The following is a 144,179-nucleotide window of genomic DNA, read 5'->3' on the forward strand; positions in this document are numbered from 1 at the left end:
ACCTTGGTGCCCAGGGAGCCACTCCGACTTGGGGGAGCAGGACGAGGAGAGGGGTTAGCAGCCGCTAGGTAATCCCATGTCTGCGAAAAGGGAGCTCATTCCGTTAGCATGGAAGCGGAACACCCACACCTCCTCTCGGCGTGCGCTTTCTCTCTCTCTCCACCCCCTGCCTCCTCTTCCTCCACCACCACCTCCTCCTCCACTCCTCCCACCCCAGCAAGCTTGAGGAAACGCTTCAGCAGAACATCCACGTGGTTACAGCACTTTGAAGTGGCTCCCGGCGCTTTATATAGGCCGGGAAGCTCCCTGGGCAATGCAGTCCGAGTGCCTGGTCGTGCCGGCGCCCGGGCTCCTGGGAGGAACTGCAAGTCCCAGAATCCCCTGGGCTCCCGGGCTGGGCTCTAAATAGATGCGCGGCGGGGGGGGGGGGGGGGGGAGCGCGGCGGGGGGGGGGAGCGCGGCGGGGGGGGGGGAGCGCGGCGGGGGGGGGGGAGCGCGGGGGGGGGGAGCGCGGCGGGGGGGGGGAGCGCGGCGGGGGGGGGGGGAGCGCGGCGGGGGGGGGGGAGCGCGGCGGGGGGGGGGGGAGCGCGGCGGGGGGAAACGTCCTGCTGGGCTGCCGCGCTGCAAAGTCGACTCTGCTCCGGGACCCGTCGGACTTGCAGCTCGCGATCCCCCTGGACACCCATCCCGGGACGCCCCCAACCCCTGGGGACTTTTCTCCTGTGGCTGTGTCCCTTACTCTGAATCCAGGTGACACAGGGGACCAGGAAGCGGGGAGGGGCTTGAATTTCTGCTTTGGGAAGTTTTTTTTTTTTTTTTTTTAAACAAGCTGTTGTCCACCCTTACCCCCACCACCCCCTCTTTGGGTCCCTAAGCCAAGAATTTCAGAAATCCGGGGCACAGAAACGCCAGTGTTTGCGGTCAAGGATTAAAGGCGCGAGGTTGTCTTTATTTAATCTGCTCTGCCCTGCTAGTGTTTCTTGAAAAAACAAAACACAAAAAATTCTAAGTCTGGAAGCGATGGTCCACGCAACCGGGAACAGAGGCGGGTCGCCTGAGAGCACTTTTCTGAACTGCATGCGCCTTTCGTCGCCCGGCAGGAGGTAAAGGAACGCAGACCTCTCCTGTGCGCAAATAAAGGAACCGTGTTGTGACTTTCCAGCGCAGGGATTGAAACGCAGAAAACAAATAGAAACAGCAATCTCCTTTCTGAGCCTGCTTCTAGCAGACCCCCTGCTCCTGGAAGCTGTAAATGCTTAAGTAAATAAGCCGCAAACCAGAAAAATAAGGGCTTTGAACAGAGCCGCTCGCACAGAGATGCGCGTCCAGGTGAGGCGCCCTCCCAGCATCTCCATAAGGGGCGAAATGGATTTCAGCCCACTGCCAAATAGTGTTTGAGGTCTCAGGCTATGAGATGGCGTGGGCTCTGGGTTTTGGAAAGAGAGGAAGGGCTTTGCTCCCTACCTCAGATGACGTGTATTCATTCCACAAACGTTTCCTGAGTGTCTACTGGGTGCCAGGAGCTGGGGCACAGTGGGGAGCCAAAATGCAATATGGCATCCCAGACAGGCGCTGCCTGCTGCTGCGTAAGACCTGCAAATAACAACAGTAATAATAATAATGATTAAAAAGCGGCTATTTTATCGAGCCCCAGACCACGTGCACTTTCCATGCATCTTGCATGGAAAGTTTTACCATCTCTAAGTGTATTTTATTATCTTTGTCTGGCAGGTGCACAACTGAGGGCTCAGAAAAATCAGGTAACATCCCAAGATGTCACTCACAGAAAGTTAAATCCTTGCATGCTTGCAGCCTAGAGTCTTTCTCCATCACCAGTTCCTTAAACGGTCTCCCTCCACATTTTAGCAGCAGTCTTTGAGCCCTTAAGCAAGTCATTTTCATCTGTTTGCTCCTGTTCTGCCACCAGAGAGGCAATTACTCATTAGAATTTGCCTACTTTCTATCTGGATCACTTGACAGAAGAGCCTTGTGAAGTTTTAGGTACAGATTAGAAATGCACCACCGGTAACAAATTATTACTGTGATAATAATGCCAAAACTAATAATTAGTGGCATTTATTGGGTGCATGCCACGTGCCACTCATTGTTTTAAACTGTTTATGTATAGCACCTCACCAAATCCTATTAGTGACTTTTTTCCCCCTTTTTCTTTCTTTTTTTTTTTTTTTAATCCGTGAGAAAACAGGCACAGAGAAATTACATCACGTTCCCAAAGTCACACAGGTGGCTGAGCTGAACTCCCAAAACCTTGACCTTTCTTACTGCCCTCAACTGGCTCAGAGAGTTTAAACATATGCAATGTATTATTTAAGGCAAAGCTCTTAAAACCAATTTAGGTTCATTATGTTTCCTCCCGCCCCTCCTCTCAGCACAATCCCTCAGTTATTGGGCACAAGAGTCTAATGCCAATGTCTCCCCTATCCTTCCCCATCATCAAGAACACCTCCCAACTGCCACAACAAAGGAGTACAGAGCTTTATCTGTTCTAGTGAAAAGCACCTGTTCCATTTTCAAAGGATTGTCAATTCTATTTGCTAGCAAAGAAAACAAGTCTATGAAAATGTAACAAGTAAATCAAGAAGGGTATTCATTTCACATGCTTCTAACTCAGAAATGCAATGAAATTCATGTGTGAGTTTTCCAAAGAATATTCCCATATATTTACGAGCTGGAGTTAGACAGCTTTCATCTTGGCTGTACAGTGGACATTTGTCCCCTGTTTGCTTTACCACTGTTTTTCCTCCAAGTTCACAAGTTTCATTAAAGTCCGGGACCTTGTCTCACTTATGCTCACATATCCCACTTTCCCCGACCCAGCAATACTTAGTCTTCTACTTTCACATTTTGGCAGATGTAAAAAAAAAATTGTTGAAGCCTTTAAAGGAAAGGTGTGTCAGGCATATGGCAGGCAGCACGACTGTATTTTTGAGCAATGGAAATCTCCCAGCCCACTCATATCATGGCCTGCTTTCTCTGGCTGTTTGTGCATGCAGTTCTTTTCATCATTTTGCAAGTTCTGGAAGCTGCTAAGTCACTAGGAAGTAATTTTATTAAATTTTGCTGTGATGCAAGAGATTCTCTGTGACATCGTATGATTGATGAATATCAGAATAAAAGGGTCATTTGCACACTATTCAACGTGTAAAGTACACATTAAATTTCAAAGATAGTGTCAAAAAGAACAACATATCTCAATAATTTATATATTGATTACATGTTGAAATTATAATATTTTGAATATATTGGGTTAAATAAAATAGATTATTCAAGTTAATTTTGCCCATTTCTTTTTAATTTTTTTTTTACCATGGCTACTAGAAAATTTAAAATTACATATGAAGTTCATATTATATGCTTTGGGAACATAAAGATCTAGAAAACTAAAAACCTGATTCTCAAGATTAAAATTTAAGATGATGAGCAGCCACGAAAATTGCTGTTCATGACTGCCCTTGAAATGCCCATTCAGGGAAGTAGACAGCTTCGCAGAGTCAGTATAGTGTTATAGAGTGAGCCAAAGTCTGAAGAAGGCTCAAAACTAGTACATCAGCCTACCCCCAGGGAAGCCCTACAAATAGAAACAGGTTTCATTAGCAGTCTATGGCTGAAAACTGCGGCTGAATTCATCTGCCAAGATGCCCACCCTCAAGTGTTGCCCTGATTAAAAGGGCAAGATGTGCTGGAAAAAGGGGGACTCAGGGGGAAAAACATGGACTTAACACATAGTAGCACTCTTAATATCCAGGTTTATGTTGCCGAGTTGATTGACTGGGTGATACCTCTAATCCTTCCCCTGCAAATCCAATGAATCAATGTGTTATAGGACAGGAAAGGACTCTCAAAGTTCACCTGAGCTGCACAAGAATAAGAGAATTATCAACTAGTACAGAGAAACTGATGTGTTCTGATTCATTACTCCCTTCCAAACTAAACCTCTGCTTCTCGGGACAGCACTATTCCCAATTTTTTCCCCAGGCAGGAGACTTCCATTGCCTGTGAATATCACAATAAGCCTCACGTGCTTTAGTTAATAGCTTCTTTAAGTCACTCTTAAATGGCAAGACAGAACTTATAATACTCAAGTCATAACACTCTATCTATTTTTTGGTGCTAACTTATTACCTGGTTTGATAGATTGCCATTGACCGTGAGAAGTGTCAGCAAAGAGAAATAGCTACTATACAGCCAATACCTATATGGTCTTTCTTGGTAACTTTACCCATTTCCTGTGGTGGTGGGGTGGAGTCAGTCTAGCTTGAGAATTTTATAAAATTCATGAATGTTTGTCCCAGCACAACACAGACACTCAAAATTTTAGCCACTCTGAGTTTTTTTCCTAAACACCCACAAGAGTAGATTATCTTCTAGTTCCATATATATATTTTTAGTCATAGGTGGACACAATATTTTATTTTTATGTGGTGCTGAGGATCGAACCCAGTGCTTCACGCATGGTAGGTGAGTGCTCTACCTCTGAGCTACAACCCCAGCCCTGGCTCCATCTTTCTGTGATTTTATCTTGCCAACCTGATAAGATCTTTGAAGACAGGGACTTGGTTCTATATTTATGTGTCTTTTATAGCACCTTTGTCAGATCTGGATAGAGTGTGTATGTTCAGCTTTAGCAGCTAATTAACTATTAGGGCTACAAGAGTTCACTGGAGAAATGAGCTACAAACACATTGCAGTCCTACTTGAGATGGGAAGAATGTAGTTGGTATTCAAACAAGAGCAGGAGAGAGAATCATGTGGTATGGAGCTAGGAAGAGGAAGACATTTTCTCAGTCCAGTGTCCTGGCATCCTATGATGCTGGGACAGGTCATATTTGTGTTGTGCTATCTCTGGAGTGCAGAAAAGGTTGCTCTTCAATCACCTTGTGAGTGGTGGGAACTTGGATAAATTATCAACAACTTAACATCTGGAAAGCAGCCTCGTAGCTACAAATGAATGCAAATCTGGGGCTGGGGATATAGTTCAGTGGGTAGAGCATTGCCTAGCATTGTGTGAATGGCCCAGGTGTTGATCCTTAGAACTGAAAAAGAAAGAGCTACACTTTATACCATCTCTGATGGGAACATTGTCAATCTTGTCTACAGTCACCTAAGCAAAAAAAGAGAGCTGCTAATATTTTTGCACATTATTTTCTTGTGAAATAGGCAGAATCCAGGGTTTATTATCAACTCTGTCACTTTTCCCAGTCTCCTGCTTCCCCTCTGTAAGACTGTCATTGTTATTTGCTCTAGTGGACAAGCTGGATCCAGAGCTTTGGAGTCTTATTGTCTTATCCTACTGTTCCAACTGAAGTGAAATCTGTGTGTCAAAAGAAAAACATGAAGCTCTTCATTACAGAAGAATTCAGCTAGTAGATGTAGGAGAAATAATAAATCTAAAAATCACCATTCTGTAGCTTCCCGTGGAATACTTTATTTAGACTAAGATTTCACAAAGTATAATCTCATGTTATCTAAAACTCACTCTCGGCAAAAATGCCTATTTAATTTATAGAATACAAAACATTTAATAATTTTCTATGTTTTTTTCCTAAATTCTCTACAGAATTTACAGAATATAGAATATTACTTCTTTTTATATTTACACTTGTCTATCTTCCTCAAAAAAGCTATGTAGCTTTTGATGATGGTGCACACCAATAGCTCCAGCTACTGAGAAGGCTTAGACAAGATGATCAAAAGTTTGAGGGCAGCCTCAGCAACTTAGAGAGAAACAGTTTTGAAATAAAATGGAAAGGGCAGGGGTGTGTAGCTCAGTGTTAGAGAGCTTGTCTAGCATATGCAAGGCCCTAGTACTAAAGAAGAGGAAAGAATAAATGAACTTTGTGAAATTAGTAGATATTTCTACCCCCTTCTGTGAGAGTTTCACAGGTAGGCTGTAAGAGTAATTATTTAGCTTTTGGGGTTTTGTATGTAAGAAATAAATTAAAAAAGAAAGAAAAAAAAGCAAGATAGTTACTCTAACTAAGCAACTTTTTATATCAATAGCCTCCAAGTTATGAATAATTCTATTACTATAATACATCCTTCTTAGGGTCTTTTCAAATCAACCAGAAGAGCAAAGGGAATTATGTATGTGAAAGGGTTAATGGAAACCCTGAGAAGGGTTAATGGAAACCCTGAGAACTTTTGCTGGCTTCTTAATGATCAACAGACTTAGTCACTAACCCAGGAACTGAATTCTACCTAATTCAGTTACCAATCAAGGGTACCACTTCTTTCACTTCCCGAACCAATTACAGAGACTCAAAAAATAATTAACTGCTTCCTTTTGTTCCCTATTAATTTTGTTCCCAGATTTTAGGTAGTATTTCCCTCTAGTTGTATTTTTAGGATATGAGCAACTCATGAGGCTAGCCCAGGTGGAGAGCTGGAGGCCTGTGAAACAAATCTTAAAGGTAGGTCCAACCCAGGGAAGTGAGATTGGATGGGTGGAGGGTCAGGAGGAAGCATCCAGGGACATTTTATTGCTTGAGTGCTGGGCTGTCACTATTAGATTGATATTTAATGGGTAGCTACCTACTCTAGCAGGTACTACTCTGGGTACTGGGGAAGATGGAAAGAAGGAGTAAAATGCAAATTATTTTTGCTGTCATTACTTTCCTTGCAAAAAAATTTCAGACAGGATGCTTAGAGGATGACAAACAGGATGCAGAGGCAGAAGATGGCAGGTTCAAGGCCAGCCTCAGCAAGGTAGCAAGGCCCTAAGCAACTTAGCAAGACCCTGTCTCAAAATAAAAACTAAAAACTGTGGCTCAGAGTTAGCATATTCCTGGGTTCAATCCCCAGTACCACAAAAACAAAGCAAAACAAAACAAAAAACTGTACCTGTGACAAAGATGATTCTTTGTCATTGAAACATTTATATTGAACATAGAAAGTGAAGAAAGTTGCTTCTGAGTAGCTTCTCTAATCAACAGTTCCCTTGACCTATCTTTTTTTTTTTTTAAGAGAGAGAGAGAGAATTTTTTATAATATTTATTTTTTCAGTTCTTGGCGGACACAACATCTTTGTTTGTATGTGGTGCTGAGTATTGAACCCGGGCTACATGCATGCCAGGCGAGCGCGCTACCACTTGAGCCATATCCCCAGCCCCCTATCTTTTTTTTTTACATTGATAATTGTGATACCTTTTAGGAGGAGGAGAAGGATGAGGAAGTAGAAAGTGAATGTATTTTAAAGGTAGTCTAGGTCTGAGTCAACATCTGAAATACCTAAGAAACAGAAAAAACTGACTATCTTTGAACCCATTCTGTAAAGATCAGTTTTCATTAGGAAAAAATTGTTTTTAATTCTATAAATTTTATCATCAAAAATCAATAAAGGGGGCTGGGGTGGTGGCTCAGTGGTAGAGTGCTCACCTAGCATGTGTGAGGCCCTGGGTTCGATCTTCAGCACCACATATAAATAAATAAATTAAATAAAGTTAAAAAAAATCAATAAAGGTATTCAATCCAAGTGCAGTGGCGCACACCTATAATCCCAGCGGCTCAGGAGGATGAGACAGGAGGATTGTAAGTTCAAAGCAGCCTCAGCAACTTAGTGAGGTCCTGTCTCAAAATAAAAAGGTCATAGCTCAGTGGTAGAGCACTTGCTTAGCACATGCGAGGCACAGGGTTCAATCCTCAGAACCACTTAAAAACATATAACTAAAAAACAAAAGGTATTGTGTCCACTTACAACTAAAAAAATAATAATAATAATTAAAAATAAATAAATAGAGCTGAGGATGTGGTTCAGTAGCTAAGTGGCCATGGGTACAAAACAAGAAGAAGAAGAAGAAGAAGAAGAAGGTATTCAAAAGAAAATAGTTAATGCTTCTTAAAGAGTCCTTCTCATAGGAAAAGCTAGTCCCTTCTTTCTAAGATTCTGAATACAATGTCTTGTACCCGAGGAAAGAAACATTGAAACAAGGCTCAATGAAAGAATTTTTATATAGTAGCAACTAAATATATTTGTTTTTTTTTTCCCAAAAAATGATTCAGGTAAGAATTCACTAATTATTTTTAACTTATGCATCACTGAACAATTATTTGGCTTTCAGAAAAAGCAAAGTTGTAAAGGCCATCTGGTTTTGGTTAGAGAATTGAGATGAGAAGAGACTATTAGAATAATCGTTGTATTACAACACTTGTCCTGGCTTTTCTTTTCTTTCTTTTTTTAAGAAGTTGTACATTCTGACCCCAAATCACTATTAGAAACTAGATTCTCAGATTAAATGGGCTTTTATTTCCCTCCATTTATTTTCAGAGCATAACACAAGGGAAGAGACACCGATGCTAAAAGAAAATGGGATTTCTTACAATGCTAACCTATTTGGGAACAATGATTTGAAGCAATAATGGTACTGGTGATGTGTTAATCGACAATGCAAGGTAAAGTAAATAGAAAAAAAAAAAAAACCTTTTCATGTGGTCTATGAAATAACTTTTCATCAGCAAGTAAAGTTGATGAATTGCAGCCATTAAACTATGAATCTTGTTTTGTGTCCTTCCAGGTAAAATGTGGTAGAGTTGGGTGTGGTGGTACACACAAGTAATGCCAAGTCCTTGGACGGCGGAGGCAGGAGGATTGCAACTTTGAGACCAGCCTGGGAAACTTAGTAAAATTCTGTCTCAAAATTCAAAAGAAATAAAAAATAAAAAAGGGCCAGGTATATGGTCCAAAAAAAAAATTACAGTGTAAGAGACTCTTGAGGAAATGAGAAAATGAATCGTAAAGTTTCCCTTAAAAGTCGACTTCCATCATGCCCCCAGAAAGAAGCCCACTCAGGAAGAGAAGAAAACTTTTTTGCATATAGAATGGGATACCCTTTAGACACATGTATTTGGCAAATATCAATATCCATCAAACACTCGATAATAAAGAGATCTGGGTAGAACTGATGATGAATTTTAAATTAACTTCTGATCTTGGGTCCTTTTTCCAAATTAATTTCTGATCTTGGGTCCCTGTTTCTACCACATGCTTGGCACATAGCAGATAGTAGGTCTTTGTGGGGCAGAATGTGTTGATTTGATACATGCACATACTATATAATCATCAAATCAGGGCAAATAGAATATCTGTCGTCTAATGTATTTATCATTTCTTTGTGGTAAGGGCATGAAAAAAATCTCTCTTCTAGCTATTTTGGAACATACTGTCATTATTAATGGTCTCCTCCTGTTCCACAGAACACCTGAATTTACCCTCCTATCTAACTTTGTACCTGTTATCAAGCCATTTCCATCCTCCCCTCCCCAATCTCTGGTAACTACTCTTGTACTCTCCTTTTATGTGGTCAGCTTTTGTAAAATTGACATATGAGCAAGATAACTCAGAATCTTTTTTTTTCTTTTCTTTTCGAGACAGAATCTCACCACATTGCCTAGGCTGGTCTTAAACTCGTTAGTTCAATGATGCTCCTGCCTCAGTCTCCCCAGTGCCAGTCTCAGAATTTTTCCTTGTGTCTAGCTTATTTTGTTTAACATAATGTCCTCCAGGTCCATTCATTTTGTTGCAAATGACAGGATTTCATCATTTTTATGACTGAATAGTATTCCATTTTACATGTGTATACCACATTTTCTTTATCCAATCACGTTTTTTTCTTTTATCCAATCATATGTTATGGGACATTTAGGCCTATTCCAAATCTCCAATATTATGAATAGTGTTGAAATAAACATAGGAGTTCAGATATCTTTTCAATATACCGATTTCATTTCTTTTGGATATATGGCCAGTAGAGGATTTGCTTGATCATTAATATTTATACTTTTAAGTTTTTTGAGGAACCTCCACACTGTTTTCCAAAATGGCCAAGCTATTATTACATTTCCACCTTTCTTCATCCAAGAAATAGAGTTCAATAAAACACATCTCTTAAGCTTATAATGAGGATTTAAAAGGTTGGTCTAGCGGCTGGGGTTGTGGCTCAGCGGTGGAGCACTCACCTAGTATATGTGAGGTACTGGGTTCTATCCTCAGCACCACATATAAATAAAATAAAGGTATTGTGTCCACCTACCACTAGAAAAAATATTTTTTAAAAAGGGTTGGTCTAGGCAAAGCACTGAGCACATAGTAAGATTTTAATAAGTAGTTTCTATTATAATGCATTTACCATTATTATGATGATTAAAAGACAAGCTACTGAGTGTAATAAACCTACAAGGCACCAGAAGAACACCCACGGACAAGCCATTTGTAGACAATAAGTGTGCCCTCACAAGCTGCTCCCCCACAACACTCAAATTTTCCACCTTACGTCTTTTACTCCAGAGCACTCTGGGAGGAAAGAGTCTGAAAAAAAAATGTTTAGCCCCCAAAGCAGAATGAAGAGGAAGCAGAAAGTTTTCACATATTTTGTGGAAAAAAAATGTGTCCAACAATAGAAAGGAAATTCATTTAGGTGTGATGCAATAGCTGTAGAAATGAATAGAAGTAAACTGGACCAGGAGCAAATTAATTTGCAAATAATTGAAGAGAATAAAAAGAAACTATGCCAGGCTCTCTCCTCTGGGAAATTTAACAAGAAAGAAAGGGTTTGGATATATATATTATTTTTCTCTCTCTCTTCCCATTCTAGGATAATTGATATTACCATTGTGTGAACAAAAGAGGTCACCCCTGGAAGGACACCCTTTTCTTTCCATTATGAGGAATTCATTCTCTGGGTCACAGGAACAGAACAGGTTAGGTCATTGGGAAAGTGGGATGTTTCTATGAGTTCCCTGTGGAAAAATGTGCCTGGGGGAAATTAGTCACCAAGCTGTCTGTACTCATGTGATCACATGCAATCAGATAGATCATAAGTAACCTCATGGAAACTCAGAGCAGGTTTGAAGGAAAGTCAAGAACTGCTGTCGCCATTTGTCCCGAGAGCAAATCAGAAGCAGAGATGGGACTCGCACGGGTTGCTTGAAACCTGAGCTTTCTTTTCTTTTTCTTTTGAATCCTGAGCTTTATTTTTTCTTTCTTTGTCGTCATCTTTCTTTCTTTTTTTTTTTATGATACTGGGGATTGAACCCCAGAGCACTTTATCATTGAACTACATCCCCAGCCCTTTTAATTTATCTTGAGACAGGGTCATGCTAAATTGTTGAAGCTGGCCTCAAACTTGTGATCCTCCTGCTTCAGCCTCTTGAGTCATTGCACCAAGTCCTGAGCTTTCACTCACTCTGTCTGTGATTCTCAAACTATGGTTTTTAACATCTGCAGCAGCAGCAACATTACCTGGGAAGTTGTTAGAAATACAAATTCTCAAGCTACACCTCAGATCCACTGAGTCTGAAATTCCAGGGGTTGGGGGCAGGGACAGGTAGGCAGCAATCTGTGTTTTACTTAGCCCTCCAGGTCATTCTGATGGATCCTGAAAAATCAGCAGCACCTGGATATGCGATCTATGTACCATGCTTGTAATTAGGGAAATGGAGTCTGTCTGGAAAATGACTCCAGAGCTCTGAGTTGCCTGGCCAGGAACAGGCAGGGGCTCATGCTTCCTGTTTCTCAGTTGGAGGCTGCAGAATTTCCATGGTTTCAGGGACCACCTCAAGAACCCCAGGGGCTGGGCAGTTTGGCAATCTTCTGAATTCCCTTAAACAGAGAGCTCAGACTATTCTAAGCACCATGGGTTATGAACATCATTAGCCCATGCAGATCAATTACTCTCCTCTCCCAGGAAAAAAAAAGTAGCAAGGGGAAGAGGCTAAGGGGATAGACAGAGTCCCTCCAGTGGCACACAGCTCCTCTGTGATCCAGCTGTGTCCCCGCCGAAGCACATCACCTCCCTCTTCCAAGTTTGCCAAGAAAATGGAGACTCATGCATCTGCTGGCCCTTCTGCCCACAAGTTCCAACCTTCACCACGTGAAATTGCTGGAACTGAAATATATATTTTGACTAGTTTCCTCTTGCTGCTGTACAATACGCACAAACTCGCTTTCAATGATACAAATGTATGGCCTTACAGTGCTGTAGGATCAGAATCCCACTTGGGTTCCACTAGGCTAAGATTCACGTTAGCAAGGCTGTGTTTCTCTCTGCATGTGGGGGGCTCTCAAGGAATCTCTTGTTTTGTCTTTCCCAACTTCTAGAGCCCTCACACATTCCTGGCCTTGGCTCCCTTCCTCCACCTTCAAAATCCACACTGTGGCATGCCTGACCATTCTTCCACAGCTGCATGTCACTCTAGGCACCGCCAGGGCTGGTTTTCCTGCTTAGGAGGACCCTTGTGGTGGGACATTGGGTAATGTTAATGCCCCTCATCTCAGGGAATCTAATCTGATCACATCTCCAAAGTCTCTTTTTGCCATGTAAAGTAATACATTTGTAAGTCCTAGAAAAGAGGATATGGACATCTTTGGAGGCAATTTGTCTACTTGCCAGGATTTTCTCTTATAGTATAGGGCAGTCTTCTCTCTTAGAGATTACATTTGCAAAATTCGATAGGAACAAGAAGAGAAGATGAACTCATATTTTATTTGTCAATTAGCAAAGTGTGGAAAGGAATTTTCCCTTATTAATTTACTGAAAATACAAACCTCTAATTTTATTTTTTTTTATTTTTGGGGGGTACTAGGGATTGAACTCAGGGGTATTTAACCACTGAGCCAATTCTCCAGCCCCATTTTATATTTTATTTAGAGGCAGGGTTTCACTGAGTTGCTTAGCACCTCACTTTTGCTGAGGCTGACTTTGATCCTCCTGCCTCAGCCTCTGGAGCCATAGGGATTATAGCTGTATGCCACTGTGCCCTTTTAAAAGGAGGGAAATGGAACTGTACCAAATTATAGGTATTGACAGCTCATAAAATATATCCAGATTTCAGAAACCATAAAATGGGAAAGAAGCATCTCTTAGAAGCACCGTGATGCCACAGAATTATCTTCTAGTGTTCATGTGTCTCTTCTTATACTTGCACACTTGATCTCAGTAAGGCACTGTTAGGAAACAAAGAAACTCAGGCTCATGGAAGTTTAATGTATACAATGAGTCAAAGTCCAGTTTTCAACTCAACTCCGTGGCAAGTTCCACCACATTAGGTGAGGCTGCTCCACATAGGAATGATGCTTTTCATCTGCCTTGAAAGAAGGTATTCTGCACGCCTGTAATCCCAGCGGCTCAGGAGGATCCCAAGTTCAAAGCCAACCTCAGCAATGGCAAGGCACTAAGCAACTCGGTGAGACCTTGTCTCTAAATAAAAAAACAAAACAGGTCTGGGGATGTGGCTTCGTGGTCGAATGCCTGCATTCAATTCCCAGTACTAAAAAAAAAAAAAAAAAAGATCATGAGTTCAAAGCTAGCCTCAGCAACTTAGCGACTCCTTAAGCAACTCAGGGAGACCCAATCCAGACAAAATATTAAAAAGGGCTTGGGGTGTGGGGCTCAGTGATTAAGTGCCCCTAGTACCAAAAAAAGTTGTTTTGTCATTGATCTTCCAAGTTTTGGTCACAGACTCACAGGAAACCAAATGACAAGAATTTGTGCATATGCTCAGCATTGGTGGAGGCTTGGAAGAGTATGACGCATATTTGTGACTTTTAAAGATATACAGGTGGCGATGTGATTTACTCTGCAGTTTCCTTTGCTCATACACTGGCTCCATGGCAGCATCTTGACATTTCGTTTTCTTAATAAATGGATACGAATAAAAATGCTGTTATAGAAGCATCTGGAATATCTATCCATCTTGCCTTTACAATTGAGCTCTGTTTCTTGAAAAATCTGGGACTCCCTTCTCCCTTGTGTTACTTGACTTCGAACAGTGTGAAAGCTAGGATGTTACAGGGACCCAGGATGGGGATTTCTGATAATATTCCTTCCTGTTTCTTTCCAAAGATACATAAAGCATGTTTTGCTTGATCTAAATTTCTTTTGGTCCCATTCTCACTTCTTCTCATCTTCCTTTCCAAGTACTACTGTCCAGGAACATCCAGAAGATAAACATGGTAAGTTTGGAGAAGGGTAAGTTAAAGCTGTATTAGAGTTGTTAATTACAGAGCCTACCACACCCCCAGCATTGCTAAGAGGTGGTTGGGGGGAGCCTTACCCAGCACAGGTACTGAGGGCTAGTGCGGGAGGCTTACTTTAAGAAAGTGGCAGTTATAAAATATCCAGATCAGTAGAATCAGCATCACGCGAGGACATGATAGACATGCAAATTCTTGTGACCCATTTCAAGCATTTGTGGACAAGCCCAGCAATCATTGCTTTCAAAAGACTTTCTAGTGCCAGGTGAGGTGTGGGTGGCTCAAGCCTACAATCTTAGCTACCAGGTAGCCCTAGGCAGGAGGATTTATAAGTTCAAAGCTAGCCTGGGCAGCTTAGTGAGACACTGCCTCAAAAGAAAAACTAGGGACTGGGGTTGTTGCTCAGTGGTAGAGTGCTTGCCTAGCATATGCAAGTCCCTGGGTTTGATCCTCAGCACCACATAAAAACAAATAAAATAAAGGTATTGTGTCCAACTACTCCTAAAATATAAATAAATACACAAATAGGAAAAACTAAAAATGGTAGGGCACCCCTGGGCTCATTCCCCAGTACTGTGAAAAAATAAAGATGCCTCTCTGTGATTCTGGTGCAAGCACCATGTCTGCATGACCTACTGATTGGATAGAAGATGGCCAACCTGACTCCTCTGAGGGAGGTGGCGTGAGGAGGAGGAGCAAGGCAACCCAGGGTTCCCCACAGTGGCAGCTGCATGGGGAAACAGACAAGTTAGCAGCAGCTGAAGGAGGCTTCTGCTTAGTCACAGTTCCTGTTCTAGCATGCTCTTGACCTTGGTGGCCACCAAGGTGGCCTAGCTAACTGGAAGGGGATGCAGGAACCATGTGGGCTGAGTTCCACAGGAGGCAAATTCTCTACCATTAACACACAACCTGGCCCTCTGACCCTCTTTCCCATAGTCTAACCCTTGCTGATGCCACTGTCACCACACCAGTCTCTTAGCTGTTCAGTGAATATACAAGGCACTTCCAGACCCAGGGTCTTTCAACTAACTTCATTAGAGAGAAGTGGCAGCCAGGGCTATAGACAGGAGAAGGGGATGTAGCTTAGAGGTAAGACATTTGCCTCACATGAGTGAAGCCCTGCGTGATCGTGTGATCCCCAGTACTGAAGCCAGAATTAGACAGTCAGTCTAGACAGGTAAATCGAGTCAGGTAGATTAAGGAGGCCAATTTTGACTGAGTCCAGGAAGTTGGAGACTGTCCCCTGAGGGATTGAAATGTTAATTCCTTCAGAGCCCTTCCTCCACCCCAGATCAAGAACCTGCCCCTGCTCCAACCTGTTGCTAAGGTAACCCGTCCCAGGAATAGCCCCTCCCAACAGGGAGCTATAAGGTTGTTAATTAAAGTGTCCAGGGCTGCTCCATCCCACCCTTTCCCCTTCCACCCACCTGTTTCCCACCTTTTGGCCATCCCACTGAGTATTGGGGGGGGGGCTAGTCACATAGGGAAGGAGAAAGATAAGGGGGAAAAGGCCGAGAACAAAGGAATCCTAGGACATATAAAAAGGGCAGAACAGCTCGCCTCTTGGAATACCAGGATACCAGCTATGGTCCCCTTCTCCCTCCTGGGAGAAATCTATGTTACCCGTTTTTAAATAAACCCTGCTTTATCTGCTTGCCTCCCTGTGCTTCTCTAACATTCAAACTTCAATGTGTGAGGGAGCAGGACTCAGTCACCAATAACCGGCAGTATCAGTAGCACCCAAACCAAACACCTATGCACATACAAACCAAAGGAAACAAAAGACTTCTATCTAAAGGTTATAGAAACAGATAAGAATTTTTGGGTTGGGGATGTGGCTCTGTGGTAGAGGACTTGCCTTTATGCCTGAGGCCCTGGGTTCCATTCCCAGCCCTGAGAAAGGGAAAACAAAGCTTGCATAAGGACCTCAGTGGGAGACAAGGCAGGAAAACATCTAGAATATCACCCTAATTTATACAGAGCTGACTGCGCAGAGGCCTCTTCACCTAAGCATTTCTCAGTTAATATTTTTCACTTAGTGACCACAAAGAAGTTCTATGATGGACAAAGAATGTTCTTCCTGGGGAACCCACAAAGCTCCATCTTTGACAGTGATTCCTAAAAACAGCAAGTGTTTTTGGAGATATGTTAAATGAAGGTTAAGCCTTACATACTTGATCTCTTTTAAGCCTCATAAAACCTCTAAGGACGGGGGTCTGTTTGTTTGTTTGCAGAGCTAGGGATTAAACTAGGACCCTGGGCTCTGATTGTGGCTCAGCAGTAAAGCACTTGCCTAGTGCAAGTGCAAGACACTGAGTTTGATCCTTAACACCACATAAAGATAAAGAAATAAAGGTATTGTGTCCAACTTCCAAGTAACAAAACAAAACATAAACCAGGACTTCTGGCATGTGAGGGAAGAGCTCTACCATGGAGCTGCACTCCTAGCCCAAGAAGGAGGTATTATCATTCTTAAGCACACATATTTCTAGTAAGTGGCCATTTGTGTGTGTGTGTGTTTGTGTTGAGGGTTGAGCCAAGGAGTACCTTACTGGTTTATCCCTGAGCTACATCCCGGGTCCTTTTTAATTTTTATTTTCATACAGGGCCTCACTAAATTGCTGAGGCTGGCCTGGAACTTGCCATCCTCCTGCTTCAGCCTCCTAAATGGCTGGAATTACAGATATGCAACACAGTAAGCCGCCTAATTTTGCTGAGACATAACCTGTTAAAAAATGAGATTATTTGGACACTGCTTATCGTTTACCTAATAGTAAAGTTAGTTTATCTTCTATAATGGCTTACCTGAAATTACGTGAGAGCCACTGCGCCCAGCTAAGTGACCAGCTTTGAACACAGTTCTGTGCTAGTCTGCAACCTGTATCATTTTCTTAAGAATTTTCTTCCTCTTCGGAGAAAGATAATGATTTCTGTCATTTACTCATATATCCATTAATTCAAGAAATGTGCACCCTGAGGGCCTATCATGGGGCCGACCTTTGCCACATTGTGCCTGAAAGGCGCGTGACTCACCTGAGGTGGAGTTTCAAACAAGAGATTTATTGGGGGGCTGCCTGAAGGGAAAGAAAAGGAGAGGCAGAGAGAGAAGAGGAAGGCAGAGAGAAAGAGAAAGAGCAGAGAGAAGGAGAGAGAGGAGAGAAAGAAGAGGAAAAAGGGCAGACAGCATGAGATTGCAAGCTTCCGCTTAAGAAGGCTTGCGTAAGCCATGTGGCGGATGCTGATTGGCAGGGTGAGGCTCTTCCGGTTGGCGCCTTTTGGAGAGGGATAAGGGATTCCATGATGTTCTCGCGAGATGTAATCTCGTCTTGCAAGACGGAAGTTATACTTCAGCACGCAGTCTCCCACACACCCAACATTGCCAGTATACCCGTGAACAAAATATCGGGGTCCTCACCTTTATGGAGCCTCTAGCTTAATGCTGTCACAGGACTAGAACAGAGACCTTCAGGTTTCTGCTAAGCAGTTGACCCAGCGTGTGCTGAGACTGACCATTTGAAAGAGATGAATAAAGATGACCTTTGACCTCGACTGTGGAATATAGATTTTGCACAGTAAATACATAAAACTTTGGTTTATACATGCATCTTGAAGCCTCATCAATGATGAAATGGGCAGAGCACAGCTCGCTCTTGTCAACTGGTTGCAATTGAATGAGAAAATGTGTAAAAACTGCTGTAAAATAGCCCACAAGGAGGAAAGGACTTTCTTTTTTTAAATTTTTTAGTTGTAGAAGGGCACAATACGTGTATTTTATTTATTTAGTTTTATGTGGTGCTGAGGTTTGAACCCCTGTGCCTCACACATGCTAGGCAAGCACTCTACAACTGAGCTATAACCCCAGCCCAGTAAAGGACTTTTCTTAAAAAAAAATCATGTTAAAGCCAAGAGAGAATAATAAAATAAACACCTGGATACTCATCAAGCAGCTACAACAGTCATCAACTGATGGCCAATTATACTTTTCCTTAGCTACTCATCTCATTGCCCGTTTTGGGGGAGACAAATTTTCAATGACATATCTTTTGCTCCACATATATACCTCTAAGAAAGGGACTTTTTTTTTTCTTTCTTAAATATTTATTTATTTATTTATTTTTATGTGGTGCTGAGAATGGAACTCAGGGTCTCACACATGTGAGGCATATGCTCTACCACTGAGCCACAACCCCAGCCCCCTCTTATTTTCTGAGAAAATAATTTTTAAGGAAACACAGTCACAAATACTATTGTTACTCCTAAAAACCTAAAATAAATTTAAGTAATTATTTTTTTCAAATATCATAATTCAATTCAGGAATCACATTTCCATTCTTATAGGCTAAATGTCATTTTAAAAATCCATTGAAAAATCCAAAATTTAGGGCTAAGGATGTAGGATGCTTGAGGCTCTTGCTTTGATCTTCAACAGTGCAGGAAAAAAAATAAATTCTAAGATTGTGAAATTGGAAGATTTTTGAGTGCTAATGTTATGGTCAAAAAGTTTGGGAGTTTGGACCATTTTGGATTTTGCATTTTTATATTAAAAATTAAAAATGCTTTACCTGTGAAGTCTATGCCAGGACTCCAAAACTGGAAAAAATCTAACATTTGAAATACTTTTAGTTCAACTAGGCATGGTGGTGCAAACCTGTAATCCCAGTGACTCAGGACACTGAGACAGGAGGATCAGGAGTTTAAAGTCAGACTCAGCAATTTAGTGAGTTGCTAAGCAGCTCAGGGAGGCCATATCTCTAAATAAAATACAAAATAGGGCTGGGGATGTGGCTCAGTGATCAAGTGCCTCTGAGTTCAATCCCTGGTGCCAAAAACAAAAAGTGAAAAACAAAAACTTTTAGTTCCAAGCATTCCAGATAAGAATAGACAATATTCCAGATAAAAATAGACAATATTTCTATTGATTCACCAGGTGGTACAGATACTGTTGGTGTGGGATAAAACTTTGGGAGGTACGATTTGGCACGTCCTGCAGCCTGGATTTCTCTAACTCTATCCCTTATTCAAACTATCTCAAAAAACTTTATATCAGTAGGGCTGGGGTTTTAGCTCAGAGATAGAGCGCTTGTCTAGCATGTGTAAGGCACTAGTTTTGATTCTCAGAGCCACATATAAGTAAAATAAGGGTCCATAATTAAATAAAACAAAGGTCCATCAGCGACTAAAAATATATACAGATAAATAAATTTTATGTCTTCAGTTTGAATCATTATTTAGATAAGGCTTGCGTGTTGCATCCAGGTGCTGTTTTTGTTTTTTGCCTGTTTTTTGATATAGGGTCTGGCTATATTGCCCAAGCTGGTCTCCAACTCCTGGGACTGAAGGGATCCTCCCACCTCAGCAGGCTAAGTAGCTGAAACATTGCCACCAGGGCAGACGATTGCTAGGTCAATTTTAATCAGTAGATTCTCTTTTCATCTTTTAATTTTGCATTTTGTTGCTCCTAAAACTGAACAGTGCTTTTTAAAACTGATGTACATTAGAATCATCTGGAGATTTTGTTAAACCACCCATTACTGTTTCCAGAGATTCAGTCAAGGCTACATTTCTTTGCTTATTTATTTATTTACTTTTTGGTGGGGGGTAAAGGAGATTGAACCCAGGGGCACTCAACCACTGAGCCACATCCCCAGCCCGCTTTTGTATTTCATTTAGAGACAGGGTCTCACTGAGTGGCTTAGTGCCTTGCTTTGAATTCGTGATCCTCCTGCCTCAGCCTCCAGAGCTTTTGGGATTACAGGCCTGCGCCACTGCCAGTGGGAAAAGTACATTTCTAGGGCTGGGGTTGCGGCTCAGTGGTAGAGCGCTTGCCTGGCATATGTGAGGCACTGGGTTCCATTCTCAGCAGTGTATATAACTAAATAAAATAAAGGTCCATTGAGAACTAAAAAATATTTTAAAAAAAAGACAATATTGATTCACCAGGTGGTACAGATACTGTTGGGGTTTAAAACTCAGAGTTTGAAGTTAGATTCCCTAAGTTTAAATTTCGCTTTTGACACTTTGCTGCCATGTGACTTTGGGCAAAAAAACACTCCATGGCTCTGTGAAACCCATATCACTGGAGAAATGTGAGGATGAAAGGAGAAAATTTTGAGAAATAAAGGGCTGTCCCTTTAAGGAGAGCGTGGCCACGTGACCCAAGGCTCGTGGAGCAACGTAGCTGCGCCTGGGCCAGGGCAGGCTGGTGAACGCCGCCCCGCGCCTGTTAGGGAGCTCCTGCTGCCGCTGCTTTTGCTGATGTGCGGGGCGGCGCGGGGCGAAGAGGCCAGACCGGTGCCTGCGCAGCGTCCCTCGCAGGCTCCTGCGGCTGCGGCATGCCTCAGCGACCCGGGGGCCCCGGCAGCTCCTCAGCCGCGCACCGGTACTCGCCGGAGGCGAACGCCCCCAGCGCGCTCCCAGGAGAGCGGCCGCTGGCTCCCTCCAAGGTGCGCCCTCGACTCCCCTCTGGCGGGTGTGGGGGGGGGGCTGCCGGGCTCTAGGACCCGGTCGCAATGGGCGCGGTCAGGGGAAGGTTACCTGACGGCAAGTCGAGGCTATAGCCACACCCGCTCCACGCACCTTCCCCTCCCATTCGACCGGGCGCACCTCCTGCCCGCACCTCCATAGGGCGGGCTGCGTCCTGGGGCTCCCGGGTTGTGAGCCCTGGACTCAGTTCCCCGCCTTCCTCCCTCCCCCGTCCCGAGGTCCACAAGTGAATTTTAAGTTGGATAAGTTCGGGTTAAAATCCACAATTCCTGTCTTACTAACTCTAGGGAAATTAGGATCAGCGTCTCCAACTTTGCACTGCACTGATTTGCAATCGCCTGCCTTGTATGGTGTGCTACCTGAGGACAAGGACTTGTCATTTTATTCTGTCACGTTGAACACTAGGAAGGTCTCAGCCAACTGGTTGCTTTATTTTGTCTTATTTATCTGTTATGTCTTGCACAGTGGCTGGTTGTGAAGGGGCTAGGGTTTGTACAGAATAAACAGCAATAACAACTGGTGGTACCCATCCTACCTGCCAGCGATTTTGCATTCTGGTACATCTGAGGCAAACCTAATGCCCCTTCTTGTATACCTCGTGTACCCTATTCTTTTTCCATCTCAGTTTTCTTTCCTTTGGTTTTTTTTCTTTTTTTTTCTGGACAATATTCAGGATTTGGGTGAGAGGTAGCATCCACTACTGGTTTACCTGACCTCCTCTGCTTTCCTCCCATCATTATTTCCATATCCTGTCCCAGTATTATGTGTTAATTTTGACATAACAATAACTAAGAATATTTGTCTCTTCCTTTAACTAGACACTGAGGGTGGTGGAAGTTAGGACAATAATTTAGTCTTTGAGGTATGGAGTATAGGAGGTTGACAACTGGGCTTCTCATTATTTCTGTACACTTTTGCCTTTAAAGTTTTTTGTTTTTTTTTTTAAGATAATGTGGGCAAGGGCCTCATTATTGGTGTTTACCTTTTATGGAGGTCCTGATTACTTTTTTTTTTAGTTGATATTGATCATACTTAATTTTAACCCTCTCTAAGTTATATGCTAACTGGTAATCTCTCTCTTTCTAAGGAGAAAGCCTATTTATTAATCTATTTTGTAACTAACAGGACAGCTGTCTTATTTGCATATGCATACTGATCTTTCTCAAAATTTTGTCTTGAAACTGGTGGCCAGTGTTGAACATTTCTCATTTTTATATGCTCTGCCTTTCTGTGGGTTCCAGAATGGAATGTGAGTCCCCATCATCTTTTGAATTAAATTTACAAGATATGTATCTTTTGTCCCTATAGAGTGGTTCTGTGCCCTCACTGAATAATGCCTGGGTCATCTTTGACCAGTCCTGTATTCACTTTCTATAATATTTGGAGGCATTCCAAGCCATTCATAAAATTAGTAGTTGATGAGAACACAGCTTACAAACTTTCCACCCAATCATTGATCCTAAAGTAACCTTATTATCAAGGCCAATGTCTTTATGGGAGGTAGTTCTTCACCTGTTTTCCTTGGTTTTAAATGTCATAGTTTATATGCAAATGACTAGTTTAATTCTGGCAGCATTTCTTCTAAATTTTAGGAAGTAAAATTTACTTTAGGAGAGTCTAATATTATAGTGGTAGTCCTTCTTTTCCTCTTGGTTTTCTGTTTATTTGGTTTGGTTCAACCAATTTTTGTTTGGTACATATATATATATATATGACTCTGTTGTGTGTGCTGGGCATACAGAACAAAAAGAGAACTGTTCTCCACCCTCATTGCATTTCCACTCTGGTAGGTTCTGTCTCTCATTCTTTCAGACACACAAACACATTTGCACATACACACACACACACACACAACTACACATAAGTATAATTTTGTGAATAGTAACAGTATAATTTTGTATATGGTGATAGGCAGAGTAATGTACTTTTTACATAGAGAGGAAAAATGGTTTCCTGCTTTTTGAATATGTCAAGAGGTGCTTTTTGAAAAGGTCATTTGAGCTAGGTCTTGGAGGAGATATTTTCAGGAGCTGAGGATTGAGGGTCAGATTGAAGGACATTCCAAGGAGAATAGCTTTGGCCCAAAGCATTATGTAGGAAGCATTGTGTGTTCTGGGACATGTAAATGTTTTAGGTTTCCTGGGAGTGACATTTTTCACACTTTTTTTTTCTGGGTACCAGGAATTGAACTCAGGGGCATTCAGCCACTGAGCCCCATCACAACCCTATTTGTATTTTATTTAGAGACAGGATCTCACTGAGCTGCTAGGCACCTTGCCATTGCTAGCTTTGAACTCAAGGCTGACTTTGAACTTGCAATCCTCCTGCCTCAATCTCCCAAACCGCTGGGAGTGCAAATCCTTTTTTTTCCTCTCTTTTGCATTAAAACAATTTTTTTTTAGTTGTAGATGAACACATACCTTTATTTTATTTCTTTGTTTTTATTTGGTGCTGAGGATTGAACACAGTGTCTCATGCATGCTAGGCAAGGGCTCTACCACTGGGTTACACTCCCAGCCCTCTCTTTTGCATTTTAATTGATTTAATGAGCACTTGGTAAAGTGGGGACACAAAGAAGCAAGTAATACTAGGCTTTCAAGAAATTTGCACTTTCACTGAAAAGTATGGTAGTAAGAATCTCCCAGAAACAACATGCATTATAAAATTTGACTTAGATTCCCTCTGATTAAGAAATACAGTTTTTACTGGGAAAATTATCCTAACAATGTTTCATATCACTTACTCTTTTGTAACAAAGTGACAGGATGTTTTAGTCTCCATGGATCATTTAGAAGAGGAGCTTATAAGGCATTTAGGGTCATGAGGTGTTGAAAGTGTGTATGGTGCTTCTGTGCATAAAGTCAGTTAATGGCTTGTCTGAGGCTGTTTCTGATGGTGTGACACTGCCTTGGCATAAAAGCACAATTGATGACCATCTCTTCTGTGAAACCTTTCTTCCAAAAAGTAGGGTTTCTTTCCTCTGAATTTCCGTAGCATATTTTTTTTGTTTTCTGATGGCAACTTATCTATTTAGTTTAGTTTATTGGCGGAGTTGTCTATCTCATTCTACATTGAAGGCATTTTTAGACCCGTTGTATCTCCACATGCCCAAGGTACCTCACATATTTTAAGCATTCTGTAACAATTCCTCCAATGATCTGTTGCCTTTTATGTGGATACAATATTGAAAGATTACCTGAGGAATAAAGGATATCAGATACTTTTGAAAGACATCTTTATAAAATATGCTTTTGCTGTACTTATCTTCCCCAGAACCCTGTGAGACTTATCGTATCTCCCACTTCACAGATGAGGCAACTAAGGCTTCATTGGGATGGAAGAAACTTTGAATGTCATTCCGTGTATGATTAATGCCTGTGGAGGCAGGAGGGTGAGAGGGTGGTAAAAATAAATAAGCTCTGTATGGGTGGATAAGGCTGCAGTTTGTAGACAGATCTGGAGAGCTAATTTCTTTTCTTTTTTTACCAGACTTTCTGCTTAGCCTTTAGCATTTGATTTAAGTTTGAGCAGTGGAAAGAAGGAAAAGGAAATAAGACCTACACCAAAAGAGTTGGCTTATGATCTTATTTTTGTATACAAGATAAAAATCTTATAGGAATAACTAAAAAAAAAGATAATTAAAACTGGTGTAAGTCAGGTGTGGTGGCCCATGCCTGTAATGTCAGCCACTTGGGAGGTTAAGGTAGAAGGATCACAAGTTTGAGGCCAGCCTCAGCAACTTAGTGAGGCCCTAAGCAACTTACTGAGACCCTGTCTCAAAATGAAAAATAAAAAGGGCTGGGGATATGGCTGTGTTAAAGTGCCACTGGATTTCATCCCCAATAACAAACCAAACCAGGCAACCAAACAAAAAATGAAAGCAAAAAGCCAAACTGATATAAGCAGAAAAAAAAATTGGGCGGACCTCTTATGGACTCTTCTTAAGCTTGTGAAGTTCAAGAGTTTCTGTGGCCCCAGACATAGTGAGATTTAAGGATTAGGAACTTCTGAAAGTCTCTCTGTCTCTTTTTTTTGTGTTATCTTTGCCTTCAGGTAATCTCTTTTTCTACTGATAAACTAGTTGGAGGAGAAAGAATTCCTCTTTCCTGGTAGCTCCAGCAAACATTCTAAGGTGAACTTTCCCTGGGTCATGGGCTTATTCCTAGTGGTCAAAGAATACCACAAGTCATGTGCAGTGGTACATGCCAGCAACTCAGGAGGCTGAGGCAGGAGGATTGTGAGTTTGAGGCCAGTCTGAGCACCTTAGTGAGACCCTAAGCAACTTAGTAAAACCCTGTCTCAAAATAAAAAATAAAAAGGAGTGGGGACGTAGTTCAGTGGTAAACTGACTAAAATACTTCTGGGTTCAATCTCCAGTACCTATTCCCCCCCCAAAAAAATAAAAAGAAAAAGAATGCTATGATTGGCCAGGCCTGAGTCACAGGAGGTGGAGTCAGGCCATCCAGTCCCACTTGGGCCACATGTACTTAGTTTAAAAGGTGATTTTCTTTTTTTTCCTCTCTCTGTGCTTTCTTGGTGGTGGTGGTTTTGCAGCACTAGGGATTGAGCTCAGAGTTGATCCTATTGCTAATTTATATCCTCAAACCCTTGATATATATCCCCAACTCCCTTTTATCTTGAGGCAAGGTATCACTAAGTTGCCTAGGTTGGCCTTGAACTGAGGTCCTCCCACCTCAGCCTCCTGAGTAGCTGGTATTAGAATCATGTGCCTGGCAAAAAGTGGTTTTCAAAAAGGACTTTGGGTACTTTCACAAGAAGTAGAGGAACTGGCAAAAATAGTAGGGACGAGGGGCGTGACTTAGTGATGAGGTCAGGTCGTGGGCTCAATCCCTAGCACTGAAAAAAAAAATATAAAGATAGATGCCCATTGCTCTTAGCCTGAGTGTGTGGCCCATTCACGGTGATAACAGAGTCACTCTTGACCTCAGGTAGGCTTCTGGCTTGAGTGGCAGTGGAGAAGCTGTGTGGGTGGCTGAAGAGGTAATTCACCTTTAGACTCCAGGAAGAATGAGTTCCTTGACCCTGGACTTTCCATAAAGACTCAGTTCAAAGGGCCTTTTTATTTGGACTGGGGTCCTCTGCTACGGGTTTTACTAGAGGGACATTTTATATTTGTAGGCCAGAAAACTTGACTTTATCAGTATAAGTTAGAATTTTCAGCAGTGCAGAACTATTTTGTATATCGCCTCTGGAATGGAAACTTAGTCTGTTCAGTGCTGTGGCGGTTAATGAAATAAGAAAAAGAAACTAGGCCAGTCGTCCACAGTGGATGTCGCGATGGTATTTGCTTTATGGGTATTCACCTTGAGGCAGAAGGGGATGAAAAAAATTAGGTAATTGTAAAAATCCATTAGGCACAACAGGCAGAGCTTCCTGTGGGCCTTGTCTGAGCCCAGGGGTGCACTAGTGTTCTCATTCCGGGCCCCACTTGCCTGCTCCTGGAAAGTGTGATTTTTTTTTCTCTTAAGTCCTTTATGGAAACTTTTATTAGATCCTCTTAAAAATCATTTTAAGACTATTCTGGAAACTTTTGCCTCAGGTCTTTAGTTTTCCTCCTTCTTTGTAGAGCTGCTTAAAATTCTGATTTCTAAGGACTGTGGAATCTTGTGTTCCAGACACTTAGACAACAGTGAGAATAATGGGGCCGCCCAGTTCAGTCCCTGAGCTGAGGCTGTTACCCAGGTTTCACTGCGACACAGACATGTCACCCATGTCTAGGACTGTGTTATAAATGAAATCGAATTTCTATAATTATAGTTATGAATAATTCAAATAATAAATCCTCATTATATTCATGATCTCACTCATTCAGTCAGTCAAGATTTTTGGCATGTCTACCAAGAACTGCACGCCATGCTACATGTTGGGGAAGATAGAAATGAGAATATTAACTTCCAGTTCCCAGTGAGCCTAGGATCTAGGAGGGATGAAAACGGGTAACTAAGATACCGAGAGAGAGAGAGAGAGAGAGAGAGAGAGAGAGAGAGAGAGAGGAGGAGAGAGAGAGAGAGAGAGAGAGAGAGAGAGAGAGAGAGAGAAAGAGAGAATGAGAATTGTTAGGATAGATAGAGGCTTGGATCAGAGGAACCTAAATGGGGCACCCATAACCCAGGCAGCCAGGGATGGGTAGGCAGGCAAGTCTTCCTGGGGGTAATCCTTGAACAATGACACCATCTACAGAGGCAGAGTGGTTCAAGAAGTGCAGCTGAAGTACAGAGTAAGAAAGGTGGAGAGAACTTAGACTCTGATGTTTAGATATTTTACCCTGAAAGGTCATGGGAATTCCTGAATAACTTAAATAGGAAAATGATATGATCAGGTTGACACTTATATTTCAAATAGATGGTACTTTGAAAATTTTTAAAAATATATGTGCGAATACTGATAAATTTTCACCTTATCTATTAACCTTCCCCTCCAACAACCACCCCATGCATTTCTTGTGTATTTTTTTTCAGAGCTGTGTTCTACAAATGGGAGCAAATACAAAAATATATGAGTCTTGTATTCTCTCTCAGCTTCTTTCCACAACCTCTCTTTACAAATGGCAGCACTTCCTGTATACGATTGTGCAATGTGCTTTGTTCACATAGCTCTTTATCTTGGTCAGATCGCTTCCTATCAGAATGTTAGATATTTACTTTTTTTCTTCTTCTGTGGTACTAGGGATTCAACCCAGGATTGCTCTACCACTGAGCCACATCCCCAGCTGTTTTCATTTTTTTTTTAAATTTTGAGATAGGGTCTCTGGTGAAGGCGATCCCTCACTCACTGTCTTGACAGGGTCACAGTGAGAAAAAGTGTTGGCAAAGCCGCTCTCCCACTGTCTTGACAGGGTCACAGTGAGGATGAATGCTGGCAAAGCCACGCTGGTTGGTGGGTAACCGAAACCATGAGACCCTTTTTTATGTAATTGGGACTTTGCATTTTCATGCTTATGTTTCTCACAGGAGGCATGAGTATGTTAAATGCCAAACAAATTAAATTTCAGATGGTCACATCTGAAGGTCACATCCTGGAAAAATGTAAATTAATGTACCATCAATCATGGTTAAGGAAATGTCATGTCTTGGCAAAGTTTTAAATTATATAATTAATGACGTATTGTGAATCAATAAAAATGAGAAAAATTGTAATAAAAGGGGACCCAGAGAAAGCTGCTTTAGCGCTCTCTCTCTGGAGATTGCTCGAACAGAACGATACCACTCATCCTTCAGGACTCCCTAGACCCTGCTAGGGCTGGACCCCGGCAGGTCTCCGTAAGTTGCAGAGGCTGACCTCAAACTTGTAATCCACCTGCCTCAGCCTCCAAGTCCTTGGGTTACAAGTGTGCACCACTGTGGCTGGTTTTCTTCTTTCTTAAGGCTGCTTAATTTCCCATTTTCTAGTCCACAATTAATGAACATTTAGGTTGTGGAAAGAGGCTGAGAGAGACTATTCCAGCCTGTTTCTGTTATGGAGCTATTATAAATTGTGCTGGACATAGAAGGCTTGAGTTTTGCAGAAAGCACTGCAGAATTTTTTTTTAATGATCTTTTTACCTTTATTTTATTTATTTGTTTTTATGTGGTATTGAGGATTGAACCCAGTTTTTCACATCTGCTAGGCAGGTGCTCTACCACTGAGCCCCAACACCCCAGCCATCCATGGGAATTTGATACTTGTTGAATGAATGATTGAATGGAAGGTGGATGATTTAGAAGTAAGGAGGGATATGAACCTGCACAGTTACCTGGGAATAGAAAAGAGGGAGAGATGTGAGGGAGATACGTGTAGCAGCATCAGAAAGGCTGGGTGACATATATATGGTGGGATTAGGGAACAGAAGTAGCCAAGGATGATTTCTTGGAATAGTAAAACACATTGGGCAAATGCTATGTTTATTACTCACATAGATGAGAATAGTACCATTTTTATCAGGAAATGCATGCATAGAATTGTAGCAACGACAGCAAAGAGAATCAATTGGAATGGAAAGCAGAATCAAGATAATCATTCATTTCCTGATTTCTGTTTCTTCCAATCTTGTTTTTGTGATTCTCCCACTCCTATTGCTAAGCTGTATTCTTTCTTTTTATCTCAACTAATTATCTCTTTGACTTCTTCGTTTTTTCCCCTTTGATTTGAAATCCTGTTTGTAGAGACTGACAATTCCTAAGCTGCCAAGCAGTCTCTGAGGTGACTTGGACCCTTGATTTTATTTTTATTTATTTTTTTCCAATGTCTTTATTTATTTATTTATTTTTGAGAGAGAATTTTTTTTTAATATTTATTTTTTAGTTTTCAGCGGACACAACATCTTTATTTTATTTTTATGTGGTGCTGAGGATCAAACCCAGTGCCCAGTGCATGCCAGGCAAGGGTGCTACTGCTTGAGCCACATCCCAAGCCCACAATGCCTTTATTTTTATGGGGTGCTCAGGATCGAACCCGGGTCCCGCCCATGCTTGGTGAGTGTTCCACCGCTGAGCCACAGTCCCAGCCCCAAGATGCAGCTATCTTGAGGTTAGCCTTATCCTTTTTTTTAATTGTTGGTTGTTCAAAACATTACATAGTTCTTGATATATCATATTTCACACTTTGATTCAAGTGGGTTATGAACTCCCATTTTTACCCCATATACAGTTTGCAGAATCACATCAGTTACACTTCCATTGATTTATATATTGCCATACTAGTGTCTGTTGTATTCTGCTGCCTTTCCTATCCTTTCCTATCCCTCCTCCCCTCCCCTCCCCTTCCCTCTTCTCTCTCTACCCCCTCTACTGTAGTTCATATCTCCCCCTTGTATTATTTTCCCCTTTCCCCTCGCTTCCTCTTGTATATAATTTTGTATAACCCTGAGGGTCTCCTTCCATTTACATGCAATTTCCCTTCTCTCTCCCTTTCCCTCCCACCTCTCATGCCTGTTTAATGTTAATCATCTTCTCATGCTCTTCGGCCCTACTCTGTACTTAGTTACTCTCCTTATATCAAAGAAGACATTTGGCATTTGTTTTTTATGGATTGGCTGGCTTCACTTAGCATAATCGGCTCTAATGCCATCCATTTCCCTCCAAATTCTATGATTTTGTCATTTTTTAATGCAGAGTAATACTCCATTGTCTATAAATGCCACATTTTTTTTATCCATTCGTCTATTGAAGGGTATCTAGGTTGGTTCCACAGTCTTGCTATTGTGAATTGTGCTGCTACGAACATCGATGTAGCAGTGTCCCAGTAGCATGCTTTTTTTAGGTCTTTAGGGAATAGGCTGAGAAGGGGAATAGCTGGGTCAAATGGTGGTTCCATTTCCAGCTTTCCAAGAAATCTCCATACTGCTTTCCAGGTTGGCTGCACCAATTTGCAGTCCCACCAACAATGAACAAGTGTACCCTTTTCCCCACATCCTCGCCAGCACTTGTTGTTGTTTGACTTCATAATGGCTGCCAATCTTACTGGAGTGAGATGGTATCTTAGGGTGGTTTTGATTTGCATTTCTCTGACTGCTAGAGATGGTGAGCATTTTTTCATGTATTTGTTGATTGATTGTATGTCCTCCTCTGAGAAGTGTCTGTTCATGTCCTTGGCCCATTTGTTGATTGGGTTATTTGTTATCTTATTGTCTAATTTTTTGAGTTCTTTGTATACTCTGGATATTAGGGCTCTATATGAAGTGTGAGGAGTAAAGATTTGTTCCCAGGATGTAGGCTCCCTATTTACCTCTCTTATTGTTTCTTTTGCTGAGAAAAAACTTTTTAGTTTGAGTAAGTCCCATTTGTTGATTCTAGTTATTAACTCTTGTGCTATGGGTGTCCAATTGAGGAATTTGGAGCCCGACCCCACAGTATGTAGATCGTAGCCAACTTTTTCTTCTATCAGAAGCTGTGTCTCTGATTTGATATCAAGCTCCTTGATCCATTTTGAATTAACTTTTGTGCATGGTGAGAGAAATGGATTCAGTTTCATTTTGTTGCATATGGATTTCCAGTTTTCCCAGCACCATTTGTTGAAGATGCTATCCTTCCTCCATTGCATGCTTTTAGCCCCTTTATCAAATATAAGATAGTTGTAGTTTTGTGGATTGGTTTCTGTGTCCTCTATTCTGTACCATTGGTCCACCCGCCTGTTTTGGTACCAGTACCATGCTGTTTTTGTTACTATTGCTCTGTAGTATAGTTTGAAGTCTGGTATCGCTATACCGCCTGATTCACACTTCCTGCTTAGCATTGTTTTTGCTATTCTGGGTCTTTTATTTTTCCATATGAATTTCATGATTGCTTTCTCTATTTCTACAAGAAATGCCATTGGGATTTTGATTGGCATTGCATTAAACCTATAGAGAACTTTTGGTAATATCGCCATTTTGATGATGTTAGTTCTGCCTATCCATGAACAGGGTATATTTTTCCATCTTCTAAGATCTTCTTCTATTTCTCTCTTTGGGGTTCTGTAGTTTTCATTGTATAAGTCTTTCACCTCTTTTGTTAGGTTGATTCCCAAGTATTTTATTTTTTTGAGGATATTGTGAATGGAGTGGTTGTCCTCATTTCCATTTCAGAGGATTTGTCCCTGATATACAGGAATGTCTTTGATTTATACGTGTTGATTTTATATCCTGCCACTTTGCTGAATTCATTTATTAGCTCTAATAGTTTCTTTGTAGACCCTTTTGGGTCTGCTAGGTATAGAATCATTGGGCCCGTGATTTTAAAGTTAGACATTGCGTCTGCAGAGTGTGTTTCTGACAGATGGTATGGTTGAGAGTCTGCTTTTAATTGAGATATAATTGACCCATCATACAATTCACTCTTAAACTGTACCAGTCACTGCTTTTTTAGTGTAGTCACACCATTATTACTATCTAATTCTAGAACATGTCATCACCCCTCAAAGAGACCCCATACTCAGTAGCAATCATTTCCCATTCCTGTCTCCCCCAGCCCCTGATTGTCACCAACTCCTTTCTGTTTGTGTTTTTATTTTGGATATTTCACATGAATCAGTTCACACAATATGTGACCTTTGAGAAATGGATTCTTGCATCTCGAGTCTCATTGTCGAGGTCCATCCATGTTGGAACATGAATCAGCCCTTCATTCTTTTTATGACTGAGCATTATTTCCAATTAAGGTACACTACATTTGCTACATATGCATCAGAGGATGGATATTTGAGTTGTTCCCACTTTTGCCCATTGTGAATAACGCTACTGTGAATCCTTTTGTGTGGACATAGTTTCATTTCTCTTGGATAAATATCTGGGGGTGCAAGGGGGCATCATATGTTAACTCTTTGTTCATTTCTTGAGGACCTGCTGAATTTTTTATGTATTGCCTGCACCATTTTTACATTCTTTTTTTGTGGGGGGTGGGTACCAGGGATTGAACCCAGGGGTACTTAACCACTGAATCACATCTGCAGCCCTTTTCATATTTTATGTTGACACAGGGTCTCACTACGTTGCTTAGGACCTTGCTAAGTTGGCAACACTAGCCTCAAACTTGAGATCCTCCTACCTCAGCCTCCAGTGCCACTGGTATTATAGGTATGAACCACCATACCCAGCTCCTGGACTTGCATTTTTTAACTGAAAACTTACTGTACCATCCTCAGACCCTCTGCTCAGGGCTGGGAACTGGTAAACATAACCCTGGTAAACTGGTAAACATAACCCCGCTCAGCTAGGAACTGGTAAACATAACAGTCCCAGTCTCTTTCCCCTGGAAGTTTAAGTTCATGTGTGACGGTAGATAGGAAGAATGTACTTGCAATATGGTAAGGAATTATACAAAACATAATCCCTTAGTAAACTTTTCAGATTTTTCTGTTTCAGTGATTTAAACCCTTCCCATTATCTTTAATGGGGAAAATTCATGCAGTGATGCCTCTGAGTTCAATCCCCAGTGCCCACCCTCAAACAAAAAAAGTCTTTGGCTAATCTGACTTCTTCATAAGAGGAGGAAATTAGGACACACAAAAGAGATACCAGTGATATGCACACACAGAAAAAAGGCCATGTGAGCTCATGGTAAGAAGGTGGGCATCTAAAATCTCAGGAGAGAGGCCTCGGAAGAAACCAGAGCTGCTAACACCTTGATCTTGGACTGCTAGTCTCTAGATCCCTAAGAAATAAATTTCCATTGTTTAAACCAAAAAAGAAAAAAAATCATGCAGTGAGTATTTGGTGATATTATATATGGCATTTTTATGTATGTTTTTAAAATTAATTTGAAAGAAATGAAAATATTGAAGAAAATATGTACACATGTATCTAGTGAAGAAATATGGCATGCTCTCCCGGCACCTGTGGCTCCCCATTAGACGATTTGGTTTCTATTAATCCTGTTTGCATGCTGTGCGCAAATTTAGGACATGTAGAATTTGGGCTAAAGAAACTTACTTTCCTAAAAAATTTTCACCTTTTTTTTTCCCCAGTTCATGGTTCACCTTCATTGGGGCGTGGAGTGATTTTGCTAATTTTATGGTGATTTCCTGGTGGGGGTTACTAAGCATATGTGCTTACTGTGGACTGAGAACTATACGCCTTGCCCAGGTACAGTTTGTGATGCATGACTTCTGTGTCTCCGTCTTCACTGCAGATGGTCCCCATCCCTGCTGGAGTGTTTACAATGGGCACAGATGATCCTCAGATAAAGCAGGACGGGGAAGCCCCTGCAAGGAGAGTTACTGTTGATGCCTTTTATATGGATGCCTATGAAGTCAGTAATGCTGAATTCGAGAAGTTTGTGAACTCCACTGGCTATTTGACAGAGGTAATGTGGTTGGGGACAAAAGGGGAAACTTAATTATTTTCCATTGCTCTGAGAAATGTTTTAAATCACAGTTAACATAAGCCCTTTATTTATGTATTTCACTTAATTTCTCCAGAAACCCTGTGCAGTGGGTTTTTCTTCAGGTAGCAACTGAGGGTTAGAAAAGTGATTTGCTCTAAGTTGTGTGGCTAGTTACTGATGGAACTGGGATTCCAACCTGCACAGTGGGACCCCAGAGCCTGTGTTCTTAAACATAAAGGTATGTTGTGTTAATGCTCAAGCATGCCAGAGATGGTGACTGTTCACTCAACTTTTTGAGATAACAGATGTCACATAAAGTAAGGCCATTCTTCCCTGTCAATAACGTGCAACTTGGATGTTCCAGAAGCATTACATGTTTTAGGAATGATAGATGCCAGAGTGCAGGTTTTCATTTTTGTGGCTTTATTCCAGTGCCTCAATGGTTCACAGGCTCCTCTGTGGCAGTTCCTGGCATTATCCCGTGGTCACTGAACCACCAAGCAGGGCTCTGGAACTGGATGTTTGCCCTAAATGAGAACAGGAAGGGGAAGCTTTGGAATTAATGAGCGTTTCTATGAGTCTCTGAAATAGACTTGTTTTCTAAAACGCATCCCATTTTCTCTTGCCAAAAACTTTCCCCTTGTCTTGAGTATGTGGAGTTCCTGTTTTCTTTTCTTTTTTTCCTTTTTAAAGCACCAACTATCTTTTTTTCTTAATTTAAAAGCATTAATTTGAGAGTGCATGTGAAAAGCAAAATAATGGTCAGATAGGATTTTGCATTCTCACATTTCTTTGAAATTTCCCCAAATATACAAAGTGGTTATAAATCTTTTTAATAACATTTGTCAGAAGCAAACATCTGTGTTCTTTTTGTTTGAAAAGAATATTCCAAGGTCAAGTTGCCAGTACTCTGCTAAAGTTAGAAGATTTCGTGGGAAGAAGGCTTTCCTTAGACCAGGGTTCTCTATGAAGATTAGATAGAGTAAGCAGAATTTAGGCATCCATGAGCACAGAGGAGAAAAATTTTCATCTGGATATTTCTACCTGAAATTTAGCATGCCCTTCAATTATCACACAGACAACAAACCATGGTAAACTTAGTACCTGTGACTTTGTTACCAATAGAAATCAGACTTCATCAGGTACATTGGGGCACACCTGTAATCCCAGTGGCTCAGGAGAATGAGGTAGGAGGATTGCGAGTTCAAAGCCAGCCTCAGCAACTTAGCCCTAAGCAACTCAGCAACACCCTTTCTCTAAATAAAATATTTAAAAAGGCTGGGGATGTGGCTCAGTGATTAAGTGCCCTTGGGTTTTTAATGCCTGGTACAAAAAAAAAAAAGACAAAGAAATCACAGATTTACTTTCTTATTGTTATTATTCCAGATATTTTGAAATACTGTTTGCATTCATCCCACTTTGAAATAGGATAATTATGAGAACTAGTACCAGATCTTACTTAATATGTTAATAAAAAGCATACAGGTGGGACTCAGGTTGTGGCTCCTTGGTGGAGCACTTGCCTGGCAGGTGTGAGGCACTGGGTTTGATTCTCAGCACCACATAAAAATAAAAGAATAGAGTAAAGGCCCATCAACAACTAAAGAAAATATTTTTTTTAAAAAGCATACAGGTGACTCTAACAGCCATTTGTTTTATTAATATTTATGTAATGATTGTTTTAGTAGTCTTATTGATTTTATTTTATACATTTAAATGTTTCATTCTGAGAAGGAGGTTTCTAAGCTTCAGTATGATGCCAGAGGGTGTAGGGCACGGGGGCTCAGAAGCCCTAACTTGGAAAAAATGCTTCATTTTTTTCTAGCACTTTACAGATTCCTCCCCCCCACTTCAACATTATTTTACATCCCACGCCCCTTGCCAGTCCTACTGGTCTTGTTTTTATTCCTTGAGAACCAGACCTTCTTTCCCAGCCTGGGAGCTTGGTTCGTATTTTTCCTCCGCTTGGAATCCACAGCTGCTTTACTTATCTTCTTTTTACAAGGCTGTCTCCTTCTCCATCTTTTTCTTTTTTAATTTTTTGGGAGTCAGGGTTTTGCTAAGTTGCTGAGGCTGACCTTGAACTTGCGATCCTCCTGCTGCCATCTCCCGAGTAGCTGGAATTGCAGATGTGTCCACTGTGCCTGGCTGCTGCTTGTTCTTGTCATCTCAGCTTGATTATCACTTTTTCAAGGAGACTACCTCTGTTCACTCTGTCAGAAGGAGGCTTGTGTTTAACTTTTTTTTTTAACCTTACAAGGTGAAATGAAGTTATAATCATTTTTTTCTTTCTTCATTGGGCATGATTTTTTTTCCTGTATCGGCACACTTAAGCACAATGAAGACAGGGATCATGCCTTTCTGATATTGACCTTGTGTCCCCTCATTTAGTTCTAAATCCAGTGCATAGTGGGTGTTGGGTAGATAGTGTTTGTGAAATGAATAAACTGGCTTAGGTTGTTAGGCACGGTGATGTCACCAGCAAATATAGTAAGAACATCTGGGGTGAGGAAAGGATGGTAAGCGCCACCCGAAGGGGAGCTTGAGGTGCCAGGGTAAGGCCTGAAGTGCAAGGCCGCAGTCAGGTGAGGACAGCTTGGGACTGGGGCAGAGCTCTGGAGCCATGGGAAGTTCTGGCTGTAATTAAAGTAACAACATGGGAAGTTGCCAGCGGTTGACCAGTGTGTTTATCTGGAACCACCAGTGTCAGGACTACAGGTGTGACCTAGGCAGAGTTTTTGAGCCTTGCCACAGCCCCCAGGATCAGACTCCCCAGGGATGGGGAGCAGCAGCCTCTGGTTTTCACAGGCCAAGGTATGATCACAGAGCTGGAGGCTGCTGACCTAGTGTGAGAAGTGCAGAAAGCAGGGACAGCGCTCTGAGAAACCGCAGCATCTTAGGAACCGTAGAAAGAGCCCATGTATTTCAGGGGATGAGGATGAATAGTCAGATATATGGAAGAAAACTAGAGGAGGAGTAGAGTCACGGATGCCAAGGGACAGAGGACCCGGTTTTCAGAACCAGATCTCACGCAAGGAAGAGAACCAGGTCTGTGAAGAATTGAGATGTTCATATTAAATAGAATTATTAAAGTTCAGGTTTCCATCTAGTGCTTAAATTAACCACTTGATATTTATAAACACATTTAATACCTCGGTGGAGCCAGAATGTGTCAGAATATCAGCAGTGGCATTTAGTTATTTTTGCTGAATTCCAGGAGGAGGACAAAGGACAGGCTGGGTTACACAATCTCATATGTATAGATTTCTGTTATTTCCCTGGGCTATTTGTAAACTTGGGTAAATGTGAACAGTTTGTTCTGAAAAGCTAATCTCAGCACCCTGTGCAGGGGTGCATGCCTGTAATTCCAGAGACTGGGGAGGCTGAGGCAGGAGGATTGCAAGTTTGAGTCTAGCCTGGGTAACTTAGCAAGACCCTGTCTCAGAATTGGAAAAAGGGCTGGGGATATAGCTCAGTGGTAAAGCACTCTTAACAACTAAATGAAAACAGGTTCAAAGAGCAACATTAACCTGTTTTAAGAGGGACACAGATGACTATAAGTCATTTCTGGGTCTTGTGGGAAGATGTAGGAAAAACTCAGGTTCATTGGGAGAAGAATCCCGTTAGCAGTGTCCAAAGAAGATGGCATGCATACACCACATCACTGCAACCTTCTCTGGGTTTCTATTTCTTACCTTCCCTGTAGGCTGAGGAGTTTGGTGACTCCTTTGTCTTTGAAGGCATGTTGAGCGAGCAGGTGAAGACTGGCATCCAGCAAGCAGTAAGTAACCTTTAACAGGCTCTCGTACTGCTCATGGCTCCTTGGAAAAGGTCTGGGTGAGAAATCCAAACTCAAGGACCCCCTTCCTCTTCCTCCTAACACCTGGCAATTCTGTGGCTACAGATTTGCCCAGAGAACCAGGCCCACAGGTGGATGGTATCTGAGGAAGTTTCTGTCTGCCTTCTGTCCTGGGCGTCCCAGTTATGCATTGTGTTCCTAAGTACAGCTCCAAACACTGGTGGGTGTCCTTTATCATAGGTATGTGGAGAATGGAGAGTTAACTGAATGTTCGTTTCCATGCTCTTGATATCATCAGGGGCCAGGTGGAGACGGAGCTTCCTGTTCTGACATTCATGAACTCACATGGTCAGAGCAGTTTCCGTGGAGGGCCCCTTTGCTGCAAATGTTCATAATGAAGGCTGGGAACTGGTCCTTACAGGCAGGGGTATACTGTGTCATAGGGAGGACCCATGGAATTTGAACTAGGTGTGTTTCTCTTAACTGGAAATGGTGCAGTGTGCTTCCATAATAATAGAAGTATTTCATACATTGGGTGGACAGGTGAATTCACAGCACTATTTAAATAATTACCTCCTTGTTCTTTTGAATGTTGATCAAAATTAGAGAAGATTCAATTTTATGTTAGCTGTTCAACTGAAGTGTATATATAGACATTATGTATGTAATTATATCATAGTTAATTTAGATTCCTGTTCCAGCCATTTCAGCAGGGTCGTGGCGTTTATGGGCTTGCTTGTGTACATCTCTCACAAAAATTTAAGAACAAGGGAAGGTATGAGGCCAGGCTGGAAAGTCACACAGAAAAATGTGCAGAGAACGCAGAGGCAACAGCAGACAGTGAGGGAGGGGTTAGTCTACTCAAGGGAGACTGACTAAGATGCAGATGTATTGCGTATGGTGGCATGGGCCTGTAATCTCAGCGGCTCCAGAGGCTGAGGCAGGAGGATCGCAAGTTTGAGGCCAGCCTTAGCAACTTAGGGAGGCCCTAAGCAACTTAGAGCCTGTCTCAGAATAAAAAGGAAACAAGACTGGGGGTTTGCTCAGTGGTTAAGCACCCCTGGGTTCAATCCACAGTACCAAACAAACAAACAGATCTGAAGATGAATCTAGTTTCAACCTGCCTATAGTTTCCTTTGAATTATTGCCTGCATTTCATCTTTTTATTATTCTCAGTGCTGGGTTTGGAGCCCAGCATCTTGTGCATGCTAGACAAGCGCTCTACCACTGAGCTCCACAGTCCCACTCCTGAACTTTATGTGTTGCCGGCATTTTGTCCTCTCTGGAGAGCAGCACTACCCGAAAAATTGAGCTATCCTGGCTCACATTTCCTTTCTTTCTTTCTTTTTGAGCTAGTGCATTCCACATTTTCTTTCATTTCAAACTAATGTAGCAGTTGATGTGGGAGGGGAATAAAGTAAAACAAGACTTAGTCTCAAACCATGTTTTAGTGAGTCAGGTCACTTTTTCTGTACTTGAGATAAGTGTTTGAAAAATGTGATTTGGCTCCATTTGAATTTCACATTTTCTTTGCTCTTTGCAAGTTTATATTACAGGTCTGTTATGTAATCTGATCTCCCCATCTTTTTTTTTCCAAGGGCTTGGTGGTCAATTCTGGCTGGTGTTGATGACCCAGCAGCTTGGGATATGGTATCTTGTTTTAAGATACAGAGTTGGGGCGAGGGAGGGCAAATGTGCTTATTTCTGTTCTTTGTGCATTCAGATACAGGACATCTTGTCCCTGGAGAACCTACAAACACATTGGGCATGAAGGGAGAGGTGAATTATTGCTGGGCTCCAAAGGTGCCCTTTTAAGTGGGCACTTCCCTTTTAGGGAAGTGTGGGCACCTGTAACCAGGATGAGGACAAGTACCTCTTACTGGGACTCAGTGTTGTCACTTGCTTAAATGCTCATAATGGAAAAGCAAACCTTTTAAGCTTGTTTGGAGAAGGCTGAATGAATACAATCTGTGAGTTATAGAAGAGCTCGGGTTTGTTTTCTTCATCTCCTGAGGCCTGACTTAGTTTGATGCATCAGATCTCTCCTCATCTCAGTAGTGGGGTTGAACCCAAGGGCTGTACCACTGAGCTACACTCCAGCCCTTTTCTAAAATTTTGAGACAGAGTCTCCCTAAGTTTCTTAAGATCTCATTAAGTTGCTGAGGCTAGCTTTGAACTTGTAGTTCTCCTGCCTCAGCCTCCCAGTCGCTGGAATTGTAGGTATGCCCCATCATGCCTGGCACTAGATCATTTATAAATTCAGTGTTTCTAGAAGCATACGACATGAAAAATATATTTATTTATTTATTCTAATTAGGTATATATGACAGTAGAATGCATTTTGATTCATTGTCCACAGTTGCAGCACAGCTTTTCATTTCTCTAGTTGTACAGGATGTAGCGTCGCACCATATGTGCAGTCATGCATGCACCTAGGGTAATGATATGCATCTCATTCTGCCATCTTTCCTGCCTCCATACCCCCTCCCCTTCCCCCCTCCCCTTTGCCCTATCACAGTTCCTCTATTCTTTCCCTGTCTCTGTCCCTGCTGTTATGGATCAGTGTCCACTTATGAGAGAATATTCAGTTTTTGGATTCTGGGGATTAGCTTACTTTGCTTAGCATGATATTCTCCAACTCCATCCATTTACCTGCAAATGTCATAATTTTATTCTCTTTTAATGCTGAGTAATATTCCATTGTGTATATATACTATAGTTTCTTTATCCATTCATCAACTGAAGGGCATCTAGATTGGTTCCACAGTTCAGCTATTCTGAATTGAGCTGGTATGAACATTGATGTAGTTGTCTCACTATATTATGCTGATTTTAAGTCCTTTGAGTATAGACCCAGGAGTGGGATAGCTGGGTCCAGTGGTGGTTTCATTCCAAGTTTTCTAAGGAATCTCCATACTGCATTCTAGATTGCTTGCACTAATTTGCAGTCCCATCAGCAATGTATGAGTGTGCCTTTTCCCCCACATCCTCACCAACACTTATTTTTGTTTTATTCTTGATAACTGCCATTCTGACTGGTGTGAGATAAAATCTTAGAGTAGTTTTGATTTTCATTTCTCTAATTACTAGAGATGTTGTGTTGAGAGCCGGTCAGCATGACACCTGGCATTTGTTGATTGATTGAATATCTTCTTCTGAGAAGTGTCTGTTCAGTTCCTTGACCCATTTATTGATTGGGTTGGTTGTTTTTTTTTTTGTTTGTTTTTGTTTTTGATGGTAAGTTTTTTGAGTTCCTTATATATCCCAGAGATGAAAACAGGGCTTGGAATCTTTCTCAGGCTATAGTTGTAGCTAAAAATTAAATAGTATTACTTATTTACATTATTTATTTTAAATGTTGCCTTGCATTTATGCAGGTTATGCTAGTGATACAATGCCCCCCACACACTTTTGAAGATCTTTTTATTGCAAAATAAAATACAAATGGAGAAAGGTGACATAACAGAGGGGTAGCTTTCTGAGTTATCCTAGGGCAGACATGTCTGTGACCATCACACAGGTCAGGGATTAGAATTTGGCTGCCTAGTCCAGCAGCCCCTACTGTCCCTGAGGTAGCCCCTATCTTGCTTTTTAAAGCAGATGCACCCTTAAGTTTCTTTCTAGTATTATCGCCCAGGTTATGTCCCAAGTTTAACCTTACCCATTTTAAGGAAACCTGTGTCTTTTGAGACTCTTATAATCTGTAGGTTTCCTTTCCGTTGCCCCATCCCCCTGTCTTTCCTCCTGGTTTATCCCTGGAAGAATACAGGACCTGCAGACTGGCCCACATCTGAATGTTGCTGATTGTGCTCTGACAGTGCAGTTCAGCTCTTCTCTCTGTCATTGGTGACCTGCTAATTGGTAACCACATCCTCAAGTCTGATCAGACCCATGTTCACTCCATGGCAAGACATTAAAGTTGTGTCTTCCCCCATAGGAGGCATCAGATACGTGTTCCTTCTGCTTCTCTTCATGCTAGCTGTTGATAATGCCTGGTGGCTAACTCCAGGAGTTTATTTGGGGTTGTAAGAGTGATTATCTAAATAGTTCTTTTTCATTTATTTATCTACTCTTTTCATTTATTTATTTATTTTTTAAAAGGTGTGGTGGTACATGCCTTTATTTTTTATTTTTATTTTTTAAGATAGAGAGAGGAGAGAGAGAGAGATTTTTTTAATATTTATTTTTTAGTTTCCGGTGGACACAACATCTTTGTTTGTATGTGGTGCTGAGGATCGAACCCGGGCCGCACGCATGCCAGGCAAGCGCGCTACCGCTTGAGCCACATACCCAGCCCCTCTTCTCATTTATTAATGAGGATATTTTCATAAAGAGCTCAGTTCTCAGGCTGGGACTGTACCTCACTGAGGCACTGGGTTCGATCCTTAGCACCACATAAAAATAAATATATAAAAAGATATTGTGTCCTTTTACAACTAATAATAATAATAATAATAATAATAATAATAATAAAGAGGTAAGCTCACTCCTCTTACTATTTTCTTAACCATTCATATGGGTCATAGAAGAAAAATAGGTAAATGAATCTTTACTAGCTTTTAAAAAAATGAGTTGATTTCCCATTACTCTGTATAGGTGATGGGTTTTATTTCTTTCTTTTTTTTTAATTGAACTTTTCATTTTTCAGGTAATTATAGATGCACATGCAGTTGCAAAGAAATAATACAGGGAGATCCTGTATACCCCTTTCTGTGTTTCCTCTATTGTTCTCATAGTAAATAATTATACTATATTTTCACAACCAGAAAATTGGAAATTAGTCCAACCCACTTGTCTTCATCTGATTTCACCAGTTTTATATGTATTCATTCTCTGTGTGTATACAGTTCTGTGCAGTTTTATCATAAATGTAGATTTATGTACTTGGAACCAGATTTTTAAAATCATCTTTATGAACTCAGAATTTAAATACATGTTGTGGGTTTGATTCACTTGGAATCATGATCCCTTGACTTTTGAACACTGGATGCCATTTCAAGTTCTTGGGAATCCTTTCTCTCTCTCTCTCTCTCTCTCTCTCTCTCTCTCTCTCTCTCTCTCTCTTTTAACAGCTATACTGAGATATAATCTACATGCTTTGAAATACACCTTTTAAAGCAAACAGTTCCTGGGTTGTTTTACCATGTATGTATGGAGTTGTTTTGCCATGTATGTGCCATCATCACAGAATGGAATAGGACATTTTCATCAGCCAAGAAAGAAACCCTTTGTCCATTTGCACATTACTCCCCATTCTGACGTTCTGCTTTGGACAGCTGATCCTGATCCCTTTTGAACTGACCCTAGGAACCCTTTGTAGCTTCTTTGCTTTTTCTAAGGCAGGATATATCACCCTCCCCTGCCTGGAATTGCCCATTACTCTAAGCAGACACTACTTTTTGTAGAGAATAGTGTTTCTAGAACCTTTTCCAGGTTCCAGGTGAACTTGCTGCTGTTAGGTTTGTGGTTGTTTCTAGATCTCCCAGTGGACAGAGCTAAGATACAGTGCCCTGTGAGTCCACATTGTACTTCAGGTTTTTAAACCTGTTCTGCATGACATCTTTTCCTCCTTTTTTTTTTCTTTTCTTTTCCCGACACCGGTAATCCTGATTCCCAAGGACATAGGGGATAGAATTAGAGTAGTCCATAATTACTCATTTGTTTTATCCCAGATTACATACATAACAGTCTCAAAATAACAACACCAATGCTATCATCACCAGTGTAATTACCGAGAACAGGTTTAAAAAAAAAAACCCAGACTTTTATATATGCTTTTCCTGTTTCTCCCCAGTTTTAAAATAGTCGCACTTGATCTGTATTATCGGAACATATGTCCATGCATAGAGTACTCTCTGCTTTTTAGCTCCTGTTGAAGCTTATCTATCCAAGGAAGCACATGGTTGGTGCTTTGTGACATTGTTGCCCTAGTCATTTGACTTGGAAAAACTCTTCTGCACCAGGTTCTTCAAGTAATGGCCAGGGGACATTCTTCTCCAGACTTTCACATATTGACAGTGCTTTGTTAGTACTCTTTCTACTTCACAGTCACTTTTGTTGGACATGAAATCTTTAATTCACATATGTTTTCCTTCAGGTTGTACATACTTATTTTTCTTTTGGATTGAAGTACTGTTCTTCAAAGGTTCAATGATTATCTCATTTTCTTTATCTTTGAAGTTACTCATTACTTTTGCCTGAGAACCCAACGATTTATTTTTCTTTATTATCTAGTATCTTGCTGTTGGTCCTTGTGGTTAGTGTTTTTCACTTACAGTTTGCTTTTTCTATGTGTTGTACTTTCACAATTTTTAAACATTAAGAGAATTTTAAATAAATTGCTGTTTTTGTGTCCTGTCTTCAGGAATTTGTAGGATTTTTTTTTTAGATTTTTTTTTTAGTTGTAGATGGACACAATGCCTTTATTTATATTTATTTGTTTTTACGTGATGCTGAGGATTGAACCAGTGCCTCACCCTCACTAGGCGAGTGCTCCACCATTGAGCCCCAGCCCCAGCCCACATAGGATTCTTTTTACCTGTTTTCAGTGTTCATTTTCTTTTAAACAATTTATATCTTTTTCTTTTACATATTCTTCTTTTTGTCTTTTGCCTCTTAAGCAATATTTCTGAAAAGACTTTTTGTTTTATTTTCAGTTTTTTTTTTTTTTTAATTTCCGTACCTCATCTGAGTTCACAGATTAGGATTTATTTTATTATTCACTTATCATTTTCTTAATGCCATTCCCATCATTTTGAAACTGTGTGTTGGATTTTTTTTTTTTAAATTGAACTCATCTTCTGCTCTGGTTTGGATATGGTTTGTCCCCAAAGTTTTATGTGCTAGAAACTTGGTCCCCAGAGTGGCAGTATAGAGAGGTGGTAGACCTTTTGGCAGCAGATCCTAGCTAGCTCCTTTGTGCAGGCCTGAGATGCCAGCCTCGTGACTAAACAGGGTCCTAAGCAATTTAGCAAGATCCTGTCTCAAAAATATAAAGGGCTGGGGATGTGGCTCAGTAGGTCAGTAGCCCTGAGTTCAATCCCTAGTATGAAAACAAATGAATAAATAAATATAAAATTGTTAAATATAATAAGAGGTGGAGCCTATTGGGAGGTCATTAGATCATTGCAGGAGCTGCCACTGGAAGGATTGCTGCTGGTCTCACTGAGGTGAACTGTGAGGAAGATGTAGGCCTCACCTCTGAACCCCCCCTCTCGCTTCCCGTCTTGCCACATAATTCCTTCCTCTTGAGTGTGCTCCCACCATGATCCCATCTGCCATGACATGGTATATCCAAGGGAGCCCTCCCCAGTGTCAGCAGATAGTGGTGCTGAGTTCTGGGGCCTCCAGCACTGTGAGGGGGTTCCTGGGGCAGGACTATTGAAGCGTGTTCACTCCTTCTTCCTGTGGGCTCCCCCTCACTTGTTATTGGTGGGCACAGTTCCTCCGGTTGTGCTGTTCTTCTCAAACTGTCCTGTGCTTTTCTGTGACACTTGTTGGCTACTGGGGATTTTCCATGCTTTTTGCTCTGAGAAGGTCTGAGTGAGGAAGAGGTATTTGAAGGGACCCTTGCAGATGAGGAGGAACGCATTTTGGAAACCACAGGGCAGAGCCTGCAGCAGAGGGCCTCCTGCGCCCATCACTAACTCCCCCCTTCAGCCCTGTGTGGTCAGGTCTCAGCTGACCGCCCTGGGCTGTCAGTCAGAACACCCTCCTGACATCCACATTCCCCAGGTGTGTTCCTGTGGCTCCTCATGCCTTCCTTTCACAGTGTTCATCCACTTATTTGTGATGACACTTATTTGTGTAGATATTTCTTGAATACTTTACCCTCTCTTAGATTCATTCTGTGAGGGTAGGTGGGAATTCACATGTTGTATTCACCATTATGTCCTCAGCACAAAAACTGTCACTTAATAAGCACTTAATATGTATTTCTCAAAAAATAATGAAAGCATGCCAATTGGGTATCATCTGCCAGGCATTTAGTTTTTGAAAGCCGCAGGACTCAGACCTGATGTGACCTGTGTCGGTTACACAGTCAGTTTTTCCTTGGCGAGAGACACTGGTCTGTCATCAGGGTTAAGGTGGGTTCACGGTAACTGAGTTCTGGGGGAGGCAGTCCAGGCCTGGCCGATTGGATAAGATAAGAAGGTAACACTGTCTCTTGTGCCTTTCTAAAGAGAGCATTTGTTCGCTTGACTGAGCAGTCAGTGTGGCATGAGCTCAGGAAGTGAACCATGATAAGGTTAGAGGAAGAGAGCCCCATACGAGACGATAACAGACACAGGTTCTTCTTTTCCCCAACCCATTCCAAGGCCCTTGATCACAATTAATATATTTGAGACATGCTGAGCCCCAGAGGTTCAGATTAGAAATGCCTGTGTAAGGTATCCATAAATTTCTTTTAAAGTCATGGTTCTTTTGATGCTTAACTGGAATTAAGAAATAAAAATGGTGGGCTGGGGTTGTGTGCCTAGTGTGGTGAGGCACTGGGTTTGATCTTCAGCACCACATAAAAACAAATTAAATAAACAATGAAAGCTTAAATTTTTAAAAGTTAAGGAAAAAAAAGAAAGAAAGAAAGAAAGAAAAATGGTGCTGATATCTCCTGGCCCCAATTGTTGGGGTTTGTACCATCCACCTCCCTAGAGAAACAGATAGACTGTTGATCAGAAAGCCTGGCCTGCTTCAAGATCAACTTAAGAAGAAATAAGTATTTAGAATGAATAGAACTTCCAAAATGACCCAGCAGAAAAGCCTTCCTCTTACAGGTGAGCTGTGGCCCAGGAAGGGGAAATGGTTTTAGTCAGTTCCAGATCCATCTGAGGGGCCACCTGGAGGTGCCTTAGAGCCAGCCTCACTCTTCCCACCACAGACTACTGCTTCAACCCTTAAGCCAGGAGTTGATTCTCTCTCACTACAAAAAGATATTTTACTGAAAAGACTGTATTTAAAATTGGTGTTTATCCAGAAGAGGGCCACCCAAGATGAGGTGGGGCTTGAGCCAGGTAGTGGGTTAAGAGGAGTCTGAATGTCATCTTAACATCAGTTAGAAGCCATTGGATCTAACTGACGTTTTAGAGAGACTACCTGGCTTTGTGTGGTTTTTGTGATAGTCTAGGGGAGAGGTGATGGTGCTGGGAGGCAGGGTGGTTGGAGTAGAGATGCTAAAAAGTGGTCTGATATTTGAAAATAACTTCTGAGAACCTAGAAAAGGAAAGAGGAATCTAATGACTTTTGGATTTTGACTTGAGAAACTGGGGAGAGATGGGGATGCCCTTAACTTTGAGATGGGAGAGCTTAGAGAAGGTTGAATGGGCTCCCAAACCTAAAGAAGACCTAAGAGGTGAATGAGTGTAGTTTATTCTACAGATGTTTGAAAGGCGAATGAAAGAGGAATTTGATTCATGCTGTGTGGGCCTTGGAAACCTAATCAGGGCCAGCAGGTGGGAGGTCTCTGGGAGGAATATCAGTTTAGCTGTAAATTAGAACTCTGTTTCTTAGAAGGATCTGCATGTGATGGGCTGCCCATCAGGAAGTGATGTCTGATAGATTGTTCATACTGAGACTGGGGGGACCAACTGTTGGTTGAGTGACTGTAAAGGCCAGACTTGGTACTTTTGGGAGTGAAATGAAATGTTTTTAATTCTTCTTGGGTAACAGGTGTAAATCTGAATTACCAGGTCACATAGGAACCAGTATCCATCCTACCTCATCCCTATTCTTCCCAGAAACATGGTAGAGGGGATGCCTTTGAGTGCTGGTTGAATCTAGTTGATCTCCCCACACCCTCCAGAGCTGAGGTTCTAAAGATCTTTGGTACATTTTACTTGACAAGAAAAATCAATGTCCACCTTTGCTGGACCACGTATATAGTGGTGGATGGACTCCCATGTGGAAAGCCCTGGGTGCACCCCCCACCACCACCTCTACTTTCTCCACCTCCTCACCTACAATGGGAAGAATCCACGGGATCATCCCCTGACATTGATTGGGTGCCTTTCCTTGGACTTCTATGGCTCACTGAGCTCTTCTTGGCCTCACTTATCACAGACTTGCAATTATTTGCTTATTTGTCTGCTCCATTTCTAGATCATATACTGTACCCCCAGGGCTGAGCACAGAGTAACATCATGAATCCATTCTGTAGATGTCCAGTAATGTACCAACACCTGGCTCAGTCCTCACAGCAAGCCAATTAAGTAAGTTTTCTTGGAATACTGACATTACTGATTGAGAAAACAGAGGCTCTGAGACTTCTAAGTAAACTGCCAAGCCAACCTCACGTGGTTAATCCTGTAATAGGAGAGTCAGGATGGGGACCAGGAATGCTTCACTTCTCCACTCAAGTGCAAACCACATCCTGCATTTGACCAAGACTTAGCCCACACTACATTAGCATTTTAAAGACTCACAGAAGTCCTGTAGTTAAAAATAGTTTAACTTTGATTAACCTAGGACCTTTCTACCCACTGTGACTACTTTCATGGTAAACCATTTCTCCCCACCAACATCTTTTTTTTTAATTATTTTTGTAGTTGTAGATGGACAACATACCTTTATTTTATTTGTTTATTTTTATGTGGTGCTGAGGATCAAACCCAGTGCCTCACAGGTGCGAGGCAAGCACTCTGCCACTGAGCTATAGCCTCCCCACCCTCCCTTAACATCTTATGGAAGATACTTACAAATAGCCCCTGGGAGATGTTTGAATAGTGGAAAGAGTTATGAACTGAAAGCCTGTGTCCATAGTTCTGCCACTACAAAGTTTCCAGCACTTATGTTTCCATCTGTAAAATGAGGGACTTTCAGTAGAATGTGTCCTACATCCTTTCTACCTTTAAAATCCTGTGGCATTGTAAGCAGTTATGTGTTAAGCATGTAGCAGTGTTGGAACTTCACTCAATACCTGGCCTTCTGGGTCCAGGTTTCCACTCTCACCAAGCCTATTTGTTCCCCTATTCTTGCAGAAGTTTGCAAAATGCACAGTATCATGAAAAGTATACAGGTATTTCCTGCACAGTGTGCTCCCCAGGGAGTCACCCTTCTGCCACTGGTGCATAGCATCCAGCTGTAGGGAGAAATAGTATTTGCCAGCCTGGCAACCTAGGAGGTCAGCTGTGAAGTGCTCACAGCCTGTTCTCTATCCTTGCAGGCTTGGCTGAGACTAGCTGATACAGTAGCAGACTCTTGTTTAAAGGGGCAGCAGTTGATCCATGGCATTATATGGCTTTCTGCAGATGCCTGTCTCTAACCATGTGACAGAAGTAAGTCATCTCCAAATGTGAGCCTGTGTTGCCTTTGCAACAAGAGTGCCTGTCTTCTTTTATTATAGTGCTGTGTGGGGTGAGGATGCTTTTTTTTCATTGTTTTTCAAATAATAGGTGCTGCTATGGTTTGGATATGGTTTAATAGGAAAGTTCACCTAGTGGAAGCTTGGGCCCCGGGGAATAAGGTGTTGGAAACTTTAAGAGATGGGTCCTAGTAGGTGATCAGATCATGATGGCACTGCCCTTGGGAGGGTTTAGTGCCCATCTTTTAGGGAGTGGGTGAGATCTCATGTGCCTGGATTAATTCCCAAGAGAGCTGGTTGTTACTGTGTGAGGCTACCACACATGCTTGGCCCCTTCTGCATGCATCCAGTTTCCTTTCCTCTTCCCTACATGTTGTGATGCAGCCCAGTGACCCTCATTACACCCAGAGCCATGCCATTTGGACTTTCTAGCCACAGAATCAAGAGCCCAGTAAGCTTCTTTATTTATTATCCAGCGTTGGGTAGTCTGTTGTTATAGCAACACAAAAAACGGACTAAGACACCTGGGATTACTTATTTGGTTGTTTACTCTAAAGGCAACCTGTGTAGGAGAATCTTCTCTTCTTGGATCACCTTGTCTATGTTTTGCTTTCTGTTTGGCCCTTCTTCTCAGAAGCTTCGGTGTTTGTAAAGCATCAAGAAATAACTCAGATGCAATCAAATGGCATTCAGACTGTATTTAATTTCCCTGTCTCATACATTGGAAAAAAATGTACAAGTAAGCCATTAGCAATTTAAATATCCTAAATAGATCCTCCTTCTAAAGAGTTCTAATAAATACCTTCATCTGGGATGCCATGATTAATACATATATACTCAGTTCTCTTTCCAGAGGGAAATTACCTATGCCATAAATTAATGTGATGAGTTTTTAAAGATGAAGATTTTTTTAGCAAGAGTTATAAAGACACACTCTTAGGTATAGTCATGACTTAGGTATAGTCATGCAGCAGCATGACTATACCTAAGAGTGTGTCTTTATAACTTTGACCCTCAGCACCACATAAAAATAAATAAACAAAATGTAGTTGTAGTTGTAGTTGGACACAATACCTTTATTTTATTTATTTATTTTTATATGGTGCTGAGGATTGAACCCAGGGCCTCGCACATGCTAGAGAAGCACTCTGCCACTGAGCCACAACCCCAGTCCTCATGCTGCTTCTTTAAATTTTTTTTTAATTTTCTTTTTTTAGTTGTAGATGTACACAATACCTTCATTTTGTTTATTTATTTTTATGTGGTGCTGAGGATCAAAGCCAGTGCCTCACATGTGTGAGGCAAGTGCTCTACCACTGAGCCACAACCCCAGTCCCTGCGTCTTTAAATTCAGCAGAAGGAAATGAAGACTTTTGAAGATGTTCACTGTCATGTAATTGATAAAGCAAAAAGGCGAGGACAAACCTGAATATAACTGAGTGGTTCAATGTTTAGAGATTGGTAATTTGTGATAGATTGTCTTCAGAAATACTATGAAATCACTAAAAAATGATTGTTGTGAGTCCACTTAAAACCTAGAGAAATATTTAGTAAGACCAATGAAAATGATCCATATATAATTTGAGAAAACTGTGTAAAACGTATATGCTTATTGGTGAAACTGGAAGGTGAATATAAAAGTGAAATTTTATATTAGTAAATTAGTAATTAGTAAATTAGTAATTTTTAATGAACATTTAATATTGCCTGCTTTTGTTTTTCAATGTTAATTACTTGTATAAATCTTCACCATTTACTAAAAGTAAAATAGCCAATTATAAAAATGTCTGTATGGTAAAAATTCAGTAAAAGATATATCAACATGTAGAGAGACACATCACAAAATTATTAGTAGCCTATATATGGAAATTTTTGTAATCATTATTTCTGGGTGATGAGATTGGAGATGATGTCTAACGGAATTTTTTAGGCCATTTTAAGTATCTGAATTATTTTGAGTTAGCATATTTTTTTACTTGGGTGTTTTAATTTTTTCCTTTTTAAATATTTTTTAAATATTCTTTTTTTAGTTATATATGAACATGACACCTTTATTTTATTTATTTATTTTTATGTGATGCTGAGGTTCAAACCCAGGGCCTCACATGTGTGAGGCAGGCACTCTGCCATTGAGCCACAACCCCAGCCCTAGAAGTGGTTTTCTGCATATAATTTTAATGACTGTGTTGGCCTATCTGAAAAAGCATGCATTTTTCTTTCCATAGAGTGTATCAAGTTGTCAAGGTACCCAATTTAAGATTTAATTTGAAATAAGCTGTCAGACTCAACTACCTATCTGTTTTGATGATGAATTCACTCTTTCGTTTATTTAAGGCTCCTCTCCAACCTTCTGCATTGTATTGGGTGTTCACTGTTCCATTTGATTCTTTCAGTTGTTAGATTCCCCTCCAGTTTTATTTATACTTCATGAATTTGAATGGATCTGTAATTTCTCATTGTTCACTGGTGCCAGTTGAAAAATTCTCGCAGGCTGTTTTTATAGGGGTAACTGTCATGTTTATACTACATTTCAAGAAACGTGATCTTTTTAATTTGCTTGTCTAAAAGCATTAAATTTTTAAGAGAGCAGTTGTAAAGTTGTGAACTTGACATCTTTACACCCGACATTGCATAATCACACTACACTCTGTCTTTTTCCAGTGCCATTTTTATTCTGGGCTGTGTATGTTTAAGAAGCATAATTCATCACCTCTGGCAAGAATGAAGGCACCTTTGCTGTCTCCCCTTTCCTTTCCTTTGAGCTGTTACCACAGATCTGGGTATGTCTTTTGGGAGAGGTGGGGAAGGATGTCTTTGCTCTCTCAAGTCCATGTCTCAAGGGGACATCAGTGCCCACGCAGATCCCATTTACACTGTGATTGGTCACTGGCTGCTACAGCTGTTTCAACTTAAAACCCAAGACAGTTGCTATGGAGATTTGACTAGAAATAAGTCATGTTAAAGTCCTTTTCCTCCTGGATATAAGGGAGTCTGTAACTCTGGAAGTTGTCTCAGTTGAGCAGAAAATGTGTAGGTGGACAATCACATCACACACACACACACAAAAAAAAAAAAACCCACAAAAAAATACTTCTCTTTTTTAGGATGTGTTGGAGCATATATGTCAGTCTACTCATGTTGCTTCTGCTCTGTAAAGAAAACACCTGAAGATTATTTCTGAAAAGGAAAAAGAATGGAAAATGTCATTGTTTGCATGTAATCTTGATAAATTAGCTAATATACAACTCAAAAGTTGTTCACAAGTTCCTAAACGTATTAGAATAACATTCATTTTTCAAGACAGAACCAGGTGTTCAAGAACATTTTTTTTAAATGCTGAGTTAAGAAACAGTGACATTAAGAAAAGAAAGATGTCTGGTGTCATCAGATGGGAGTTGCATGAATTTGACCAGAAAATTCCTTGGCTCTTCCAGGGCCTGCTGTTGAGGATGAGGGAGGCCCTGCCTCCATTCCCACCAGTCCTTCCGGTCAGATTCTGATTACTTGACTTCCTTTCTGCATGTGTCAGAGGGGACTGGGATTCTGCATCTGACTGTTCCAGTGGTGACTTGTGGTCTGTCTCACAGATGGTTTGGTGCCCAAGCATCACCGACACCCTCATTGTCCATTTTGTTTCAGGGAGTGGGTCAGTTTCCCTGAACATGGCTCTCACATCATGAGTTCAGTGGAAGACACCACTCCATACTCTTCCCAAGAGTTCTTTGCAAGTGACCAATGTTCTTCAGCACATCCTTGACCACCTCCTCTTCTCCGGCACTTTTCTCAGCCTGTCAATATTCTGAAAGGGTGAAGTGGTGGGTGGGCGAGCCTCGCTGAAGAACTGCTGGGGTAGGCTTTTGACTAGTAGGATCTTGTTCATTGAAAGCTCCAAAAGAATGTTGCACCCTGTAGTAATGTAAACAAAAAATATCAATAATGATGCTGATACTGCTGCGATTCTTCCTCTTTACCTGGTCAAGTGCTTTACATAGGTTTCCTTATTTAGTCTTCATAGTGAGCCTAGGAAGTAGATGGTAGTATTTTTACATCTGTTTCACAGATGAGTGAGCTGGGGCCTGGAGAGGGCAAAGAGCCAGAGGAGCCTGTGTCTTGTAAATGAACTACTGTGCTTAAACTCCAGGCAGCTGACTCTGGGTAAGATGCTTTGACCCTCTGTTACTATGAACTGTATGTTAACACTTAAGAAGAGTAATCTCTTCCCCTGATTATTGGTCCAGCTGGTGATTTGCTCCTTTCAGGGAACATCTGGCAACAATGGAGATATTTTTTTGTGTTCTGCAGTTTTGTGCTACAACTGGTATCTAGTGGGTGGAGGTCAGAGATGCTGCTGACCTTCCTAGAGTGCACAGGCACCCCTCTGCACCAAGGGAGTATGTGGCCTAAAATGTGTGCCATCATGCCCTGTAGCACTATGGATGCCTGTAACCCTAGTGACTTGGGAGGTTGATGCAGGAGTATCACAAGGTCAAGGTCAACAGGGTGATTCAGACAGGGGGCTACCCTGTCTCAAAATGAAATAAAAACGGGGCTGGGGATGTCACTCAGTGGTGGAACACCACTGGGTTCAGACCCAGTACCAGAAAAACAAACAAATAAACCAAAGTCGGTAATGCCAAGGTTGAGAAAACCTTTTGGTGTTGCATGTGCATTCCTGCATTCCTAAAAAGTATTCCTCTCCCAGTCCTTCACCCCTGCAAAATGCATGTATATTCTTCTAGAATCTTTTTCTTCTGGTCTTGCCACTATCATTTTACATATGTATTTGTAGAAACAGAATCAATGTGTATGGTACATGTCACCTTTAATACACAATATGTGTGTTCCCATGTCAGAGCATTCTTGGGTGACTAGCTGAGCAGTATGTTTGGTATGGATGAACACCAGGGACAGTTGGGTTATTTTGTAATTTTTGTTTATAACACTTTCATATGCTGTGCACATGTCTCTGCATACTTGCTTCAGATCTCAGTGTTTTGAACCAAAGAACTAGGTTTTGATACTTGGTCAGGCACAGTGGTGTCCTGGCTTCCCTATGCCCAAGCCAGGCTGTGCCCTGTTTCTCTGTGCACATCACTGAGATTGCCAAGGATCTCATGGCTCTGTGACTGTGTGACTTTTGAGCTAACAGTCTGTTTCAGATGGGTTGCTAGAGCAATGTGATAAATTTCTGAAAAATACCGGGGGCAATGGAAAGCAGACGTCTAGAGTGAGAGAGAGGCAAGAGAGACCCACCAATTTGAATTTTGGACATGTATTTGAAGGAAAAAAGAGTTTATTAGGTTCACACTTATATTCCACTTTTTGCAATCACAGAATTAATTATTTTATGTAAAACAAATAATTGTAAAAATTGTGACTGTGCCAACTGTCCTGAGTGGTACTCTGAGGTTTTCTGGGATTTTGAGATCTCCTTCAGGGATTAGACTCTGGGACTGGCATACACTAGCACTCAATAACTATTTTATTTTTTTTATTTTTTTATCGGTTGTTCAAAATATTACAAAGCTCTTGACATCATATTTCATACATTTGATTCAAGTGGGTTATGAACTCCCATTTTTACCCCGTATACAGATTGCAGAATCACATCGGTTACACATCCACATTTTTACATAATGCCATACTAGTGACTGTTGTATTCTGCTACCTTTCCTATCCTCTACTATCCCCCCCTCCCCTCCCCTCCCCTCCCATCTTCTCTCTCTACCCCATCTGCTGTAATTCAGTTCTCTCCCTTGTTTTTTTTCCTTTCCCCTCACAACCTCTTGTATGTAATTTTGTATAACAATGAGGGTCTCCTTCCATTTCCATGCAGTTTCCCTTCTCTCTCCCTTTTCCTCCCACCTCTCCTCCCTGTTTAATGTTAATCTTTTCCTCCTGCTCTTCCTCCCTGCTCTGTTCTTAGTTGCTGTCCTTATATCAAAGAAGACATTTGGCATTTGTTTTTTAGGGATTGGCTAGTTTCACTTAGCATAATCTGCTCTAATGCCATCCATTTCCCTGCAAATGCCATGATTTTGTCATTTTTAGTGCTGCGTAATACTCCATTGTGTATAAATGCCACATTTTTTTTTATCCATTCATCTATTAAAGGCCATCTAGGTTGGTTCCACAGTCTAGCTATTGTGAACTGTGCTGCTATGAACATCCATGTGGCAGTATCCCTATAGTACGCTCTTTTAAGGTCTTCAGGGAATAGTCCAAGAAGGGCAATAGCTGGGTCAAATGGTGGTTCAATACAAATACTCAATAAGTATTTGTAACCAGTTTGAATTAGGGGAAAAAGATAAGAATGGCCTGACTGGCCCCTGGAGCAAAGGCCCAGGCCTTCTGTTGGTAAGCCATGGAAGCTCCCCTTTTAAAAAGGTCCTGAAACCCTGCGGGGGCTTCTGCCTGGTAGGCTTGTGTTTGTCTCTGCTGAAGCTGGGTGTGGGTGTCACGATCCAGCAGTTGCTCTCCACAGTGTACAGACCATGGAAAGGCATGCGCATGTTTATTAAAGGTCACAGACTCCTTGAAGAATATTCAGGGAGGCAGCACAATTCAAAATAGCTCCAAACTGGAAATGCCCAAATGCCCATTAGTAGTAGGAAAGATAAACCCTTTGAGATTTTTTTTTTCTCTTCTGTGTACTGGGGATTGAACCAGATGGGTGTTCTGTCACTGCAACTACAATCCCAATCCTTTTAGAAAACCTTTTTAGTTAAAGACAGGGTTTCACTAAGTTGCGAGGGCTGGCCTAGAACTTGCGATCCTCCTGCCTCAGCCTCTGGAGTAGCTCTGCTTACAGACTTGGGCCACCACATCCAGCTGTGAGTCTTTTTTTTTTTAATTGCTAATGAGGAAACATTTCAAAACATAAAAGGGTCTGAGGAGAAAAGCTACCCCAAATTTAACAAAGGTTTATATGTTTCTGTATTTTGCCATTTTTATTTATGCTAGCCTTTTTTCTTTTTCTTTTTTAAACTTAAGACTAGAACTTCCTGTGGGGTGCTTAGTGCTGGGCATGGAGCTGGGTTGGGTGAGTGATCTGAAGGTCGCATTGAAACACAAGAGTGGAGTGACTGCGGCTCTCTGTGCACATCTTCCCTTGACATGTGGCAAACTGTCTGTCACTGGCACCTGAACATGGAGTGGTCCAGTCAAGGAAAATGTCTCAGATGAGTCTCTGCAGTGCCACAAATGAAACAGAAAGAAACCCTGCCTTTGCACCCTGTGCTCTCTGGGGTGAGACCCGTGCAGTAGTGCTGTTTAAGGACAAAATGCCTTCTGTGTTGAAATAGACTTTGCCATCACATTGTGATCGAGACCTTGCATGTCCTGAGCTTGTTGATGTTGTTAGGGATCAGACCGATGAGGATAGTGGGAACATGAGATGAAGAGAATAATTCTATAGAATGGGCCCATGTGCTTGGTTTTCCAAGAAGCCATTTACCTGCAGTCCTGCCTGGCCTAAGTGGACAAGCTATGTTACATTCCTCAGCAAACTACCTGTTCACTGCAAGAGAAATGCAGGCCCAAGATAATGCTGATGGGAGGAACCCAGGAGACTCTTGTGACCAGATCCTGAAACTCTAGGACATAAGGATAGTTCCTCTTAACCATAAAATCTACAAGAATGTATAGTCAAAAATCCAATTAGAGGGCTGGGATTGTGGCTCAGCGGTAGAGTGCCCGCTTAGCGCACGCGAGGCCCTGGGTTCAATCCTCAGCACCACATATAAATGAATAAATAAAAACAAAGGTATTGTATACAACTAAAATAAATATATTTTTTAAAAATCCAATTAGAACTGGTCAGCATGTGCCAAGGTGACCTACAGTTGCCATGACAGTGGGGACTTGAAAGTCACCCTGTTGTGTCAAGAGGTGAACCTGGGTGGAACTGTCTGGAAACTTCTCTGGGATCACCAATAAACCTGGTGTGCAGGTTCTCTGAGAGAACCCACTCTCTCCCTTGAGAGTGTCCCCTTTCCCTTTTGCTTTCCCTGAATAAACTCATTCCTCTTACTCTGAGTGTCATGTCTAAATCTTTCTGACTTGCTCTCAAGAATCGGGGTTTGAAGGGGGTCTTCATGTTGCCTCTGTTTCTTTGAAGATCCCAGCTCTGAGAAAGGATGAGTGAGACTGGAGTCTGGGCTTCCAGTTATAGCTATTGCTGGTAGCAGGGACACAGCTCCTGTCAATTCCACTCAGCCATGCTCAGCAGGATGCTGTGGATGGAGAGTACCATTGTCATGGAGATGACCTTGACCGCTGGAGTTTATATTAGAAGAATCCTTTGCAAACTTCTGTTCTTCACTTACTATCTTTTGAGCCTGTCCTTGTCACTGATTGTCATGGGGAAGATCATGTGAGAATGGTTCCCTTTATTGACTGCTCCTTGAGTCATTAGCCTAAGCTGCTAAGAGCCAAGTTCCTAAGCCCTTTTTGCTGTATTTCTTCTTTGCTAAAACTCAAGACGTAGGTGCCTGCTATCTCAAGTTTAAAGATGTTGCCAAGGGCCACACTGTAAACTGCAAAGCCAAGATTCAAATCTAGTTTTGATGGCTTCAAAGACTTGTTCTTCACCACTCACTAACTGAGGACCCTTGCTGTTATTATTTTTGTTAAGAAGATGAACAGAACCTTAAAGATCCAAGTAACAGTTTACTGAGCCTTTCCAAGATCTGACCTCCTCTGGTATTCTGAGTTAGGGGAAGCAATTCACAGATGAGGCTCTCAGGCTGGCTAGCTAAGTAGAGAATTTACCCCAGCTCACACAGCCCATGTGGGGCTAGAAATCAAATCAAGGTCTTTTAAAAACATACTCCATTTTTCCTCAGTGATTCAACTTGATTTCTGACCACCTTGGTTCACTTTGGCCCCACACTTAATGGTAAGTTTAGCTGTCTCTCCATGTTTTAAAAAGGAGAAGTACAGGCTATCTTACATTTGTCAGAGATCACAGAGGATTAGTCAGCAGTGCATTTTTTTTCCTAAGAGAGAGAGAGAGAATTTTTTAATATTTATCTTTTAGTTTTCGGTGGACATAACATCTTTATTTTTATTTTCATGTGGTGCTGAGCATGGAACCCAGCACCCCGCACATGCCGGGCGAGCACTCTACTGCTTGAGCCATATCCCCAGCCCCAGTTGTGCATCTTTTAAAAATTCTTAGAAGCTGGGCACTGTGGCGCACACCTGTAATCCCAACAACTTGGGAGGCTGAGGCAGGAGAATCACAAGTTTGAGGATAGTCTTGCAACTTAGCAAGATCCTATTCCAAACAAATAAACAAACAAACAAATAAAAAGCTGGGCATGTAGCTCAGTGGTACAGTGCCCCTGGGTTCATGCCAGATATATATATATAAAATCTTAGAACCACACATCAGTTAAATACATACTTATTTCACCACTGTGACATTTTATAATATAAATTGATACTTTCATTGAAGACTTATTTACAAACAATCTTTTGATATTTTGGTAGAGGTATATGTTTGGTAACCCAGATGGGGCTTTGGTGCCGAGTGCAGTGTTCGACCGTCACAGTGGCTAACATCAGCCTCTTCTGGGTTGCTTTGAGGTTGCAGCCGCTCCCTGGTGGTTACCTGTTAAAGGCGCTAACTGGAGACACCCAGAGGGGCCCGACTCTACTGTTCTGCACAGGTGAGTCAGGTGAGGCCCAGGTGACACGCTTCATTCCATACAGATTCTTGTGCTCTTGAGAAAGAACCCAGTGGCCATCTTCAGCTATAAGATAATGGCAAGAGTGACAAACCATCAGTGATTGGTAGGAAAATGAGATGACAGGAAATAATGTCTGTGATGACCTAAACACTGTGGCCTCCCAGAAGGCTCTTAATAGATGGCCTCTTTCCTTCCTCATTTGGCCTGTCAAAGAGTTATCTTCTTGCAGATTTCCCCCTTTGACAGGCCTCTTATAGATCTCATGTCATGTTTAATCTTTCCAGTCTGTCCATTTGTTCTGCCTTGTGAGTGCATCTTTATGAGGAAGGACTGTCTGTCTCATGGATGGGCACTTGTGTCCTGCCAGGTGGCCCTTGAGTGTAGGATCCATGAGCTCTGTAGTTCCGGGCTGACATACTTTGGAGCTACCATCTGACTCCAAAACCACAGAGCAGCAAGTCGATCAGCCAGTCTCCAGGGTGGCAAGGAAGTAATTATCTCAAGCAAAAATAGAGTCGACTTTAAGCCCGGAGGTGGAGAGGGTTTGGGTGAGGATTCGTCCCTCTACAGCCCAAGCAGACTGCTCTCCTAACCTCATTTTTCAGGTGGCATTTTCAAGTGTCTATCTTCACAGCATTCCTGGTTGCTCCCCTGATTGTCAGAAGCTGGGAAGACATGAGTTCAGTTTTAGGGATAGGCCCCTTGACAAAAGTCAGATATCTTTCAGGAGGGCCGGCCCCTGAGCTCCCTATTCATAACTTCTTTCCTGAGTTTATGGGGAGAGGAAAAAGCAGGCAGAAGGGAGGCAGAAAAATCCGAAGAGGATTATTTTTTGCAGTGTTGGGGATCAAAGCCAGGGCCTCATGCATACTAAGTACGTGCTCTACCGTGGTGCTGCCTCCCCATGGGATGTATTTTTAAATTCATGTAGTAAACTGAATGGCTGGCTGAGTCAGTCTTCTGAGAAAAGTGCATCTTTTATCAGTGCTGGGAATAGTATCTGGCACATAATAGCTACTCAGCAAACATTCGTTGAAAGAATACATGAAAGTCCTGGTGTAATTACTGTGGAAAACTCAAAGATGTATGTGGAAGGAACTCAGAATGTGTAGACCACTTAAAGACAAAGTGAGCAGGGGATTCAATCCAAGATGCCATCCCCATCCCTCTGTCCCTTGGGGAAAAGGGAGAACGAGTTGGGATCTGCTCCAGCCACACAGATATGACGAGTCAGTCCTTTGTGGAAACGTAGAAAAGATGCAGAGTTTGAAGCTGGATGTCCTAGGTTGGGTTCTCTGGAAACTGAGGCTGATAGAGTTGACCTGTAGAATGTCCACTGTGGGTCCCCCGTGGAGGGAACAGAAACTCCAATGCAGGCCCAATAAGTGCATGGAGCCCTGGGGTGTGCATGGCCATGGTTTTCATCACAGGGTCACCAACCAAACTGAGATGAGTAGACATGCCAGTTTCTGTTTCCTGTTCTGGTTGGAGTGTCTGTTCACTCTGCTCTCCCTCCTCCCCAGGCCGAATCACCCGGTGCTCCACGTCTCCTGGAATGACGCAGTGGCCTAGTGCACGTGGGCAGGGAAGCGGTTGCCTACTGCACGTGGGCAAGAAAGCGGTTGCCTACGGAAGCTGAGTAGGAGTACAGCTGTCGAGGAGGGCTGCAGATAAGTATTGATGGCCTCATGTTGCCCAAACCTTTTTTGTTTAACTCCATGGAACTTTCTTTGCTCAGAAAGTTGAACACAAGCAGCTCTTGTTCTTACAGGGTTTTCCTCTTCCCTGTGAGGTTACTTAGGTGACACTGGTGAGCGACCCCCTGACTTTTTGCAGTCCCCAAAGCCAGGTTTCTGGCCAACAGGGCTCCCTGCAGCCCTGAAGCAACTTCCAGCGGTTCACGTGTTGCTTGTTAGTCCCTGGAGCGGCTTGGTAGGCCGCCTCGCTGTTAGCATTTTCTTATTTTAGGCATCTTCTGAAGCAGTGGTATTTCTTCGCTTCTAGAGCTATGAGACAGAAAACTCATGTTTGGGACACATCTTCTAGGAAAAGCTCCTTAAAATAGCCACGGCTTTATAAAAAAGTGTGGTGTGGCGCTGCCTGATCACGCTACCAAATAAGTCCAGGATGAGGCCTCCTTCCCCGGCTCTCACAAGTCCTGCTGTTAGTGATGGGATTGGCCTCCAGCCTTCCGAGTGCTCAGGAAGGACTGAGGTTGTTGGTAACTTGACATGAGCTGTTACAAGAAAACTAGGAAAAACTGATTAAAAGCTCTTCTATCTTTATATATGTATATTTTAAAAGCTCACTCAGAGCAAGAGTGTCGTTCCCTCAGTCCCTTGACTTTAACCCAGAAGCCCGTTCCTCTTGGCAGGCTGATGCCCGTGTCTTTTCCAACAGACTTTTCCCCTGGGGCAACAAGCTGCAGCCGAGAGGCCAACATTATGCCAACATTTGGCAGGGCGAGTTCCCAGTGACCAACACTGCCGAGGACGGCTTCCAAGGAACTGCACCCGTGAGTAGTGACCCCGTGAAGGAGGGTGGCCGCGGACTGCATTCATCGCTGTCACAGGGGGCCCACAATGGATATTTTACAGGCCAACATCAGTATTTAATCTGATGTTCTCTCTCTCTCTCTCTCTCTCTCTCTCTCTCTCTCTCTCTCTCTTTTGTACTGGGGATTGAACCCAGGCATGCTTTACCACTGAGATACATCCTCAGACCTTTTAATTTTATTTTGAGACAGGGACTTGCTAAGTTGCTGAGTTTTCTTTCAGTTGCTGAGCCTGGGCTTGAACTTACAATCCTCCTGCCTCAGCCTCCCTAGTAGTGGGGGCCATTCGCCAATAGCCCCTACTTTTATAGTGTATTTTCCCCCTGATCCCTTAATAAGGTATTCTTGTACAAATTTTAGAAAAAAAAGACCACTGTAAAGAGAAAGCTAAATTGATCTCATATTGTGCCACCCAGAGAGAATTCTTGGTAGCATTTTAGTGCATTTCCTTTCTGTTCATTCTTGGCTAGTGGATGTTGAGTGCTTTCAGTGTGCCAGGCATAGTGCTTAGCCATTTTCATGAATTATCTCATTTACTGTTGATTCAATTCTGTAAGGTAGGTACTATTATCCCCATTTTTCAGGAGAGCATTCTGAGGCATAGAGAGGTTAACTAATTTGCACAGGGTTACACAGCTGGAAAGTGGCACAGCTGGGATTTGAACCAGGTCAGTTTGTTTCCAAAGCTCCTGCTCTGAACTACCATATTGGCTGGCATACGTGTTTCTGGTATATATACATCATAGATTTTTTTTTTTACATATCGCATTTGGATCACACTGGACACAATATTTAAAATCTTGTTTTTATCTACTTAATAGAGTGAACATTTTTTTTCTTTCTTTCTTTCTTTTTTTTTACATGAATAGTTGTCACCAATACATTTCTTTCAGCAGCTGGATAAACAGTCAAAGAAATAAATTTTATTTAGCTCTGATTGTTGCAGATTTAGGTTATTACTGTTTTTTTTTGAGGGGGTAAAACATACAGTGAGTATCTCATACATAAATATGGAGCTGCATTGCCGTCTCTGATTATTAAAAGACAGATGCCTAGGGCTGGATTGTGGCTCAGTGGCAGAGGGCTTGCCTAGCACACCTGAGGCGCTGGGTTCGATCCTCAGCACCACATAAGAAAACTAAATAAACAAAATAAAGGTATTAAAAAAAAGACAGATGCCTAGCAGCAAAATTAAAGAAATGTTCTTTTTTTTTTTTTTTTCCTTTTTCTGGTGCTGAGGATTGAATCCAGTGCTTTGTGCGTGGCTAAGCACGTGCTTGACCAAGCTACATCCCTAGCCCTACAAAACTTCCTCTCAGGATATGTGGGAAAATTGACCCAAGAGCCAGAGAAACATAGCTTTCTGATGGCCTTGTTTGAGCACCAGCTATACCTGAAGTTAGTCTTATGGTCCCGGATGTTTTAGTTTTGTCGGCCAATAATTATGTCTTGCTTTAGCTATTTTGGATTGTGTTTCTGTCACTGACAGATGCATAGAGAGAAATGCTTGGGGGTGTTAGGGCTTAAACTCAGAGGAAGGAGGCAGTCACTGAGCTGACATGGCCTGGGAAGTCATAACACTGGAGATGGGATTTCTGAAGAGCTTTGCAGGACGGCTTGGTTGTTTTGTAATATTAGGCATATCTCTCCCTGTCACACCCTGGAGGTTGTGCTGAGAGCAGTGTGCTTCTCCCTCCTTGGCCAAAGGAATGGGCAGTTCCAGGTATCCTCCAGGTCCTCCATTTATAAATGGAGGGTGGGAGGAGCTGCCCTACCTTTCAGCTGTTTTCCTTGGATGAGGCATGACTGCAGATACACTTTTGATTATAGACTTTGCATGTGCACAGATCAGATTAAAGTTGTGGTCCATTTTGGCTATTTTTGAGAAGAGCGCAGATCATGTTATATGCTTGTGCTTTATTGTCATCCCAGTTTTTTTTTTCCTGATGAAACCCAGCTAACATGAGCAACAAAGACATCCTGAAAGGTCAGCCTGTGGGCTGTTTATAGAAATGGAATGGGATTCTTGTGGACTTTTAGGACAAAAAGACAGAGGCATCTCCTCTTCCTACCAGTTGTCTTTTTGACCATAGGACGGACCATCGTTGTGAGACCTGTGGGAGAAGTCTCTTTGTGGCGTTGATGCTGGTCTTCTGTTACACACCAGAAAGGGAAGCTGGAGTGAACGTGGAGAGATTTTTGAAGCAAGCTTGAGCTCTGATGTCCTTCACGCTGCTGACTCTGGCATTGCTGTTGCCATGGAGCTGTGATTGTAATCATGATCTCAGCAGGCATATCACAGCTCTAGTTATACTGCAGATGGTTGACACCTAAGCCAACAGAAAATGTGCATAATCCCTGGGATAACAGATCCTTACACATCCTCCAGAGACAGCAGGACATGCAACCCATACCCAAGCTGTTTTAATTTCTGCAAATTCCAAACTAGTTAGACAGTAAAGGATCAAAGACAGGCATTTAAATAACAATAAAAAGGTAGGCTGATTTTACATAGGAGAGCAGCTTTTTGCTTTTCATATAAATACATATCTCCTCCTTTCTTTTCCTTACTCTTCCTCTTATCTAGCTCTGAATCTCTATCCAAACATTATGATTTCAAGTTAAGTCCTAGTTAAACAGAATCCCTCTCTTTCTCTGAATGCTATTCATTCCACCCATATGAGAAAATTACATAAAGACAAACACAAAAGCAATCAAGGCAGACTGGCACAGTGGGACAATCACTGGGATGGAATCTTGAGAAGTACTCTCTTTGTAGCTTTATCTTCATACTCTGTGGACCTGAGTTTCCCATATGTAAAATGTCAGACTATGGTCTGTGTGTTAGTTTGTTATTGTTTCCAGTAACAAATTATAACAAATTTGTGACTCAGTGCACAATTTTTTTCCCCCTGAAAGTTCTGTAGATCAGAAGTCCAGCATGATCTTGGTCCACTGGGCTAAAATCAGGGTGTTGTCGGTGAGATCATGTTCCTTCCGGGAAGCTCTAGAAAAGAGTTCATTATTAGGCTTTTCCAGTTTCTAGAGGTCACTGTCCCTTGGCTTGTCTACCCCTTCTTCCATCTTCAAAGCCAGTAATGGAGGGAGGGAAAAGTTCTTCTTATGTCTCAACTTTCTACTATTCTGCCTTCCTCTTCTGTTTTTAAGGAATCACGTGATTAGATTGAGATCATCAGGTTGATCCAGGATGATCTTCCCATCTTGAAGTTTTTAATGATATCTGTTAAGTCCCTTTTGCATCTTCCCATCTTGAAGTTTTTAATGATATCTGTTAAGTCCCTTTTGCCATGTAAGGTAACATATTCATAGGTACTGATGATGAGGCCATGTGCATCTTTATGTATGTGTGTGGTGTGGGGGGCAGGGGTAGCATTAATCTGCCTACCATATAGTGAATCCTAAGCCTCTATCATTATTAGATTCTGTTTGTGGAGGCTTAGTATCTATCCAGAACCATTTTACAAATTAAGAACGTCGCCTAGGTGCAACCCAGATGCATCTCAATCTGCAATAATCAGGGCTTAAAAATAATGACATTAAAACGTACATTTACTCCAGTTTTTAGGTAGTGAATTTAGGGTTGTTTTAATGTCTTCCTTTTGGAAATGATTCTTCCAGTTATCCTTAGTCTAAATGACACTTCTACAATCTGAAAAAAATGTAATAGAAATTATTTATTTTGAAAACATCTTTTATTTTTCTGTTAGGCTTTGTGCTACTATTACTGAAAAGAGAGTTGAATGGAGAATTATTCCTTGCTTGGTATTTTGAGACATGCAATTCCCTTCTTAGATTGTTCAGACCTGCTTATAAACCAGAAGGCAAGCTGCTGAGATTTGATAGGAAAAAAAGGAAAATAAAAATCAAACTACAGTCTAGAAAAGACAGATAACCTATATCTAATTCAAATATTACTTCAATGCAAAGTCTGAAAATCATAAACAAAAGTCACTTTTGAAATTTTCGTAATGTGTTGAATGATCACATCATCTTAATCTGCAATTGCAGATTCCCTGGAAATTGTTTATACCTTTTATAATATATAGATCAAATAGGATGACATTAATTTAAATTAAAATTGCAGTAGCCATGAAAGTTCAAGAATATTGGGGAGAAGCATTGTTAGAGATAAGAAGGTTCATATTCAAATTAAGATACTTTTTGAAGCAAACCAAGTGTTAGTTATACAATGGAACTCATGTCTTTTTTTAAATATTACATTCCAACGTGTTGAACAAATTATAGAGCTTTTTAAAAAATATCTTTATTTTCTTTATCTGTTCCCATGTGCTGCTGAGAATCAAACCCAGGGCCGCAACACTACAACCCCAGTCCTTTAGCTCATTTTTTAAAAATCTAGAAACCTTTGTGGAGAAGCACATCATAAAATCTAGTTGGTGATAAATTGCAATCAAAGTTACAGGATCTGAGTCAAATGTCCTCCGTAGCTGGTTTCAGAAGAGCCATTGCTCTTCTGAAATGATTAGTGTCATTTTAGTTAAGGATACACACCATGAGCATGTTTGTTTTGAGGTGTATTTTTTTGCTTAAAAATAAAAACGAGGTACAATTTTGGCTTATCTACTGATTGCCTTTACTTTCACCAAGTCAGGCAGTTTGCAGTATTTATTCTTGGAGGGAGAATTTTTTGCTTTGCCACTATTTCCCTGTATCTGGCAAAAGAATGGATTTCCCCCTTCATTGAAGGGGTTGGGTGGATGCACATAGCAAATTGGTAAGAAAGTAGTTTGACAAAAACTGCTTGAGGTTGTAACTTTCAATTTTCCTAGTTTTTGTTCTCTCCCTGAGACCTTTAAGTTTCATTGTACCTGTAAAAAAGGTAAAAGGAAGGCTGGTAATGAGCTTGGCTCCCTTCATTCCCCACTCCTGCCACTCAGGGTTTTATTTTTCAATATTCAAAAGTTCAGAAGTTTCAAAGGGTGAATCTATTTAGGAATTACTTTATTTTTCTATTTTGGGATGATAGGCAATTTGGGCAGGTTGTGCAAATGTTTTTAAATGGCCTGTGGGGTGTGTGTGTGTGTGTGTGTGTGTGTGTGTGTGTGTATGTGCGTACGCACATGCATGCATTTCAAGAGGAATCCAAAACCTTCTGCAAAACTATTATTTGCTACTTTCTAATTGACTTTTTAGGGACTTGGGGTATCCTAGAAGCAACACTTATGTAGCCCAAAGGGAAGAAAGGGATATAGTTCACACACTTCATCTGTGTCCATTTTCTAGATTCTACATATTTTGTAGGAGATTAAGATAATTCTCAGAAACTGGTGATAATTTTTTCAGTATCACACATTTCTTTTTTGGGGGGGGTGGGGGATTGAACCCAGGGCCTTGTCCATGCAAGACAAGCACTCTACCAACTGAGTTGTACCCCCGGCCCAACCCATTTCTCTTTTTTACTTAGGGATATCCCAATTTCCTCACAGTCCACCAGTGTTGGTGACAGTGAAAACTGTGAGGAAATTGGGATATACATACATATATATTTGTTTATTGGGAAAACATAAAATCATGGTAATGTACAATAGGGTCTATCAAAACTATTAAAATTCTGGATATGTAGGGTTTCCTAACTAGGGCGAGTCTTGAGGTAGGATTCTGTTGCTTCCCCCCAAATGTCTTCTCTTTAGTGCCAGCAGAATGAGCCCCTTGTTGGCCCTCTCAGGGTGCTTCCTCCCTGGCAGGCAGGAGCCCAGTTGCTTTCTGAACCACTGGAAGCTGAACTGGAAATTCCCACTGAACGTGGTTTCCTTATCTGAGGACACGTCCCCCTTGTTCCCTTCCTTTGACTGCTTGGAGGAGATTGAGGCCGTCGCTGCCGTGCCAGTCTCCTGGCTTTGCATATGTCAAGGCGAAGAGGATGAGTTAGAGACATACCATGTCAGCAGCAACGGAGTCAATTCTTAGTCATTCATGGATATGTAATTTAATTTTTTACCCAAACTAGCCAACTGTAAATGCAAAGTTTCATTACTCATTAATCATTAAACACACACACATTTGTATAATCATTACTCCTTCTCTGCTCCTCCCCTCTCTTGCCTCTCTCACTGCTCCTTGGCATTTTCCCCACACCTCGTCCCCGGCTCGGCTCCTTTCCTTACTGTCATCCTTATCCTATTGCAAATCTGCGCAGACACTGGGGTCCACCTCTGCTTCACAGCAGGTGCGGGGACTCCATGCTGTCCAACCTGGCACCCCACACTGGGCCCATGCCTTGCTCTGCAGTGAGGCAGCTCTGTGCTCACCTCAACAATTTCATCATCCTCAAGCCCAGGAGGCATTTCCAGAAACTGGTCAATGTCTCTGTCTTCTGGTGGGCAACACGGGGGTAAGTCCTGACAAGCTTCATGTTCTTGATGACTGACCTGATCCATATGGGGAGAGATCCTGTTGGACAGCTGGAGATCTTCCTCCTGAGAATTAGAGACCACAGTGTCATGGTCCTTGTCATCTTTCTCATTGTCTAGAAAGGCCTTAAGATTTTTCATTAGATCATCTAGGTCCCAGAGGGTCTGGTTGGTCCTCCTCTGTGGGCACTGGTCCATCCTCTGGTTGTCTTCACTCATAGCATTACCTACTGAGTCTTCATGGTGGCAGCCCAGATAGGCATCCAAGACCTCAATGATGGCTTCTTCGCCAAGTTCCTCTGGGTTGTCCTGAATTTGATTTCGCCTCCCCATGGGTCTCTTTACACTTTTGGTTCCCCATCCCCCTTGGACAGGAGGGAGGAAGTGGCAGGGAAAACCCTCAGAAGTCAACTCTTCACAGGGTACGGTATCCTCACACTCAATGCTGTCCTCATGAGGGAAATAGCTCACTGAGACACTCTGGTTGGATATGGATTTCGAAATGCTGTGCTCCATGTCAGGGCAGTTGCTTCTGGAAGATGAGTCTTCCATGGAGTTCAAGGGCTCAAATGCCCAGTGTCCTTCAACACTGGAAACTTCAAAAGAAAAACAATAATAGCTGATATTGGGAAGAGAGTCATGTACTTTAGCAAATAATACCCATTCCTTTTTTCCATTCACAACTATCTCACTGAGGCAGAAGTGCATCCTGTATTTGTACTCCCTAGTCAAGGACACAAGAGGCAGTTCTTTCTCTTTAAAAACTTTTTCTATTGTGTAATAACCCTCTGCAATGAGCATCTCCAGGGGAATTATAACCACCAGCAAAAGAGTTTGATAAATTTCTTTATAATCTTCTCTTTCTTTATATCTTCTATCTATCCATCCATCCATCCAACTATCAATCAATGGATTGTACATGTATGTGCACATCCTTAAAAATGTAGATGTCACATCAAAGAAAGTGAGATTACTAAATCTTATGGCACAGCTTACAGAAAACATGTAACCCTTTTTTTCAGGGGGAGGTACCAGGGATTGAACTCAGGGGCTGTCGACCACTGAGCCACATCCCGAGCCCTATTTTGTATTTTATTTAGAGACAGGGTCTCACTGAGTTTCTTGTTAGTGCCATGCCATTGCTGAGGACAGCTTTGAACTTGTGATCCTCCTGCCTTAGCTGTTGGGATTACAGGTATGCGCCACCATGCCTGGCTCCTTTTATATTTTTGTATTTTATTTAAAGACAGGGTCTCACTGAGTTGCTTAGGGCCTTGCTAAGTTGCTGAAGCTGACTTTGAACTCCTGATCTTCCTGCCTCAGCCTCCCAAGCTGCTAGAATTACAGATGTGCGTCACTGCACCCTGCTTCTCTAATTTTTAACCACTTTTTCATTAACTCTTTTTGGTGATTACCTATTAATGACCATTAAGTTAGGTGATCAATGACCCTTAGATGATTAAGACCACTAATAATGGTCTTATTAATGTTAGTAAACCCCCTTATCTGAAAATTTCTGTCTTTACATAGTCCTATAGGTTGGATTATTGGATCAAAGATTACAAATATATTAAAGTTATGCTATTTGATACTTAATTTCTTTCTAGAACAAATACAGATATTTAAATACCCATCCCCCCATCATCTGATGATATCCTTAGTCCAGCATTTCGCACGATGCTCCAGCAAATCAATAGGGAAGAGAATACACAATCACTTTCTCTTTCTCTCTCTCAATCTTTCTCTCTCTCTCTCTCTCTCTCTCTCTCTCGCACACACACACACACACACACACACACACACACACATTCACACTCACATTTGCAGGCTTTGTCACACCTGGCCCTTGTGAAAGAGATGCTGCCAACTCCTGAGGCATAAACAGGATGTCTGAAGTCCTTCGGATCCCAAATCCAGTACCTAAGAAGGGCCAACTGTCAGAAGTCTGTGTTCTGTGACTGTTGGCTACTGTGGCAATAGAGGAACAAATTAGAACCCCAAGTGTGGAGGGAAAAAAAGGGGGATAGAAAACCAAAGGACCCCTCCCCTTGCTTTAGTTATTTTTTTGTGCCATTGTGACCAAAGTATACATCAAGAACACTTTAGAGAAGGAAAAGTTTATTTGGGGCTGACGTCTTCAGACGTCATAGATAACTGGCTCCCCTGCTCTGGATCCACCATGCAGCAGCACATCATGGGGGAAGGGCCTAGAGGCGGAAAGGGATCAACAGATGGGGGGTCAGGAAGGAGCCACAGAAAGATATATTTATGTATTTATTGTATTGAGCTCCAAACCCAAATATAATATATGTACATATGTTATATAGATAAAATATATGTATAATGTATGTATGTATGCTATATGTACTTGTATGTGTATATACATGGACATATATGTGTATATATATATGTACATATATTATATTTGGGTTTGAAGCTTGGTACAATGCCTAGAATTCCTTTGATATTGGGTTTGCTAAATGTCAAAGACAAATGGCACTGAGTCTGCTAGAGGACACAGCCTATTTTCCTTGTTGGTTTTTGTCTGCCAGTCCATTAGGAAGACATCTCCCGAGGCAGAGGCGGGAGACCTCCTTTCCTACCTGCATGGGTGGTTCCAGGCACACCAGCAGCTGCCACTCAGTGAGAAGGGGAGAAGGGATGAAAGCCCATGCTCATGATCTGCCATGGCCCCTGGTGTTCTGTCTTTCTCCTTGATCCCATGTTGGGTTCCTCTGGGTCCACTGACTCGCTCAGTGAGTCTCCAGGCTCCAGCGGGGCAGTTGGGAATGGCTGCTTTCCCTGCACACTCCATGTTGCTCTCAGGGACCCTTTCTCTGCCTGTACCTACTTGCCTCTTCTTTGCTGCAGCTACCCCGTGGTGGTGGGGTGTACTCTAAAAGATTGCATCCTCCTGGGATTCCAGGGAGAAGCAGGAAAAATGTCCCTCCCACTCCTGAGACCTCAAAGCACAGGGGAGGGGAAGAGGCATTTCTAGTTCCCTTTCTCCAATTCCAGGAGTGAAACCTCAGGTGTGTGGGGATGTGGAGGAAGTGGCAGAAGCCCTGGCACATCTAACTTCTACTGTTTTTTTTTTCTTGCAGTTCTTTAATCCAGCCTAGGAGTAGTTCTGAGGATCTTTCCTTTTGTGTCCTCTATCTTTTCTCTTATACTTCTGATAGGAAACAAACAAACAAAGCTCTATGTCTTTAATTAGGCTCTGGTTTTTAATATAAAGGGAAGCTTCTGGAATTCAGAAAACAACCCCCTTCCTCTTAAGTTCATGATTTCTTTTTTTGTAAGGAGAAAAATTTTATTTGGGAGCTCACAATTTCAGAGATCTTAGTCTATAGAAGGCTGGCTCCATTTCTCAGGGCTGGAGACTGAACATTATGGTGGAAGAATGTGGTAGCGGGAAGCAGCTCACATTGTGGTGATCAAGAAGCAGAGACTCATGATTCTTATAGTTAAAACATTTACTGTCCTGTGTGCTATGCCTTTTATTATTTAAAATCGTCTGTTTTGAAAGTCAGGGCTGAGCAATGACTTTTTGTTTTCAAGTTGGTTCTGCCAGCCAGCAGTAGATGCTTCAGCCTCAGTGGCAAGGGATCATGGGGCAACAAAATGACCCGAATGAAAGTTTGTCAGTCCTTATTCAAATGTTTTTCCACTCAGTTAACACTAGAAATATCAAAAGCCATGATAATAACACCGCCAAAACTTAATAACATTTGTGTGTCAATTTGCTTTTCACAAACCATTTTCTGATGGAAATAATTCTGTTCATAACTTTATAAGGTAATTTTTAAAAATTCCTACTTTGTATGAAGGGTTAGGACTCAGATCAAGAAGATATCCCTAGGAAACATATCTTGAGTTTTCGATTCCAGACGAGAACTGAGTGATCCCAAGCACTCTTTGCACTTAATTGGAGTCTTGGTTTCTGGATCAATAGGTCTTACATAGACTTGTGTGGGTCATTGCATTTTTCTGCTTGATATCCTTGTGTGGCTAGCGGACTGCTATTCTTCCTTTGGTGTTTGGCCGAGTCCCTCTGTCTGTAATGAAGCTTGCTCCTCTAATTTTAGTCTGGATGTCAGCTGCTTGATCAGACTCATTTCTTACTCAGTCTCCAATAAATCTAAGCCAGTCTCCTGCCCGGCCTCCCCCAGTATTCCAGCTCTCCAGCTGGGTTTCTCACTCCCTCTGCTCCTCCTTCATATAGTACTAATGTACTCTGGTAGATTATAATCAGATTTCCTGAATGATTAATGTAGTGAATAGTGAACACTTCCACTTTGCAAAATCTTGAATTCTAATTTCAGAACCTAATTTAATAGCTTTACATAGAAATCTTTATTGGTATTTTGGGGCCTGTTGATTTCAGTTTAGCATATAGTTGAAGATTTGAATTAATGGTTTTTGCTGTTCTTGGAAATATCAAGGATGTATTAGCTCTGAGTAGATAGGGACACAAGTGAAAATTGTAGAACACATGCTCCTAAATTCTACCACCTTTATGCACTGGAAATTGCACAGTGGATTATTTGGTTGGCCTTGACTCGAATCCCACTTTCTGCTGCTGATTCACTGTTTGACCATCTAAGCAATGGGGCAGTGCAAAATATACACTTACTGTGCCATGTGATGTCATATAGTTTTATCTTTGCACAGAATTCATTAAAATAGAAGGGTAGAAATTAATACTTAAAACATGAAGTCACATCATGGATATGCTTTGAAATCAATTGCACATGATATATGCTTAGAAGTGCATAATTGTTAGGGACTCATAATCCCTGAAAAACATTGATTGAACTTAACAAAAAGAATTTATGTGTTATGCACACCTATAATCCCAGTGACTTGGGAGGCTGAGGCAGGAGGATGTTGAGTTCAAAGCCAGCCTCAGCAAAAGTGAGGCCCTAAGCAACTCAGTGAGACCCTGCCTCTAAATAAAATACAAAATAGGGCTGGGGATGGGGCTCAGTGATCGAGTGACCCTGAATTCAATCCCCAGTACTCTCTCCCCCACCAAAAAAAATTTATGTGTTAAAAAATATGTAATTAAAAGAAATGGATGCGTGACCTACAGAATTAGAGCTCTACTACTTCAGGTTACTGTTATTTATTTTCTTATTCTTGTATCATGGGAACATGGAAATGTCAGATTTGGGGATAAGTATTTAAATCTGGTATCTCAACCACTTTTCTTGGCATTTTGTGAAATATCTTCAAATAATAGATACCAGGAAACACAGAAAATCAAAACGCTTATGTGACAATGGCATTTAAAAAGAGAGTTGAATGAGTCCAGGAGTTTCTAATGAATCCCTACATCATAAGATCACATACCAAGGCCAGAACTCATATAGTTGTAGCCAAAGATAGGAAAATCTCATAATTTAAGTGGACAAAATTTTTGTTTTAAAAAATTGTGGGGTATAGAAGAAGTATTTGACATTATTTCAACTTAATTTAATAGTGTTTTAATTATTGTCTGTTTATGCCGATAGAAAGAAAGTCAGATGTCTTCAGCAGAAATAATACAAATCAAGAGTTTGTTCCCAGTATATTCCAGAACAGAGAAGGTTCTGATAATTACCAAAAATGTGAAGAGACCCTAGAAAAAGATAAAACTTTGCTAAGAGAATGGGATCAAGATTTCAGTAAATTGGTTTTCAGAATTATTTAAGTCTTATAAGAGTTAGCGATTTGAAATAGAGTATGGATGAGAGAGAGATACACTGTCACTTAAGATAAAGTAATTTAAAATAATTTGATTCCTTGGGATACTGTGTTTCCCATTTTCTCCCTTTAGACTCTCAATGTCTTTGCTTTTATGTTTCATCTTTTAATTTGAAGGACAAAATTTACTATCTGTTATGTATCATAAGGTTGTATATGTGGCAGGCACTCAATAACTGTTTGTTAAATTGAATGACTGACTGAATCAGTCAATAATTACAATGGAAATACAGGGATTTGTTATTGTAATACCTGTAGTTTTACATTTGCTTTGATCCCTTGTTGGCTGGCTAGGTTCAGAGCACAAATTGATGAAAGTGATAGAACTTTCAGAACTGATTTTAAGGTTTGATATTTTAAAATGATAGTTGTGGAAAAAGGGATATATTTACTTCTAAAATATATAGGTTGTAGTCACCTAAACACTGTTACAATTAACCTTTTTAAATTTAATCTCCCATTTTTTTCTGGGTACATTTGGAGCATCCCTGTAATCCTGCAATTTGGGAGGCTAAGGCAGTTGGGTCACAAGTTTGAGGACAATCCTGGCAACTTCAGTGAGACTCCAAATCAAAATAAAAAAATAAAAGGGGCTGAGGATGTAGCTCAATGGTAGAGCATCTGTGTGTTCAATCCTTAGTACCAGAAAAAAAAAATCCCTCATTTTCTAAATGCATTCCGGAAATCTGCTGTTCCCAAGTGGATAACTTTAGACAATGCCAGTATTCACTTGACATTATCAGTGAGCTCTGCTTATTTGCATTTGATGCCACTTATACAAAAATTAGCAGAGTTTTTTTTTTTTTTTTTTTAAGAAATGACAGGGTTTGGAGTTGGTATGATCTAGTTGCTTCTTTTGCCTCTCATTTGAAACAAGGCCGCTGGAGCAAATTAACTGCTCCAGCACTGAGGTCAGCTTGGCCAAAAGGAGAGTTGTGGACCAGGGGGCATTTTCAGTTGTCCCCCCCACCCCCATAACCACACTGTTGTCATAGTGAAGAGATTATTTAAAACAATAAGCACTCATCCCTAAGACTAAGAATATTGTTCAATGGTCACACGTAGAAAGGAAAGGAGCATTGTGTAAAATAAGGGAGGGATTAACAAAGTCATGTAGAAAAGGCCACCCTGTGCATGTGGAACAGAAAGCAGCAGAGTCACCCTGTTGGAGAAAGGTAAGAGGTGCTGGCAGATATGAGGGAGAAGATCCAGAAGTGGACATTTATTTTGCCAGGGTCCATGGTTCTTTCACATACAGTCTCCTATTTAATCTTCTCAACAGCTTTGAGAAATGAGATTTAGTAGGCCTAACTATCTTGTATAGAGAAGGAAACCAAAGTGCATGGAGATTAAATAACTGTCCTAAATGCAAACTGTTGGTATAGAGCCAGAATTTGAACCCAGGGGTGATTCTCATTCCTCATCCTGCCTCACACAATGGAAATTTTCTAGTTAGGGCTCTGTTCTTTGTAGAGTTCTCCTGACTTTTCTGGGCCTCTACGTTAGATTTTCTTAGGAGGTTAAGTTCTTTGGTTATAAGAAGCACATGTCCCTCCGAGGCTACCAGCACACAGCTTTGTCCTTAGGCATTGAGATAGGAGCCCACAATCAAGGCTCAAGTCAGATTCCTCACCACTCCCTTCCTCTGCTCTGCTTCTCAGAATTTGGTCTCTGGTTCCAGTTTACTTCATTGAGCTTCCCATTTCATTTGGTCACTCTGGCTGCCTGGATAACTGCTTCTGTGTTCCCTGTTTTCTAACTGACATTCTTGCTCCTGGCTGACATCTCTGGTCTCTCGCTATGTGTTCATTGTGCTAACAGCCAGAACTCTGTGACCCTTGGATGCCTGCTTATTCCTTCTTAATGTGTGCTGATCTTCTGTATCTCTAACCTGGACTGCCTTCTTCACTCTGCCTTGTCAAGGCTCCCGGATGTCATACTTTATTGTGACAGGATGCATAAGACAGATGTTGCTGCCATGCATCTCACCCTTCTACAAGTGCATTCAGAGTTAGATGAAATCCAAAGCAAGCATATAGTGTCACTAATTTATATCCATCTGGCATGGCATTCATTGCCCTAATTTGCTGGCATGTCAACAATATATTTGCCAATTTTATAATGTCAAATTATAATTTATATAGGAAAATCAATTCACATGAATAATCTCATTTTCATCTTTACTTTAGGAGTTATGCTTTACTAGGTAATGAAATAAGCCAGTACATCCCATCAACAAATAAGCAGAAAATACCTTGTTATGATTATAAAACTTACAGTTTTAAGTTTTAAAGTATATTATTTGCATGACTAACATCACTACAAAGTTCACTTCTACTGTCATGCAGTTTTTGACCTAGAAATTTTAATTGTTATGTTGTTACTCACAGAAATGCCCTTAGGATCATTATTGTTTATCGCTGGATAAATGTGTATCATTATTATTCACATGTTCTTAATTTGTGCTAACTTTATTACTAAATATGTATGCCTATGTAAGAAAAAAGTGAAAAACAAAACTATGGGTTACATACATAGTTTCAACAACCAATGATATTTTAGTGCTAAGTCAGTGAAATTTCTAGCACAAATGAGAGTCTGTGAACTGTGCAGGCTTAATGTCACAGTGCCTTTCTTTCAGTCAAGAAAATCTTTCAGGATGATTTCGAGAGACAGTGAAGTGATTGCAGGGATATCTACAAAGAAGTCAATCACCCACTAACTTCAGTACTTGGGTTATTTTGATATTATTAGAACTGGATACTTTGGATATCTTGCTGTTGATCTGCATGTTAGCATATTGCATAATGTGGGTAAGATTTATTCTAGATGTTGTGGCTTAACTTCACAATGCTTGTCAGAATTTTCCAGCTTTTCTAGACTTGGATTTTGCCTGTTTTAATCTATTTTATCTTTTTCATTAACCAAAACATGTTGATATGCCATGTTGGAAAAGGATGAGGAAAATGAGGCTGAAACTCATTACCTTTTATTATTTCCTCCCAGGCAGTATTGCTTAAGGTAGGATTTGTCAATAATGTCTTGTTGTTTTGGTCATCAATATTGTCTTTTGGAAATAGGGTTAAGAAAATAGTGTGGTCTTTTTTGCAAGGAGGGGACTATTGGGGATTGAACCCAGAGGCACTTTTACAACTGAGCCACATCCCTAGCTTTTTTAATTTTTATTTTAAGATAAGGACTCACTAAGTTGCTTAGGGCCTTGCTAAGTTGCTGAGGCTGGTCTTGAACTTTTGATCCTCCTGTCTAAACCTCCTGAGCTGCTGGGATTACAGGTGTTCCCCACTACATTTGGCATATTGTGGTCTTTTACAGTTAGAACTTTAATAGAAATTTTTCAACTGTAGGACCCTATATATAACTGTGTATGTGGAAAAAATTGTATGTAAATCTCATATGAAGTGACCTGGCATCCTGATACATTATGGTCAGAATTATCTTTCAAAATACAAATTGAATTTGGTCACTTCTCTGATCAGAATCTTTCAATGGCTGCCATTACTCTCAAATTAAAGATAGCAAACCTTAGTGTAGTCTACCTTCCTCTGTCATCTTGTATTCCATTCCTTTTCCTGATCTCTGTTCTAGAGATACTGTCTTCTATTCATTTTCTTGAATGTATTTTATGCCACAGGATCTTTTATCATGCTGATCCTTCTACATGACCTATTTAGTCTTATCTCCCCATTTATTCATCTCTTCCATCACCACTCAGGAAAGACTTCTCCATACCCATTGGCCCAGATAAACCCTTCTAACTAAATATTCTTACAAGCTCTTAATATCTCTTTTATTTATCATCACAACTTTCATTTCATATTTATGTACATATTCTGTGATTAATATTTGCTTTCCCCCTTGGTGTGGGTTCCATGTGGACAGGGTTTTGTCTGACTTCTGTTCTTTTTTTTTTTTTTTTTGCCGAAGCTCGGCACATAATCTTTTCTCAATGGATAGATGAATGAACAGACATAGCAATGCAACATAGAAGTGGTGGCTGGTGGTGCATTTGAGAGGCAGGTCTAGTTTGGTAGGTCTAGTTTGGAAGCATAGCCACATGTTAACTGCAGTTGAAGAATGACCCTTGTCTACCTGAATGCAGAAAGTCATCTGACACTGTGGACCCTGGACCCAGATTCAGGAGTACAGCACACACAGTAACCAGGGGTGAGAGGTTGCTTTGCTAGGCAGCCACATTAGTCAGTTGCCCTTTCAATGATGGCTTTAATTTTTGTTCTTCTTGAATTGCTACTAGAGGCCAAACAATGAATTGTTGATAGGATGAGAATCATCTTACTATAAAAGACATCCTGTTTGTTTGGCACATCTTTACTGTCAAGTACATGATCTCTCTTGATCTTCATGATGACTCTGTGATAGAGACAGAGCTGGTATCATAATAAATAAGACAGCTATCTCACATTGGCTCTGTGACTTATCCACATCATACCCATTGAGTTGTGACTTAAACTTGGTCCTTCAGTCCAGGACCTACACCACAAATAACAAGATGTTTCTTCTGAAAGTAGACATATTATTTGGGAGAAAATGATCTGCAAAATTTCATGTGTTAGCTCCCTGTCCCATGACGAAGAGAAAGACAGACATCAGGATGGACTAGATGCAGTAATAGCTTACCACACAGTTGTTGAAGATTCCTTTCTGTCTGCTAACAGATTGCCTTTCACAGAAATATTTGAAGAGCCTTTTCTGGTTCCTGGCTATAATTCTATCATTTATCCTTCCCCTGTAATTCTGAAACCCCCAGATCTCCCTTCTAATCATCTAAATTTTCTTTCTAGTAAACCAACCTTTACTAATTATGTCTCGCTGATTTCTGCTGGAAAGTTTTATGTGTGCTTTCAGTGCTTAAACCTATTTTGTGATAGCAGGAAGACTGGACATCATATCTTTGTTTTGGTCCAGAATCTGGAAAATTGTCACTAGTTATTTTGTGGACCCTTTAATGTAACTCTTTTAAAAGGTTACTTGATACTTCAAGTCCCTGAGGAAAAAAATTTATTTTTTTTTCTGATTATAAAACTAATATACATCATATGAAAAGGTACGAGGAATAAAGTATAAATATCCTACTGATAATATTTGGTGTAATTCTTTCCAGGAAAATAAAAGTTATTTTAAGGCATTATTTTAAATAGGTTCATAACATTCTATCGTATGGATATAATCTATTTGAACTATTCATGTACTTTTCCCACTGTCATAAATGGTGTTGGATAAACAGCTTATCCAAATTTTCTTAGGGTAAATTCTTAGAAGTTAAAATGTTAGGTTTATCCTACTCTAAGAGGGTCACAGCATCCTCTCTTGGAGGTGGTCCATGCAGCTCTGAGGCTGTCAGTCAAAAGTCAAAAGGTGGACTTGGGTGTGACTCTAGCAACTTTCTAGAAAAATCAGGGACCCACGCCCCCAAATAAAACTGGAGGGCAAGAGAAGCACACCATCCCTCTCCCCTCTTAGAAGACTATAATACATTCATTTAATGGAATATTATTCAGCCATATAAATAAATGAGCTACCGAGCCATGAGAGTGTACCCCCCCCATCGCCTCTTTCCCATCCTTCTAATAAATTCATGCCTGCTACTCTGGCGGACATGTCTGAAATTTTTCTGACTTGATTGCATGAATTGGGGCTTGTATGGAGCCCTTGTACTGCCTCAGTTTCCTGGAAGACCCCAACCTGTAACAGTAGGACGGTCAATACAACAGCAATCTGAAAAGAAGCAAAGGACATCGGGGTGCTCTCTGGTCCTGGTCCTGATCCTGTGGCATGCTGAGCACCATCTGTGCGGTGCACTGACTTCTTCTGACTTCATTTGTCTGAAATTACTCATGAAGAACCAGTTTCCCATTTTCTCAACATTTTGCCTCTGGATGAATGACTGACTCATGAAGTTGTCAGCCCACATCTGACATTACATTGGCTCGGGTTCCAGTTGTTCTGGAACATGAGGTTTGCTCTCCTGATACCTTGATTGGGGTCCTTGTAGAGCACATTTCTGTAACCCAGTGTCAAACCCAGAGCAGAACCTGAATAAATTTCTTTAGAGTTTCAGAGGTAATAGATTCAAACTTCTTCTCAACAATTTTGTACTCCTTTTCTTGGCTCCTGGTCAAATAAGTCAATGAAAATAAACTTATTTATTTAAAAATTATCAGGCTCTTGGATATTGATTTTTGAAAATTATCTAAAAATAAGATAAGCAGTTGGAAACAGACAAGTAACAAAGCATTCAAAATAAACATTAAAAACTTTTTTTTATATTGTCACAAAACTACTTGAAAAATGGGTCATGGATCTACATGTAAAATGCACAATTGTAAAACCTCTAGAAGATAACAGAAGAAAATCTGGATAACCGTGGATTTGGTGAAGACTTTTTATATTCAACACCAAAGGCATAGTCTATGAAAGAAATAATTGATAAGTTACACTACATTAAAATTAAATCATCTACTCTGCCAATGATGCTGTCAGAATGACAATAAAAGTCACAGTATTTGCAAGTTGCAGAATTTCTGGTAAAGGAATGTTATCCAGATGTATTAGGGACTCAAACTGAAACAATAAAATAAGGAATAATCCAAATAAAAACAAGCAAAAGATCGGAAGATAAAAGACCCAAGAAAATATAGAGATAGCAAACAAAAATTAATTGTCATATGTCACTAGGAAATTATACATTAAAACAATGTGATATCAATACACATCTACTGGGGTGGTAAAATTTAGAGCATAGACAGTATAAAATGCTGGTAAGGATGTAGAGCAACAGGAACTTTCCACTTCTTATTGGTAGAAATGCAAAATGCTACAGTCACTTTGAAGACAATTTGGCAGTTGCTTACAAAACTTTTACTATACCATTCAACAACCTCACTCCTTAGTATTTACCTAAATGAGTTGAAAATTATGTTCACCCAAACTGGCCCACAGATGTTTTTATTAAAACCTGACTAAACACCGATAAATTTTTAGAGGATCAAAACTATTCTATATTATGTCATAATTTAAAAACTTGGAAGCAACCAAGATGTTCTTTAGTTGGTGGATGGATCAATAAACTATAATACACTTATATAATGGAATATTATTCTGCCATATAAATAAATGAGCTACCAAGCCATGCATGAAGAGACATGGGAAGATTTTAAGTTTATGTTATGATGTGAAAGAGGTCAATCTGAAATGGCTACATGCTGTTTAATTCTAATTGTATGTCATTCTGGCAAAACAAAAACTGTGGAGATGGATGGTATAAAGATCAGTGATCGTTAGGGTTTAGTGGGGAAGGAGGGTTCAGTAGAACCCAGAGAGTGTTTTATTATTATTATTACTTATTGTGTTACTGGGTTTTGGACCCAGGGGTGTGTAGCTGCTACTCAGCTACATCCCTAGCCATTTTTATTTTTTTATTTTGAGACTAAAAGTTGCTGAGGTTGACCTTGAATTTGACAGCCTCCTGCCTTAGCCTCTCAAGTCAATAGGATTACAGGCATGTGCCACTGTACCTGGCTAAACACAGAGAAATTTTGAGAGTAGCAAAAACCATTCTGTATTATGTCATAATGTTGGATGTATGTCATTATATATTTGTCAAAATCCATGAGATGCAAAACACCAACGCGTGAACCCTTACGTAAACTGTGGACTAGGATTTAAGGGAGTGTGTGTGGGGGCTCAACAACTGTCAGAGGTACCACTCTGGTATAGGATGTTTCAGTGCTGGAGACACTTCATATGTGGGGGACATGGGATGTATGAGAACTCCGCTTTCTACACTGTTTTGCAGTGAATCTAAAACTCCTTTAGAAAATAAAGTATAGTTTTTAAAACATGCCCCTTTTTTCCTGTTTTTTTAGGCCCACTCTTTAGAAAATAATCCATCTTTGCCATTCCTCATTTCTCTTTTTAGTTTTGGTAGTTGGTAAGATATTTTTATCTCCAGTCCTTGATTTCTCAGCTTTGGTAAGTTTGACTGAAACCTTTTAAAAGAAAAAAAATGATGAGGAATTTAGCTCACATTTATTATCCCCTGTCAATTTTTTGTTGGATATATGGGTTTTCTACTAAGTTTTCTTTGTAGCTTTCAAACTATATTTTTGATATCTTCATTTTAATGTGTTGTATGCCTTGGGATAGTGGTGTGTTTTTTTTTTCTCCTCAGTTTTTTGTCATTGCCATGGAAACCAGCTCAGAGATGAGGAGGCAGGGAGGTACATTCCAATTCAGGGCAACCCGAGTAAGGCAACCAGACAACGGGATGTCAGTTTAAAAGGATCTGAGCTGCTCACAAATAAAAAACAGTAAGCAGCTAGCACTTGTTGCTACCTGCTCCAGACTTGCACTGTCAGAAGAAACACGAGGGCATAAGGTTCCTAACGATTCCCAGAGAAGGACCCAGGGTGCCCCATAAGAACATAATACTAATAGGTTTTGTCTTTATGATTGACCTCTTAAATGCAACACAGTATAATAAAGCTTTTTTCCTAATTACAATTTTTACTACTCATAATTTCTGTAAAGTTGTGTAACAATTAATTTGGCCATTTACCAATAGTTTATCATTTAGGGTCTTCTTCCCATATAGGCCCTCCTTTCCTGGCACATTCTCCCAAGGTGATCTCACTTTCAATATGTGGGTGATACCTAAATCTGTACTTCCAATCTAGCATCGTAATTACTCTCCTGAGCAGGTGCCTCAAATTTATGAAATTCAAGTTTCTTTCAAAACTTGTTAATCTTTAAAATTACAATGAACACCACCACCACCAAGCAATGGGTCAGGCAAGAAAATGGGGCATCAACCTTGACACCTCCCTTTCACTCATTCCCTCATGTCCAATCAATCGTCAAATTCTACTGAAGCTCTCTGATACATTTTTTATAGTTCCATTCATTTTTGTCTGTCTCTGCTGCTATGTTGTTCTTATGGGACACCATGTTTTCTTCTTTTTTTGGGTTACATAATTTTCTTTCTTTTTAAAATTTATATATGACAACAGAATGCATTGCAATTCTTATTACACATATAGAGCACATTTTTTCATATCTCTGGTTGTATATAAAGTATATTAACGCCATGTTTCCTTAGCTGGATTATTGCAACTGCTTTCTGTCTGGTTTCTATGTCTCCTGTGATCCTCTCTCCAAATTCACTCAGTGAGCTGAGGCCAGAGTGATCTTTTGAAAATACATATCTGATTAATGTTACTCTCTTGCTTAAGTCTTTTGTACATGCACACACATTATGTGTGTGTATGGATATATGGACACACATATGTGCATACATGTATGTAAATATATCCATACAAATGCCTTTTTATGATGTACCTACTGACCTAATTAACCTCATCTTCTGCTAGAATTTATTTTCCCTGACTACACCAGTTGCTCTCATTGGCTTCTGGAATGTCATAGAAACTATTTGTTTGGCCTGAAATATTCCCTCTACCCCTCTTCAACTGGTAACTCATTCTTGTTTTCTGCAACTATATTTGACTTGAATATTTCTTTCTCCCTGTCTTTCTTTGATCACTAAAGTTTGGGTTAGGTACCACTCACAGGTCAATTTTTACTTCTTCTATCAGGGCATGTCTCAGGCTGGAGTAAATCTTATTTGCACAAATGACTCTACTAAACTGAGTTTTATGTATGTGATATGTATGAATATATATGTGTATGTGTGTATGTGTGTGTGTATGTACACATATGCATTGAAACACATGCACATACACACCAGCATTTGTGAATGAATACATGAGTGAGCATGAGAAATGGAAACACTCCATTCAGCTACATAGGGGTCATTTGCAGGAAAAACAAATAACAGCAGCTGCATGAAAGAAGACATTTAATACCTGAAGGTGAAGTTCCCTGGAAGTAAGGAAGACAGGTGATAATTCATGTCTCCTTTGACTTTAGATAATTCGGTTCCCTTTTTCCAGTGCTAATTTACTTCTATAAAATAGAAATATTTTATGATAAAATTCATCCCTGTATTCAATTCTTGACTTTGAAACTGAGGAACGGTGGGTCAGAAAGTTTACGTGACTTGTTCTAGAAACAGTCAGGACCAGATCCTGGCCTGTTGACTCTGGGTTGCTGTGTATGAACTAAACACCATGGAACCGTTAGCATTGGGCATCCTGTGCAAGATGAGCCAGGTTCCCAATTTGCGTACCTTTAGAAAAATGATCAGATTCTTCAGGACAGGAGGTAGTACAGTACATATGGGCTACCAATGAGCTGCAAAGAGTTCATTACTAATTAGGCAGGATTGACCCAGTTCCTGGGGGAACCTAGCAAATGTTGGGGCACCTCTGGCCACAACTGAGTATTTACTTAGTACATCAGTGGACATAAAATGGATGCTTTTATTTTGGGGAAAAGTAGTGCCCTGCTTTTGACCACTTAACTTTCTTTTGTGAGCATATTTAGCATTGACTTTGTTTTATAACTCACATCCTCACCTAACTTTTCAGGTTCAGGCACTCTTTTGAGAAACATCTATTGCAGCATTTCATGTCTGCTCATCTGTGTCCAAAGTCTCTCATGGCTCAAATATTTTGAAATCGTAGTGTGGTATTTCAAGGCTTTGCTGAATTGAAAGCTTACTTTAGAGAATTCAAATTCATTGTGTGTTTTCTTAGTAGAACAGGGTAACCTTTAGTGGTTGTTTTAAAAAATGTACATATACCAAAAGAGCTTGGTGGTGCTTATCATTATAATTACTATTTAATAATTTAGTAGTTACTCAGTGAAAACACCCAGATCAACTCTTTCCTCATGGAATAGGAAGAAGAGCTTGTGAGAATTTTATGTTAAAAAAAATGAATGCGGCTTATAAAAAATAAGGCAATTGCCTTCTACAGGTCAAAATTCCCTAAAAGAAGTTTTTTTCTCTGAACCCCTTACCTCATCATTCAGCAGAGTAGGGAGATTCAAAGTAGGTGGTTTTCAATACACATCAAATCACATTGATGTGATAAGCCATGGTGACATTTCTCATGATGCCACCTGCAGATCTCAGAATGATCGCTGACCACACTTCCACAGAAGGTGTAGCATTTGCCTACTAATCTACAAAGAGTGTGCTGCTGCCAAACCCTGCTTTTTGCCTGGGATATAAGGATGAGACTTCTAAGTCAGGACCATTTGTTTTGGACTCACTGTTGAAAACCTGGCTTAGGAGAGGGTACAGATATTTGCCTTCCTTAAAACCACAGGCTTTTGTTATCTGCAGCTGCACCTAGGAGGTATCTGAATTAGAAAATCAGGTACTTATGGTGAAACCTGAGTTTTTTTTTCAAACCCCTCTTTAAAAGAGGGAGGAATCCCAGTGACTCAGGAGGCTGAGGCAGGAGGATCACAAGTTCAAAGCCAGCCTCAGCAACTCAGTGAGACCCTGTCTCTAAATAAAATACAAAATAGGGATGGGGATGTGACCCAGTGGTTGAGTGCCACTGAGTTCAATTCCCAGTACCAAAAAAAAGGAGGAAAAGGAGAAAAATAACCCAGTGACATTATGGGAAATTGTTCAGCCACCAAGTCCTTGGGCATTGTATTTTGAGTCATAGGCCTATCAATCTTATTGGAATTTGGAATCTCTTTCTTTCTTAATGTACAATAGCTTAGGATATCCAAGGCCCTGAGAGTGTGTTAGATATCACACTTTTTGGCTGATGTGATCTTCTATGCCCCAGGATTTCCTTCACAATAGAATCATATGACGTGCTTATTAAATGATAAATAAACACATGCATAGCTCTGTTGTTTTCAACTTTCTTTTTCTTTTGGTTGCAAGCAAGCATGAAATCTTCCTTCATAGCACACTGATTTCCTCTGAGAGACTGACCTTCACGATTTTGTGTGGCATTTCTGGCAGGGTCAATGTTCAGTGGCCATCTCCCTCCATGAAACTGGAAGAAACCAGAGCCTTTTTACTCTCTGATCTCAGGAGACTGGCATGTGCCAACTCTAGCAATTGGATTCTCTTTCTTGGTACTTTGAATCTTGAGCAAGTGATTGAAGGACATAACGATACCTGGATATCACCAATCATGGGGAGCAGCTGCAGTCACCCCTTGGTCGCCAATGTGCTTGTGGGACTTGCCACTTCTGCATCCCTGGAGTTCCCAGGGTTGATTCATGGTATTCAGCCTGCTCCTCCAGGCTCCCATTAGCTCTGTGATATTCTCTCTCCCCAAAATGTTTGCTTCTGATGAAGTGATCAGTGCTGTTTGCTTATAACTAAGAGCTTTGATGTCTCACTCTAGCAGCCTAAAATGGACTCCATTTACATCGACCAGTGAGGCTCCAGGAGGAATGTAACTGAGACACTCTCTAGTTTTAGTCACTTGTACTAATTACTAAGCCAGTTCTAATGTCCTGTACCCTTTGATACTTGTCAGATTAAGAAATGCCTATCTTTGCTAGACTCAATAAAACATGCAATGCATTCCTCTGTAATAAGGTCACTCTGAGAGGTGATAAATTCCTTGTGACTGTGGCATAAAAGTAGAATTATTTTTATATCCTATATTCCCATGTAGCTTACCTATTTACCTCCCTTTGCCAGGATTCTCCCTTGTTTGGAGAATAGCGTGCTGCTATTGGCATACTCCTTGGATAAATGTTATGATATTTCCAACATGACGAGCTATATGTTATGAAGGTATGGTGATTTCTTAGGAGAAGGCTGTTATCCCTGACTCCGGCTGCTCAGGAGGATGTCCCTTTCTTTGCCAGTATGAGCAGGAAAGGGCATATCACTGGGATGTCCAGTCAGGGTGGCAAACACCTGTAACCTACTCCTCAGTATCATCTTCAAGTTTTGTTTTTGACAGATTTAATCATTACCTGGTTTGGGTACCATCAGGGATCAAGGTTAGATGTTAAAATATAATAGCATGTTTTCGATTTGAAGAATGGTGTTATTTGAAAAAAGTTCCCTGTATCATCTTACACAGGCAATGGTAGTCTTTCTTGGGTCATGGCATTTGAAAGCAAAAAATGGCCTGAGAAATCACTGGTGTGTACTTATCTCATTTCATCAACAAGAAAACTGAAGTCTATAGAGATTATGTGAGCTGGCTGAGGTTACATCATTGGTTACATCACACTCCACTTCCTTAACTTCTTGTAAGAAACTTATTCCACCTCTCAGAACCAGGTGGTGCCTAGCTGTGAACAGGTCAGATCTCTAGGAAGGATTTGCTTCTGTTATTCTCCTTCCTGGTGAATTGTTTGGGAATTACTTTTAGCTGGCTTGCTTTCTCCAGAAATGGGCAGGTTTTTTTTTTTTAAATGACTTTCTTTTTCCTTCTAGAATTTATTTTTAATGGATACGGAGGTTATTAAGCCCTATGATTCAAATGTACCCTGCATTGCATCATAGACATTTTTCTAAGTTGTAGTTATTTAACTTTTAGGTATACTACGAAATGTGTATTCAGTTTTTGCCCCTTGTTTTTGGCATATAGCTCCTAAAATCCTTGGAAACTCCAAGTGACGAGAGTGTCTTTTGTGTACTAATGAGATGTCTGGTGGCTGGCAACCCCTAGAGAGCTTCAGCATCAGAGATAGTCACCAGAAAGCCTGAGGCATGATGATTAGAAGGTTGCAACTTTCAGCCTCACCACTCCAACCTCTGTGGAGGAGAGAGTGGCTGGAAATTGACATAATCACTGGTGACCAAGATAACTTAGTCAATAATACCTAGGAGTGAAACCTCTAGAAAAACTCCTAAGTGATGGTGTTCAGAGAGCTTCTGGGTTGGGGAACTCATTGAGGTGCTGAGAGGCTAGAGCGATTGGAGAGGGCCTGGGAAACTCTATGCACCTTTCCTCTTCCTTTCTGTATCTCTTTTCTCTGTTTCTGAATTGTATCTTTTATTAAAAAAAGGAACCTAGGTCCTGAGGAACCTTCCCGTCTGTAGTTGCTATAGTTTAGATCAGGAATATCCTCTCCAGGCCCATGTGTTGAAGGCGGAGTTTCTAGGTGGTACTGTTGGGAGGTGATGTAAGCTTTAAGAGGTGGGGCCAAGTAGAAGGTCTTTCAGTCCTTAAGGCCATGACCTTGGAGGGGACTGTGGGACTCTGATCACTACCACAGAGAGTGTGGTACCTAGCCATGAGACACATGGGCTTTCTCCCCCATGTGATGGTTCCATGATGTGCCACCACAGGCCCCAAGCAATGGACCCAGTTGGCCATGGACTGAAACCTCCAAAACTGTGAGCCCAAATGAACCTTTCTTCTTTGTAAAGGATAGATCTGAGGTATTTTGTTTCACTAACGGAAAGCTAACCAATACAGTTGCCAAGTCAAGTAGTTGGGATTGGAATCTGAAGTCAATGCAGCCCTACAAGACTGAACCCTTAGGCCTGTGGAGTCTGACACTAGCTCTGGTTAGTTGGTGTCAGAATTGGATTAAATTGTAGGACGTTCAGTCCTGGAGAGTGGGAGAATTGGTTGGTGTGAGGAATAACCCAACAAATTTGATGTCGAAGTGTTATAAATAGAAACAAGAGGAAAACAAATAAAAAAATAATTAAAAATAAAAACAACAACAACAAGAAAAGAAATAAGAGAAAAGGAAGGAAGGAAGGAAAGAAGAAAGGAAAGGTTCTATGATAAATTCTTGTAAAATGGTTTCTTTTAATATAATCCATGATCTTTATCTATTTGAAAATTATGAATTTTTAGACATCACATTATACATAATAATATCCATATCAGATTATACATACTAATATTGCCCAAATAGTTGAAATTTATTAAGTGTTTATTACATGTCAGGCACTGTGCCCTAAGCCAAATGCTGTGTATGAATTATTTCTCATATTCCTTGCAGCAGCCCCAGAAGGAAGGTAATTTCATAGATGAGAGAACTAAGGCTCACAAAGGTTAAATACTTTGCCTTAAATTACCCAGTTAATACAGAGTGGAACCAAACTCTAAGGAGAAACAACGTGATTAAGATAAGTTACAGTGATTTCTCTTCTTGATTTTTGGCACTGTGGATATTTATGAAAAAGGTGGATTGTCAGAGGATTTCAGAGAAATGAAATTTATGCAGCCAGATGCTAGCACATTATAGAGGATGATTGGCCAGGTGGGCAGTAGATCCATGTGACAACCAGGGGAGAGTGCAGGAAAAACTATGGATTCTCTTGAGCTCTAGGTTTGAACCAGCCAGTGAGAAACACAGTTGTGTTTATTGGCTTGGCATTTTGCTTATCTCTTTGTGTGACCTTGTTTTATTTTACTGGGTGTTCACACTACTGGAAGACACTGGTTGTCTTGATCTAATAGCTCTGTAGACCAGTCCGCATAGTTTCCTGATGATGAAGGTCGCATAGCACAGTGGTTATGGGCCCATGCTTTGGCACTCAGTTTCCATTCTCATTTACTACCTTTAACTGTTGGCCATCTTTAGTCACCACTCACCTTTCTGAGCCTCAGTCCTAGGTAATTTGGAAAAACAGAGTAAATTCACACACAGGGGTACTTCTTGATGTTTGACATCTAGTGATGGGTGCCCGAGACATCTGCTGCCACTGCTGCTGCCCCTGAGATGTCTATTAGTAACTAAAGTAATCCATTTAAAAGAACTCATATGTAAGGGTTCTAAGAATTTACAGTGTCGTTTTTAGGATTGGGACCTTGGAATGCTGGAGGAAGGAAGAGTAAATGTCCTTCCTCAGAGGGAGCAGGTGTTTGAACTCCTCAGTAAGGACGCTTTCCACCTCCCCAAGTGCCCTTCTATCTGAGGTCGTGAAGTAGTAAGCAAAGCTCTATAAAGGGAAGAGCAAATCTGAGAACGGGGCCTCTGCTGGTAGTTAGAGTTGGTGCTACTTGGCCCCATGGGGTCTGCTTTCCATGACTTAGTTATCAAAACAGCAGTGTTACCCAGAGAATTCTGTCCCCTGCCATCTGCTATCAGAGGATGTCTGCTTTTTTTTTCTAGTCTAGGAGAGAAGGATTTGGGCCCAGAGTCATTTGAATGCAGTAGGAAATACTTAATAAAAAAAAAGAGGTGAAGGAGATGTCATAGGGTGGTAGGGTGTATGTATAGCTCTGTTTTGAGTTGGAGTAGGTGTGGAGGGAAACTTTGGTTAAAGGAAAATTATTTTAGTTTTAAGTTGGAAGATTAACTGTAGATTGATTGTTATGGTCCATTTATTTAAAATGAGTTACAAAGGCTTTTACATAGCCTGCATGATCTGACTACTTCTTCCACCTCCTCTCCCAGCACGCTGGCCCCCCCAGACTGCCTCTGCTTCCAAGTCCTGCAGGAAGTGTTTTTCCCACTCCGGGTCCTTTGTATCTCTTGTTTTCTTTGTTGGAACTATAATTCCAACTCGCCTCTTGGCTACTCCTACTCAGTCTTTAGGTCTCCATCTAACCATTACTTGTCCCCCAAAGTATCCCTCTCAATAAGTTAGATTCCTGTGCTTATCATTGTTATCTTCAATAAAATACTGAAAATTCAGCAGAATAAGGACTCAGTTGGTCTTTGAGTTGGCCAGGGAAGCAGCTGACCTTAGGTGTGACTGGATCCAGGAATTCCCAACAATGCCAACTGCATTCTAGCTCTGATTTTTCCCTCCTACCTCTTACCTTTGTCACTCATTGTGCCCATTTTTTTCCCACCTGGGAACTGATTTACATCATGAGGCAGGGCAAAAGGGAGGCCTGGTTGGAGACCATCTCATGTCTTTCTTTGCTGTCTTGGCTTAACCTGGGTGAGGGGAGGGCATGGAACCCTACGTTTGAGATCATGCTTCCAGAGCAATGTGGACAACAGGAGGTGGGAGGCTGTGGTGGGGTGGAATGGAGGAATGCATACTGAATAGACAAAAGCCAAGAGCCTCCACCGTAGCCTCCCCTGTGGTTTTCTCTTAAAGAACCCAGCTCCTCATCTGTGTAGCACTTGTCCAAGTTGAAATTTAGTATATTTTGTGTCTTTATTTGGTACATATCTGCTGTGTGCTCCTCCAGGTTGAAAATCAATTCTGCACCATTCATGGCTCTATTCCCAGTGTCTGTAGGTGGAGCATAGTAGGAGTTTGGTAATTATGTGTACAATGAATGAGTGAATTAGGCAACAAAATGAAAATGTGGGAGAAGACTGTTTTGTGAACAGATCCTCACATAGGAAGAAACTTTAGAGTGTTTCTTGGGGGAAGTTGACCATTTCAATGATCCATAGACCCATGAACTGAAAGCAAGAACTTGGCAGTGTTTATTAATGTATGGTGCCTATACTAGCGACATTAGCATCACCAAGGAACTTGCTAGAACTGCAGGTTCTCAGCTCCAACCTTGTATCTCCTGCCTCAGAAACTCTGGGGACAGGACTCAGAAATCTCTATTTCAATAAGTCTGCAAGGTGATTTTGATGCATGATAATACTTGAGAACCACTGGAGTACCAGATAGGAAGGAGTGAGAAGGTCAAGCTTACACATTTGTAGCATATGAAAATTACTGTCAGAAAACTGTTCCCTATCTCTTCTGAGACTCCTTTTTTAAAAAATTGATTTCATTATTTTCTTAAGTACATGACAACAGTAGAATGCATTACAATCCTTATTACACATATAGAACACACTTTTTCATATCTCTGTATATAAAGTATGTTCACATTAATTTATGCCATTATACATGTACTTTTTTGCATTACAATTCTTAATACACATATATACCACAGTTTTTCATATCTCTGTATATAAGGTATGTTGACACCCAATTCAAGTCTTCATACATGTACTTTGTGCTGGAGCTTAATGTTTAAGAGTTTTTGTTTCCTCCAGGAGCTGGGGATCAAACCTTGTGCATGCCAGGCAAACATTATATTACCAAGCTACATCCCTAGCCATTTTAAAATCGTATTTTAACATGAGTTCTCTCTAAGTTGCTCAGACTGGCCTTCAAATTGTGATCCTCTTTCCTCAGCCTCAGGAGTAACTAGCATTACAGGTGTGCCACCATGCTTTGTGGTTTAAGAGCTCTTGAACTAGGTTGTCTGGTTTATAATCCTGACCTCTCTGCTTATTGAGTAACTTCATACTACTCACTCAATCTCTCTTAAGTCTCTGTATTAGTCAGCTTTTGTTCACTGTGACAAAATATCTGAGATAATCAACTTATAAGGAGGAAAGGTTTATTGTGGTTCACAGTTTTGGAGGTTTTAGTTCATGGTTGATTGGCCTCCTTGCTTCTGAGCCTGTGATGGGACTACATCATAATGGTACTGTGACTTACCTCATGTAGGCTGGGAAGTAAGAGAGACAGGAAGGGGCTGGGGTCCTGACATCTCCTTCCAGGGAACATTTCCCAATGATTTAGTTTCCTTCCATTAGACCCCCTAAATGTTCCACCACCTCTTAGTAGCACCACAGGCTGAGAACCAAGCCTTCAAGACATAGGTCTTTGGGGGACATTCAAGTTCCAAACTATAGCAGCTTCTGATTTATGATCTATAAAATAACTACTAACAGATAGTACCTACCTCATGGAAATACTGTGAAGATTAAAAATGGTGATAATGATACTTAACATCTAGGAACCCCTTACTATGTATCTAAACACTTGTGTCAGATTTTTTTAAAAAAATTATTTATTTTTCTAATTTGTTCTACATGTCAGCAGAATGCATTACAGTTCATAGTACACAAATGGAGCACAATTTTTCATTTCTCTAATTGTACACAAAGTAGAGCCACACCATTCCTGTCTTCATACATGTACTCAGTGTAATGATGTCCATCTCATTTCACCATCTTTTCTACCCTCTGCCCCTTCCCTTCTCCTCCCTCCTGTTTGCCCTATTCAAAGTTCCTCCATTCCTCCCACACTCCCCCCCCCCATCCCTTATGGATCAGCAACCGCATATCAGAGAATACATTCAGCCTTTGGTTATTTTGGGATTGGCTTACTTCGCTTAGCATGATATTCTCCAACTCCATCCATTTACCTGCAAATGTCATGATTTTATTCTCTTTTAATTCTGAGTAATATTCCATTGTGTATATATACCACAGTTTCTTTATTCATTCATTTATTGAAGGGCATCTAGGTTGCTTCCATAGTCTAGCTTTTTTTACCAAGTGTTAAGTTGTCTAATGCATACAAAGTGTCTAGTATGGTGCCTGTTACCCAGCTAGCAGTTATTGAATGTCTATTATTGCTTACAACGGAGAGTGAATAGATCCTGTTTATTTGGAGTGGGCCAAAAGCTTCCCTGGGTAAGGGGACCGTGAGGTTGAGCAGACATGTGTATGACCTGGAAAAAGGTTTATGTGTCCTGCCTGCTACTCTGTGCCTGCTCCCACCTTCCTGTCCTCTGATGAGCTGTCCGTCCCACATGTTCCTATCTTCCTGGCTGCCTATCATGCATAGCTGAATAGAAAGCCCCAAGCACTGTAAGCCTCATGATGTCTGTCAAGGGCTTTCTGACCATTTTGATTAACTTTTTTTTTAGGTAAGATTAGTTATAGGTGTTCTCTATTTAGTCTTTTACTGAGTTCTGCATTTTTGAGTATTTGCACTTCAGGGATTTTTCTTAAATGTAAAGAGCCTACTGAAAGTTTTATAACCTCAGGTGTCCTTCTCCATTCACTGTTCATGGTCAAGGTCACTCATATGTGGATCTGACAAAACCCACAAGCTTCGGTCACTTGTGCTCTGGTCGCAAAGGAATTAGAAGAGTAGCCAGTGATATTTTCCTGTATGTTTATTCTGCTGGGCTCAAACTGCATGAAGAGACAGCTGTCCTGCCTGGTTAGGTGGGAGACCAGGAACTTGATGTCATTGTACATCGCCACTCTCTTTCATGGTGTGAGCACTTACTGGGTGTTAACTGTACGCAAGCCCAGAGACTGTATTCCTGGGGAATGCTCAGAGAATAATAGATGGCCACAGTGGAATTTGAGACAACCTGGGGCCAGGGATATCCCAGCACAGGAGAAAGTGCATTAACTTGAAGCAGACCAAACACCTGAGGTCGGAGGAGTTAGCCTGTGACAAGCAGGGGTGCCTGGGGCCCCCAGCTCAGTTTTCAGCAGATGCTTGTCTGAAGTTAGCCATCACCAGAGATCAGAGGAGCCGAGCGAGGGTAGAGATTTCTTCATCCAGAGGTGAGTCCCCAGGGCCTTTCCTTCCTTTCTCCTAATGATCTCTTATCTCTCTATTATGATTAATTTGGCACATGGCTCCTTCTTGTACACAGTTAAGGTTTGCCACTGTGAACAAAGGAGTTTTTGTCATGACCCTTGATTGTACATGACAAAGCCCAAGCTGAAGAAAAAAATAGAGTTGATTGGCTCAGGTAACTGGGATGGAAGGTGGTATAGACCATGGAATTCAAGAAAGAACTACAGGACCAGGGATACCATTTACCACCATCTTCTTTCCCATTTCTGTTACTCTGGTTTCATTTTGCTCTCTTGTCTCAGGTTTCATATCCTGGCTCTCTGAATGTCAAGAACCTTCCCTTTGGGGCTGGTGTTGTGACTCAGTGGTGGAGGGCTTGCCCTGTGTGTCTGAGGTACTGGGTTTGATCCTCAGCACCACATAAAAATAAATAAATAACATAAAGGCATTGTGTCCATCTACAACTAAAACAATATTTAAAAAAAAGAGAACCTTCCTTCTTTTTCCTAAGGTCCATTTTTCATTCCTAGAGGAGGACCTGATTGACCTTACTTGGTTTTGGGTCCACCGCCAGCCTCATCCTAAGCCCACAGGAGTGGGAAGGCCGGCGTCCAGCCTGGCTGTACTAGTTATCTGTGGCAGGAGCCCATCCTGACAAGTGGCATTTTTGCTGTTCTAGTTGTGAAATATTTTGAGTAGCAGCCCTGAAAATGTGCTGTTCTGATGGACCAGATCTGGGTCATCTCTCTTTTCTGTGAGCCAAGCGCGGGTGGTAGGACACATGACATTGCTGTGGAGATGGGGGGAAATGTGCTAGTGATCCCAACATTATCACCATTGAAATAGGCCTTGAACATTCTGTGGTTGAATTTAGTATACAACAGTCCCTGGCCACACCGTTGGCAACTAAGCATCCCAGACAGGCTACCTATTGCCACTTGTAAGGGTGAGTGGTTGCCTTGTATGTCCTTCTATGTCCTTCCATGTCCTAACTAATGCCAAACCTACTGCTTTGTTCTAGGATAGAGAGTATTGTCTTCACTAATCTGGTGGCACGAGGCCCCTCTGACTCTACCCACAGGCATCACAACCAATCTTGCTCTTGATGTGGACATGGGGTCCCTGCATTCTTCCTCTCCACTAATCTCTTCCATCTTCATCTGCCCAAAGTCCCCGTGTCCTTTTTATCATGATCCCATTTTCTACCTTGATTCTTCCTTCCCCCTTCCTCCTTATCCTTATTCCTAACTTACTGGACTCTTCTTGGCAGAAGAAATGGCTAGAGGAATTATTATGCTTATTTAACAGATGAAGAGATGGGAGCTCAGGGTTCAAGGTGATTTGTTCTGGGTCACACAGCTGGTCATTGCAGATGACCAGCTTCTAGTCACAGCCTCTTGACCCTGAAGCTCAGAGTCTTTCCTCTTGCCTGTTTTCTCTCCCTGTATGTCCTCTTACATTTAAATATCATCGCCACTCTCCCAACACTCTGTCACAACTTGGAGAAAGGAGTATTTATGTGATGGTGCTTTGAGAATAAATTTAGAGAGGCAAACCTTGAGTTGATTCTGGAAGAAAATTCAGGCCTTTAAGGGGGCAAAAGAAGAGAGGAGGCCCTTCCAAGGGATCAGGAGCCACCTGAGTAAAGTGGCTGAATGACAAGTGGCTTATCTTCTGTCCTGCATCACAAAAGCAGCCTAGACAAGTGGTAGCAGAAACCAGCCACAACCAGAGAGATTATGCAAAAAAAATGAGCCAGAAAAGTGAGTAGCTTCTAGGCTCCAAGGCTAGGTTCCCAGGACTGTCACAGTATCTCAATTCTTATGGTGACCCTGTGAGCTCCGTTCTCCACTGCCGTGGAAACAGAACACAGTGGGTTAATTGATTTTCCAAAGTCACACAGTAAGACTTTTTTTGGTAAGATATAAAGTTTACATTGAAACTTGAGTCTCTCTGACCACAAAATCTATTCTTTAACCACATGCTTCTATGCTGGAGGGTATGACATGAACGTGATAAGGCCATACAGGTGGTCCCAGAAATCTGCTCAGAAGCCAAGCTCTTAGTAAAAGTCATTCGGTTTGGCAGATTTTTTTTTTAATTTTAAAATGGTATATCTTTGTTAGGTTCAGACATTAGTCATCCATTTGTAAACATTGTTCAGTTTCCCTTTAAATATGCAAGCCATACAGACTCAGAGCCAAATGTGGAACTTTCTCCCTCCTATCCTTGTTCCATCATTCTGTGCAGATGATTTTGTATTTCATTTATCTCTTGGGCTGTGGCAGTGGGAGAAATGAGTCCGTCACCAACTTCTTGTGGGGGTGTCGCTTTTTATCTCTGCACCCAGTGTCAGCATGGGTAAGCCTGAGCTTCTGCGGACTCCCCTCCAGGCTCAACAGTCTCCGAATCTCTACTTCCACGCTCTGTGGCAGTGACTCAGGGATCCTGTGGGTAATAAATTATGTTCTGTAATAATGAGCTCTCTCCTTTTGTTCCATTTGGTGGGTCTACTTTTCACAGCAAACCTTGATGGGCTGAGGATGAAAAAGTGTTTAGAAATGAGCTTGAATCTCTCCAAGGTGCACTCTGCATGGGAAGAGGAAGCGACATTCACTCATTGGCTCTGAGAGAGAGTTGGAACAGAGTGTAAGGGCTGCTGGGGGCAGTTCTGCTGCCTGCATACCTTACAGCCCAACCCTAAACCTGGGAAGCAGAAAGCCATTGTAGCATTTGAGAGTAATCAATGAAGCTACTTGCGTTTGCTGAACATGATCAAATGTTGGCGTGGGTGAAAGAAATCAAACACCTAAGGCCTTCCTCTCAGAGCTCATGAGAGAAATAATGATGAGCAGCATCTCCTGCTTGATGTTAGGGAGGCAAAAAATTCAACAAGTTTTCTGGGAGTTTCAGTAGATGGTGGTGATCAGAGAAGGCTTCCCAGAGGTGGTGCGATTTCAAGAAATAAAAATGTACATGCTCGATGCAGAAATCTTGGGTAATTAAAAAAAGCATGAAATTAAAAATTGTCTCTTACTCTATCAGAGATAATTGCTATTAGTATTTTGGTATATGCTCTTTCAGTTTCTTATTTGCATCATGTACTCAAAATGAAATCATATTATACATGCTGTTTTGCAATCTTAGATTTTGTTTTTAGCAATATATGACATTTTCCTGTGTCAATAAATCTTCAAAAGCATACAGTCTTTATGATGAAAATTGCTTTTTTCCTCATTATGAAATTGCAAAGCTTGCAAAAAATATCAGAGAATATACAAAACATTAGAAAGAAGAAAAGAAATCCATAATTCTATTCCTCAGCAATTCTTACCATTTTCATTTGAGTGTGTATACCTCTGACTTTTCCCCAAGTGTATGTATGTAAAACATATATATGTAACATATTACATGTTATACTCATAGACATCTGATTACTATCTCACACCCAGCTGGGGGTGCAGCTAAGTGGTGGAGGGGTACTCGGCATGCTCAAGGCCCTGAGTTCAATGCCCAGCACCAAAGGAAAACACAGTCTCAACCACCCTCCCCTCACAGAAATTTAAGCATCATGAGGAGAGAGACTGTGTCCTAGTGTTCAGGAAAGCATATAGTAAGCATTCATTTAGTAATTGTTTATAGAATGAGTGCATGGCAGGTCAAATCTGTGATGGATCTTGATCAGGAGACAGTAGGCTGTAATTGCTGGGAGCTGAGACAGGACGCTGAGACCTCTGGACACAGGTGAGAGATCTTTGCTTATGTATGTTTCATGTCAATGCATTAAAAACAAAACATGCAAAGCAAGCAAGCAAAACAAAGCCCCCTAAACTGTTTGCTTCTTTTAACTTTGTGAAAAGTTGCATTTTGGGAAACATTTTGTCTGTTAGGATTTATGGAAACTTAAACCACCTTCTTCTATCACTGTCCCCATGTCTCTAGCTGGCTGTATAGGAAGGCAAGGAGCCTGTCTTGTCCCTCTGAGTAGTGCCAGATGGGTCTTTGGCACCAACGCATGTTTCTTGGTGAGTGTGATGACAAGAGGAGGAAGGTGATGGGAAATTACCTACAGAGAGGACCTGGGTGAACAGAAGGCACGTGACACTTCTCCGATGTCACCAGATGCCAAAATGAAGGCTTATTTCGTTAATGTTTCCCTCCTATATATGACAAACCCAAAGCCAACATCACATTGAATGAAGAAAAGCTAAAAGAATTTTCTCAAAAGTCAGGAACAAGATAAGGATGTTCACTCTCACCATTCCTACTCAATAAATTGGTCTCAAAAATCCCCGGGGCAATCAGGCAAGGGAAAGAAATTAAAGGGATAAATGGAAAAAGAAGTCATCAACTTATCTCTGTTTGCTGATGACATGATTCTATATCTAGAAGACCCCCAAAAAAAACTCCACTAGAAGACTTCTAGAAATGATAAATTCAGCAAAATAGCAGGATATAAGATTAACCCATACATAAATCAATGGGTTCACTATACTCCAGTGATGATCTTGCTGAGAAAGAACTCAGGAAAACTATCTGTTCACCATAACATTAAAAAAATAATTGGGAATAAATAAAGCTAACTAAGGAGGTAAAAGATCTCTACAGTGGAATAATTGAATATTGAAGAAAGATATTGATGAAGGCCTTAGAAGACCAAGAGACCTCTCACATTCTTGGGTAGACACCTCTCAAAATGGCCATAGTACTGAAAATGATACACATATTCAATGCAGACCCCATCAAGATACCAATGAAATTCTTCACAGAACTAAAAGAGGTCCTAAATTTCATATGAAAGAAAAAAAAAAATATAGCTAATACAATCCTGAGTAAGAAGAACCCATGCAAGAGGCATCCAAAAAACAGATATGAAAATCAATGTAATAGAACAGAACACACAGTGACCAACCCATATAGTCATCTCAACAAAGGAGCTAAGATCATACACTGTAGAAAAGATAGCTTTTTTATTTTTTATTTTTAAAATATATATTTTTAGGTGTAGATGGACACAACACAATGCCTTTATTTTTATGTGGTGCTGAGGATGGAACCTGGGTCCCACCCATTCTAGGTGAGTACTCTATCATTGAGACACAATCCCAGCCTCAAAAAGATAGTTTTATTTTTTAACAAATGGTTCTGGCAAAAATGGATATCCATATGTAGAAGAATGAAACTAGATTTCTATCTCTCACCCTGAATAAGACTCAAATCAGAGTGGTTCAAAGACTTAGAAATTAGACCAGAAACTTTGCAACTGTTGGGAAGAAACATAGAATCAACACTCTGACCTATTGGCACAGCCACTGATTTCCTTAATGAGATTCCTAATGTTCAAGAAATAAACCAAGAAACAATACGCAGGAAGATGTCAAATTTAAAAGATTATTCACAGCAAAGGAAACAAGAATGTGAAGAAAGAGCCTACAGAATGAGAGAAGATCTATGCCAGCTGCTTCTCCAACAGGGGATTAAATCCAGAATTTATTAAAAAAACTCAAAATACTTAACACACACATGCACATGCACGCACATACACACACACACACACACACACACACACACACACACAAGAACAAACAACCCAATTTTAAAAAAGGGGGGGGGATAACTAAACAGACATTACTCAAAAGAAGAAATGGCCAAAAATATATAAAAAAAAGTTAAATGTACTTAGCAATCAGAAATTTTATATCAAAACTACATTGAGATTTTATTTCACTCCATTTGGAATAGCAATCATTAAGAATACAGATGATAATAAGTGTTGTAGAGGATTTGGGGGGTAGTACAACCACTTTGGAAATCAGTATGGAAATTCCTCAAAAGATAAGAAATGGCACTACCATATGACCCAGCTATTTCACCCCTTGATGTTTACCTAAATGAACTAAAATCAGTACACTACAGTGATATAGGCAATTTTATAGCAGCCCAATTCACACAGCCAAGTTATCAAATCATCCCATATGCCCATCAATACAAAAAACGGGTAAAAAATGTGGTATATGTACACAAGAGGATTTTACTCAGTCATGAAAAGACTGAAATTATGTCATTTGCCAGTAAGTGGATGGAACTGGAGAACATCATGCTAAGTGACATAAGACTCAGAAAGTCAAAAGTGGAATGTTTTCTCTCATATGCAGAAAACATGAGATCAACGGGCGGTGGGGGGAATGGGGTGTGGAGGATCCCTTGAAAATAGAAGGGAGATCAGTGACATGGAGGAAGGGGATGAGAGATATGAAGACTGTGGAGTGAAATTGACCAAGGCATGCTTTGTACACATGCAAACATACCATAGTGAATCCCACCTTTATGTATATCTAACAATAAATAAATAGGAGAAAGATCACTAGAGTAGAGGAAAGGAAACAGAGGAGGGAAAGTGGAAATACTGGGGATTGAAGTGGGGCAAGTGATATTTGATGCATGTATTATTATGTCAAAATGAACTCCACTTTTATGTGTCACTACAATGCACTAATAAAAACACTGAAAATCTTCCCATTGTCTTGCCATTTGCCATCATGTTGAAATTTGCACTATAAAAATAATTTCTATAAGTTATTATTTCTCATTGAGCCCTTTCCGATACTTTATAGAACACACAGACCCCTAGATCTTGCCCCTGGCTTTCAATAATAGAACCTATATACTGGGAGTGAGGAAATCTGAATTTTTTTTTAAAAAAATTAAATTCTAATTTGTTACATATGGCAGCAGAATGCATTACGATTCATATTACACATATACAGCGCAATTTTTCATATCTTCACTTGTATATAAAGTATATTCACACCATTCCTGTTTTCATACATGTACTTTGGATAATGATGTCCATCTCATTCCACCATCATTTCTAACCCCATGCTCCCTCCCTTACCTTCTCACTCCTTTGCCCTATCTAGAGTTCATCTATTTCTCCCCTGTTCCCCCTCCCTACTATGAATCAGTCTCCTTATATCAGAGAAAATATTTGGCATTTGGTTTTTTGGGATTGACCAACTTCATTTAGCATTGTCTTCTCTAACTCCATCCATTTACCTGCAAATGCCATGATTTTATTCTCTTTTATTGATAAGTAATGTTCCATTGTGTATATATATACCATATTTTTTTTTTATCCTTTAATCTACTGAAGGGCATCTAGGTTGGTTCCACAACTTAGCTATTGTGAATTGTGCTGCCACAAACATTGATATGACTGTGTCTCTGTAGTTTGCTGATTTTAAGTCCTTTGGGTATAGATTGAGGAGAGGGATAGCTGGGTCAAATGGTGGTTCCATTCCCAGTTAGGAAATCTGAATTTTAACAAGCTCTCTTGGCAACTTTTCAGCACACTAATGTTGAGAACACCCAAATGAGGTATTGGAACTTCTGTTGAAAAATATCAGTGGTGTGATAGCATTACTATTGGCCCTTAACATTTTAATATTAGTGAATATAATGAAATACTTAAGATTACAGGGAGCAGGGAGTAGCCCAGGAAGAAAATAAAATAAAAAATGGGGGTAGGAGGATGGGCAGAAAGGTGTACAGAGTAAGGCTGAGAGCTACGGACATAATCTAACATAGTCCATTGGTATCCTTGGTGGATTGGTTCCAGGGCCTCCTTTGTACCAAACTATGTGTAAGCTCAAATCCCTCATGTAAAATGGGTATTTGCATATGATCTATGCACATCCTCCTGTATACTTAAACCTCTAGATTACTTACAATGCCTAATACAAAGTAAATACTATATAAATAGTTGTTATTTATGAAATAATAAAAAGAACAAAATATGTCCATGTTTGGTACAGATGCAGTTATTTCTTCACATATTTTTGAACCAAGGTTGATTGAATACACATTTATTGTACCAGAGGATATGGAGGACTGACTGTAGCTGGAGTCATTTGAGAGCCAGGATAAGATGTTGGGACCAGGTAGCATTAAGGAGTTTCTCAGGCGAATCTTCTCTGCTTAGAGGCTGATGTCTAAGGTATGAAAAGAATGTAAAAGTCAGAATGAGAGCAAAAGTGAGAAGAATATGAAGATGGGTATTTGGGGAGTTGGAGGAGAGTATATTACAAAACAAAGCCTGTTGAATTCATTCTTGTTCCTTGGGATCCTTAGGATTTTCTTATCATTTAGTGCATGTCTGGAGCCCCAGATTTCACCCACTGAACTCAATTTTCTGTTTGCCTTTTGACAAAGGGAGTGGGAAAGAGAATAATTGTATAAATAGCTTTCAACACTTCATTAATGATACTACTCTGAGGTTAGATTTACAATGCACAGATTAGTGATTTACAGTGAGTTCTGTGTAAAGGCCATAAAATAACTTAGGGGGTTTAAGAATAAGCAGAGTGTTGCAGTCAGGTTTTTCATTTCTGTGACCAAACAACCAGAGAAGAACAATTTTAGAGGAAGAACAGTTTATTGGGGGCTCCCGATTTCAGTCCATAAACAGCTGATTCCATTCTTTGGGGCCCAGGATGAGGCTGACTATTATGGAAGAAGTGTGTGGTAGAGGAAAGCAGCTGGGGACATGGTACCAGGAACCAGAGAGAGTCTAAGCTCAGCTAAAAAAATATATACCCCAAAGACACACCCCCAATGATCCACCTCCTCCAGTGGCACCCTTCCTGCCTACAGTTACCAGTTCTTGAATCCTTATCAGGGATTACTACTTTGAAACTTTCCTGCATTGTCTCATACACAGGCTTTTGGGGAACACCTCATATCTAAACCATAACACATAATATTTTATTTTTGAAAGATACATGACCATTTGAGACTCTGAGTTAATGTATGTATACCCCATCTACCCTGTGCCCACCACATCCTGCAAATTTATTCATACCTTGTACTGACTAAAACTTTCAGAACTCTGGAAAGCCAGTCTCTTTATTTTATTTTATTTAGATATAGGGTCTCATTATGTCACACAGGCTGGCTTTGCACTCCTGGGCTCAAGTGATCCTCTTACTTCAGCCTCCCAAGTAGCTGGGGATACAGGGGTGTACCATGGTGCCACGTTTAGGAGGAAGACAGTTGAATACAGATTTCTGGGGCAATCTTTAACATTTTCAGAGCCCTAGGTAAAAATACAAATGGAAGCCCATTCACTGTATTCCTAAATATTTCAAAGTTGAAAATTGGGCTATTAAATACATTCTATTCTCTTCCATTAATAGATGTTGTAATGACCTGGAAAATTGAGTTCTGAGCTCCATAGGGTACCATTCAGTAGCAGAGTCAGTGGTCTGTGCTTCCCAATCCCAGTCTACCTGGTCCTCTGAGGCCCTCATATGCATGCATGTGGAAATTTGAGCCTACACCACCAGAGACTTCTGGAGTCCTAGCTGTTTGGAGCAGGTCCAAGTGTAGGCTCATTCAGTTAGTACCAGGGCCATTTAAATATGGGACCCAGGATAGGTGACCCTTTTGTATAGAAATAAAGAGAGATATTGGGAATCTCATGAATCATAGAATTAAAAACTGGAAGGGAATTTGGACATCATTTGGTCCAGACCTTCATTTTACAAGCAAAGCAATTGAGATGCAGAGAATTTATGTGCTTATCCCAAGGTCCACCCCTAGCCAGTGGCAGAGCTAAAACTGGGGCTCAGATTTTCCTTTCCTTTCTGTCCAGCTGCTTTAGATATAGTGAAATCCCCAAACATGAAGATTATGTTGTATTGCTTCTTAGATTTCAGAGTGTTGTTCAGGCAGTCTTTTCAATCACTAGTTAGTGTTTTTTAGCTGGGAACCCTGGTGGCAGTGGTTTTGTCCTGGCATGGTGCTAACCAGGAATGAGTAAGGGAGTGGAGGTGGGGAGGAGGGGGCTCCCTGCAACAAATGCTCTAACTGATGACATAAAATGAAGGAAAGCATGAATTAAAGGGTCTTATTTACTGTAATGATTCGAATTGTCAACTTGATTGGATTAAGAGATGCCAATGATTAAGAGGCTTATGTCAATGAGAGTGTGTCCAGGAATGATTGGCATTGGGATAGCCAACTGAAATGGAGACACTCCCTAAGCATGGGCAGTGCTGTCCAGTAGGATGATGGCTTGGAAAGTTGGAAAAACAAGGAAGCAGAGCAGATGCAAGCTTGATTCTTCTTGAAGGGGTTCTTGATTGCTGCTGGGATCCTCTGAGGATATAAGACTCTGGCTTCTTCACTCCTCTAAAGTGGACTCTGCCAGTGATCCTCCAGAAGCCTTTGGTCTCCGACTAGGGTAGCACCACTGACCCCTCTAGTTCTGGGGCTTCAGCCTCTTGGACTGCGCAGCTGCTGGTTCCTCCAGCTCTGCAGCCTGCACACGGCCGCTGTGAACTCTCCAGCTTCTGGTTGCATAAGCCAGTCTAATAAAACTCCCTTTTCGTGATTACACTTCCCATTGATTCTGTTCCTCTAGAGAACCCTGGCTAATACATTTACCAAGCACAAGTCAGAGGACCACCCTCCACTGGGAGCACTAAAGGAAGACACTCTTGGCAGCACCCTAGTTTTTTTCTCCCAGTATTCTCTGTGAAGAAAGAACTCCCTGTGTCATCTTGTGATGTGGATAGCAGTTACATAAAATACACGTTTACTCTTATACTTGATTTTCTAACCTCCAGAACTAACTAAATGCATTAATGCATTAAATGTATTATTATTTTTTGTTGAGAACTACAAGCTTCTTTTTCCCTGTATACTTGAAGAGAACTAAATTTACTGGAATTCTTACCATCCACATGGGGAAGCTGAGTTTAATTTCTAGACTATGTAACCATAATTTGATCCTGCCTAATACTAACTGCCTACACAATTTCACATGAGTCACAATTTCTTATTAGTAAAATAAGAAATTTAGGCTAACTATCATTATGAAGACTGTGGGCTATAAAACTCACTCTTAGCTGTATGACCTTAGGCAAATCACTTAATCTGTCTGAATCTCACGTTTTCATCTGTGAAACAGCTCATGATCATGTGTGTCTCAGAGTTGTTATGCAGATTATGTGAGCTGCATGGTCTTGGTTCTGATGCCACTATTCAATTTCTCCAAGCCAGAAATCTGAGAATCATCTTTAACAACTCCCCTTTCCTCTTGTTCCTTAAGTCTAAGCAATTACTAAATATTACTGATTGAATTTCCCAAATATTTAAAATTACATCAACATTCAATTTAAGTACCCTCCAACCTTACGTTGCCACTGTCCTCTTTGAAATCTTATTTCCTATAGGAAACTTCTAACTGGCCTCCCAGCCTCCGTCCTTGCCACATTCAACCCATGATTTGCCTTCACTGTGATCTTTCTAAAATACACACTTGACAAACGTCACTCTTTTAAAATGACCTCAAGGTGCTTTTAAAGGGCAGAGTGTGCTGTCATCAGCCTGGCCCGGAAGGACGTCATAATCTGACCCCAGTCTCATTTCTGACCACTCTTCTGACTCCATGTCATCTTCACCCCACAAGTCCATCTACCTGAAACACCAGTCCCTCTTCAAGACCTAGTTCAGTGGGAAGCCCTCCTGGGCACGAGCAGAGCTTTGTTCCGCTTCCTGTTGCTACCATGTCATAGGATGATATACTCTCCCCAAGTTCATTTGGGTTCTCTTCAGAGCGAGAGATCACTTCTCGAATTGCATCGTTCAGGAAAGTAAATAGTAAAATTGTTTTTGTGATTTTCAACTCAGTTCTTTGTCTTGCCTTATTTAGATGAAATCATTCATCCTGAATCATTCTGATGATTTTGCCTATAATTTGTTTGGTCCATCTAGACACATCTATGAAACTCAAGTCTAACAATCAACTAACCAACACATCAAAGATGATTTACCTTTTAATTTTTGCTTTATCTCCTGTTCTGGGGACCTACTTCTTACAGACTCCTGGGTGCTGATCAACATTTTGTCAAATGCATGATGAGAGGACTTCCCTGTGAGTTAGAGAATCCCAGAATAGATTGCAAAGCATCTGCAAATACTCCTTGTTGCTGACTGTGGCAAAATCTTTAGTAGTTGGCAAAAATTGTGCATGGTGATGGAGGAAGTGGGTCACATGGATCAAGGTGTTCATTCAGCAATATGTGAATACAGGATAGCCTCTCTCCTTCAGGATATCAGAGTATGGGTTAAGTATCCCTAACTGAAAATCAGAAATCAGAAATGCTCCAAAATCCAAATCTATAGGCACTAACAGGCTGCCACAAGGGATACATTTCACTCCTTACCTTATGAGACAGGTCACAGTTAAAATGCAGCCACAGTAAAAAGACTGTATACAATTGCCTTTAAGCTATCAGTATGAGGTGCACATGCACATCAGTGGTTTTGTGTTTACACTTGGATCTTGTGTTAGTAAGCTTTTTGTTGCTGTGACCAAAATGCTTACTACGAACCACTGAGAAGAGGAAAAGTTTAATTTGGTTCCCAGTTTCAGAGGCCTCAGTCCATAGTCAGTTGAGTCCATTGCTCTAGGCCCAAGATGAGGCAGAACATCACAGCAGAAGGAAGCTACTTAGCTCATGGCCGTCTACAAGCAAAGAAAGACAGGGAGGAACACGGGGCACAATATTACCCTCAAGGACACATCCCCACCAACCTACTGCCTCTTGCCACATGCTACCTGCTTACAGTGACCATGCATTATTCCATTCAAATTATTACTCCATCAAATGGATTTATCTCTTATTTTTATAAATGAATCTCATGACTGCCTTTTCTATTTCTATGAAGAACTTCATTGGAATTTTAATAGGAATTATATTAAATCTGTATAGATTTTTGGTAGTATGGCCATTTTGACAACCCAAGATTGGGAGATTTTTCCATCTTCTTCAACTTATTTCTTTAGTGTTTTGTAGTTTTCACTGAAGAAGTCTTTCGCCTCTTTTGTAGATTGATTCCCAAATATTTTATTTTTAAAGGCTATTGTGAATGGGATAGTTTTTCTAATTTCTCTTTCAGCTGGTTCATCACTGATGTATAGGATCACAATTCATTTATGGGTGTTAATTTTTTACCCTGCTACTTTGCTGAATTCATTGATGAGTTCTAGAAGTTCTTGAATGGAGATTTTGGGTCTTCTAAATATAGAATTATGTCATCAGCAAATAGGGGTATTTTGAGCTCTTTCTTTCCTATAATTTATTAAATTATAATTCCTTTAAATTTAAATTTAAATTAAATTTCTTTAATTTTGTTCTTTAGCCTAATTGCTTGGGCTAGAATTTCCAGGAGTATGTTGAAAAGAAGTGGTAAAAGAAGGCATCCCTGTCTTGTTTCAGTTTTTAGAGGGAGTGCTTTCATTTTTTTCTTCATTTAGAATTATGTTGGCCTTAGGTTTGACATATATTGGTTTTACAATGTGGAGGTATGTTCCTACTATCCCAAGTTTTTCTAGTGTTTTGAACATGAATGGATGCTGTGTTTTGTCAAATGCTTTTTCTGCATCTATTGAGAGAATCATGTGATTCTTGTCTTTAAATCTATTGATGTGATGAATTACGTTTATTGATTTCTGTATTTTGAACCAACCTTGCCTCTGTGGGATGAACCCGACTTGATTGTGTGCACTATTTTTAAAATATGTTTTTGTATGTGATTTGACAGTATTTTATGAAGAATTTTTACATCTGTGTTCATCAGGGATATTGGTCTAAAGTTTTCTTTCCTTGATGTATGTTTGGTTTTGGTATCAGGGTGATACTTGCTTCGTAGAATGAGTTTGGAAGGGTTCCCTCCTTTTCTATTTCGTGGAATAATTTCAGAGGATTGGTGGTTAGTTCTTCTTTAAAGGTCTGGTAGAACTCAGCTGTCTAGTCCTGGGCATTTCTTTGTTGGTAGGCTTTTGATGGATTTTCAATTTCACTGCTTGAAATTGATCTTTTCTATGTCCTCCTTATTCAATTAGGGTAGGTCATATGTCTATAGAAATTTATCTGTCTTCAAATTTTGTATTTTTTTGAGAGAGAGAGAGAGAAAAATTTTTTTAATATTTATTTTTTAGTTTTTCGGTGGACACAACATCTTTATTTTATTTTTATGTGGTGCTGAGGATTGAACCCAGTGCCAGGCGAGCGCGCTACCACTTGAGCCACATCCCCAGCCCCTTAAATTTTGTATTATTACAGTATAAATTTTCAAAATAGTTTCTGATTATCATCTGTGTTTGAGTAGTATCTGTTATGATATTTCCTTTTTCATCATGAATTTTAGTAATTTGAGTTCTCTCTCTCTTCATTAGCTTGGCTAAGGGTTTATCAATTGTATTTATTTTTTAGATGAACCTACTTTTTGTTTTGTTCAATTTTTTGGATTATTTCTTTTGTTTTAATTTCATTGATTTTTAGCTCTGATTTTAATTGTGTTCTACTGCTTTTGGTGTTGATTTGTTCTTCTTTTTCTAGGGCCTTGAGATGTAATATTAGGTCATTTGTTTACTTTCTTTATTTTTAATGAATGAGCTCAATGTGATGAACTTTCTTCTCAGCAATACCTTTATAGTGTCCCAGAGATTTTTCTTTATTGTATCAGTGTTCTCATTTACCTCATCCCTGATTTCTTCTGCTATTCATTGGTCCCTCAATAGTATGTTATATAGTCTCCAGGTGTTAGTTTAGCTTCTGTTTCTTATTTTATTATTGATTTCTTATTTTATTCCCTTATGACCCGATAGAATGCAAGTTATCATCTCTATTTTTTTTGTATTTACTAAGAATTGCTTTGTGGCATAAGATATGGTGTGTTTTAGAGAAGAATCTGTGTGCCACTGAGAAGAAAGTGTATTCAGTCATTGATGGAAGAAATATTCTGTATGTATAACTGTTATGTCTAAATTATTCATTGTATTTTTTAGTTTTATTGCTTTATTTAGTTTTTGTTTTAAGGATCTATCCAGTGGTGAGAGAGGTGTATTAAAATCACCCAGTATAGTTGTGTTGAGGTCTATTTGAGTCTTGAAATCGAGAAGGGTTTGATTGATATATGTAAATGCTCCATTGTTTGGGGCAAAAATATTTATGATTATTATGTCTTGTTGATGTATAATTCCCTTAAGCAGTATGAAATGTCCTTCTTTGTCCCTTGTGATTAACTTTGACTTGAAGTCCACTTTATCTGATGTGAGGCTAAGAGCACCTGCTTATTTACATGATCCATGTGAGTGATATGTTTTTTTCCCCATCTTTTTACCTTCAATCTGTGGATGTCTTTGCCTATGAGGTAAGTCTCTTAGAGACAGAATGTTGTTGGGTCTTGGTTTTTATTCCAATTTGCCAGCCTATGTCTTTTGATTGATGAGTTTAGGCCACTTATATTCAATGTTATTATTGAGAAATATTATTCTTAATAAATTATTATTCTTAATAAATTCCCTGTTACTTAGATTTATCTGGTTTTTAATTTGAATTAGTTTCCTTTGATGGACTATTATTCTAGTGTAGTTACTCCCTTTGCTTGTTTTCAGTTTTACTTTTTATTTTTTCTTCATGAAATATATTACTGACTATGTTTTGTAGAACAGGATTTCTAGTTGTGAATTCTTTAACTTTTTTTTAATCATGAAAGATCTTTATTTTATTGTCAATTCTGAAGCTTAATTTTGCTGGGCATAATATTCTTGGCTAGAATCCATTTTCTTTCAGAACTTGGCATATATTTTTCCAAGACCTCTTAGCTTTGAGGGTGTGAGTTGAGAAATCAGCTGAGCTTCAGATTGTATTCCCTCTAAATGTAACCTGCAATTTTTCTCTGACAGGTTTTAAAAATCTATCCTTATTCTGTATTTTAGGCATTTTCATAAAAATATGCCTTACTGTGGGTCTGTTGTAATTTTGAATAGCTGAGGTCCTGTAATTCTCCTGTATTTTATTTTCCATTTTATTCTTTAGATTTGGGAAATTTTCCAATATCATTTCATTGAAAAGATTGTGCATTCCTTTGGTTTGTATCTCCTAGCCTTCATCTATCCCAATGAATCTTAAACTTGGTCTTTTCAGATTGTTTCTTAGAAGTTCTGTTCATGGTCTTTTAATATTTTTTCTCCATGGTCAACTTTGTTTTCAAAATTATATATTTTCTCTTTATTGCCTGAAACTCTGTTTTCTAAGTGATCTTCTCTGTTGGTGATACATACTTTCCATTGAAGTTTTAATTTGGTTTATTGATTCCTTCATTTTGATTATTTCTGCTTGATTTTTTTTTACATAATCTCTGTTTCTTCATTGAGGTGATCTTTCACTTTCTGTATTTTCTTTCTGATTTCAGACCTTACATTGTCCTTTACTTTGCAAATCTGCTTAACTATGTACATTCTAAACTCCTTCTCTGACATTTCTTCCACTGTGGTGCCAATGTATTCTATTATTTGCATTATCTTGGTTTGTTTTTTCTCTTGCTACTTCATATTGTTTGTATTTTATCTACTTGTTGATGTGGACTGAAGAGCCAAGTGAGATGAAAGAAGGGACACAAGGGTTCCAAAGCTTGGTGCAGCTAAGGACGTTTATTATTGGCAAGCACAGCATATTATAGTTTACAATAAGTTTCCAACTGTGGAATGCAACCTTGAGGTTAGGCAGACAAAATACTAAAATATCTTTTTTAAAAACAATGCTATGTTTACACTTATTTTCTTAATCTTTACTCTAGATCTATGCTAGCAGCTAAGCAGAAGATAACAGGAACACTCCCTAAAATAACTACACCACAGGGAAAATCATGAAACAAATCCACAGTCTCAAGAGGAACTTATGGCAAGTCTGACCATGTCAACTGAGTGTGTCCCAAGAACAGTCTACTGTTGTTGCTTGATCTGTCCTGCCAAGAGGTCGGAGGATATTAACTCCTTAACATCTGCAGCTCCACCACAGTCCTTGAGATCTCAGACAACTCCATCATCTTTCCATCTAACAATATGGATATGAGGCATTAGTTTCTACCCCGTGGACTTATAGTGTCCCTGAAGGTCTCCAGTACCTCACTTACTGAGAGGCTGCCAATCTGTTTTCTTAATTTCATGCTGTGGAGTAGCCAGTAAAGCAACCTTCTCTATTCCACCATCTTGAAACCTCCCACAATCTGAATTTGAACAATTCCTCCTGCTGATTCTGGTGCCCATTTGACTGATATCATTTTTCAGCAAACTCTTTCTGTAAAGAGGCAGAGAGTATACTTCAGACTTTGCAGGTCACAGTCTCCCTCACAATAACTCAGTTCTATCATGGTAGCTTGGAAACAGACATCCACAATACATTAATAAATAAGCATAGCTGTGTTCCAATAAAACTTTATTTATAATAACAGTTGGTGAGCAGCTTTGGTCCTGTAGGCCATATTGCCAACCTCTGTTGGGTTCTGATCTCAGCTCTCTGGCATCCTTGGTGTTTGTTTCATTCCTCTTGGAGATCTGGTTTATCATTTTATACCTTCTTTAAAATTTCTAAAGGAGACTGGCTTAGTTAATAAATCCTGATAGATTCTTTTATCAGTGCATTTTGATGGTAAAGTCAGATTCTCACCTCACTTTAGCTCGCCTTTAATGCCCGTTATTTACTTTAAAAGCTGTTGTTTGTCATTTAGCCTCATTCTTGAGTGTGCCACCTGTGTGAGCCCTTATGCTTTTGACATATTCTATAGGAGCTTTTCAATCTCTGCAGATTATCAGCCCCAAAGAAGATATTCATAATGGTGAGTATATTAGTTTGTTAGGGTTACCATGAAAAAGTACCCTGAAATATGTGGCTTAAAAAAATAGAAATTTGTGGTTTTAAGGTGTATTAAGAATTATAATGCAAAAAATTATGAATGTAATGCAAAAAAAGAAAGAAATAGAAATTTATCTCACACTTTTAGAAATTGAAAGTCCAAAATTAAGATGACTGCAAGGCTATGATTTCTCTGATAGTTGTAGAAGAATCTTTTCTTCCTCTTCACTTAATTTTTTTAAATTGATGAATAAAAAATTGTATCTATCTGTGTAAAATGATGTTTTAAAATATGTACACATTATGGCTGAGTGTGGTGGTGCACACCTGTAATCCCAGCTACCTGGGAGGCTGAGGCAGGAGCATCACAAGGGCAAGGCTGCTGAGAGCCATTAGCCAAGTAGGTATGACAATTTCCTTGCCAGCGTACCCCATGTTGCTTAGTGGAAGGACTCGTGGAAATAGGACTTGCCTTAGACATTTTGCAGTGACATTGCATGTAAGGTGACCTTGCTCAAGGACCAGGGGCGAATCTGGGTTTAGGGCGGATCAGGGTTTTAGGCTCTCCTTGGATTTAGGGCATTCCCGGTTTAGGACAATCCGGATTTAGGGCGGTTCCAGGTTTAAGATTATTCCTGCTGGGAATAGGGCTTATCCTGCTGCCTGTGTTCCCCTTGAGTTCTCCCGGGATTCAGAGAGTATTTGGGCAGAGAACATGGATTTCCCCAGAACGTGTTTGTAGAGGGCCAGTGTGAGATTGGGAATAAAGAATTGCTGTTTGAATCTACAAAGCTGTGAGTGGCTCGTGATTTTGTGCCCAGCCAGACTGCGGCACAAGGCCAGTCTGGGCAACTTAGCAAGACCCTATCTCAAGACAAAAACAAAATTGAAAGGGCTGGGGATGTGGTTCAGTGGTAGAGCAATCTTGGGTTTATTCTCTAGTTCCACAAGAAAAAAATACATAAAATGATTAAATGAGGTAATTATTATATAAATAACTTCACATAGTTTTTGGGGTGCACTTAACTTATCCTCAGTTAGCTATTTCTAGATGTAAACATTGTTATTAATTATAGTCAGCATGTTATAAAATAGATCTCTTGAGAGTTTATTCTTTCTATCTAACTGAAAGTTTGTGTCCTTTGACATACACAAATAAATATATAGACTTCATCCCATGTTATTGAAAGTGACACAGTTTCTTTTTTTAAGGCAGAACAATATTCCACTGTGTATGTACACCACCATATTTTCTTTATCTGTTCATCTGTTGGTGGAAACTTAGGCTGATTGCAATTTTGGCTGTTGTGATTGATGCTGCCAGGAACATACAATGCAGACACCTCTTTGACATGCTGATCTAATTTCCTTTGGATATGTAATGATTAGTGGGATTGCTAGTTCATCTATAGTAGTAGAACTACCATAGATGAACAATGTCATGCAGTTTTTCTCTTCTGCTTTCTTTTAGTCATTTTTACAGTTTCAGTGTTAAAGTCTTTGATCCATTTTGAGTTAATTTTTGTATCTGTGGTGAGATAGAGTCTCATTTCATTCTTCTACATGGGATCTCCAGTTTTCCCAGCACCGTTATTGGAGACTCTTCTTTCCCTGTTGTGTGTCCTTGATACCCTTCTCAACAATTAGTTGACCCTGATTTATTTCTAGGCTCTCTGCTCTGTTTCATTGATCTGTGTGTTCAATCTTAGTATCATGCCATTTTGATTATTGTAGCTTTGTAGTATATTTTGACATCAGGTGGTGTGATTCTTCCAATTTGGTTTCTTTTGCTAAAGATTGCTTTGGTTATTTATTTATTTATTTGTGTATGTGTGTGGTTACATATACATTTTGCAACTACATTTTATATTTCTGTGAAAATGCCTTTGGAATATTACTGGGGATTTTTTTTTTCTTTCCCCTTATAGCTTCTGGTGTTTTTAGGAAGTCATTGTTGTTCCTTATCTTATAGATGCCTCTGGTCACGTGGCCCCTTCTCCCTGTGTGTCTTTACATTGTCTTCCTTTTGAGTATTTCCCTATGTTCAAAACTTCCCTTTTCATCAGGACACTGGTAATATTGAATTAAGACTCACCCTGGGATCCCCTTAACCTGATCATCTGTGAACCCATATTTTTTATGAAGTGGCATTGACATGTTCTGGGGGTTAGAAACCCAATGTCTTATTGAAACGAAACACTTATCAGTGATGAAAGAAGGGACTAAGTTTTAACAGTAGTTCTTCTAGATAGAAACTTCCCATATGAATTTGCAAGCACTATCTTTTTTCCTTGGTACAAGATGTACTATTTACCTCTGGGGAAGGTGCACAGAGATTTCTTTGCCCTCCTTCAGTAAAACAGTCAACAGCTTCAATTTGATAATCTATTTTGTTTGTTTATTTTGGGGAAAAGGGAGAAAAAGATCATTATTTGCATAGAAAATATTAGGAGAGCCTAAAGCTATCAGTAAGAATTTAACAAAAGTTGCTGGAACAGTATCTAATAGAATTGCTGAGACACAGTGTGTGTTTAGTAAGTGGAAGACGTATCCACAGTCAAGATGGAGATTAACATTCATTCATGCATGTTAACTATGGCCTTTATTTGCTAAGCTCTTACTGTGCTAAATGCTTCACATGTATCTCCTTAAATCCTTACCACAACTCTGGATACTAACATGTCTTCTTTTTAACACATGAAGTTTAGAAGGGTAAAATATGAAGCTACTTGCTCAGTGTCAGAAAATGGCAGTGCAGGGACTTTATCTCAGACTAGTTTGGAAGCTCATTAAAACTTTTTCTTTTATTTAACTGTGGTATGCACACAGAAAAATGCATATATTGTAAGTGAAGAGAAGTCCTGTGTTCCTAACTACTGTTCTGTTTTTTATCTCGTTCTGCAATTCATTTGCATATAATATTTATTGGCTACCTACTCTATAACAGATTAATGATTAGTAGTGTAGAAAACAGTCTTGCTCTTGAGCAGAGCTGATGCTAGAGAGGACAGATCTTGTCCCAACTTTCGTCACATCATAAAAGGTCTGAACTCCAGGCTATAAAGTTTTATATTCATCCTTGGGCAAATCAGCATTTCTGGAGATATTTAAGTAGGGTAGAGGCATGATTAAATTGAAGTTTGGAGTGTTTGGGACAGACTGGGACAGTAATAACCAGAGGTTTTTATATACTAGTTCCAAAATCTAGCACTTTATATTTAGAGCATATGATGGTTACAATCACATTTGGAAAGGGAGGCATTCCTAGTTCTTGTTAGCAGTCAATCTCTCTCTGGTTGAAGGAATATAATCTACTACACTGTACAACTCCCCAAAAGTAGAGGCTCTGTCTGTTGGATAATGGTACCTGCCAAACATCCGAGAGTGTTCTAAACCTCTGTGAGCCCCACAAATACTCATTGAGAGACTCTGGGTAGAACTGGGCACAGAATTCTAGTTCTCTGTTATTGGAAGGCTTCCTTTTATGCTGGGCTTTCTTTCTTTCTTTTCTATTTATTTATTTTTTAGTTGTTGATGGACTTTTCTGTCTTTCTTTTTTAACGTGGTGCTGAGAATTAAACCCAGTGCCTCACACATGCTGGGCAAGTGCTCTACCATTGAGCTACAACCACAGTCCTACACTGGGCTTTCTGAGAAGAAAATGATCAGCAGATGCCCTGTCTGCCACTCCCCAACATCAAAAATAGTCCTTACCAAGGGACTTATGCCTTTTCTTCCTTAGAAATGCAAGCCAAATCCCAGATCTTCGTTATTTGACCTTTTTGCTGTGCTCCCTGTAGAAGAAACGAGCAGAGTATATTCTCTGGTTTGCCACTGGTACCATCCATCAGAGTACCATGGGTTCTGAGAGTGTTGCAGACTTTTACTTGGTCTCTCACAGCTGGTTCTGGCCACAGGTCCAGCATCCCTAGCCCCAAAATATAAACTCTAGATGCTCTAAAATCTGAAACCTGTTGTGCACTGACATGACATCACAAGTGGAAAATTTCACATTGAACTTGATGTTGATATCAAACTGCAGCCACCCTAAAATACTATGTAAAATTAATGACCTTCTGGCTTTGTATTTAAGTGTATATGAAATGTGAATGAATTACATGTTCTGACTTGGTTCTCATGTCCATCATGTCTCATAATATATATGCAAATACTCTTAAAAAATCTGGAAAAAAAAAACCCTTAACCAACCAACCAACAAACCCTAAAATTTGGCCAAAACATTTCAGGTAAGGTGTACTCAATCTGTACAGACTTGTGTGTGTGTGTGTGTGTGTGTGTGTTCCATGGCAAGGTGGTCTCCGACGTGGAATAAATATGGCTATTCCCATCTCTTTAGAGAATAATTCAGGATAGAAAAATTCAGGATGGAAATGATTCAGGATAGAGAAATACAAGAATGACAGCTCTCTGTTGGAAGACTGATCCTAAAAGCTAAGAAACAATTTAGCACAACCATATCTTAATGTCCCTGTATAATATGGAGCCATGGAGTTGGAGCAGCGTAGATGGGGGAGTCTGGAAAACTTGGTCCTTGTTTGGACTCCACCCCAGCCTACACTTACCTTCCTAAGTCTTCCGTTTCCTCACATATGAAGGAGCTGCAGGACTGTCGTTTCACAGAAATGTTTCAGAAAGTGGCTTCATGATACCAATAAAAGAACACCAAGTATCACCAAAGAAAAATGAAGTAAGGCCCCATAAAAGGTCTTTGAGAGCTACATAGATCACTAAATAGATTTTCTTACATCTCTACAAAGTCTATAAACTCTTCCTCCTTCCTTCTTCTCTTCCTTCCCTCTTTCTCCTCCTTTGCTCCCTCCCTCAGTTTCTATCTTGTTTGCATGAAAAGAAAAGTTGAAAAAAATGCAGGAGGAAGATTGAGTCCATTTCTTAGGTGTGATGACAACAAGGAGAGAGAACTGTTTGTTAGTGTTTGTGATCTTCTATTCAGTGAGCTAACAGACGTGGTTTGGAAACCCTCACAGTCTGCTGGAGAGGGAGGGTGGAGGCTTTATTTCCTTGGCAGAGAGATAGGCAGTGAATTTTTCCAGATTGTTTCTCAGCTCAATACCCAGTGACTTTACATCAGACACTTGTACATTTATGATCCATCCTGGGCATTCTTCCCCTTTGGGCTGGCCCACTCGGGCTAAATAATATCTTCACAGTTGTGGAGTGCCAGAAGTGTTCTCTAAAGTGGTGAGTCTGCAGCTTTGTGAAGCAGCCCCATTTTTCAATTTTCCTTCACTACCTTCAGAACCTTTGTGTATATCTCCATTGTAACTTGCCACATTCTTCTGGGTATCTCAGCAGCTTGGCTATGTATGTATATGTGTAGACCAGAATAAGCTCCCTGCAGGCACCCCTGATAATTGCAATGGATGTTGAATTCGATACCTGGTACATTCTATTGATGCTTCTTGAGTTGAACTCAATTGGATTGAATTCTCCTGGGTTGTCTAGCAATTAGACATTAGCCAAAATGAAATCAATGCTTTTTGGTGATATATTCAATTTCCTTCATTCCAGGAACTGGGCAGGGCTGCCAGGCCCAGAGAGTGCAGATAGAGAATACAGTATGGGATATATGACTTGAATATGAAAATATGCTGTGAGCTTAATGCCCAGAAGGATACATAGTTTTGGGCTTATAACAAGGTAAAAGTGGTCATTTCTAGAATGTAGGCCTGTTGTAACAAAAACTACTGCTAATTGATGCTTTTCTATCTCATTTATACACCAGGGACGTATCATCCTTATTGCCTTATGCTGGGAAAGGGAATGATTGGAGGAGTGTGTAGGGATAAGCAGAGGCATGTGGAACTAGAACATAAATCATCCTGAGGATCAGAGGGTAGGATGCGGGGAGGAGGAACTCATTGGGCCAATTATAACAGGATGATCTACAAGTCAACATTGACCTCTCTTTGTTGTGAGCGATTCTGAGACAGTGACTCTGAAGATAAAATACAATGACTTAAAACAAAGAAGAGTAATGATGTCCATCTGATTTTACTGTCTTTTCTATTCCCATTTCCCCCTTCCTCCCCCTCCCTCCCCTTTGCCCTATCTAGAATTCGTCCATTCCTCCCATGCTCCACCCCCATCCCCTTTATGAATTAGCATCCTTATATCAGAGAAAATATTCAGCATTTGATTTTTTGGGGATTGGCTTATTTTACTTAGCATTATGTTCTCAAACTCCACCCATTTACCTGCAAATGCCATGATTTTATTCTCTTTTAATGCTGAGTAATATTCCATTGTGTATATATACCAGTTTCTTTATCCATTCTTCTACTGAAGGGCATCTAGGTTGGTTTTACAAATTAGCTATTGTGAATTGTGCTGCTATAAACATTGATGTCGCTGTGTCCCTGTAGTTTGCTGTTTCTAAGTCCTTTGGGTATAGATGGAGGAGAGGGATAGCTGGGTCAAACTGTGGTTCCATTCCCAGTTTTCTGAGGAATCTCCACACTGCTTTCCATATTGGCTGCACCAATTTGCAGTCCCACCAGCAATGTATGAGTGTGCCTTTTCCCGCACATCCTCGCCAACACTTGTTTGTCTTCATAATAGCTGCCATTCTGACTGGAGTGAGATGAAATCTTAAGAGTAGTTTTGATTTGCATTTCTCTAATTGCTAGCAATGATGAATATTTTTTTCATATATTTGTTGATCGATTGTATATTATCTTCTGAGAAGTGTCTGTTCAGCTCCTTGGCTCATTTATTAATTGGGTTATTTATTTTTTTGGTGTTAAGATTTTTGAATTCTTGGGCTGGGGATGTGGCTCAAGCGGTAGCGCACTTGTCAGGCATGCGTGCGACCCAGGTTCGATCCTCAGCACCACATACAAACAAAGATGTTGTGTCCGCCAAGAACTAAAAAAATAAAAATATTAAAATTCTCTCTCTCTCTCTCTCTCTCTCTCTCTCTCTCACTCTTTCTTAAAAAAAAGATTTTTGAATTCTTTAATATCTTAGAGATTAGTGCTCTGGTGTGACTCTACAATGTGTATAACCAGAGATATGAAAAATTGTGCCATACATGTGTAATATGAATTGAAACACATTCTGTCATGTATAACAAATTAGAATAAATTTAAGACATAAATATTAAATGAGATACAGTAAAAAAGGCAAAAACAAAAGCAAAAACAAAAACAAAGAATAAAACCATTGATTAAGAATATTTTGGGGAAAGAAGAGTAAATCACTTTTTCCAGTATGAAGTGGAGAGAGGATAATGACCAAAATGTTGAGAAATACTCCACCATAGCTCATGCATAACAAACAGTCCACTTAGAAAGCAACATTGAGTGACTTTCAAGGGGTAACACTATAGGAAATGGGGAGAGAAGATAAAGTCCCCTTCACTGAAGTGGCTCCTAATTTAAAGGGAATGAAGAGCACCCCAAGGAATCGGCCCAGTGGGGAGGTAGGGAAGTAAGGAATGTAGGTTGGAGATGTTTACGGTGCTGAACAACTTACTATTTTCCCTGAATTATCCCTTTGACACAACCAAACACCAGGCAATTAAGTGGGTGGGTGTGGGCCCACCGGACAGGGGATGAGTTACTGATTTCAAGCGACCAGGATGAAGGTTTGAGTTGCTTTCTAGACATGGGAGGGTGCCACAGCACTGACATATGCAGGCAAAACGTGTCTAAGGCTTCTCTCTGGATGAACTCTGAAAAACATGAGAGACTCTCGAAGTATTTTAGTGATATAATTCATTTGCATGTGAAACATGCATTTTATAATTAGTGGTCTTAATCACTCATGTTTGCACTATTTTACCTAGGAGGTGGAAAAAATAAACCCATTAATTTATTTTAAAAGTTTTTTGAGTGTCTACTCTGTGATGGATACTGCTATGCACTAGAGATACAGGGTAGAAAAAAACAAGAGTACCCTTCCCCTCAGAAAGACTTTATTCTAGCATATATATATATATATATATATATATATATATATATATACACATATATACATATATATACTTATAATAAATACATAATCTAATTATATATTATAGAATTAGATTAAATTATATCATTATATATTATTATATAATTATACATTATAAAATTATATAATATTTATTATATAATTATATATTATTATATAATATGATATATAATCTAATTCTATAATATAGAATTAGATTATATTGATTATGTGTATATTATATTATATATTATATATTATCATTATATAATTATATATATAATTAGATTATGTATTAAATAGTGCTGCAAGGTTACAGCATACCAGGGGATAGAAAGAGTATGTAGGTGTTGACAGGAGGTAGAGACGATTTGAGTTCTGGTGTCTAAAGGATGTGTAGCCTTTGGGAAATCACTTCCTCTCTCTGGGTCTAAAGTTCTTCATCTGTCAAATGAGAGAAGAAAGCTAGTTTAAAATTCCCATGAATCTCATTTTCTTCCTTTCTGTAGGAATCTATGTGTCAGAAATATTAGAAGCAGGTTACTTCATGGTGATGAGAAGGCAAAGGTGCTAGGCCATTTTATAGTTTACAAGGCAAACTGCTAGAGTTCTCTGTCGTACAAGTTTCCCTTCATAACTGGAAGTAAGAAACAGAATCTGAGTTTGGACTGTTGGACTCAGCTTTGGTCATGTGTCATATTGTAGACTTCACCATGTTAGGGGAATGACATCTGTGATGCGCCGACTGTTCAGATGTGGAGAGTATATGTGGAGGGCAGGGACAGGCAGAGCCTCTGTGGTAGGTACACCGGTTTTGATCTCCTGTTTAATTGGGGGTTACAGCAAATCCCTTCCAGGAAAGGGATAAGGATACCAGAAGCAGCTCAGAGACGTGAAACAGACCAGATCTGCAAATACCCATTGCATCCTCTAGGGTTTCATATGTCAGCGACAGAGAATTCCAGGCTTGCATATAAAAGGAATTAGATTACTAAATCAATGTTGAAGAGCATTTGTTGTAAAGACCCAAATCATGCTATAGTGTGGCTCTGAAGAGAAAACCCCCTGCCGCCGCCACTAAATCTTGGAAGTCACAGTTTGCACTGCTGTTTTTTCTTCACTTCATGGATGTGACTTTTTTTAATGTATTGTAGCCAGGAGTGGAGGTGCCGTCTCTCATCTCTTTTCTTTTACTTCAAAAGATCCTAAGACAGTGTCTGATATGTGCACATCACCTGCCTGTGGCAAGGGATTCGGAGGAAGCAAGTACCAAGCATTTTTAGCTCTTAGAAATGAGGATTTTTTTTTCTCCTTGACCCCCAATAAAACCTCTTAAATGGAGATTCCTCAAACACAGGAAGGAGTTCTGGAAAGGAACAACCACCATCTCCTACACCTGTTACGTGTCTTATGACCCCAGAGAATGTCCTCCTCTCCCTCTGAGCCCTCACTTGGTGCTGTGCTTGGCATGGACCTTAGCCTCTGGAGTGAGGTAAAAGCCTCTCCCTCATAGGTTTCATGTCAGGAGCTACAGAGACTTAGTTGAGGTCTTAGCAAAAAAGATTAAGTCCTCAATGTTTCCCTGGACCAACGCCGTGTACCCCTTTGAGTGAATATCACCTGTGTTCTTTTCAAATAGCCTTTTTTGAAGTTTGTCAATAGGAACTAAAAAGTTCACTTCCCTTCTCTCCTGAGCCCCAGAAGTCTTCTTTCTCCTTCCAGGGTTCTCAGCTACTTCCCTCCCTGTTGACCGCAGGGCGGTTTTCAGAGTCTTTGTTAAGTTGTGCTCACCCTTCAGAAGAGCTGTAATTTTGCCGTGTTCTGGAACTGGGATGTAGTGGTTGCCCAGCTATTGGTTAGTGAGCATCCTTCACTTTCCTTCCTACCTACTATGCAATTCTTAGAAAAATACCAATTCTATTTTTTCCTTTCTTTACTTTCTAAGTTCCTGCGAATCAAACCCAGGGGCATGTGCATGCTTACCATGTGCACTACCACTGACTTATATCCCCAGCAAAACTTTCGTTTTAAAATGGTTGGAGTTGGAGAATATCATGCTAATCAAAATAAGCCAATCCCCCCTGGAAACCAAAGGCCGAATGTTTACTCCAATATGCGGATGCTAATTTACAATAAGGAAGGGGACACTAGGGAAGAAAAGAGTTACCTTAGATTGGGTAAAGGGAAGTGAAGGGAGGGGAGGGAAGGGGATGTGGGAATAGGAAGGATGGTCGAGTGAAATCTGTGTTTCTCTCTTGCTTAAAAAAAAAATCTGAATCTGTGGACCTGTTTTCCACAACAGAAAGGACACAGTAGGCAAAGAATAAGTGTATATATTTTAAATAAATGAAGGAGGCAGTGTGGAGTCCTGGAAAGAACCCACGTCAGGGGGATAGGTAGAATTCTGTTTCATCTACTTCATAGCTGTGGGATCTTTGACAACTAACTTAATGGTGATAAAACTCTTTTGTTTATTTGAAAAATGGAGATATCCTGTACCTTGCCGGTTTGTGGCAAGGATCAGAAAAGATAATATATGTCGAATGACCAGTGCATGGTTGGGTGAATAAATGAAGGAATGAATGAGTACTGTGAGAAATTCTGCTGATGACTGGAGAGCCCCCTCATGGGTTCCAGGTTGGTTGGGATTCCCAGGGACTAGCGTCATTCACTGTGATTCTTAGTGAAGGAAAACAGAAACACTTGAAGCTGGGCCCAGAATCTCCACCTCATGCCTTCCCACAGAGTGCCAATTCTCTATAGAATTGGCCCACTTTTCATCTGGGTGCCTCTGTACATTCTACACGGCTCACTCAGGAGTCACCTCTACCTCTGAGAAAGCTTCCCTGACTCCTCAGACCGGGTTGGCACTGTGCCCTGTCATTTACTTCAGTCATAGCACGGTCACAGGGCTCTGCTAGGCTTGTGCCACTAGCAACCCACTGTACTACCTGATCTTTGCAAGTTAAAGGAATGAATGAAAAGACTACTGTCCAAATTGTATAACCAGAGCTGAGAGCCTCCGCAAATGGCTTACCCAGGCTCCACTTTCCTCAGTGATAAGATGAGGATGGAACTTGAACACCCTGCCTCCCATTAGAATTATTTTTTTCCACACATTACTTTTTTTAAGAATGATATTAATTTAATATACATCAAATTATTTAGAAAATAATTTCAGTGACAATACCTAAGAACACCATATTCTTTTTTAAAAAATTTATTTATTTTAATAAGGTATATATGACAGCAGAATGGATTTTGATTTATTGTACACAACTGCAGCACAACTTTTCATTTCAGTGGTTGTTCATGATGTGGTATTGCACAATATATGCAGTCACACACGTACCTAGGGTAATGATGTCCATCTCATTCCACCATCTTTCCTGCCTTCATGCACCCTCCCCACCCTCCATCCCCTTTGCCCAATCACAGTTCCTCCATTTCCCCATGCCTCCCCTCTCCCCATTATGCATCAGCATCCACTTTTCAGAGAGAACTTTTGGCCTTTGATTTTTTGAGATAGGCTTACTTTGCTTAGCACAGTAATCTCCAACTCCATCCATTGACCTGCAAATGCCATAATTTTATTCTCTTTAATGTTGAGTAATATTTCATTATGTATATATTCCACAGTTTCTTTATCTATTCTTCAATTGAGGGTCATCTAGCTTGCTTCCACAATTTTGCTATTGTGAATTGAACTGCTATAAATATTCATGTAGCTGCATTAGTATAAGCATGTTGTTTTTAAGTTATTTGGGTATAGACCGAGGAGGGCATAGCTGGGTCAAATGGTAGTTTCATTCCAAGTTTTCTAAGGAATCTCCATACTGTTTTCCATATTGGTTACACCAATCTGCAGTCCCACCAGCAATGTATGAGTGTGTCTTCTCCTCACCAACATTTATTGTTGACTGTATTCTTGATAACTGCCATTCTGACTGGTATGAGATAAAATCTTAGAATAGTTTTGATTTGCATTTCTATAATTAGTAGAGATGTTGAACATTTTTCACATATTTGTTGATCGAATGTATATCTTCTTCTGAGAAATGTCCTGTCCAGCTCCTTAGCCCATTTATTGATTGGTTTGTTTGTTTTCTTGGTGTTAAGTTTTTTGAGTTCTTTATATATCCTGGAGATTAGTGTTCTATCTGATGTAGAACACCATATTCTTTTAAATTCAAAATTGCTTAATAAAATCCTGTGGGTCTGATGTTTTCTCTCTAAAAAACAAACCCAAACAAACAGCCCTCCCCTCCAACACCTATGAAATCATACTGATTGGCTGTAACATACAAAAATGGCACATGTTTGACAGTAACTGTACACAGAAGTTGCATAGTACTGTAGTTACATTTGAATAAGGAAATGGCATTAGTCTTAACTTGAATTTATAGGAAATGATTAAAATAAACAAAGATGGTAAAAAATATGTTTTTAGGGCTGGATTGTAATTTTTATTCATAGGAAATTCCTTTACTATTGAACAGTGACTTACTAAAGGAAAATCTTAAAGTAACTGACCGAGTATGTTTGCCTATGAAGGAGAAATCTGGGGTGAAGTTAACTGCACAAACCAGAAAAAAATGCATTTGATTTATTTCAAGTGTATAACATGATGTTTTGATATACAGTTGACCCTCCATGGCTGTGAGTAACTATCTGGAGATCAAAAATATTTTAAAAAAATTGCATCTATATTGAACATGCATGGACTTTTCCCTTTGTCATTATTCCCTAAACAGTACAAGATGACAACTATTTACACAATATTTATATCGTATAAGGTGGTATAAGCAATCTAGAGATGATTGAAAGTATATGTGAGGATGTAGTTTAAATACTACACCATTTTATATAAAGGACTTGGGCATCTGTGGTCTGCTATGTTTGGAGGTCTTGGAGCCAATACCCTGTGAGAATAAAGGGTGAATTGTTCATATACACCTGACTTCTGAGCATCAAACGTGAGTATAGCTATAACCTCCCAGGGTCCCAGGAGCTCGCTTAAAGTATTCAGAAGATCAGGTTAAAAATGAGATTTTTGCTTAGCTTATGCCTATAACTAACTTTTATTATGTTGGGTGGAGATTGCAAACTGACAGGATTTTTATTTCTGAGGGAAAGGCAAGCTGGAGAAATTCAGTAAATTTTTAGGGAGAGAGCTTGAGGTTTAGAGGAAATTCTAGAAATATGTTCTGTGTACTCATAAGTCCACCAGCAACAGTGACATTACTCAGTAGTGCTTTTGGGTGGAGTTCCTGAGGTTTGGTTAGAGAGGGTAGGGCTGGGCATGAGGAGTGGGCAGGGATCTCACGCATTTCATATGTGAACTTGGATCACGAATGCTTGCATTTCCATTTCATTAATACTTTAAATTAGGGGGAAAAACATTTTCCTCATCAATAGAGCTTCAGAAACCATCTAGCAAATAGAGGACTATTTTGAGGGTAATAGATAACAGTGACTGTGATATGATCAACATGATTACCTGGGAAGGCCTGTTCTTCTTAGAGTTCTCCAACCCTAGTCTAAGTGTGTCTTTTGATCAGGCATAGATGAATGGGCATCTCTGTTGCTTTCTTTCCTTATTAGATATAACATTGGGATAATCACAAGAGCAGTTCCTAATCTACAGACATCTGTTCAGCTGCAGAATGCACTGCAGTCTTCCTTTGGTATTTAAACGTACAAATCAGTAGAGCAAATATCCAGAAGCTAACTTTTAACTATCTCAGCTCTCCCAGGAAATCCGCTGTTATAAATGTGGGCCTACTGAAGAGATGAGTTTCTCACAGAACAAATAAATCAGTTGAGACCTAGCATCAACCGAAGTAAGAACTCGATTGGCCTCCAGCTATCATAACTCTGTTTTTCCTCTAAGCCCACAGTAGAGCTGCAGATCCCCAGGCCAGGGAGCAATACCATATGTGGGGAGCTCCCAGCCTTCCTTACCCCCAAATAGTGTTATTATCAGCAAATTTTGGAAATAGCAATATATATATATAGCCTTAGACTTCAATGGTGCCAAGCCAGGGGCAGTTGCTTCCTGTTTGGGGATTTTTTGTAGTACCACCAAAGCTTTGGGAGCATAGAGATGTGTGATTAGTCTGAGAAATAAATTCCCCATGAAGTGGGTCACCAAAGGAACACATGGCCTCCAGAAGTCTTTTGCTTCCTATTATGGTTGTTATCTCATTATATGAGCCCAGTGAGCTGGGTGGGGATTTGGTAGAGAGGTTTTAGGCATTGAACAGAGCTGGGCATTGCATCTTATGCTGAGTAGGCTTTAAAATCACTGATGGAGAAAATGAGGTTGAGTCAGAATTGCTCTTGAAAATCCTTTGAGGAGACACCATTTTGGGGAGCCCTGAACTTTTTCAGAGAGATCAGTGATTCTCCCTTCCCTTCCAGCCTTGGAGATGATGGATGTTTGTTTCTTCAGCTTAACACCAGATTAAGTAGTTCATGGGCCCCACACTAAGAAAGTGACATAGCATTCTTAAACCCTGCAACTAGAGAATTGTGGGGACACAGTACTCACAGGATGAAAGTTCTAGAGAGTTCCAGAGTTCCTGAGGAACTCAAGGGGTAGAATCAGGAAAAGTTAGTGACTGAGCAAACAGGAGAGCTCACTCCTGTATATCTTGGGTTTCCGTCTTGCCCGAGGCTTAGGTTGAACTAAATGGAATGACAGGTTAATTTCTATACTCTTTGTTAGTTTTTTTTTTCCTTTCCTTCTCTCTTTTTGAATTTATAGCATGTAGAGTTAATTTTGGGTAAGTAAATTCAGCTTTGATGTGTTACCTGTGTCAGGGTCCTTTAAAACATGAAATTTTGTGGTTTCTGCCAAGTGGATCTATGGTAATACAGATTAAGAAATTGTTAACTCTTACTTGGATCAGTGTGGCATAAGCCTCTAATTCCAGGAGACTAAGGTAGGAGGATCTCAAGTTTGAAGCTGCCCGGGGCAATTTAGTGAGACTCTATCTCAAAATAATTTTTTTTTTAAAAAAAGGCTGGGACTGCAGCTCAGTGGTACAGTGCCCCTGGGTTCACTGGGCCCACATGGCCCCAAATGGCTCATATATTTACTATCTGGCCTGATACAAGAAGAAGTTTGCTCATCTCTTTTATTGTTATTATCATTTTATTTTATTGTATGTTTTGTGGGGTCCTGGGGACTGAACTCAGGGGCACTTGGCCATGAACCACATACCCAGCCCTATTGTGTATTTTATTTAGAGATGGGGTCTCACTGAATTGCTTAGCACCTCACTTTTGCTGAGGCTGGCTTTGAACTCGCCATCCTCCTGCCTCAGCCTCCTGAACTGCTGGGATTATAGGCATGTGTCATTGCACCCAGCTGCTTTATTGTATTATTATTATCATTATTTTATAAGACTATGTGTATACATATCCACTTACATATAGAATGACTTTCTGTGAGGCAGGAGTTCTCTGGATGATTCTGGGGAAATAGTTCATCTGCCTAATCACTCTGACCTTAGTTCCTTATACTTGTTTTTCACCAAATACACTGAAGTCAAGAACTTATAAAAATAACCCATGAAACACTACTTATAACCATATCAAAACGGCCCATAAAAATCAACCCCTGTCTCTTGGGTGAGAAATTCTGCAAATGATTATGGCTACAGAGAAAGATAGTTGTCTGAACTCTTGTCTCAACAGTAGCCTTTCTCTGCCTGATTAGCTAGGGGGAAATTTAATTCTGCATTCAAAGATACCAGATTAGATTAAAAGAAATGGTTGTTCAAAGAAGCGGGTAGAAGCCATACCTATGTGTGGAGATGCTGATATTGAACCTTGTGATTAAACTTAAAAAAAATGCTTCATTAAAAAAAAGTGCCATAGGAGGCTTATATTTCATCTGACCTCAATTTCCCTGAATAGAGTTGAGTGAGATTTCCTAGTATAGTGCAGGCTGCTTATCTTGAGGTGGAAAAAAAAATGTCATTAGCTGATTCCTGCTGAGGCATGGAATTTAGAAGCCTCATGGTTAGCTGGCTAACTTATGATCAGGGGAGGGGAAATCATTGCTTATTATAGGACTATTTCCATCTCTGATTCAAGTCCTTATTGGTGTGATCATTCTGCTGGCTTCAGAGCACAGGAAAAAGAGGTAATGGTGGTTCTTTTTATCTACATCCTATATCACGACCATAATCAGGAAGCATCTGGTTCCACACAGCAGTAAGTTAGTCACTCTATGTGGCTGTAGTTTATTTTCTAAAATAATTTCTGGGTAGCCTTGGCACATAGCTCTGGTCATGTTCAGAAAGGCTAGGAAAAGGCTATAAATTCTGGCCACAAGCAATTTTTTAGGTGAGTCATTTATTATGTCTGTGCTGATACCAAGCAGCTGCTGGCTGAGTTAAGGGATTTCCTTTGTCTACGTCTCAAGATTCCTTGCCTATAAAGTAAGAGATTAGGCAGATGATTTATGTGGGTCTTGATTTCTGATCTCCCAAGAGCCTGGGCGCTATTTACAACTATCAAATTTTCTAGGCCAATTTTTCATATGCTGACATGTTGATTCCATTGCAAAGGCTGGAAAATGCTAGACTTCTACTGTGTGTCTTTTCCCCACCCCTCTCTCCATTGGAGATACTGTCACTCTCCCTCTTAGACTGTAGCTCCCATCTCTCTCTTGTTCCTTCCCATAAGGGTTCCTTCAATTTTTGCTCCCCCTTCATTTTCTCTCTCCCTTCATTCTCTGTGTGTTTCCACCATGGTCTTCCTTTCTTGTTTCTTTCCTCTCTCTCATTTGCTCCGTTTCTTTTCCTCTAGTTTGTTTAAAAACCCTCCCAGAGTTCACGTATGACTTTGTTTTCTCTCAGCTGTGCTGAGGTCCTCAGGTGAAATACCTTTGTGGTTTCAGGCAGAATGCTAGACAGTCTCAGGACCTGGGAAGGTCAAGTACCTGTCTGCTGAAATAATAGGGCTTCACAGTGAGACCCAATTGGCAGCCCAGGGAGACCCAGTGGATTTTCCCTCTCAGTTAGCCACAGTGAGATCAATCATAGTATGCCTTCCTGAAAATGGAACTCAGGGAATTGGAATCAGTGAGGTTCTTTGTAACTGTGCCTAATGCTGCAGAAGGGGAAAAAGGGAGAGATGAATGGGGCTGGGCAGCCTTTTAAGGGAAGGATCATAAAATATTTCTCCCCTGCTGATTCATGCTTGTCCTCTGTCCATATTGTATATGGAACAACCAGAAACCATTCATCAAGAGACCCAAAACTCCAAAACTCCTGGATCCAGGTTTGAATATATTCCATTAGTTTTTGGTGCATGGATGAAGAAATCATAGAAGACTTGAGGCAAAAATTGACCATGAACCTCATATCTATCAAGAGTCAACCGTGCATGATACACAGAGACGGAAGTAACCCAAAAGTGGTCTAGGTGTGGATTGGGCAGGCATTGTAATTGCATATAGCCCAAGGTAGTCACATAGGCAAGGGAACAGATTTGTTCTGTCCAGAACCAGAGTGATTAGAGATGAGCTGCAAGAAGGAAGGAATTTTCAGAATGTCAAGGAGGAATTTCTGATAAGCAGATTTTCCCCACAAAGTATCAGAATCATGTAGTTTCAATTTCAGGGGAAGCTGGGAGGAAGATAGCTTCGAGGGATTTATTCATTCACTCAGCTAATACTTACTGAGTACCCATTCAATGTCAAGCACTCTCCTGTTCTGAGGCCCGGCAATGAACATGTGTCTGGAGGATTCGGGTATCACATGTGGGACTATAATCAATGTCTTTTAAGATTGCTCATATCATTCCATGGCCAGGCATGGTGACATATGCCTTTAATCCCAGTGACTTAGGAGGCTGAGGCAGGAGGATTGCAAGTTTGAGGTCAGTCTCAGCAACTTACGAAGACCCTGTCTCAAAATTAAGAGAGAGGGAGGGAGGGGGAGGGGAGAGGATGTAGCTCAATGGTAAATCATTCTTCGATTCAATCATAAGTACCAAAAAAAAAAAAAAATTCCATGGTTTGTTAGGTTTTTTGGAACAGGGATTTTAATTAGCTGAAAATAAATGAAGCTGTCACACATATCTGATTTTCTAGAATTAAAACAAAACTTACTTATAATTGAATTATACTAAACATAATGGCCAGATGACTTTGTAGATTTTGCACGCTATAGAATCATCATTCTAAATATCAGTTATAAAACTCAGAAGAAAGCTGGCTGGTTATGGCCTCAAGTGGCTTAGAGAGAAGTAGGCATTTGCCGATCTCATTAGTTTTTCTTAAGGTTTAATATGGAAATACAGTTGTATTTTTAATGATAAGGCCTGTAGAAAAAAATTGAAAAAGAAGAGAAAATTTATCTCTGGTCCCTTTATTCCATTTTTACCTTCTTTGCCCAGATCTAGAATTTTCTTCTCTTATAGGATTTAAAATGTGATGGTGCCCTCAGGGCCCATATTTCCCATGGTTCTCTTTATCTTTTATCTTTCTTTACCTTTCTAAAGTGTCTCAGGATCTCCAGAGTCTTCTATTTCTATTGCCTCGCATCTTCAACACAAACATTCTTTTCTTTGGACCTGATTCCCAAACTATCAACATAGTAAGAGCAGGGTTCACATGAAAGAGGCAATACAGCTTGGTCTGATGCGTCTTGAGCTTTATTGTATGTGCACATCACTGTGGGTCTCTTTAGGCTGTGGATTAAATATTCAGCAGGTTTGGGGTGGGACGTGAAATCCTGCATTATAAACAAGCTCCCATATACAGCTGCTACTGCTTCGTGAATCATAAATTAAGTAGAAAGAGTTTGACGGTTGAGGAATTGTGAACACTCTCACTTTATGATCTTGGGGAAATTACCTACCTCCCTGGGCCTAGTTTTCTCTTATGTAGAAGGAAGAAGACACATCAGTGCTTCTTTTCTCTGCATGTTCTCAAATCTAAGATTCAGCTAGTCTACATACACAAAATGACTGCTTCTTTCATAGAAAGGGCTTGCAAATACCATTTGGCCACATAATATGTCAAAATAATTGAGAATATCAGATACTAGAAGATTACTCTCGTCGAGGCCCACCCATCGAAATAGCAGCAGTTCAGACATAATTGGTACTACCCTTGCCTAAAATCCTACTATCTGACGTCATTATGTTCCTTGGGAAAAAAACAAAACTTGTTTTCTGCAAGGTACATTTGACAATCTTGTAGTCAGGGTCACCTGGGAAAAGTTATTGCCATGCAACCTGACTTATTCATCCCTGGTACACTCTGGGGGCAAATTTGAGCCAACTTTTCTGCACTGGTGTGTTCTTGAATCTGGCACTTAGCATCTCTCTAAATTTTGTGGGCATTTTCTGCTTTAATGAATATCTAACTGTGTAAATATAGATGTTGTTTGGTCAGCACTTTTCCTCACAGTCTTTTCCAGGGATAATTTGCCTGCAATAAACTCCTGAGGCAAACATGATTCCCCCTTCTACCAGCCTTGCACAAACAGCTGATCTAGGCTCAGGGACACAAATAACCTCTGTGCAGAGATGCCCTTACCTCCAGAGTCCCCAAGTTTATCAGAGCAAGAGGTGACTGTCTTTCACATTTTTACTGGTTGAATCTCTGCGTTCTTAGGACTTGATATTGGCTAAGGAATAGCCTCCCTTGTTTGAGATTGTGGATCTTTATTTAGAGTCGGAAGTTTTTTGAGAAAAACCACTCTAGTGGTTACTTAAGGTAGATTTCTGCATGGTTTAATTTGCAAATACCCTCAAATTAAAAAAAAAAAAACGGGGGGACTTTTCCGGTCACCCAAACACTTTTGGCCTTTGGTGCCCCAAGTGCCCTAGAAGCAGGATAGTATGTTCCAAGGAAGGAGAGATCTCTTCAGCTGCCATCATCAATGTCAGCTTCCTGAATTGAGTTGGCATTTAAGTAACCCTTGATGAAGAGTCAGATGAGGCACATCCTGTTCTTCCTGTCCTGGGTGGCTGTCTTCCATTGTGGTCAGTTTTCCTCTGGGAAGTGGCAAGGTCATAATCCTGGTTGCCTTTCAGGAGGGTCATCTTAAAGACCATCTGAATTGGATTTCAATTTCTTCTCCCTCTTGGCCATTTCAGGAGACCTTTTGTTTACACACATGCCTAATTCCAATATATACAATGCTTATTGATGGTTACCTCCACACTAGGGGAAAAATGAGATAAAAGGTCAGCACAATACTCTCACTGCTGCATTTCTTTGAAACCAGTACACAGATTTTGCTTTGCAAAATGCCAAGGCGGAAAATACAGTGAAACAAAATGAAAATGTGCTTGTGACTAACTTGACCTATTCTCATAAATCTCTAAATACTAATATCATTATGTGCTTCTAATGCCATACATAAGGATGAATGGTTTTAAAGGTCAGCAGGAGAATGTATTAAAATAGTCCCTTATTTGCTTATCAGGTAAAAAGAAAATTCAAGAAATGCAAGTTTTCTGTTTTCTAGGGTTTGGATTTTTTCCCCTCTCCACTACTCCTAATATGGTTTTTGACTTTAGTCTTTACAGATTGCTAACCATCTCAATTAGGATAAATTTCAGCCCAAGGACTGGAATCAGGCTAAAATTAAGACATAGAGCCAAGAGTTTTAAAGTAGGTAAAAATAGTGGCCTAGCAAGAGGTGAGAGAAAAATGAATTGAGAAATTTCAGAAATGCCTTAGGTCATTTATGACTCAGTTATCTTTGACTCCTGCAAAGGGGATATGTCTGAGTGGCTAAAAGAGACAGAATATTTCTTGTTTTTGAAGTACATATACCACATGCACAAGTTCAGATAATTCAATAAATTCTATAGTCTGTCTAAAAAGCAGGCTGAAGTCATTGCAGAACTAGTCTATCATTATCTTTCAGAAAAGTTGGAGAACTTGGAGACATCAAGGGTGAATGTTTTACTTGTCAGTCTGTCTTCTACATCTTAAAATTATTAAAGGCAATTGTGCAATTAAACTTATTGTGCAATTGTTTATCAAACGACTAGACCTATTTCCTCCAGGAAAATAACACTAAAATATGCTTGTAAACGATTAACAACTGACTCTCTCCCCCAAAATTATGTGTGCGTGCATGTGTGTATTAAATGTATATGCACATATGTAAAATTACTTTGCATTTTGCTAACATAAAATATGTGCAGAATATAATTTACAGTTAATAATAAGATGTATAATACTCTACTATAAATTTTATATAGCCAATTGATTCTCACAGAATGCTGTTGTTGATTTTTTCTGAATCAAAGCTATGATTGCAGTTGATGAATGAGTGCAGTTCTGACTTGAACATTGGTTGATATTTTCATTTACAATAATGAGTAATGTGAAATTTAAACAGTGAAATGTTTGAAATTTATTCTTTTGTCATGATGTCAGTGATTTCTTTGCTTGAATTCGATAATAATTAATTTTTTTAATTCATTCTTTTTAGATATACACGACAGTAGAGTATATTCTGACACACATACATGGAGTGTGAGTTATTTTAATTCGAACCCATTCTTGTGGTTGTACATGACGTGGAGTTTCACTGGTCGTGTATTCATTTATGGTCATAGGAAAGTTAGGTTCCATTCATTTTACAGTCTTTCCTAAACTCATCCTCCCTCCTTTTCCTTCATTCCCCTTTGTGGATAATAATTTTTGAATGTCAATAAGAGAATTTCCTTCCATTATGATCAGATAAAATGCATGGTATTATCTCCACTCCTTTATATTTACTGAGGGTTGCCCTATGGCATTATATATGGTCTATTTTTGAGAAGGATCCATGTGCTGCTGAGAAAAAAGTATATCCACTTGATGATGGTTGATATATTCTATATATGTCAGTTAAGTCTAGGTTATTGATTGTGATATTGAGATCTATAGTTTCTTTATGCAACTTTTGTTTGGAGGATCTGTCCAATGGTGAGAGAGGTGTGTTGAAGTCACCCATAATTATTGTGTTGTGGTCTATTTGATTCTTGAACTTGAGGAGAATTTGTTTTATGAATGTTGCAGCACCATATTTGGTGCATAAATATTGATAATTGTTATATCTTGTTGGTGAGTGGTTCCTTTTAACAGTATATAATGTCCTTCCTTATCCCTTTGGATTAACTTAGTCTTGAAGTCGATTTTATTCGATATGAGGATGGCCACCCCTGCTTGCTTGCGAGGACCGTGTGCATGGTATATTTTTTCCCAACATTTCACCTTCAGCCTGTGTATGTCTTTTCCAGTCAGATGTGTCTCCTGGAGGCAGCATATTATTGGATTTGTTTTTTTAATCCATGTTACCAGTCTATGTCGCTTTATTGGAGAGTTTAAACCATTAACGTTTAGAGTTACTATTGCTATATGGTTTGTACTTCCAGCCATGTTTGATTGTTTGTCTCTCTTTTTTTTTCAACTAAGAATAGAGCAGGGAGGAAGAGCAGGAAGAAGAGATTAACATTAAAGAGAGACATGAGGTGGGAGGGAAAGGGAGAGAAAAGGGGAATTGCATGGAAACGGAGGGAGACCCTCATTGTTATACTAAATTACATATAAGAGGTTGTGAGTGGAATGGGAAAATAAACAAGGTGAGAAATGAATTACAGTAGATGGGGTAGAGAGAGAAGATGTGAGGGGAGGGGAGGGGGGATAGTAGAGGATAGGAAAGGTAGCAGAATACAACAGTTACTAGTATGGCATTATGTAAAAATGTGGATGTGTAACCCATGTGATTCTGCAAGCTGTATTTGGGGTAAAAATGGGAGTTCATAACTCACTTGAAGCTAATGTATGCTAATGTATGAAATATGATATGTCAAGAGCTTTGTAAGGTTTTGAACAACCAATAAAAAAATTAAAAAAATAAGAGAATTTCCTGACTTTTGATGCTATTCACAGATGTAATGATCTGTATCATTATAGTCGATACCAAACATGAACTAAGATTTTATGTATAATTTGTATTGTTAATGACTTCACTATCAGCAAAAAAAAATAAGATCAAATTCATGCCATTTGCTGATTTCTGTAATATAAATATACAGTCAATTTCAAGTAATAAAAGAAAATTAACCAACACAGAGGTTGGGAAGAGGTATTCATTATCATACCATGACATAATAAACCCAACATGCCAAACAATGCACATAAAGAGCCTTAAGAATAGCACACAAGCTGGCTAAAAGTTCAGGGTTTTCTATATCTGCCTCAGATTTTATAATTCAATAATGATGCATAGAACTTAGGAAAGTTCTTATGGTTACATTTTATTATAGCAAAAAGATAAAAACTAGGACCAGCCAAAGGAAGAGATGAGTAATCTAGGAGGAGTGCACATATGAAATCTCTTGCCATCTTCTCCCTCTAGAGTCTCAGAGAGCATTACTTTCTTCCCACTACAATGTATGAATGCAGTGTTCAGAGGGTCTTGCCACCGATGAAGCTCATCACTGAGTCTTTGGTGTCCAGAGTTTTTACTGGGGCTTGATCACATGCTTTTGTTAACTTCTGTTCTGCAGCCCCTTCTGGAGGTTCAGGCCGATACCTTTAGTCTCCATTTTCTCTGTTGTTTGGAACCGATAATAGTATATCCCCACCACAAATCACAATAACAGACAGCCCATTAGTCAAACCCCAGGCAAACAGAGATGCTCCTAATAGGTAGAACATTCCAGACGTATAAAGATGAACTTCCTGTACCCGAGGATAAAGATTAGACCTTTTTGTGAATAAAGTTAACTTCTTACCACGCAGATTTTGATAGAGATTATGTTGAAACTGTAGGTCACTTTAGGTAGTACTAGTATCTTAATAATATTAAATCTTCTGATTAACGAAAACAGGGCATTTTTCCATATATTAGGTCTTTAATTTCTTTCTAACATGTTTCATTGCAAAGACTTAAAAATTTTTAAAGTTTGTTTGTTTGTTTATTTTGTGATACTTGGGATTAAACCCCAGGGGCACTCTACTGCTGAGCTATGTCTCCAGAACTTTATAAAAATTTTTATTTTGAGATGGTCTTGTTAAGTTGTCTAGGCTGGCCTCCACAATCCTCCTGCCTCAGCCTCTCCAGTTGCTGGGATTATAGACATGTGCCAAAGATTTATTCTTAACTCATCAAGACCCACTTTTTCAGTTCTGCAAGCATTATAAATACTCAAGTACTTCGAATTTACCATAAGTGGTATATTTGTTGCTCAAATTAAGTTTTTATAGATATTCTACATCTGGGATGATGAGACAAAATAGGTTAAGTATTTATTCTTTTTGATGCTATTTGAAGTAAGAAGTTTTCTCAATTCTGTGTTGGGATTGTTCATTGCTAGTGTACTGACATACAATTAGTTTTTGTGTATAGAACTGAATTTGCTTATTAGTTCTAATTTTGTGTATATGTGTATTTCCTAGGATTTTCTATGTGCAGAATCATATTGTTTGCAAATAGAGATAGTTTTACTTCTTTCTTTATAATCTGAATCCTTTTATGTCTTTTTCTTGCCAAATTGTCCTGGATAGAACTTCTAGTACAATGTTGAATAGAAGCAGTTAAGGGAAAGTGAACATTTTGTCTTATTTTTGATGTTAGGGGGCAAATTTCATTCTTTAAATAAGGATGATATTTTTTGGAGTAAGAATGTGCAGTTTTTATGGATATGTCCTTTATCAAATTGAGGAAGTTCTATTTCTTGTTTGTTTTAATTAAAGTTGTGTTTAACATCAGTCTTTCAAAATTCCTAGAAATTTAACCATTGTCCCTGTTGAGACAGTACATTCAAGCTCTGGCACACCACTGTCAAGATGGTCCTTTTCTTTTACAGCAGTATACCATCTTCAACTAGGGCAAACAAAGTCTTCTAGATGCCAACTGAATGAGGAATAACATGACTATAATTGCTAACAAGTTCCTTTAAAATGACATGACTACAAAAAATTCATTTCCATAGCAAAACCCACTTATAACATAAATTTTGACAACATGTTATGTTATGGTAAGTAGGTAGGTTACTCTGAGACTAAAAATTTTCAAGTGTCAACTATATCAATTTTGTAATTTTAGTGAGATGCTAGGTAAAATAAACTGATTCAGTACCTAGAATCCTGGCTGTCTTAACTCAATATTTTTTTGAGAGAGAATTTTTTAGTATTTATTTTTCAGTTTTTGGCAGACACCACATCTTTGTATGTGGTGCTAAGGATCGAACCTGGGCTGCACACATTCCAGGCGAGCATGCTACCGCTTGAGCCATATCTCCAGCCCCTCAACTCAATTTAATTTGCAAAAATACTTTTGATGAACACCTGTCTGTTTTGATCAAGGAAGTTTCTGTGCTTATAAAAAATAGTAACCGCAGAGTGATACCTACTAATAACAATAAAAGCATCAATACTATATCTGGTAGAAAGGTCTCAGTAAAAACCACATAAACAATAAGAAAAAGATGTTTTCTGCTTTCCTTTATCCCAATCATCTTTAAGAAGTTTAATCAACTTAAAACATTTGCAGAAAAAGTAAGTTTGAATATCGCACTCTGTCACAAAATCAAAATACATTAATGGAACTCTACAATGGCTAACCCTATTATTTCCATGGGACATGGGGGGAAAGGCATTGCTAACGTTGGACTGTGTCATTTATGGTCTCCACTTGTACTTAACTGTTTTCTGTTGCTAGGTTTTATTATGCCATCAATTTAATGATGTGAATTAGTTAAACAAAGGCATTTGGGCTTTATATCTCCATCATCTAGTTTTCCAAGTGTTGTTCAGTTATTGACATATTTGCTGGTTTTATATTCTTATTGAAATTAAGTTGCCTTTTAGGCACAGAGCAGAATCCTTGGGAAAAATCTATTCACCCTCCTTTGAGTTTACCATAGACAAGAGGAGTTTAGTCAGAGCCAGATTTGAACCCCAGAATTTAAGAAGTCCGATATAAAGAATCCTTGGTAAAAGGATTTTGAGATGCTAAACAATGGCTCAAGAGGGATGACAGTTCTCAAAGACAGCTTGTAATTATAATATAGTGGTCTCAGTATCTAAAGGAAAGAGGCAAACTGCGTGGAATACTTTTAGTAATTTAGGCTCGTACAGAGAAAGTAGCTATATTGTGAGAGGGTACCTTTCCTTATTCTGAAGACCTTAACTTTTTCTCAAAACTATGGACACGGCTTCCTAGCAACACTCTTTATACATGTGATTCTGTTTTTTTTCTTTTTCTTTTTTTATTGATGCATTGTGATTCTACATAATTGTGGGATTCACTGTGATACATCTATACACGCACGTAGAATAATTTGTCGATTTCATTCCTCAGTGGTTCTGTTTTGTGGGCCTGGCAAGTTGGAACAGAGAAGGCGATCTGAGCCAATCTGTGAGAATCTTTTCCCCTAGACAATGATCTGTGAGAGAATCTGGAACAGGGAGTTTGGCGAAGCCATCTACAACATGTGCTTCCAGATTCCCATCTATTTCACTTCTAGGAACACAGCGACCAACTCAGCCAACACCATAGGTCAGACGAGGCTGATTGCTCTTTTGACCCTGTCGTCTATTACAATAACCATGCCTACCTTACCTTTGAAAGGGAGTGCCATTATGTGGTCTTTCCCACCCTGGGACCCAGTTATTCACATGATACTTAGGTTTCCTAATTCAGTGGCAGAAATGCCTGCTGTAAGCTTTGGCCTCCATGGAAGAGAATCATAAAGTTCTTCCTGCATGTTGGGGCTCCCCTCACAAATTTTCTCTCAAAGTATTGATGAAGCATGTGTCCCCTGGACCCTCTCAGAGTGAGTGAGTAGATCTTTACAGACAAATGCACTCCACCAGTCTAATCTTTCTAAGCCTTAGAATCTCTTCCTCTCGTCCTAGGCAGCCCTGACATTTCAAATTCATTGACATGGAGCACACTTTGGTCCAGGTTTTAGCCAATTGACCAGTCGTTCACTATCCTTTCTGATTCCCTGAGCTGCAACATTAAATGCAGAATCTCTGCTTGGTGGCCTTATATTAATAGATGGTCACACTTTGCACGCTCTCTCTCTTTCTCTCTCTCTCTTTTTTGGTACTGGAGATTGAATCCATGGGTACTCTACAACTGAGTTGAGCTACATCCCCAGCTTTTTAAAAAATATATTTATTTTTTTGAATTAGGTACACAGTATCTTTATTTATTTTTATGTGGTGCTGAGGATCGAACCCAGTGCCTCGCACATGCCAGGCCAGCACACTACCACTTGAGCCACATCCCTCGCCCCCCAGCTTTTTAAATGTTGAGAAAGGGTCTTGCTAAATTGTTGATGCCCCAAATTCATGATCCTTCTGCCTCAGGCTCCCAATTCCTTGGGATTACAGGTATGCACCACCATGTCTGCTCTGTACATCTTCTTTAGGGATCTCCTGGGTCTTGAGTCTAGTTATAGATTTAGAAACTGAGAAGAGTGGTGGGTCTGGATCCAGGGGAGAATTAGCCCTGTCTTGCAATTTGACTTCCTTGGGAGAGGCCTTTAAGTTTTGTTGGACAATGTATGGTTAATCTCCTCAGAATAGGTGTGTGTGTGTGTGTGTGTGTGTGTGTGTGTGTGTGTGTGAGAGAGAGAGAGAGAGAGAGAGAGAGAGAGAGAGAGAGAGAGAGAGTTGTGCAGAGACTGTTTCTACTAGTGATGAAGAGCTTAGGGTTCAATGTCCCTGGTTTCATCAGGGTCCTCCCATATGTTCCCATTCCAATTTCAGGATCCCACTGCTTCTGAACTAATGCTCTCACTATAGAAGTGGGCACCCTGTGAGGTCAGATATTCCATTTACCTTGAAATCAGCCACTCTGTGGGTGAAATTCTGGTTTTGATTGTCATCCATCTCAGCCCTCTAGATTTGTATCACTATGTTTTTGCATTTTTTTAAAAAAAATGTTTATTGATATGTGGTGCTGAGAATCGAACCCAGTGCCTCATACCTGCCAGGCAAGTGCTCTGCTACTGAGCCACAACCCCAGCCCCGTTTTAGCATTCTTTACCTTAATTTTTATTGCTTGAGCATCATTATGTACCCATGGCCTTTTTTTGTCTTTTCATTCTTTTTTAAAAATGCTTTTATTAATGCATTATAGGGATACATAATAGTGGGTTTCATCTGACACAGTCCTACGTGCAAGGAATTTCATTTCTTCCATTCCAATTCCAGGGTTTCCTCTTCCCCTGACCTCTACCTTCTGGGACTATTTCCCTTCCTCTACTTTACTGGTCTTCCTTCTATTTATTGTGTTTTAAATTGGTACCATACGTGTGTGTGTGTGTGTGTACATTCACACATGTGTATATGTATAAAGGTGAAATTCACTGCAGTATATTTCTACATGTGCATAGTGTTTTGTCAAGTTCATTCTTCATCTCTTCCCTTTTCTTGCCCCTCTTCCTTCCCCCTCAATCTTCTTTCTGTACTCCACTGATCTTTTTATTTTTTTATTTTTGTGAGCTAGAAGTCACCCCCTTTCCCCCCTTACTTTACTCTAGCCTTCACATATGAGAGAAAACATTCAACTTTGACTTCTTGAGCCTGGCTTATTTCACTTGGCATGATGTTCTCCACTTCCATCAATTTACTAGCAAATGCCATAACTTTTTTCTTCTCATGGCTGAGTAGATCTCCATTGTGTATATACACCACATTTTCTTAATGTATTCATCTGTTGATGGGCACCCGGGCTGGTTCCATAATTTGGCGTTGTGAATTGTGCTGGTATAAATATTGATGTGTCTGTATCACTATAGTTTGCTGATTTTAGTTCTTTCGGATAAATACTGAGGAGTGGTATACCTGGGCCATATGGTACTTCTATTTCTGGTCTTTTGAAGAATCTACATACCACTTTCCAAATTGGTTGTACTGATTTGCAATTATACCAACAATGTATGAGTGGACTTTTCCCCAACATCCTTGCCAACATTTATTATTATTTGTATTATTGATGATTGCCATCCCAACAGGGATGAGATGGAATCTCTGTAGTTTTGATTTGCTAAGGATATTGAGCATTTTTTCTTTTTTCTTTTTGGTAGTGGTATTTGAACCTGAGGTGCTTTTACCAATTGAGCCACATGTCCAGCCCTTTTTTACCTTTTATTTTGTGATAGGGCCTCACTAGGTTGCTTAGGGCAACTCTACATTGCTGAGACTGGCCGTGAACTTGTGATCCAGCCTCAGTATCCTAAGCTGCTGGGATTACAGGCATGCACAACCATGCCCAGCTGAACATTTTTTCATGTATTAGTTGGCCATTTGTATTTATTTTAAGAAATGTCATTTAGCTCTTTTGCCCACTTATTGACTGGGTTACTTAATTTTATGTTTTTGAGTTCTTTAAAAATTCTGGATATTTTTGAGGTTTTTTTTTTCAGTTGTAGATGAACACAATACCAATATTTTATTTATTTATTTTTATGTGGTGCTGAGGATAGAACCCAGTGTCTCACATGTGCTAGGCAAGCACTCTACCACTGAGCCACAACCCCAGCCCCTATTATTGAGTTCTTTAAATATTCTCTTCCTCTGTTGGAAGAGTAGCTGGCAAAGATTTCCTCCCATTCTGTAGGTTCTTTTCGTGTTCTTAATTGTTTCCTTTTTTATATAGAAGCTTTTAAATTTGATGCTGTCCCACTTATTCATTCTTGGTTATATTTCTTGAGCATTAGAGATCTTGTTCAGAAAGTTAGTGCCTATACCACTATGTTGGATGGTTGACCCTGTTTTTTTTCCAGTAGTTGAAAAGTTTCTGGTCTATTTCCTAAGTCTTTGATCCACCTTGAGTTGACTTTTGTTCAGGGTGAGAAACAGGGACCTAGTTTCACTCTTCCACATATGAATATCTGGTTTTCTCAGCACCATTTGTTAAAAAAGCTATCTTCCCTCCAACATATATTTTTGACACTTTTGTCAAGTATCATATGACTTTAACTCTGTTAGTTTGTCTCTGTGGAATCAGTAGAAAAAATGAATAAATAAGATCAGAAACAAAATTAATGAAACTGAGAATAAAAGAAAATGTACAAAGGATCAATGCAGCAAAGAGTTGTTGATGTTGTTCCACTTATTGATTCTTGGTTATATTTCTTGATATATCTTTGAAAGATAAACAAGATTGATGAACCCTTAGTCGACTTACAGAGAGAGAGAGGGGGGTAGAGAGAGAAAGAGAGAGAGAGAGAGAGAGAGAGAGAGAAGACTCAAATCAACAAAATTGGGAGATGAACAAGGAGACATCGTCGCAGACACTTCAGAAATCCAGAGAATCAGTGGAAAGTATTTTGAAAATTATACTCCAATAAACTGCAAAATCTAGACGACATTGACAGATTTCTAGGTACATGTCACCCGTCCGAATTAAACCTGGAAGATAGAGAAAACCTAAGCAGACCAATATCCAGCAGTGAGATTGATGCAACAACTAAAAGCTTTTCAACAAAGAAAAGCCCAGGACCAGAGGGAGTCTCAGCTAGAATTCCACCAGACCTTTAAAAGACTAACACCATGGCATCTTCCTCACCATGGAGTTGAAAGGCAAGGAACACTCCCAAGTACATTCTAGAAAAGCCAGGGCCACCCAGATGACAAAACCAGAAACAGACACATCAAGGAAACAAAGTTACAGACCAGAAATCCTGATGGATAGTTGTAAAAATCCTGAATAAGCTGGGGGAAGTGGCTCACACCTGTAATTCCAGTGACTCAGGAGGCTGAGGCAGGAAGATCACGAGTTCAAAGCCAGCCTCAGCAACTTAGTGAGGCCCAAGCAACACAGTGATACTGTGTCTCTAAATAAAATATAAAAAGGGCTGGGGATAAGACTCAGTGGTTAAGCACCCCGGGGTTGAATAATCTCTGATACCAATTTTTTTTAAAGATAAAATCTTAGCCACATTTTTCTGAAGAAAAGAGTACAAGATGGTCAAGTGGGTTTTATTGCAAGGAGCTAAGTTTGGTTCAACATATGCAAATCAGTAAATGTATTTCACTACATAAAACAGAATCAAGGACAAGAATCAAATGATCATCTCGATAGATGCAGGAAAGGCCTTTGACAAATCCACCTCAAGGCCCTTTATACCTCCCAACCTGTTTCAATTAGTTATTATTATTATGTATTCAAAATTTTCAGTAATAAGCCTCTTAAAATTGGCTCCTTTGCCCTCTGGAATTCTTGAAAGGAATTCTTACACTTCTGTAACAGTGTATTTCCAAACTAATTATAACTTTGGTCTTCCTTAAGATGTGGAATCAATTAGCCTCTTGTAAGTGTTGGTGACCTTTCATCTCTAAGGGAGGAATACCAGAGATAAAAGTGTGAGTACACATGGGACCTTAAGGGGTCAGAGTACTGCCACTTTTGGTGAGTCACTATATTTTTTGGTGCTGGGTACTTAACCCATAGGCACTTTACCGCTGAGTTATATCTCTAACCCTTCTTTTTAATTTTTTAAATTTTGAGACAGAGTCTTGCTAAGTTGCTCAGGAACTTGCTAAATTGCTGAGGCTGACTTTGAACTGCTGTCCTCCTGCCTCAGCCTCCCCAGCAGCTGGAATTTTAGGTACGTGCCACCATGCTGGGCTGGTGAGTCACTTTTGATATTGACAGGACTGAAAAAAATATTTCTTTTAATGATGATGAATTCAGAGTTTTAATTTAACTTGTCTCTTATATTCTTTATATTGTACTTTAAACAAGCAGGACTTTTTGCCCTTTTTGAAATCTGACCCCTATTCATCTGTTTTTGTCCTCCCTGAGAAGTAGTTGTATTCTTCGCCTTGTTAGGAGGTGGAGGGGGAAATATCCATGTATTCCTACACTCTTATATTTATTATTTATTTTTAGTTATACATAACAGTGGAATGTATTTTGGCAAATTATGCATACATAGAATATAACTTATTCTATTTAGGTTCACACTCTTGTGGCTGTACATGATGTGGAGTTGCCCTGCTCATGTATTCAAATACAAGGCTCCAAAATTATATCCCATTAATTCTACTGTCTTTCCTATTCCCCTCCCCCTCCCTTCCCTTCATTTCCCTTTGTCTAGTCCAGTGGATTTCTATTATTCCTCTACCCAACCTCCCTTGTTTTGGGTTAGCATCCACAAATCAGAGAACATTCAGCCTTTGTTTTTTTTTTTTTTTTTTTTTTGGAGTGGCTTATTTCACTTAGCATAATAGCCTCCAGTTCCATCATTTACTGGCAAATACCATAATCTCATTCTTCTTTATGGCTGAGTAATGTTCCATTGTGTATATGTACCACACTTTCTTTATCCATTCATCTGTTTAAGGACACCTAGGTTCCATAGCTTGGCTATTGTGAGTTAAGCTGTTATAAACATTATAAACATTGATGTGGCTGTGTCACTGTAGTATGCTGGTTTTTAAGTCTTTTGTGTATAGACTGAGGAGTAGGATCACTGGGTCAAATAGTGGTTCCATTTCAAATATTCTCAGGAATCTCCAGACTACTTTCCAGAGTGATTGCACTAATTTGCAGTCCCAATGTATGAGTAGACTTTTTTTTCCCTACATCCTCACCAACATTTATTTTTACTTATATTCTTGATAATTGCCATTCTGACTAGAGTGAGATGAAATCTCAGTATAGTATTAGTTTGCATTTCTTTAATTGCCAGAAATGTTGAAGATTATTATTTTGGCCATTGCTTTTTTTAAAAAAATTTGTTTTAAGTAGTTGAACTGTTTTATATATTTTTTGACCATTTGTATTTCTTCTCCTGTGAAGTGTTTGTTCCTTATTCTTACAATCTTGTTGTGAAAGATAGCTCAAGTGAACATCTATTTTTTGCAACCACGATTTTAACAAACACAGGCTTATTAACAAAGAATTGAACCTAAGAAATCTGGCAGATGGGTTCGAGGCTGAGACTTACCAAGATTTGCAAAGCGTTCTAAGGATAAGAATAAAAAAAATTCTATTTATCCTTGTATTTAGAGGGAGAAGAGTAAGGAAGGGAATCACTGTACATCAGTGACAGAAAAATTTAGGAAAACCTAAACTAATGGGGAAGAGAAAATAAATGTGAAGGAATATTATTTTCAAACTTGAACAGTCATGGAGAAGAAATAGCTGAAATCCACAAAGGCGCACATAATTTTAACTGAGTTTAAAATGGTCTAGAATCAACAAATCATGTCTCTGGGTACAAAGGAATGGCTGGACGATTGTCAGTGAGGAGCCCTGGGACACGAGGGAAACTGGAAAGGGAATAGACGTATTTATAGTTCAGATTTAAAAACAGTTTTGAAAGACATTTGGTCAGCACGGTATTCACCAGAGGAAGACAGTGGGAGAACTAGTTCTAGGGATGGTTTGTGCCTTCATAGAAGTTGGGCGTGAGACCCTGGAATAGCTTCATAATAAGTGCAGAAGATACTCTGTATTTATTTATTTTTAAAAATAGAGTTACAAAAGCCTTTGACAACATACATTGGGCACTTGAATTTCAAGAGGGGATTTGATAATAT

General features: G+C 40.1%; 1 protein-coding gene and 1 pseudogene across 1 annotated transcript; one reads left to right on the plus strand and one right to left on the minus strand.

The window, feature by feature from the left end:
- The first annotated feature begins 7,787 nt into the window (after positions 1–7,787).
- LOC143389052 (formylglycine-generating enzyme-like) lies at positions 7,788–62,825 on the plus strand (annotated as a pseudogene).
- Positions 62,826–66,700: 3,875 nt separating this feature from the next.
- Positions 66,701–67,555, minus strand: LOC143389053 (uncharacterized protein C12orf71 homolog). Its single transcript, XM_076842381.1, has one exon. It carries the CDS (start codon positions 67,553–67,555, stop codon positions 66,701–66,703), a length of 855 nt encoding a protein of 284 aa, XP_076698496.1.
- Between the last annotated feature and the right edge of the window lie 76,624 nt (positions 67,556–144,179).

The sequence above is a fragment of the Callospermophilus lateralis genome, unplaced genomic scaffold (assembly GCF_048772815.1).
Source record: "Callospermophilus lateralis isolate mCalLat2 unplaced genomic scaffold, mCalLat2.hap1 Scaffold_43, whole genome shotgun sequence".
In the NCBI taxonomy this organism is placed as follows: Eukaryota; Metazoa; Chordata; class Mammalia; order Rodentia; family Sciuridae; genus Callospermophilus; species Callospermophilus lateralis.

What these genes read in the sequence shown, in the direction of transcription:
- LOC143389053 (XM_076842381.1), bottom strand. Translation starts at nt 67,555, where the DNA reads ATGGAAGACTCATCTTCCAGAAGCAACTGCCCTGACATGGAGCACAGC.